At 36.5% G+C, this 144,179-nt stretch overlaps 1 protein-coding gene and 1 pseudogene across 1 annotated transcript; both read left to right on the top strand.

Annotated features, from left to right (window-relative positions):
- The first annotated feature begins 64,398 nt into the window (after positions 1 to 64,398).
- Positions 64,399 to 102,787, top strand: LOC149152667 (subtilisin-like protease SBT2.5 pseudogene; annotated as a pseudogene).
- Positions 102,788 to 103,720: 933 nt separating this feature from the next.
- On the top strand, positions 103,721 to 107,300 carry LOC149152666 (protein ABIL1-like). Its single transcript, XM_089443563.1, is given in 7 exon segments — positions 103,721 to 103,738; positions 104,729 to 104,811; positions 106,077 to 106,227; positions 106,431 to 106,530; positions 106,632 to 106,724; positions 106,916 to 107,000; positions 107,261 to 107,300. Coding segments are annotated over 7 exon segments (570 nt in total).
- The last annotated feature ends 36,879 nt before the right edge of the window (positions 107,301 to 144,179 follow it).

Genomic DNA, 144,179 nt, shown 5'->3' with positions numbered 1-144,179 from the left:
AGTGGATGCTCAAAACATATGATAGGTGATACAGAAAAACTTGAGTCATATAGTGCCTTAGAAAAGGAAAGGAAGGTCTCATTTGGAAATGACACTCCTGCACTCATAAAAGGTAAAGGCTCTGTTCTTTTGAAAGAAAAGGTCAAAGCTAGAAATGTTATGTATGTTGATGGATTAAAGCATAATCTATTGAGTGTTAGTCAAATGTGTGATCAAGGAAATGAGGTAGTATTTTGATCAAATGGATGTATTGTTCTTGAGCTTTATATAGGAGAAACAGTTATCAAAGGCATAAGAACCCCAAATAATTTATACATACTCAAGGGAGGAAAACAAAAATGCTATCTAAGTAAAAATGATGAACACTGGCTATGGCATAGAAGATTGGGCCATCTAAGCTTCCCTCAGATAAGGAAAGCATGCAAATATCAGGTTGTTCGCAATCTTCCTGACATCAGAATTCCAGACAATACAATATGCAAACCATGTCAGTTTAGTAAGCAAACCAAAACACATTTTCCTGAGAAGGAAGGATCAACTAGTAAGCCACTTGAACTTGTCCATACTGATTTATGTGGTCCATCAAGGAAAAAGTCACCTCGTGGAGAAGAATACTTTATCTTGTTCATTGACGACTTTTCTAGGATGTGTTGGATAGGACTTCTAAAGCATAAAGACAAAGCTTTTGAAAATTTCAAAGCTTTCAAAGCCTTGGTTGAAAATGAATCAAATCGTAGAATAAAATGCCTCAGGTCTGATCGAGAAGGGGAATTTACCTCGGATGAATTTTTCGACTTTTGTGAAGAACATGGAATAATAAGGGAATTTTCCATCACGAGGACTCCTCAGCAAAATGGAGTGGTAGAAAGGATGAACAGAACTATTCAACAAATGGCTTGTGCCATGCTAGATGAGTGTGGAACTCCTGAAACCTTCTGGGGTGAAGCTGCATTTGTTGCCATTACTATTCTCAACCAAGCAAATGTCCAGGTAAACAACACTCAAACTCCTCATGAACTTTGGTATGGTAAGACTCCTATGGTCAAATACTTCAAAATTTTTGGAAGCAAATGTTACATCAAAAGGACTGACGAAAAGCTTGGCAAGTTTGAACCTAGAGCACATTTTCCTTGGTTACTCTTCCTGAAGTAAAGGATATAAGTGTTACAATAAAAGACTTGGAAAAATTGTTGAAAGTATTTATGTGGTGGTTGATGAAGTAGGCAACAATACAAAGCAGATAAAAATCAAAGATTTTGAAGATGAAGAGGATTATGCCTCAACTTCAAATCAGACTAATGATGAAGAATAAACCTATGAGGCACCAGAAGAACAAATAAGGGTAGAAGAAAATACTCCATCTAGGTACGTCTAGAAAAAGCATCCAGAGACTCAAATTTTGGGGCAGAAAGAGGCAAGTGTTCAAACAAGAAGAACTATTACAGAAGCTTCAAGTTATCTAGCATTGCTCTCCTCCGTCGAACCACGAAATGTAAGTGAAGCATGCAAAGATGAATGCTGGATCAAGGCCATGAATGAAGAACTTGAGCAGATTGAAAAGAATAACACTTTGGAATTGGTTCCTAGACCTAATGATAAGAATGTCATAGGGACCAAATGGATATTCAAAAACAAGATGAATGAAAATGGAAATGTTATTAGAAACAAGGCCAGAATTGTTTGTAAAGGGTATGCTCAACAAGAAGGTGTAGACTTTGAAGAAAATTTTGCACCAGTTACTAGACTTGAAGCCATAAGAATGTTCCTTGCTCTTTCTAGCTTTCAGAAGTTCAAATTATATCAAATGGATGTGAAATCTACCTTTCTAAACAGAGACTTAGAAGAATAAGTGTACATTGAGCAACCGGATGGATTCATCCTTGGGAATGATCGAAAACTTGTATGCAGACTCAAAAAGGCTCTCTATGGACTTAAACAGGCTCAAAGGGCTTGGTATTATCATTTGGCCAAATACCTCCATCAACAAGGTTTTTCAAAAGGATCAACAGATAGCAATCTATATATAAAAATGGACAATGATAGATTCCTAATACTTGTTGTGTATGTTGATGATATCATCTTTGGTAGCAATGAAGAAACCATGAGTCAAAACTTTGCTTTGGTGATGCAGAAAGAATTTGAAATGTCCCTGCTTGGTGAGCTCACATATTTTCTTGGTTTACAAGTCTAAAAAGACAAAGACGGTATCTTTCTATCACAAACCAAGTACCTCAAGCAGATCTTGAAGAAATATGGGATGGAGGATTTGAAACCAGTATGTACCCCTATGGTAACAAGATGCAGCCTCAGTGCAAATGATGAATCAGCAGCAATACATCAACCAACCTATAGATCCATGATTGGTAGTCTGGTCTATCTGACAGGTACTCGACCAGACATCATGCATGCAGTGGGAATAGTTGGAAGATTCTAGGCAAATCCAAAGGAAGCACACCTTCAGGCAGTTAAAAGGATCTTCAAATATCTTCAAGGAACACAAAACTATGGCTTATGGTATCCTAGAGACACAGATCTCACACTTCATGCATATACAGATGCAGATTGGGCAGGAAGCGTGGATGACAGAAAAAGCACTAGTGGTGGTGCATTCTTTATGGGATCCAGATTAGTATCTTGGTTCAACAAGAAACAAAGTTCAATTGCATTATCTAAAGTTGAAGCAGAATATGTTGTTGTTGCATCTTACTACAAACAACTCTTTTAGATGATGCAAACATTGCAAGAAATTCAAATCACTTGTACTCCACCTATCTACATTTTATGTGATAATACAAGTGCAATTAGTATTTCAAAGAATCTTGTCATGTATTCCAAGACCAAGCACATACCTATCAAATATCATTTTCTTCGGGAACAAGTGCTTGAACAAAAGGTCAAATTGGAATATGTTCCCTCCAAGGAACAAGTTGTTGATATATTCACCAAACCTGTGCCTAGAGAGACATTTGAATACCTCAGATAGAAGATGGGAGTAGTTGATGCATCATTTTGCTGTTGAAATTATCTGTTTCATAGAACAGTGGTTGTACGTGTTGAAAATAATACTGAGAGGGGGGGGGGGTGAATCAGTATTATCAAATTCTTTTTCAATTTATACAAAGATTTGCAGATCTGACTAATGAAACTTGCGTATACCTCCCATAATTATAATTTAATTTATTCTTCAGATGTTGATCATTAATCTATGTGTCAAAAACATATAACAGTAAGCAAGAATAGAAAAATAGAGCATATAGTCACACAAAAGAACACAAGATATAAGGTGGAAACCCAATGTGGGTGAAAACCACCTGCTGCAATATGTCTCTATCTTCTTTCAATTAGAAAATTCTTTTTACAATGATTATGTACTGGTGCAGTCTTATACCAGTACGTAGGCTTCAACCTGTAAAAGGCTACAACCTTCTCTCATTCTCCAGACTCTTCTGGAAGGGAGCTACAACCCCCTTAGCTCTTGTACTAGCTGAGGTACTAGTACATAGGTGCTGACCTACAGAAGACTTCTCTTTTCTTCCAGGGACCACGTTTCATAAATTTTCAGACTGGATCCATGAATATCAATCAAACATCAAATAGATCTGCAATCAACCAACTTCCTTGTACAAATACTGAATCAATAACTTCTCAAAACACAGTACCAGTAACCAGACACCAATTCAGAACCCTGAACATTGCAGTAATAGAAAAAAGCAACTAAAACATATTTCAAGAAAAGTCCGCAACTTCACCACTAGAAACCTGTGTACATACGCAGTATTCACTTCCTTAACCTGCAGGTATCCACGCCTGTGCTGTGTCGAGCCTGCGGGTATCCGCGCCTACGCTGTGTCGAGCCTGCGGGTATCCACGCCTGTGCTGTGTCAAACCTACGGGTATCCGCGCCTGCGCTGTGTCAAACCTGTGGGTATAGATAATTTATCAGACTTCAATTATACCCCAGATTATCAGATTTACAGATTTGATCATGCGCCAAAGAGATCTCGACCCATCAGTAGATCCGTCTTGTAATGCTTAGGTTTCTCCTTGATTCAGGTCCAGCTATAACTCACCAACCAATCACCAGTATTTCAGATCTTGCTCTTCTCAAGATATTCAACACATCAGTCACCCAGCCAAATGATCTCCTTTCCTTTTTATAGTCTAGGCCTTACTCAAACCATGGTCCAAAACCATAAAGATCTAATACTAAGGACCCAAAACATGGGTTCAATACTTTAGATGCAAAACCACAGACCAAAACCATAGGATAAAAAATGTTGGACTAAATACTATGGACCAACCATAAGATTTCCCGCGTGCGCACGTTTTTCTCTGCATGAAAGTGTGTGTACTTTACGTACGCACTTTTTGTTTGGTGCACCTGCGTATATGTCAGCACCTTTTGTTTGGTGCACCTGCGTATGTCCGCGGCTTTATGAACAGGAACCTACGGGTATCTCATTTTCTACTATTTTTGAGAGTAAGAACTTGTGATCTGCTATTTGAGTGAGTTGCCATCAAGGACAACACTTATGTCATCGAGCCAAACCTGTGCCAAACCTGTGTCATAATGCCAACAATCTCCCCCTTTGGACTTGATGGCAACCCAAAGTCACTCAAAGTATTTTCTCCCCCTTTGACATCAAGGGCAAAGGCTTATGCTCCCCCTGAGTACATGCTGAAATATCTACTCTGCTGTGCTGTCCAAGCTCCCCTTGACATATAGGCAAGATCTGCAAGAAGATGTTCTACAAAAGAAATATGAATTTATACATCATAACTGACCTTCCTATCACCAAAGACTCATACATACGACTCCCAACCAATTGGGGATGCATGATATAATAAGCATATTACATTATCCATCCCAGGCATAGTGTGGCAACCAAGATAGGTCGTTATATGAACTTGACAAAAGAAATATAGAGACAAAATATCAGCAGCAACTATCAATCATTATTCAGATCAGTATCTATGTTCTCCTCTACACTTGCTCTTCCTGAAATCAAAACAACTAAAGAATTGAACCAAGATCTTCTATGATAATGCCAAAAATGCATTATTAGAAGAATATATGCTCCCCCTGAACCTATGCCAGATGGTCTCCATCAGACCCATATCAGACTCTTCTCATCCTTCCTTTTCTTCAAGTCGACTGTACCCACATAAACCAGCGTATGTACGTGTATACCCCATATGAAACTCGTGTATAGCCAACAATCTTTGAAATAGACAAGATTCAACAACAGGATGATGCATCAACTACCCCCAGCTTTTGTCTGAGGTATTCAAAGGTCTCCCTGGGCAGTGGTTTGGTGAGAATATCAACAACTTGTTCCTTAGAGGGAACATACTCTAATTTGACCTTTTGTTCAAGCACTTGTTCTCAGAGAAAATGATACTTGATCGGTATGTGCTTGGTCTTTGAATGCATGACAGGATTCTTTGAAATACTGATTGCACTTGTATTATCACAGAAAATGGAGATAGGTGGAGTACAAGTGATTTGAAGATCTTGCAATGTTTGCATCATCCAAAGGAGTTGTGTGCAGCAAGATGCAGCAGCTACATATTCTGCTTTAGCTGTAGATAATGCAATAGAGCTTTGTTTCTTGCTGAACCAAGATACTAATCTAGGACCCATGAAGAATGCACCACCACTAGTGCTTTTCCTGTCATCCATGCTTCCTGCCCAATCCGCATCAGTGTATGCATGAAGTGTGAGATCTGTACCTCTAGGATACCATAAGCCATAGTTTTGAGTTCCTTGAAGATACTTGAAGATTCTCTTAACTTCCTGAAGATGAGTTTCCTTTGGATTTGCCTGAAACCTTCCAACTATTCCCACTGCATGCATAATGTCTGGTCGGGTACCTGTTAGATAGAGCAAACTACCAATCATGGATCTATAGGTTGGTTGATGTATAGTTGCCGATTCATCATTTGCGCTGAGGCTGCATCCTGTCACCATAGGGGTACATATTGGTTTCGAATCCTCCATCCCATATTTCTTCAAGATCTGCTTGAGATATTTGGTTTGTGATAGAAAAATGTCATCTTTGTTTTGTTGGACTTGTAAACCAAGAAAATGTGTGAGCTCACCAAACATGGACATTTCAAACTTTTTCTGCATCACCAAGGCAAAATTTTGACTCATGTCTTCTTCATTGCTACCAAAGATGATATCATCAACATACACAACAAGTATCAGCAACTTATCATTGTCAATTTTTATATATAGATTGCTATCAGTTGATCCTTTTATAAAACCTTGTTGATGGAGGTACTTATCCAACCGATAATACCACGCCCTTGGAGCCTGTTTAAGGCCATAGAGAGCCTTTTTGAGTCTGCATACAAGTTTTGGATCATTTCCAAGAATAAACCCATCTAGTTGTTCAATATATACTTCTTCATTTAAGTCTCCATTCAGAAAGGCAGATTTTACGTCCATCTAAAATACTTTGAACTTCTAAAAGCTAGAGAGAGCAAGGAACATTCTTATGGCCTCAAGTCTGGCAACTGGAGCAAAAGTTTCTTCAAAGTCTATTCCTTCTTGTTGCGCATATCCTTTACAAACAAGTCTTGCCTTGTTTCTAACCACATCCCCATTTTCATTCAGCTTATTTTTGAAAATCCATTTTGTCCCTATGACATTCTTATCTTTTGGTCTAGGAACCAACTCCCAAGTGTTATTCTTTTCAATCTACTTGAGTTCTTCTTCCATGGCCTTGACCTAGCATTCATCTTTGCAAGCCTCTCTTACATTTTGCGGTTCAGTGGAGGATAGCAATGCTAGATAGCTTGAAGCTTCTGAAATGGTTCTTCTTGTTTGTACACCTACCTCTTTCTGCCCCAAAATTTGAGATTTTGGATGATTCTTCTGAACGTATCTGGATGGAGTCTTTTCTTCTATCCTTATCTGTTCTTTTGGTGCCTCATGGGTTTCTTCTTCGTCATGAATCTGATTTGATGTTGACAGATAGTCTTCGCCATCTTCGAAATCTTTAGATTTTACCTGCCTAGGAGTGTTTCCTTCTTCATCAACCACTACATCAATACTTTCAACAATTTTACCAAGTCTTTTATTGTAACATTTGTAAGCTTTGCTGTGGGGAGAGTAGCCAAGTAAAATGCCTTCATCTGCTCTAGGTTCAAACTTGCCAAGATTTTCATCAGTCCTTTTAATGTAGCATTTGCTTCCAAAAATTTTGAAGTATTTTACCGTGGGAGTCTTACCATACGAAACTTCATGAGGAGTCTGAGTGCTATTTACCCAGATGTTTGTCTTGTTGAGAATAGTAATAGTGGCAAATGCGGCTTCACCCCAGAAAGTTGCGGGAGTTCCAGACTCATCAAGCATAGCACGAGCCATTTGTTGAACCATTCTGTTCATCCTTTCCACTACTCCATTTTGCTGAGGAGTCCTTGCAGCAGAAAATTCCCTTCTTATTCCATGTTCTTCACAAAAATTGAAAAATTCATCTGAGGTAAATTCCGCTCCTCGATCAGATCTGAGGCATTTGATTTTGCGATCTGATTTGTTTTCAACCAAAGCTTTAAATGAATTGAACTTTTTGAAAGCTTCATCTTTATACTTCATGAGTCCTATCCAACACATCCTTGAAAAGTCGTCAATGAACAATATGAAATACTCTTCTCCTCGAGGTGACCTCTACCTAGTTGGACCACATATATTGGTGTGGACAAGTTCAAGTGGCCTGCTAGTTGATCCTTCCTTCTCAAGGAAATTAGTTCTGGTTTGCTTACCAAATTGACATGATTTGCATATTGTATTGTCTGGAATTCTCATGTCAGGAAGATCACGAACTGCCTAATATTTGCATGCCTTCCTTATTTGAGAGAAGATAAGATGCCCCAGTCTTCTGTGCCATAGCCAGTGTTCATCATTCTTGCTTAAATAGCATTGTTGTTGCTCTCCCTTGAGTACACATAAGTTATTTGGAGTTCTTATGCCTCTAATCACTGTCTTTCCTGTATCAAGCTCACAAACAATACATCCATTTGATCGAAATATTACCTCAGTTCCTTGATCACACATCTGACTGGCACTCAATAGATTATGCTTTAAGCCATCAACATACATAACATTACCAGCCTTGACCTTTTCTTTCAAACGAATAGAACCTTTACCTTTTATGAATGCAGGGGTGTCATTTCCAAATGAGACCTTCTTTTCCTTTTCTAAGGCACTATATGACTGAAGTTTTTCTTTATTACCTGTCATATGTTTCGAGCATCCACTGTCGATGTACCATTGATTTTCCTGTCCTTCCGCATATAAGGCTATCCCACATCTTTCCGATTGCGTTTCTTTCTTTTTCCATGTTTTGGAACTCAATGAAGCTTGCTCCTTCTGAGTTCTTTGCTGAAACCTGCTTTTGCATTCAAAATCTTCATGACTGAAGTTGTTACAGATAGAACATTTGATGGTCTTGTAGGCAACACATTGAGCAGCTTTATGACCAAAGTTATGACAAGAGAAACATTGGCCATTGAAGAAATTCTTGCGATTATCAAATCTACCAACCATATGGTTGTAGTTTCCATCCATTCTTGAGACAAATTGAGAATGATTTACCTGTGGTCAGTTGAGGCTTCTGTTCATCCTTGACGTAGATTGCCCCCAATTTACTTGATAATCTTTGATCATTCTTGAAGCAAATTGTACCTAATTTACCTTGTGATCTGCATTATTCTTTTGTTGTCGATTGTCAACTTGTTCACTTCTCCTTGCTGCATCAAGATAACTTTTGGAGGTGGATGGCTTCTGCGCTTTCTTCTGAGCTTGAGATGCTTCTTCGGAATATCTGAGACCAGTCTTGATTAGAGGAGAATGCTGCACTTTGATAATCTCATCTAGAGTTTCAGATCCTTTAGCAAATCTGAGATTAAGGGCTTTTGTTTTCTCAATTTCTTTTCTAAGTCCCACAATTTCACATTCTAACTCTTCATTGTGTTTATCTTTTTCAGCAAGTTGGAATGTTAGAGTATCTATAATCATATTCTTTTCCTCTAAACAAACTTTAAGTTTAGAAATTTCTTCATAAAGACCTTCTTCATTTATAGCATCCAAGAAATCATCATCTTCAAAAGCCATCAAAAGTCTATCATCATTACCTTGTTCATCTCCATCACTATTTGACAATCCATCACTGTCTTCATGCGTGTAATAGCTCTTCTTATTTACATTCTGTTTTCTGTTCCATCTAACAGGTTCCTTACCTTTGTCTAGTTTATCTTTATGAGGACATTTTGCAACATAATGACTGACCCTACCACAAGCAAAGCATTTGAAAAGGTTCTTGACAAAATTTGATTCTTCCTCTTCTTCTGACATATGTCCTGACTCATAGTAATCTCCTTTTCCTGAAGCCTTGAATGCAGCTTCTCTCCCGTCTAATGGTCCTCCTTTTCTCATTTCGTAAGCAGTTATAATTCCGTGCAGTTGTGACATGGTAAGGCTCTGTAGATTCTACTTTTCTTCTATGGAAAAAACTTTTGAATCAAACTTAGGAGACAAAGATCTTAGAACCTTTTCAACCAAAACAACTTCTTTTATTTCTTCACCCAAGTTTTTCATACAATTTACATCTCATCTATACGTAGGAAATAGCTAGCCACACTTTCATCATTATGCATCCTGAGAGTTTCATATTGAATTCTAAGAAATTGCAATTTTGCTCGTTTTACCTGTTGATCTCCTTCATAGCTCAGAATGATCTTGTCCCATATTTCTTTTGCGCTTTTGAGCTGCATAACCTTGACGAATTCTGATTGAGATAGACTTCCCAATAGAGTATTGACAGCTTTTGCATTTGTTTCATACTGCTTCTTACCAGCTGCATCTATAGGAGTTGCTGATGGAAATGTGTATCCTGTTTCCACAATATCCCAAACTTCTGTACCAAGAGATTGAAGATAGGCAGTGATTCTTACCTTCCAATAGACAAAGTTGCTCCCATCAAAAATCGGTGGCCTGATAGATGCTTCCTTTTCGTAGTTGCTCATGATGATAGATCTTCCTTCAAGAGATCAAGCTTTTCCTAAAGGATCTGCTCTCATACCAATTGTTGAAAATAATACTGGGGGGGGGGGGGGGGGTGAATCAGTATTATCAAATTCTTTTTCAATTTATACAAAGATTTGCAGATCTGACTAATGAAACTTGCGTATAACTTCCTGACTTATAATTTAATTTATTCTTCAGATGTTGATCATTAATCTATGTGTTAGAATCATATAACAGTAAGCAGGAACAGAAAAGTAGAGCAGACAGTCACACAAAAGAACACAAGATATAAGGTGGAAACCCAATGTGGGTGAAAACCACCTACTGCAATATGTCTCTATCTTCTTTCAATTAGAAACTTCTTTTTACAATGATTCTGTACTGGTGCAGTCTTATACCAGTACGCAGGCTTCAACCTGCAGAAGGCTACAACCTTCTCTCGTTCTCTAGACTCTTCTGGAAGGGAGCTACAACCCCCTTAGCTCTTGTACTAGCTGAGGTACTAGTACGTAGGTGCTGACCTACAGAAGACTTCTCTTTTCTTCCAGGGACCATGTTTCATAAATTTTCAGACTGGATCCATGAATATCAATCAAACATCAAATAGATCTGCAATCAACCAACTTCCTTATACAAATACTGAATCAATAACTTCTCAGAACACAGTACCAGTAACCAAACACCAATTCAGAACCATAAACACTGCAGTAATAGACAAAAGTAGCTAAAACATATTTCAAGAAAAGTCCGCAACTTCACCACTAGAAACCTGCGTACATATGCAGTATTCACTTCCTTAACCTACGAGTATCCGCACCTGTGCTGTGTTGAGCCTGCGTTGTGTTGAGCCTGTGGGTATTCGCGCCTGCACTGTGTCAAACTTGCGGGTATCTGTGCCTACGTTGTGTCGAGCCTACGGGTATCCGTGCCTACGCTATGTCAAACTTGCAGGTATAGATAATTTATCAGACTTCAATTATACCCCAGATTATCAGATTTATAGATCTGATCATGCGCCAAAGAGATCTCGACCCATCAGTAGATCCGTCTTGTAATGCTCAGGTTTCTCCTTGATTCAGGTCCAGCTATAACTCACCAACCAATCACCAGTATTTCAGATCTTGCTCTTCTCAAGATATTCAACACATTAGTCACCCAGCCAAATGATCTCCTTTCCTTTTTATAGTCTAGGCCTTACTCAAACCATGGTCCAAAACCATAAAGATCCAATACTAGGGACCCAAAACCTGGGTTCAATACTTTAGATGCAAAACCACGGACCAAAACCATAGGATCAAAAATGTCGGACTAAATACCATGGACCAACCATAAGATTTCCCACGTGCGCGCGTTTTTCTCTGCATGAAAGTGTGTGTACTTTACGTATGCACTTTTTGTTCGGTGCACCTGCGCATATGTTTTCACCTTTTGTTCGATGCACTTGCATATGTCCGTGACTTTGTGAACAGGAACCTGCGGGTATCTCATTTTCTACTATTTTTGAGAGCTTGAACTTGTGATTTGCTATTTGAGTGAGTTGCCATCAAGGACAACACTTATGTCATCGAGCCAAACCTGTGCCAAACCTGTGTCACAATGCCAACAGTACACGAATTTCATGAAGAGGATCCGCATACATACTTAGTTTTCTCTGGATATATCCGCGTAAATGCTGGTTTAAAGAATATCAGTGGGCCAAACTCAGGATGAAAAGAGTCTGATATGGGTCTATCAGTGATCATATGGCACAGGTTCAGGGAGAGCATATAATGAATTATCATTGTTGGCATTACCTTAGAATATTTTGGTACAATTTCACAATTGTTGCTGGTCTGGATGGTGATTGATAGATGCTGCTGATGATACTTGCTGATGACTCTCATAGTCTTGTTTTAGATATTTAGTCTCTATGTCATGCATTTCCTTTATTATCAAGGTCACGTAATGACCTATCTTGTTTCCCCACTATGCCCGGCATGGATGATGTAATGTTCTTGTTTTATCATGCATATGCTCTTAGTGTATCCCCACTTGGTTGGGTGGATGAGTCAATATTGGTATATCCCCACTTGGTTGGGAGTTGGATATATGTATGAGCCTTTGGTGATAGGAAGGTCTTGTAGAACATCTTTTTGCAGACCCTGCTTATAGTCAGGGGGAGCATGAACAGAACACTTCAGCAAAGTAGATATTTCAGAATATACTCAGAGGTAGCATGGACGGATTGGTACATCTTGGCATATACAAACGGGGAGCTCAATCAGAGATTTTAGCAGGTACTCAGGGGGAGTATGGACAACAGAATGTATATCAAGGAAGAGAATATATTGGTCCGCCTTTTGCCCTTGATGTCAAAGGGGGAGAGTGACTTGGTGTGGTTGTTTCCATCAAGTCCAAAGGGGGAGATTGTTGGCATTATGATACAGGTGTTGTCCTTGATGGCAACTCACTCGGCAAATCACTTAGATGACAGTTCAGGCTCATAAGCTCTCAAAATAAAGGAAAAGGAGGTATACACAGGTTCCCGTTGATGAAGCCACGTATACAAGCGTGTTCACAGATCAAAAGGCGCATATGTGTATACACGCACTTTCATGCACAACAAAGCGTGTACAGTTTGGAAAACTTGGTTTTGGTCCGTGGTATTTGGTCCATGGTATTTTGGTATTGGTCCATGGTATTTTGGTCCGAAGTATTGAACCCAGGTATTGGGTCCAAGGTATTGATTCTATATGGTTTTGGACCATGGTATTGAGTAAGGCCTAAGACTATAAAAGGCGAAGGAGATCACTAGGAAAAGACACTCAAGTATTGGATATCCTTTGGTTATGGTGCACAATTGGATCTGAATTAAGGAGGAACTTGAGCGCTAGGAGAAGGATAATTTCTATTGATGGGTCAAGATCTTAAGGCTTGAAGAGAAGTATCTTTGTGTGATTTTGATCTGTTATATTTGGTGCATGAATTGATCTATAAATCTGATGATCAGGGTATAACTGATGTCAGAATATTTGAAAAGGGTAAATTATCTTTTATAGATCTGTACGCATGTTCCGCATAGAAAAGGCGCGTATACACACTTGTTAAATAATTGAAAATGACGTATATGCAGGTTTGTCTCAATATAACAGTGTATGCATGAAGGTTCTACATATTGAAGTAGCGTACGTCTCATAAAATATGTTTTATCTACTTCTGTTTATTACTGCAATGGTCTGGGTTCAGGATTGGTTTCTAGTTACTGTTATTGTATTCTGATTACAGCATTCAGAGAAGTGATTGTTTGATTGAGTTTTTGGTGGGTGCAAAGGAGATTGTTTGATGCAGATATATTTGATGTTTGATTGATGTTATTGATGGATCCAGTCTAAAAAATTATGAAACGTGGTCCTTGAAAGAAAAGAAAAGGGTGTAGCCTTGTATAGGTTAGCACCTATGTACTAGTACATCAGCTAGTATAAGAGCTAAGGGGGTTGTAGCTCCCTTCCAGGAGAACGGTCACCCCCAATTTCAATTTGGTATCAGAGCCCTATAACGACCCTGTATAATTCTATAGACAGAACCTGAGAAGAGCCAGGAGCATTTGAAAAGCATCTCTGTTATACATTGTGCTGAGTAAATAAAAGCTTTATCAGTCAATTTCTGGAATAGAATTATACTTTTCCAAGATGGCCAAATTCTTAAGATCTTTCTCTACCATTGATAAAAGATCAATATCTGAAGTAGAAAATAGATCTGTTGAGTCTGAGATAAATGAACATGAACAAGTAGAAGACCCAGAAAGCTGGAACCCCCCTGCATTAGATACTAAAGAAGTCTATCCGGTTCCAATAATGTTTAAGATTTCAAAGAAATATTACTTCAAAGAAGTTGAAGTTAAGATCAGAATTAAAGGTCCACATGTTCAGATAATAGGATTAAATATATTCTCAGAAGATGAAATAAAAAAGTTTAGAAAATATGCCAAGGAAGGAAGATTTCATTATTTACATTTTGGAGCTATAAGGATTGGTTTGGCTCCTCTTTTTAGACATGGACTAAATACTCCCTGCATAGCAGAATTGTTTGATTCAAGGCATAATGAATATGATCATGCCAGAATAGGAACAATACTGGGAAATTTAATGTCTGGTTGTCAGTATGGAACAATTTATCCTGATTATGCTATCAGTCTGACAGACATGCATCTTAAAGAATGCTGGAAAGCCTTGATAGGAGTGCAAGGACTGTCTATGGCAGATGAGAGTGAATTCTTGTCTGTAATTGTTCAAACTTCCTTTCAGTTAACAAATACAGTACATCCTAAATTAAAACAACCAGTGTTGAAAGACTGTGTGACTGTAGGGATCGGAAATGCACAGATTGAAGGTGTGCATTATGACAAAGAAACATTACCCGATCACTGGTACATACAATATAAGTCTTTGGCTTCAGATAATGCAAGCAACAAAATTAAAAGATTGGCTCTTGAAGATGGAAGGGTAGAAATCATTCCAAATCAATCTATTTACCCTAGAATTCCCAGGCCAATAGTCTTGCCAGAGAAACATGTATTACCAGTAGAAAGTCCAGTCCAAAGTGGAAGAAGGTCCTTTTACAGACAGTTATCTATACCAGAAGAACAGCCGTCTACTTCCACAAGTACACCCCGGTCTGAAAAACAATTGTATATACCTGAAGAGAAACCTTTTCTAGCTGTAAATAAAATGTTTAGAACTCATGTACAGAATTATCCACCTATGGAAGAATATAGATATGCAAATAAAAGATTTGTCAGAGGAGGAAAATGGCCACCAAAAACAAAATTTTGTGTCTCTTCATCAATGTCCAAACAGCCCGCTACAAGAGCAGACTGTGCACCTTTGCTAGAACATGAATCACAAGAGCCCAATGATTTAGAACAAGTATATCAAGTAGGAAATTATTTGACTACTTGGTGTTCTCATGCTGAAAATGTTCTAGACAATTTAGGACAACAAGCAGATTTGATAAATGAAAATTTAAAACTGTTGTACGAAGAGCAGCAGGAAGAAAAGAGAGAAAGAGAGGAGAGAAGAAAAAGAAAGATGAAGAAAAAGGGTAAGAAAATCCCAAAATTTCATGTAGATATGACAGCCCCAAATTACTGGGATTTAGAAGAAGAAGTACCAGAAACAAGTGATGGAGAAGGGACTTCCAGAGACACTGGAAAATTAACCAGTGGATCTTCTAGAACGTTTAAAGCAGAAAAACCTTTTGAATCTAAGAAGGAAGTCATGTCTTTAGAACAAGCTGCAATAAAGTTTCCATCCTTTATCATGCCATCAATAAAGAATCAAAATAAAGCTCACATCCTGAGAGAAGCTAAGTACCCTAGAGTTGAAGAAGATCTGTTTGCTACAAATTCTAGTGGTTACATTCTAGATCTAGATAACTCATCCAATCCCGGTGAGTCCATTAGAATCTGGATAGGAGCCTTATATCAAATGCAGGTCACAACAAGATTAGACAACATGTCTATTATGATTTTAGCAGAAAAAAGGATGGCAGGAATAGTATTTGATTGGTGGATGGGAGGAACAGAAGCAGAGAGAATAGCAGTCATGGAAGCAGGTTTAGCTACATTTGAAATGCTGTTAAAAACCCAGTTTATGCCAGAACCAAAAGATGAAAAGAAACAGCTATTGACTGACCTTAGCCGCATGGAACTTAAAGATCTAAAATATTTAGATCAATTCGGAAAAGAATTTATGGCTAAAGTCTTTAAAGCTAATCTGTTTAATGATATTGCTCAAAAAGTTTCTTTTTTGTCAAAGTTGCCAGGAAACTTAGGAGATCTGATTATGAAAGATCTTGAGGTTCAAATGAAAAGTTTAGAACAAGTTTATTGGGTTGATCTTCTGTTTAGAGTGTCAGAAAAAGTCAAATATTTGTGTTGGCAGAAGAAGGCGCATGACATCACCCCGAGTTCAGATGTCTGCAAAACTGTATTACCATGGACACCTTTTAAATCAAAGAAGAAGAAATACAAAAGGTATGGTAGATACAAACCCAAAAGAGTATCGAACCCGAAGAGACCTTTCAAAAAATTCAGATATTTGAAAAAGAGAACAGCTCCAAGAAACAACAATTGTTGTTTCATTTGTAAAAAGGAAGGACATTTTGCCAGAAAGTGTCCTCAGAAATCATCTAGTAAACTTAAAGCTTGTATAGATATTGAAGAATTTCAAGATGATTGGTCTGTTGTAGAATCAGATGAAGAAATTTCTGATGTATATATTCTAACAGAAGTTTCAGATAATGAAGATGAAGAACCTGTACAGAAAATGAATATTTGTATGAATTGTTCTGATGATGATTTTTATAGTGAACAACACTATAGTGATATTGAAAGTTCTTCAACTATTGTGTCATCAAGTGAGACAGAAGATGATTCAGCCACAGAATCCAGTGAAGAAGAAGGATCAGAAGAAACAGAAGTATCAGAGAGGACAAATAGAGGTAAACAAATTGCATCATCTTTACCTCAATTCAATTCTTTATGTCCATTCGAAAAGAAAATTGCACCATCAACTAGTATACCTCTGCCAGAGATTAAAAGAAATGAACAAAATACTTTGTTGAAAAAGATTGTGAAAACAGAAAGCTTGATTTACATTCCAGTAGAAGTTCAAGTCAGAAATGAATGGATCTCAGTAGATGCATTTGTAGACACTGGAGGATCAAATAATCTAGCTAGACCATCTTTGTTCAAAACTCTCTGGAAACCTTTAAAGAATATACTAGTTTCAGAAACAATTGGAGGATCTGTTCAGCTCACACATTATGTGGACAATATTTCTTTAAAAGTTGGAGGGAGTATTGTAAAAATCTCAGCAATTCAGCACTATGACCCTTCAGCAAGTTTGATGTTAGGCATGCCATTTATAAACTCTGTGCTTCCAGTAACTATCAGCCAAGATAAGCTGATAATAAATCTGAAGAAAAAAGCTATATCTGTGCCTAGGTTAAGTATTGCAAACTCTGAAGCTAGGCGCGAGAATAGTCAAAAGAAAGTAGGAACTAGAAGGCCGACTAAAGATTCAAATGATTGGCAAGAGGTCCTACAAATTTATGAAGCCAGAGCAGAAAAGATAAATAAACAATCAGCATGCATTGAAGAAAATTGGTCTACAGAACAAAAAGATATCTACCAGAGACTTCTGAAAAGCTGTTCGGACAACCCGCAACAGTTTTGGGAAACTGAAAGTCCAATGCAGGAGATAGTCACCTTACATGACAATGGAGTAAAAGGAAAAGTGATTCCTTGCACACCATCTGATGAACAAGAAATGAGGAATCAAATTCAAGAACTACTAAAGATGCAGCTTATAGAAATCAGTGAATCTCATTATGCATGTTCTGCATTTTTAGTTAGAAACCATTCTGAGATAGTAAGAGGTAAACCACGGATGGTTATCAATTACAAACCTCTTAATGCAATCACTTAGGATTTTAATTACCCATTGCCAAGACCAGAAGTAATCATGCAGAAGATTCAACATAGTAAGGTGTTCAATAAATTTGATATGAAGTCAGGGTACTATCAGATACAGATTCAACCAGAAGACAGACATAAAACAACTTTCATATGTCCAGCAGGATTTTATCAGTGGAAAGTTGTTCCATTTGGATTGAAGAATGCTCCAGCCTTCTTCCAAAGAAGGATGGATTATATTTTTGCTAAATATGATTTTATAGTTACATATATAGATGATATTTTGATCCATAGCCCAGATGTACATACTCATTTGAAACATCTAGAGATTTTTCTTGAAGAAGTCAAAAAGCATGGCATAGTTTTATCAAACACTAAGATGTCCTTATTTCAGGATAGCATTGATTTTTTGGGGATAAATGTTGCAAATGGTTCTATTCAAATGCAGCCCCATGTGTTAACAAAATTAACACAGTTTCCTGATGAACTGAAGGACAAAAAGGCAATCCAAAGGTTTATTGGAGTTCTGAATTACTTGCACAAATACATTCCAAATCTCTCAGAAAAGACAGCTCCTATAAGAAGACACAGCGACGGAGGATGGTCAGAAGAAGCTACTGAAGCAGTGAAGAAACTCAAAGAAGAATGTCAGCATTTACCAAAGCTTCAACCACCAGGTGATGGTTTATTAATTTTACAAACTGATGCATCTCTTAATTTTTGGTCAGCTGTATTATTAGAACAAAGAAGAAATAATAAAGGAGAGATTGAAGAAAATCTTTGTGGATATGCTTCCGGGGAGTTTACAGCAAGTCAGAAAAACTACTTCATAGCTGAAAAGGAAACATTAGCTATCTTCAACGGAATTCAGCGGTTTGAGGTATATCTAACCCCGGTCAAATTTTTAATCAGAACAGACTCCAAAAATTTTAAATATTTTCTGACAGCAAAGATTTCAAGACAACTTGCAAAGGGCAGAATTTTGGCCTGGCAAATCTGGTTTCAGCAATTTGAATTTGAAGTCGAGTGGATACCAGGCAACTCGAATTTCTTGACAGACGTTCTGACCAGAGATATGAGCAAAATGTTTATAACTTGTAAATATTCAGTCTTTGAGATTCCAGGTAAAAGCCCTACAGATGATAATTTTGCCACCTTTGTAGATAGATTTAGAATTTTGGAAAATTATGCAAGTTTTGTAACAGATGAAATCAAGAAATTGGTTGGTTTGAGACTAAGAAGGAATTGGTGGATCAGAAAATGCCAAGCATGGCAGTCAAAGAATTTGGGCATATCTTTAGGCCTTGATGAAAACTTGGTAAAAGTATTTTCTTTACCAAATATGAAGGTTAAGCTTTTCTTCAGAAGCTTATCTGATTTATGGTCTAGCATCTACACAGACGAAATGATCTGGACACTCAGAATATTGAATTACTATCAGATCATAGGCAGTGTTGACTTTGACCTTAGTATTTTCACAGGTGCCAAGATTTTGGATCTAGAAGAGATTCCCATAAAAGAAGAAGTGGTAAAATATCTGCTTTCCTTAAGAATTCCAGATATTTTTGAGGAACTAGAATCCTCTTTCCTTCAAAGGATTGATGAAAATTATGCAAACATTGACACTTTTCCTCAGTATGAAATTTTTGAGACATTTGCAGACTGGAAGATTCAACAAGGAAAATGCAGAAAAATTCAAGTTACCAGAGTGTCTCAATGCATACAAAGATCTCTCCAGTATTTAAAGACATATGCTTATCAATGGGATTTTCACAGTCTGAGAATGAGAGACAGCATAGAACCAAATCCTTTTTCTCAAATTTTTAGTCATGAAAGGATTGGTACTTCTGAAACTGGTAACAATCAAGAGTTAATCAAACAGCACGCTGAATGGTTCCATGAGTTTGGAAATTTGAGGTTGGTAGAAAAAATTCAAATTCTTAATAAAATGGATAGCCTGCAAGGACAGCCAAAAGCCTTAAAATTTGCAATCAATCAAAAGGCACTAATCACCATCTCAATTATCTCTCCAAATTGGAACAATAATGTCATCCACATCATCAGCTTGATGATATCTAAAAGAATATGCACGTCAATAATTTTTGAGTTAGGATGGCAGCATAAAGATTGTTTGAGTGAGAACTGCAGATTATGGGTACAACACTCTATTGAAAGCTCCACTAATATGTTTCAGATATTTAAATGGGAATCATTAGATGGGATAGAATTGGCAGTACAAAAATCACCAGCAGCACGAAATGCTTTTAAAGATTCTTTTCTGGATATTGAAATAAGTGCTCTTCCTTTTCTAAACAAGTGGGAAAAACAGGAGTTGATGCATACACCACTGTTATAAGACTACACCAATACAGAAATATTGTAAAAAAAAAGTTTCTTATTAAAAGAAGATAGAGACAAATTGTAGCAGGTGGTTTTCACCCACATTGGGTTTCCACCATATATCTTGTGTTCATGTGTGTGATTTCCTATTTTGTTTACTGCACTTGATTACTGTTTTATGGTTCTGATTCTCTAAACACAGTTGCATATATACACAAGTTTAATTATCAGAAGTAGTGTATAACAATTTGTTTATGGAAATGAAAGATTGTTAAATTGATAATACCGATTCACCCCCCCCCCCCTCTCAGTATTATTTCCAACAAAATTTGATAATGATCATGATTTGGCTTAAAAACTCTGATGAGTTGACTTTGTTGATTGATGGTACAACATTTATTTATGTAAGGATGATTATGCTAGCTTAGCAGGGTATTGTGCCTATAGAGAGCTTTGCATGAAGCAAGCTCCCTGATCCAGATATGTCTATATTTGATAGTTATCTGATGAAGTTAGGATGATGAGTTCCAAGGTATGGCTTTGGTATTGATTATGGCTTTGGTTTTATATCTGGATGATCTACTTGTGGAAAGTCATGAGTCTGTGATGATCTAAATCAGAGGGAGATGGCTTCTAAAGCCTGAAATGATGTATCATGGCATGCTGAATCGATTTCTAAAATTTGGGAAAGAAATTCCATATTGCAAAGCTATTGGATTTTTTTTTTTAATAATGAAAATTGCAAATCCTTGGATACTCTGATTTGAAGTTCAAGATGTTGTTGAACTTGACATGACATCCGATGGTTGAAACATTGATGTTCTGTTTTGAACATCCATCTGTATATGTATGTTGTACATAGAACTTGAATAAACTCATGAGTGAGTTGCTTCACTTACATAGAGTTGCCACCGAGCATGTTTTGAAAGATCTTCATGAGGTATTCTATTTTGAGAATGAGATATTTCTCCTAAGATATGTATCTGCATAGATGTATTGTTGATATTTGAGATTATTTTTTATAAAAACATTTGAATGTTTGCTTTAGTATGCGATCTTCCATGATATCTTGAATGAGAGGTCCATAGCATGACCGAGTTTGATCATGATGTTGCTAACATGGCCAGTTGTGAGGCAGGACACAGAAGCTCATTAGGGAGTTGTTTGAGCATGATCTGGATATGACATGGATACATTATGATGATCTGATTTGCAGTAAGTCCCATATTTAAACTTGGGACCGAGATACTCTCATATATTCAGATAGTGCAACTGTTCAAAACAAGCTCAGGCTTGTGGTTGGAACCTCCTTAAGAGTGAGGATGATTATGCTATGCTTTTGTGATTTATATGATTATATGATGTGACGTGATATTTTAGTAGATGTTCTATATGAACATGAAACAACTTCTATTGTGACAAGATGATACTAGATTCAAGTATGATGAGAGCAGTGCTAATCAAAGACACTCAGTCAACTCTTTCCCCCTGTTTGAGCTCCTAGGGTGAGGAATTGAGGGACAATGGCTCCTTGGGTTGAGGGAACTCTAGACAATAGGGTGTTACCCCTATCTATTACCTACAGGGTTGAGGTTTTACTCCCTCATCTGGTCTTTGCAGAGTATACCCTGGTTGATATCATACCCACAAGTAGGGCTTGTTGGGAATATTACTCCTCATTTGGCCAACGAGTTGAGAGTGTTCTTGTGGCGTACAACCCAAGGCAATTATGATGCATGTGTTCTATCACATGACTATGGAGAGTCATTGTTGGGAACATCAGTAGGCAATAGGATTCTGAGTTGAGGGTAAAGCTCCACATTGAAATTCCAGGGCTGAGGGTGTACTCCCCTGTGTGATCCAGGGTCGAGGGTTTACTCCCATGTGTGATGAGTTATCCTATTGCTGATTTTGGGTGGAAGTTGTTGCTCTTGATGTGATTCCATGTTGAGATGTGTTTTGTGAAGATATGCTCTCCGATGATGATTGATGATGATTCAGGTTGCTTGCACAGAGTTATCTCGAGAGCGACGAAGACATCTATGTTTCTCGAACAACAACAGTAAGGGTGTGACTCTGGGTTTAAGTGTATTTTGCCACAGTTGCACACATAAATACTTCTTGAGATTGATCGTGTAGTCATAGTCGCTCACATACAATGACCGAGAGAGTGACGAGGAAGTTTGGGTTGCACACATATAGTTTTGAAGAGAGTGACATGAGTTCATATCTAGGGTTTGACATCTTGGCTTCAGTTGAATTCACTCATCTGGTAGATCTAGGTTTCTCTCTGCTGTTTTATATATTTGTAGATCTGTAGGTCTGTTTTGTTAGTTTCTACTGCAAACATATGTATTGTGCTCAATGACAGTGACAACAGTGCTCAGAACAATTCAACATAGTAACAATAGTATACAGTAGTTGACATCAATTTGTGATAGCACATTACAGTCATCAATATGAGGGTTTTGATTCCTAGCATGATTAGATTTGTTTCATGGATATCATTATTGTTTTGCTGCATAGATAAAGTTATGGATCATTGTACTCTCTTTTGTCGCATATTTTGATGATGATCTAAGAAGAAGAGGATTTGCAAGGCTTTTCCCATAGTGGGTTTTTCTCTGGTCTTCGACAAATCTTGGTGTCTCTATGTGTGTGCATGTTTTCTTCTACTATTTCTTTTATATTTCGCTTTATTGATTATGATGGTGATGTTTTTTCTTTCTATATGATTTCATATGATGATGTATAATGGTGTAGATCTCAATAATGTAATAATTATATGGGGTGAACTTAATGTGTTAATGATAAAATGCAATTATCAAAGCAAAGAACAATGTTACCCTAAGAAAATTTAATAAATGGTATTCGTTACTTAATTAAAATTTAATTATTTTTTATTCATGTTGTAGTTTTGATTCATTGCTTAGATAATTTATTATAATTTTTGTTTGCACTTTGTTTTAATAATTTTTTATGATATTCTAATTTAAATATTCTTTTATGTTTTTTATATAGTTAAAAGAAATTTGATTTATGGTTTGTAGTTGAAGAAATTACCTTTTTGTTATTACAAAATTCAACATTTACAATCAAATGATTAAAATTTATAATGTTGTGTTAAACAAAGAAATTATGTGGAAAACAAATACAATTAACTCCTATAACATTTTATCCAATTGTATTAAAAATGATCATTCAATGATTAACCATTAGAGATAATTAAATGTTGCACAAATAGTGCAAATGCTTCACAAGATTACAATTTCACAAGATTACAATTCCAACGCATAATTAATTTAAAGAATTTTAATAACAATTAACTTACCTAACAAGGAATAATATAAGAACACTAAAGAATAAGAGGAAAAACATGTATGAGAATGTATGATAATTTAAAGACTATAATGCCCATTATCTTCATAATCACTTTAAGTCTTTGTTGCATTTTGCATTAAAATATCTTCTATATAAAGAAACAGGCATTAAAATATCTTCTATATAAAGAAAAAGGCAAAAAACTTCGTTGGATTGGATTTATTTCGAACAGCGTCTTTTTGATGTAAAGTCTAGTGATGAATATTTATGTGATTGGATTTATTTCGAACATCGTCTTTTTGATGTAAAGTCTAGTCATGAATATTTATGTAACAACACTAAAGAATAAGAGGAAAAACATGTATGAGAATGTAAAGACTATAATGCCCATTATCTTCAAAATCACTTTAAGTCTTTGTTGCATTTTGCGTTAAAATATCTTCTACATAAAGAAAAAGGTGTTAAAATATCTTCTATATAAAGAAAAAGGCAAAAATCTTAGTTGGATTGGATTTATTTCGAACAGGGTCTTTTTGATGTAAAGTCTAGTGATGAATATTTATGTAGTGTGTTTAATGTTTTTACTTTGCGAATGATGTGTTTATTTTTCCTGATTTAACAATAAAAATAAGAAATATTTTTGCACCAATGTATTATGGTATTAGTTTAGATATGTTATATTTAATTTAATATAATGCATCTAATATTTAACATCTAATTTAATATAGTGTGTCTAATATGTGTATCAATGTACAATTTATTTAAAAAAAATAAATTAGCATTTGCACCTAATGATGCAAAGGAAACGCCGTAAGGCATAGTGTGTGGAAGAATATTGAAATGTGAATAGGCCTATGCGGGCTTTTTTGAAAGCAAGGGTCGATGATCTCGAGTTTTAATTTGAGGATGCCATGCCGAAAACCACTGAAATGGAATGCAAGTAGTCATAAATATGCATTGAACCTGTTTAGAGACCTTTGTTTGTAGTTGGTAAAAATTGTGGAGTTAAAGGTGAAGATAAATGAATGAATCAATGTGAACAACAACTGGGCAACCATATTGATTTGGAAAGGGCTACTTAAGAAATTATTATTCAAATGGGAAATTAAATTACTATGAAGATATATTGAAAACATGTATTATATTAATTAAAGTCAATTGATTTTGTCAATAGAATATGTTAAAACCCCAATGAACTGGTTGTGAGGACATAAACTATCAAAATAGTATTGATCTTGAAACATCCCTTTTTAAGTTTGAAATGGAAAACACAAATAGGTGGGAGGACATAAAATATCAAAATGGTATTTGATGTTGAAACATCCTTTTTTAAGTGTGAAATGGAAAATACAAATAGTGTATTGTAACATCCTTTTTTAAGTTTGAAATGAAAAACACAAATAGTTGTGAGGACACAAACCATGAAAACGGTATTTGATCTCGAAACATCCTTTTTTAAGTTTGAAATGGAAAATACAAACAGTGAATTGTAACAAAAGAGGTTCGAGAAGGAATATAATAACGTAAAGAACATTGTGCTTGTCATTCCATATTTGAAGTTGTATGAAAACATGGTGGAGGTAGCGAAGACGTGAAGAAGCAGAAATGGACCTGCAAAATGTATGTTTTGTTAGAATTAGGAATATGTAAACCAGCTGCAGAAATTTATTAGTAATACTTTGCAGGTGAGTTGTGTTAAAATGAATCTGGAACTAATGGAAATGAAGTTACCTTTGCTGTGGGGATTTATATATTGTTAATGGAAGATGCATGGTGAATAACGGCAGATTGAACACCATTGGAGGTTAATGCGTAGCTGGAGATGCATTTTTTTTGCTTGCCAGGCTACTTGTCGCTGTGCAGGTAGGTTATTTCTGAGTCCATGTGGCCTGTTGCAAAAGAAAGAAAAGGTTAGAATGAGATGTATAGATAATATAAAGACATTCTAATATTTGCTTATTTACTAATATTGATTAAATTTGGTTGTTGCTGAAAGATATGAAAAGTATGCTATGAAATAGAATGAGGTAAATAAATGGAGGAAACCTTGTGTTGATGTCAAAGTATGGGTTGGAGCAGATTATCTGGAGGCGGCATTGAACGGAGAATGTCTTCTGCATGTTTTCTGCGAGCAATGATTTTGTTGTCCCTCATTTTACTGTAACGATCGAAACTGAATGCGGGGTTAATCCGGAGATCTTGTAGAGAAGGCACTCTTGAAAGAGCTGTGAATGTGAGACCTTGACGTTCTATTTTTCCAATGTCAATTGTTGCTTTTGGAAGTGTCATACCTTGAGATTTATGTATGGTTAAAGCCCAAGCCATCTTCAATGGAATTTGTGCACATCCATTTCTTTTTACTGCTGGAATAGGCAAGTGAGTGGGGTTTCTTTCATCCCAAGGAGGCCCAATGTATTTGGGAAAATCTACGACAACAAATGCTGGAATTTGTGGTGGTGCAGTTGATTCTTTGTAAAAGATGGTTACAATTTTTCCGAGGGAACCATTAACAAGTTCGGCTGAAACCCAAAGGTTGGAAGTCAACATAACTTTTTTGCCATTGCATAGTAATACAATTCGCTCAAGTTGCTCGTCTTCAGAGGAAATACTGGAATATGTGTTGTCATCTTTAGCAATGGATCTTGCGATTGGAGTGTTTAGAGATTTCATCATTTGCTTATTATGGACCATTGTTTGAGCATTTGTTGGAAACAAATGCATGGAATCCTGGAATGAACATATTTCTTCTTCTAATAAAAAGGAATCTGTGCGCGACATGAGTATGTTGTAGTCGTCGATTGTTGGATTTGCATCTCTAATGTTCTGGAGAATGTTCCTGAAAGTAACATGTGCGATGTTGTTGCCTTGTTGACGAAATATTGTGTCTAATGTGATGACTGTGTTGAAGGTGTTCCACAGTGCGCTTCCGTGGCTCGTCCCTGCATATAGAGGTATGTCTTTGACAGGTGGTAGCTGACCGAGATCACCAACCAATATTATGGAACAACCACCGAAAGGAGTGTTTCTTTGGTGGGAAAATGCTTCCCGAAGACGTTCATCAATATGGCTAAGAAGCTTTGGCCCAATGAAGCTCATTTCATCGATTAGTATGTATCTTATATGCCTGAGTTCTTCTTGGAATTTTGCAAGAGCATTACCTTCTAAGGGCATAAGATCCTTTAGAGGAAGGTGCAAAGCAGAATGGATTGTCGATGCTTATATGTTGAAGGCAGCAACCCCTGTAGGGGCGAGGAGCATGATCGGTGAAGGTTCTGGGCTTGCTAGGCATATGAGCATATCTTTGATGCAATTAATAAGGAGGGATTTTACCGTACCAGCAGTGCCTTGTATTATCATTCTGAGAGCGGGTAAATAATCCTTCCTAGCAAAATGATTAGAAATAATATTTAGAGATTTTCTTTGCATTGGAGATAACGTAGTAAGGGTCGCCAGGATATGTTGATGTGTTTGAAGAATGCGGTGGATGGAGCGGCTATTCTCAATGAATTGTATTGCATTATTTTGTAGATCCAATGGGATAGTGGTATGATTCCAGTGATGCGTGTCATCAAAGCCACGAAGACCAAGCATGTTAAGGTCATTTATGAGAAGCTCATTTGTTGGGTGTAATTGGGAAAGTAATTCCCATTCATTTATTTCCATGGTGTCTGTTGGATTGGTTTCATTTATAGCTGACGTATCATTTGTGACAGATTCAATACCAGATAGTGTGCGGTGTTGATGCCAAGGATTGTAGAATGGACGAAATGTTTCCCAATTTGCGGTGAATTCTGCAGCAGAATCTCCTATATCTTGTACGATATGGCGAAAAGGTTTGTATAGCATAAGTTCAACCCTGCAAAAGTTAGCGTAGCAAGGTTCCGTTGTGGATGGTATGGAGGAGTAACGTGGTATGACCCGAACAATTGCTTTTGTAGGCCTTTGTTTCCATTTGTTTGTTTTGCGACGAGGATCATATGACCAGGACCTTGCCAATTCTATTAGTGATGTGGCCTCTAGGGTAGAAGGGTGCTGGATATATGTATCTATGATGTGTGGGGATGTAGTGGAGGTGGTGTTTGTTTGTGGAAGGCGCATAAGAATTTTCTGGCTTACATTTAAAGAAACGAATGGTTGACTACATAATGTTAATGGCAATTTTTGCAGCATATGACAGGTTTCTTGTGCTCCAATGTCACGATCAACAAGGGTTTCTGCAAGAAATTTTCGAAATGCGGATGTTGCTGGGCCAGCAATGGGTGAAGCCAGGACAATTCTACGTAGCATGTGGTGGAAGCTTTCAATTTTATTTTTTTTTGCTTTGGATGCATATTTGGCGATATATTTTTGTACAGCGTGTATGGAGAGTACTCGTTGGCAGTCAACATTTGCATGCCAAATAGATAGTATGGTAGGGTTATGGCTATTGAGTCGATCGTCGTTGCGAGCAGGGGTGTATGTTTTTTGGCCATTGGAATCAACGAATAAGGCCGATTTTGGATGTAATTCCCACGGTGCTTGGCATTGTAAGCATGATTGCAAAAATGCCAAAGCTGCAAAATGAGGCTCAGAGCAAAGAACAAATCCCAATGACTTCATCTAGTTCTCTAGTTAGTGATGCCAATTCACCAAAAGAACATCCTTTCATTATTTGTTACATACTAGAACCCATTATTTTTGTTCCATACTTGAACCCATTATTGAAATGCAAAAAAATGGACTAATAAATCTACGAACATTCCATTCAAAGATTTGTGCCCTGCTTGATATCAATCACAAAGTTGCAGTAAACAATAGATTTAACATAAGAAGTGAAGAAATATAAGAAGTTGATCTTCTTGGTCTCATAAGAAAAGAATATATATGAGTGTGAGTGTGAGTGTGATTAATAAAATATATATTCAAAAGCAATCTTAAAGAATATTTACGTTACAATTTAATTTTATCATAAATATTTAAATTTAAGAGCATTATCACTTTATATTATATAAATTCAAACATTTTCCTTTGCACATTATATTATTTTAATTAGAAATATATATCATACATCATTGTACTATTAATAAATATAGTGCAGAACTTAAATAACATATTAAATATTTAATTTGAAAATAATTTGAAAAATTAAATCTAACTAAACAACATCAATAAAGAAATCATTCAAAAACAAATTAAATTAAATACCATTAATAAGAATTCAAATATAACAAAATTTAGTTAAAATAAATTAAATGTATGAATATACAATTTAAAATACATTGAATTTAACCACAACACTAATGTAAAAAGAAGATGTAACATCAGTTATAAGATATAAATAAAAACCATATTCCTATATGAAAAACACATTTCTAAAATATAAAAATATAATTGAAATTCATTTAGAGAAATCCAATAATCTAAAGATTTAAATGTACCATAGCTTATAAGACAAATAAAAAATATATTTCTAAATGAAAAATATATTTGTAAAATTAAAAGATATAGTTGGAGGGCCCGTCCAAAACTGATTCTCAGAGGCATAGGTTAAGTCAACTATATTTTTAATCAAGAAAGAAAATTCACAGACATATAAATGTGAAAGTAAGAAACCAATTTAAGTAAAACCACAAATTTTCACAGAGATAAACTAAATCAATGAATAAATGTAATAATCTGAAAGGAGTGAAAATACAAATTGGAACAATAAAATTACAATAATAAATTAAGCCCAACTAAAAAAAAATTAGTAAAAACCACTCTCATAAAACTAAATCATCAGTGTTAAATATATTAACATAACCAAAACTGAAATGAAATTAACATTAATACATTAACAAATATAAACTAATAAATATATATCAATCATATAAACAACTTCCTTAAGATTTTTTTTTCAAATTTGAGAATATCAAAATCTAACCTTGCATAAAAACAAAATTTAAAAACAAAAGCATGTTAATTTCTATGACACTACTCTTAAATAAATACTCTGGAGAAGATCTAATGTTTGTAAAAGAACTAATCACTTACAACATAACGAACCTTAAAAACTTCAAGTAAAATTTTCTCTGAATTGCATTGAAGGTATATAATTTTATGGAAAGCTTCAAACAGAGAATCAATAAACAAAAAACACCATTAACCCCCAAAAAGTCTGCAAGTAATTAAGGTTATTAAAATAAAAACGAGAGAATTAGATATGTCAATTGCTGTTGATATCAAGAAATCAAATCAAATTAAAAAAAAAAGACCCGATTCTCCCTCACCTCATCCAATCAACTAGAAGATGAATGATTGTCTTGGCCGGTTTGGCTCAGCGAACGAAGGTCCCGGAAATAACTCGTTGGCTCTAGTACTCTTGCAGTCCAAAGACTATCCCTTCCCTCAAGGATTTGATTGTGAGCTTTCTCAGATGGTGTGACCCAAGATCGCAGAATTTTGAAAGTATTTATCAGGATTTGTTGTCAGCCTCATGACGGTTCACTGTGGATTGAACTAATATAAATAAGCACCTCATCTCCCTATTTGGCACTGAATTTGGTGAAGAAAAAGAACTGGTCAATGAGATCTGAGGAAACAACTCAGTGATAACAAATGCAGACCTGAGCCCTAAAACGAAAGGAGGCCGCATTAAATAGACCTATTCTGAAGCAGAGACCAAAGTTTTTGTTCTGTGATATTGCTAGGTATATCTTGTTCCTTCTAAAGCTCTTTCTAATCAAGTCTGAGGCTGTTCAAGTTCTTGAAGAAGGCTCGAGTTTTCTGAATTATCCTCTGAGACAACGTTTTGATGTTCACCTGGTTTCTAAAAGAAAAGTTTGTATGTATTTCGCTAGATTTAAGGTCTCTCTAAGACACATCATCTGAAGTTCTATTCAGCCTATTTGAATAAAAATTTCAGACCTCCTTCAAGTTGGCTTGATGACAATGATATTAGATCCATTCCCTACACCTGGAATTTCCTTGTTGGTCACAATGACATTGATGACAAGGAACTTCCCAAAGCTATACATTATACAATGGGAGGTCCTTGGTTCGAGGCCTGGAAAGATTGTCAATTCGCAGACCTGTGGCTTCAGGAAGTGGACGAGTATAAGAGGTCCCAGATGATACAGAAGGTGATTCAAGATGAGCTCATAAGGTTGTTGGATACAAAAATGAATGAAAGAGCAGGAGAGCTTGAAACCAGAGTAGGTGAGTTGGAAGGCAAGGATAGAGAGATCTCTGCTCTGCAGAAATTGTTGTTGTTTTATCTGCAAGAGAGGTTTCTAACAGAGGGAGGGAATGGTGTGAAAGAACCTCCTTTTGATGCCCAAAGAAAACGCAGTAAGGCATAAGGTTTCCTTTGCGTTTCCTTTGATGATACATTGACAAAGATTTTTTACCTCAAAGATGTCATCTTACAGGCATGGATATCATCTTATTCTTTTTGCTTGAAAAACAGAATGCATGTTGTAAGAATCATCCCACCCACAACAGTGCCTGCAGTGGTACTGCCTCTTAAGAAAGTGTAAGTATGAGCAAGGCAAACTCAAGTCTTGGAAAATCAGAAACCTTGGATGCTTGAGCTAATCCATAACTATACTCTGGGGTATCACATGATAGAATGTATGACATTATTGGATGGGTTTGTGGGGTATGTAAATTGGAGCAAAATTCTCTTACTCCTGCCCATACAAATTCATGGTATGCAGAATAGTCCTCGGGATATCTTTAATCTGATATGTTCAAAGCCATGTATGATGTAACTGTCTAGTTTCCTAGGACTGAAACAAAAAAAATTGTTGGTTTCTTAATTGAAATAGATTGTACAATTTAAATAATCAGTTGTCTCTGTTAATGAAATGATATTTTTCTTTATTTACAAGTGAAGCCAGAAGAAACAAGCTTTAACAAAATGGTTAAGGCAATATATGTTTGGCTATGTACATTGCATTAGCCTGGAAATAAAATATATTGATCTATGAGTGAATGGCCATATATAGCTTGCATTCATTCTGTCAGTGCTGCCTTAGAAGCAACTTATTTTGTTTTAAGCACCCTACAGTTTTCATAGAAACAAGCCTTTTTTTGTGTTGTGCAGGTTTGGAGCAAAGACAAATATGAAAGTATAGAACATACGGTGGTGGTGAATGACAAGAAGGAAAGGTTCCCTATCCCATTCTTTTTAAATCCTTCGTATTATGTTATGGTGGGACTTGTACCTGATTTGGTCAATGAGAAAAATCCACCCAGATACAGAGAATACAGTTGGGGGGAGTCGTCCAAAGCTTGAGTCACAGCAATTTCAAGAATTTAAGAAAGAAAGATGTTAACAAAGCAACTTATTTTGTTTTAAGCACCCTACAGTTTTCATAGAAACAAGCCTTTTTTTGTGTTGTGCAGGTTTGGAGCAAAGACAAATATGAAAGTATAGAACATACGGTGGTGGTGAATGACAAGAAGGAAAGGTTCCCTGTCCCATTCTTTTTAAATCCTTCGTATTATGTTATGGTGGGACCTGTACCTGATTTGGTCAATGAGAAAAATCCACCCAGATACAGAGAATACAGTTGGGGGGAGTCGTCCAAAGCTTGAGTCACAGCAATTTCAAGAATTTAACAAAGAAAGATGTTAACAAAGAAAAGATTGTTCTTTTTAAACATTCCTTTGCCTCATGCTACCTTAGTTATCCGTGAGAACTTAATTGTTTAGACATTGAGATATATGCAATACTATAGAGTTCCATTGTTTTTCCTAAGATACCCCTTCGGAGAGTCGAGGGCTCAATTGCAGCTTTACAATTATTGGAAACACCATTTGTGAATTTGATCAATTATGCATCATTGGTTTCTACATATGTTGTAAGGCATAGGTGTGTTGCTTCGGAATTCTAAGCTTTTTTTCTGGACTCCACCATGTTCAAGGCCCTGTTGGAGTGATCAATGCATCAAAATATTGTTACCTAGAAGGATTTGATGCAATCAACAATGTTGATGTTGGGAAATGATTTGGAATACCTCTTTGAGGGACACACTGTCACGCTTTTGTCAGGTTATTTATGGGACCTGATGAAATCACAGACACATCATCTGAAGTTCTATTCAACCTATTTGAATAAAAATTTCAGACCTCCTTCAAGTTGTCAGCGAAGGTACATATAACAGTTTAATTGAACAGTTTAAGAAGTCAATTGCAAAGGGTAATATGCAAGGCTTAGATCTCTGTTGATTAGGAAAACTGGCCATGCTCAGTTGATGCAAGTCCAAAGTAAGTGTCGGTATGTACAATGGAATAAATGATGAATAGTGGAGCACTGTATATATTGAATGATGAATAATGGAGACTATATTGATATTTGAGGATTGGAGTCATCATTCAAGGTGGTCTTGCTTTCCACTCTCCTCAAGGGCTACGGGAGCACAGATTTCAGTGGGATGAGTTTCTTGGCACTGCAGGTCCGTCGTCCTTCTGGTCACCCACAGGGCATTCTCAACCTTGGCACCATGATTCTTGATGGAGTAGATCTTCACAGAATGAACAGATTCATCCCTACAACTGGGGGGGTTGTGGGTTTCAGAGATTTGATGGGGAATCCTGTCGAACCCAGGCCTTCATTTGTGGGAAAATTATTGTCCATTAAACCTAATAATGTTGTTGATGCCCAAGAACAGCAATCCCGCTGTCAAGAAAATGTGGGAAAGAAGGCTATATTACAAGCCCATTAGATGAAGTTGGGGTAGATTTTATGGTTTGAAACTAACTAAAACAAGCTCTATGAGCACAACCCAAATGGGATCGTACTGGCATAACAATCACAAAGCAATATCAAAAGCATGGATTTACTATCAATTGCAGGAGTAAGCTCAAACTAAACTAAAGTTGACCTCCTCCTATAGTCATGACGGTTCACTGTGGATTGAATTAATATAAATAAGCACCTCATCTCCCTATTTTGCACTGAATTTGGTGAAGAAAAATAACTGGTCAATGAGATTTGAGGAACAACTCAGTGATAACAAATGCAGACCTGAGCCCTAAAACGAAAGGAGGCCGCATTAAATAGACCTATTCTGAAGCAGAGACCAAAGTTTTTGTTCTGTGATATTGCTAGGTATATCTTGTTCCTTCTAAAGCTCTTTCTAATCAAGTCTGAGGCTGTTCAAGTTCTTGAATAAGGCTCGATTTTTCTGAATTATCTTCTGAGACAACGTTTTGATGTTCACCTGGTTTCTAAAAGAAAAGTTTGTATGTATTTCGCTAGATTTAAGGTCTCTCTGAGACACATCATTTGAAGTTCTATTCAGCCTATTTGAATAAAAATTTCAGACCTCCTTCAAGTTGTCAGCGAAGGTACATATAACAATTTAATTGAACTGTTTAAGAAGTCGATTGCAAAGGGTAATATGCAAGGCTTAGATCTCTATTGATTAGGAAAACTGGCCATGCTCAGTTGATGCAAGTCCGAAATAAGTGTCAGTATGTACAATGGAATAAATGATGAATAGTGGAGCACTGTGAGGAAATTTCAGACCTCCTTCAAGTTGTCAGCGAAGGTACATATAACAGTTTAATTGAACAGTTTAAGAAGTCGATTGCAAAGGGTAATATGCAAGGCTTAGATCTCTGTTGATTAGGAAAACTGGCCATGCTCAGTTGATGCAAGTCCGAAATAAGTGTCGGTATGTACAATGGAATAAATGATGAATAGTGGAGCACTGTGAGGAATCAATGCGATTGTGCAAATAGGTTCTATGTTTTGAGCTCCAAATCAGAACATTGACTGAGTTTAGTTTCATAAACAAAACGTTAACAGAAAACAAAGAATTACCTGTCCTTCTGTGGCACTGGTTACCCTTGTGTGGAGCTGTTGAAGCCCCGAAAATCAGGTCGACAACAAGGGGGATACCCACCCGGTCCAGACCTTGGTTGGCAGCTCCTTATCCGTTTGGTATAGCGGGTCCGACTGGGGATAATGGGACCAGTTTCCCAATCTAAGGGGTGTGTGTGTGTGTAGAGTTGGATGATGCTGATCTAGAAGTATTTAAAGCTAATTTAATTCAAACTTCTAAACTAATTCTATGCTATTGTAATCTAATGAGAAATAACACATCTATTCTACGCTAACTCGGGTTGTATTTCTTCTATTATGCGATCTAAAGAGATTTCGAACAATAACTGGTAATAAAGATCATTCAGCTATCATAAGAATAGAAATCAATTAAGATAAACCACTCTGCGTAAAAAGTTAAGCAAAATAGTTGTGAACATCATATCGCATAATAAGTTATTCATATATTAAACACAAATAAATGACTCCACCGCACAGAAGTGCCAAATGGTAACCCACACATTCATGCATTAACATATAAACAACTGAAAACTGTATATCACTTTAAGAATATAAGCAGAAATGGTCAAGAGATAAAAGTACCATTTATGACTGGTTCCACTCATAAGCTTCAAGCAACAACGATTTATCTCTACTTGTTCTAACATCTACTAAGAGTACAAAAGTGCAACATCAGTAGCAGATATCAAATGCAAACATTGATAAATCTCGATCCAACCATTCATCAAAAACCCCCTCCGAGGGTGCAAAAGTGCATGTTTAGAGGACAAGTTTTTTGACAAATTTCTGGACCCTTCTCCAAATGCCTGAGAAGGGTTTAAATACTGCTAACTAATTAATCTTAATTACATAAATTTAGGACACGGTTTTAAATAACCGCTCTTCTACTAAAGCAAAATTATTTCTAAAAATTGAATCTAATTCCTAACCGTTTCTGTATTTGCTCCTTAGTGCTGTAAGCATGCAACATTCACCTGGGAAGAGTCGGCTGGTCGTCTTCTCCTTTCGTTTGACCTACGAAAAATAGAAATAACAAGCACTGGCACCACTTTCTGGTAAACTAGAAGATATTTTCGAAAATCTTCCTCTAGCTTGGTGTATTCACTGTGTGTATACTTGGTAATAACCCAAATTTCTCTCAAACTGATTCTACTTTTGCTATTTCGGTTTCCGGCCTTGCGAATGACTGAATAAGTTAGGGACTTTGCTCTCTGAACAATTTTTTGTATTGGAAACTGCCTTCGTTCTTTGTTCCGGGCTTTTCTGGTGCGTTTTCCCTCTTTTGCGCCTTTTTCTTTTTGCTTTACCGGGCGTAAGCTTCAGGATCTTTTGCAAACATGCTGCGTTTGTGCGCCTTTGATTCTGAGTTTTGGATGGCCTATTGTCATCAGTATCTGTTGAGTGATACTCTGGAATCTGTGGTCCTGTTGCATGCGGCATCCGTTTGTGAAGGCATCTCTTCTCTGTTCTCCGAGCATTGATGCTTTCCCCTTTTCCTTAGATGTTTCCTGCACATTGCTTTATGTTATTTGCTATCTTACAGTTTACGCAAAGGAAAAGAGTAATGATGAAAAGATTGACATGAAAGCTCTAAGCTCTAATGAATGCGTAATCATGACACCAATAATGAACTGACTCTTCGAAAAACACAACACAATCCTTCTTGGATACTTTGGCGTACAATCATTAATTTCCTTTTAAGGCGCGCGCCCAATTTTGGTCTACAGACAGCTTTCCTTGAATACTGTGCCGAGGAAATTTTGCGATGGGTGATTTCTGTGACTCACATCGCAGTATCAAGGATCGCGTCGTCAAGATGCGTCATCGCAGGAATTGATGATCGCATTCATCGCAGATCGTAACATCGCAGATCGCAATTAGTCATCCAATCATTTTGTGCTGCTTATGCGATGTTGCGATATGCGACGTCGCATATCGGCCGTCGGAGATTCCTTAATTTTTTCATTTAAGAGCGCTTCATAATATATGCGATGCGATGAATTTCGCGTCGCTTCTTCGCAGCTTATTATGTGCATAGGAAAATGTTCCACTCTGTTCTCGCGATGCGATACAACTTTAGGGAGTTAAAATACAAAAATTTTGATAAAATGTTTTTTGGATTTTTTTATTAAGGGTCCCCATTTGCTTGGTGTTATCGCTAATACCAAACAAGGAGGGGGGTTGTTGGTGGCCACAACAATGGCGATTCACTGTGAAGAACCAGTTATCTCTGCTTTTCTATTGAATTTTCACTTCCAAAGCAGAAAAATTTTCACACGTCTAAATTTTGTTATGGACAGATAGAGTACATTATGCCTTATCCTATCAATGATATTTTGTCTCAACCTTTTCATATTCCAATTGTTTGTTTCCTCAGGCTTAGTCCTTGTATTCACATCAGACATTACTTAGTCTTTTAAAGAAAAAATAAGGTCTTCTCTGCGTGCTGGCTTTTAAATATGCCCATTTGTCGTAGGTAGAGCCTCTGCTGCCCGCAAGCGTCCATAGCCTCGACAGGGTTACCTGTTACCCAGCAATGATCCTTTATCCTGCTTAAGGCTATTTACAACTTTTCAGAGAAAAACCCCTTTTGACACTTCTTCCTTTTTTATTCTCTAAAGAACAATGTCTTGGTTTGGTGGCCAAATTATGACACAGTCATTCACTTGATTTACACTTTTGCTGAACAAGTTGGCTCGTGATGAGACGCCTTGTCTTTTTATTGCAACAATCTTGAGTCGTTGCCCTGTTTTGGTGGACAGTATTGGCAAAGTCAGCAAGTTATAATATCTGTGATCATGATAAGCCGGCTCGTGATGAGACCTCTTATTCTTTGAGATACAATATTTTCTCGGAATGTTCCTCTGAATGCTGCGATTTCCTTTAGCAGGGAGGAAGTCATTGTTTTTCCTTAAGAAAGCTCTGGACGACAATAATAGAGTTTGAAAACAACAATTTTACAGAGAATATTTATTTTATTATTGATACCTTTCATTGTGCTAATATAAAACAATTCTTTACCAAAGGTTGCTTTCATCAAATTTTTTGAAGTTGAAACTAGTATCATATCTAGGCTAAAGTTAACTCTACCTGTCAATAATAAAGATCAGATTTTTCAAAAAAATTTGATACTTGTACAAGCGAAAAAGCTCAAAATCTGATAGAGAATTGGTGTCTTTTTCATGAACCCCTTTAGTAACCATCTACAACTGGTTTTATTTATAAGAAAGAAAAAAAAACAAATAAAAACTAAAACTATCCTACAAAATAGAAGAGTGATCTTCTATGGAAAATATATTTTAAGGATCTGTCCGTTAACAGGCAAAGAATCCCTTCTACCTGCTAAATCCTGCAACACAAACGTTGATGGGCCTATGACTTCTACAATCTGAAAAGGACCAAGCCACATCTTCTGAAATTTTGTATGTTTGCCCTTTTCTTCATGAGCCTTATCCTATTTCAAAACTAAATCTCCCATCTGAAAATTCTTGCTGGTCATTATGCTTGAGTCAAAAGAGGATTTTATCAGCGCTTGGTGATGAGCATGGGTTTTCTTAGCTTGTTCTCATCGTTCTTCTAATTTAATTATTTCCATTGTCTTAGTTGTATGGAGGAAGTAGATACCTCATCGATGTGTTGTACTAAAGACAAAGAGGGGATGACTAAGTGAGTTGGAAGAACCACTTCTTTCCCATAAACTAAATTAAAGGGAGAAGTGTCGATTGAAGCTTTCTTCGTTATTCTATTTGCCCATAAAGCATTTACCAACGCTTTGTGCCAATTCTTTTGGTTCTGGTCAACTGTTCTTTTAATAATCCTGATCAGGTTTTTATTTGTCGATTCAGCCAATCCATTACCTTGCGGATAGTAGTTGGCCGAATATTTCAGTTTGAACCTCTTTTAAGTGCAAACTCAGTCATTGTATTTCCAGAAAAGTATGAGGCATTATCAAACATTAAGGCCGTTGGCAATCCAAACCTAGTGATTATAAATTGATCTATGAATTCAATAATGTTTTCAGAATTAGCTGTCTTGAGAGGAACTGCTTCTACCCATTTAGTAAAATAATCTGTTGCTGTGAGGATGTACCTATGCTGCTTAGAAGAGTGAGGAACGATCTCACCTATTATGTCCAAGCCCCACTGACTGAATGCTTGCTCGATGTTTACCGACTGTAGTGGCATGGACGGTTTCTTTTGTCTCCCTGTAGCAGTCTGGCAGACTTGGCATTTCCTCACGTAACTGTGTGAGTCTTTGAAAAGCGTGGGCAAATAATATCCTGCACGTAAGATTTTATGTGCAGTAGCATCTCCAGCATAGTGTCCGCCTGATGGTCCATCGTGGAGTTCCTGCAAAACCTTTTCGGCTTCAGTTTTCTCAAGACACCTAAGAAGCACAGAATCGTAATTCCTTTTAAACAGAACATCATTTATGAGCTGGTATTGTTTAGCTTTTAGTCTCAGAGCTCTTTTCTTGGTGTGATCCAGGTGTGATGGAGCATACCCGTTCTTAAGATAATAAATGGTGTCAGCATATAATGATTCTGCATCGTTTAGGCTTACCTCATACGTCTGTACCTCTTCAGATGAATTCTCAGGAATTTGCGATGCTCCAGCCAACATTTTGCAGAAGCCTTGACCTCTTACAATGCTTGCTGGTTTGATCTCAAGATCGTATTCTTGTAAAGCGGTGATCCAATTTGCTCTTTTTTCACCCACATCCTTCTGTATTAGAAGATTTCTTACCGCTGGAAACGGTACTATGACCTTAGTATGGGCTTTAAGTAAGAAAGGTCTGAAATATTTGATCGCTTTGAAAACAGCATATGCCTGTTTCTCCACGTCTGAATAGTTGAGTTCAACACCTTGTAAATTCGAGCTAAAAAATGCGATTGGAGCTTCCGCTTTCTCTTGATTTGCTTGAGTTAGAATTGCGGCATATGATTTCTCTGAGGCAAATGTATATAAGATAAAAGATTCTGAAAAATTCGGGGTTACTAAAGATGGAGCGTTAATGATAGCTTGTTTGATCAGGTTGAATGCTTCATGCTCATCTTGACCCCATTTAAAATTTGAATTCTTTTTAATCATGTTTTGCAAAGGAGAAACAATCTGTGAAAAATCTGGGACAAATCTCTTTACAAAATTGATTTGACCAAGGAAAGATTGCATGGCTTTTTTGTTATGAGGTATGCATATTTCAGAAATTTCTTTGATTCTGTCAGGCTCAATGTGAATACTAGATTTTGACACTATGAATCCTAGAAGTTTTCCTTCACTTAATGCGAAAAAAAGATTTCTTTGGGTTAAGTGAAATCCCATACCTTAAACATCGTTGAAAGATTTGTTTCAAGTCTTTGAGATGGTCGCTTCGCTTCTTGGAGTACATTGTTATATCATCCAAGTAAATCACTATAGATTTATTGACTAAACCCTTGAATGCGATGTCCATGGCTCTCTGAAATGTAGCGCCGGCATTGATCAAACCAAATGGCATCTTCCGATATGCGTATGTGCCCCATTTAGTTCGAAATGTGGTTTTTAACTGATCATCGGGATGTACCAGCACTTGATTGTACCCTGAAAATCCATCCAAAAAAGACATTAATTCTGAGCCTGCTACTGCCTGTAATATCTGCTCCATAGGTGGGAGGGGAAAATTGTCTTTTTGACAGGCTTTGTTGAGATTCCGAAAATCGATACAGATTCTAATATCTCCGTTTTTCTTTCTAACGGGTACCATATTGGAGACCCATTTGGAATGTCTGACGGGGAAAATTATTCTGGCTCTTAATAACTTATTTAGCTCAGTTTTTATCTGATTTTCTAAATTGGGGTGGATTTTTCTGAGTTTCTGTTGGACAGGTTTTTCATTGTCAATCATAGGGATAGTATGTTGAATGATAGAAGTGTTGTATGTCTTTAGCTCATCGTAATTCCAGGCAAAAACATTTTTCTATTGTCTCAAAAGACGGATATACGCTAATTTTTCTTCAGGGGCTAGGCCGTGGCCTAGATTAACGTTTTGTGGTTTATCATCGGTTCCTAGGTTTACTAATTCATAGTTCAGAGTTGAACTGTAGAGCTTAGAATTGGTAGACCTTTTAAACCGACTTTTCAAATCATATAAGTCTTCTAACTTAACCACCGATTTAGGTATAGCATTATCAGTGCTATTTTGTTGTATTTGTCGATCATGATGGTCTTCGTCAATTATTTGATTGGAGTAGGATCCTTCAGAAGTGAGGAAATTTACAATGTCAGGATCGTCATTGAATACTCTCCAGTTTGTAATGTTGTCAGGGATGGACGGTCTAAAGATTAATTCTATTGAGAATCTATCTGGACTAAAATCTTCGGAGGGAATAAGTCTGGAGGCTACGTTAGCTAACAGGTCTGCGCTCGCAATTTGGAGTCTTGGGATTGATGAAATATTGAATGCTATGAAATGTGCAGTCAAATCTTGTACTAAAGATTGATAGTGTTTCAAATGACCTGATAGGCAATGTATGGTGTTACGTACCTGTTTGATGACAATCTCAGAGTCTCCGAAGACTTGAAGGTACTTAACGTTCAACCCGATTGCTTTGTATAGGCCTTGCACCAAGGCCTCGTATTCTGCTGTATTGTTTGTGCATTCGAATTCAAGTCTGCACGTAAGCATGGTCTTATTTCCTTCTGGGCTAATCAGAATGCATCTTGCTCCTGCTCCTTCGTTAGATTTAGAGCCATCAAAATATAATTTCTAAAACAAAGATGTATTTACAGGTTTATCTAAAAAATTAACACACTTTGAATTATCAGTTTGGGAAAAAATTTCGACTTGGGACAAAACTGAATTTTCTAAGTAAGGTGAGGTATGAGCATTGAAATTGCCGAGGAAAGAATCTACCGAGTAATTGCCTATGATACTGTTGTTGTATGCTATTGCTTCATTTTCTCCCTCCAATTCCGTTACTATGTATTTCTGGTGTAACTCTCGTTCAACCGTTATTTGATTCGGTTTACCATTGTAGGGTAACCACATGTGCGACCAGTCGGTTGAGAAGTATCCATGGAATTTTTCGGACCAATCCCTGCTAAGAATCAAGCCATAGAATTTTGGGATATCAGCGACTAGAATGTCAATAATCTGACATACCTTCGGGTTAGACGACAATATAATGGACACTTGATTAAGTTCACCAATCACTTCGACTTGAGATCGATCAAGCTGAACTATGCGCACTGCGGATTTTTGTGGTTGAACTTTCAACTTGGCACATATTGATCTGGGTAAAATATTCGTTGAAGCACCAGAATCTACCAAACAATTGTGCACATTCTTATTGAAAATTTCATAGGTGAGAAGAAAAGGGGGAGTGCGAGACCTTGATCTTCCTCCAATCAAGGCGATGTCATTTGGATCAACCTTATTGATCGTGTTGGTTGGAGGTCTTCCCATGTTGTGGGAAGCTACAGCTGTAGGCAAAGATGTAGTAGGCACGGCATGTAATTCTTTCATCATTATCTTCTGTTGATGTTTCAATTTGCTCAATTCATAAAGAGTGATATTAGCCCTAGTCTTTTTCATGTCATCAATAATATTGTACTCCATTTCATCCGACACAATCAGTGTTATTGATGGAGGTGTTTGATCTGATTGGACTGGGCTAGATTGAGTCGCTTTAGCGGTTGTTTTCTTTGTTGCGACTTTATCTTTTGCTGCAGGGCTTGTGCCCTTCTGCTTAGGGGTAGTTTGGGGAGGATCAAGTTGATTTTTGCTTCGTGTGCTCACCGGAAATTCTTCTTGATCTTCTTCTTGCGTGAGGATGAAATCCCACATTCCTTGTAGTTCCACAACTTCTTCGTCATCGGTCTGCCCTTCAGTGGTACTCTCTTCTTCCTCCTCTTCTTCGGATTCGATGTTTAAGATGGCATTGGGTGGTTTCACATCCATTGAAGGACTTCTTTTAAAAGCTCTGTAGGGCTTTTTTGAAGAAGTTTCTGCCACTTGTTTTTTTATGTCAATCATCTTATTGGACATGGTTTTTAACACTTTTTGTAATCCTTCCAAATCGAAAGGGTCTTTCGTTTGTTTCTTCTTGGGGTCTTCCTTGAAGGAGACTTTCTTAGATTTGCGTTCCTCTATCGCAGATCTTTTTTCCAGGGCTACTATGCGTTTCTCTATTGCTATCGCCTCTGTCAAGTTTTCAACTAAGGTTGTCTTATTTTCCCTATCCACGAAGATTGCCAAGTTTGATGGTAAGGCCGTAATATACCATTCACATCTTACTTCTTCGCTGGGTTGGGAAGCAGCGGGAATTTTGTTGAGGATTTTATTGAACCGTAAATTGAAATCTTTGATGGGTTCTCTAGCCTCGGCTTTAAGATTGGATAGGTCATTGATTAACATCGCCGTTGATCTGTCATCACCAAACTTGGTAAGGAATTGACTTTGAAAAATGTCCCAACTTGTGATAGACCCGGAAGGTAATGAAAAGTACCATGACCCGACTGTTCCTTGCATTGTATAGGGAAAAAGCCAGACAACAGCATCCTTGTTGGTAACTCCGTTGGGATTGACAGAAAGCATGAAATTATTAATATGCTCTGCAGCTAGCATGCCTGCTTATGGATTGAATTTGGGTAGCCATTTCTCAGGATGGGCCGGTATTTGGCTCAAGGGTGGAGGCATTAAAACTACCCCAGGATTGTTCCATGGAGACTGGGCCATCGTGGAGCTGCTAGTAAATGAAAGTGCAGAGGATGATCCCTGAGGTTGGGAAGATGAAGATACTATGATCTTTGATGATTGAAGAGGAGGTGTTGTGAAAGATGGATGAGTGGTTTGGAATGAAGATGTGGGTGGCTGACTTCGCGGTGAGGGAGTTGAAATGGACGACGTAGATGAAAGAGTCTCACTGTCAGACTCTGGTGGTGTTTTCCTTGCTCTTTTCCTGGTGGGGAGAGGGAATTCAGTTGGCTGGATGCCAAATTTTTCACTCTTTAATCTGGTCAGGGGATGAGCAGGATTGTACTGCGAAGTCACGCTGCTTTGAGATTTATCAGACCTCTGTGTAAAAATAGAAAATCCCTGGAGTTTGCGAATTAGAGTTTGAACTTCAGGGGGTTCAATGGTAAATTGGTCTGAAATATTAGGGTATGTAGCAGCGGTTGATACCCGAGCGACTTCTGATTCTGGATTTAAACGTACTGGGGAAGTCGGGGGAGTTGATGAGGGTGATTTACTCTCAGAATGGTATTTAGATTTTGATTTAGGTGCCATTCATAGTTCGGGCCCTCCTTCTAGCGCCAAATATGTTGAAGCCCTGAAAATCGGGTCGACAACAAGGGGGATACCCACCTGGTCCGGACCTTGGTTGGCAGCTCCTTATCCGTTTGGTATAGCGGGTCTGACTGGGGATAATGGGACCAGTTTCCCAATCTAAGGGGTGTGTGTGTGTGTAGAGTTGGATGATGCTCATCTAGAAGTATTTAAAGCTAATTTAATTCAAACTTCTAAACTAATTCTATGCTATTGTAATCTAATGAGAAACAACACATCTATTCTACGCTAACCCGGGTTGTATTTCTTCTATTATGCGATCTAAAGAGATTTCGAACAATAACTGGTAATAAATATCATTCAGCTATCATAAGAATAGAAATCAATTAAGATAAACCACTCTGCATAAAAAGTTAAGCAAAACAGTTGTGAACAACATATCGCATAATAAGTTATTCATATATTAAACACAAATAAATGACTCCACCGTACAGAAGTGCCAAATGGTAACCCACACATTCATGCATTAACATATAAACAACTGAAAACTGTATATCACTTTAAGAATATAAGCAGAAATGGTTAAGAGATAAAAGTACCATTTATGACTGGTTCCACTCATAAGCTTCAAGCAACAACGATTTATCTCTACTTGTTCTAACATCTACTAAGAGTACAAAAGTGCAACATCAGTAGCATATATCAAATGTAAACATTGATAAATCTCGATCCAACCATTCATCAAAAACCCCCTCCGAGGGTGCAAAAGTGCATGTTCTGAGGACAAGTTTTTTGACAAATTTCTGGACCCTTCTCCAAATGCCTGAGAAGGGTTTAAATACTGCTAACTAATTAATCTTAATTACATAAATTTAGGACACGGTTTTAAATGACCGCCCTTCTGCTAAAGCAAAATTATTTCTAAAAATTGAATCTAATTCCTAACCGTTTCTGTATTTGCTCCTTAGTGTTGTAAGCATGCAACATTCGCCTGGGAAGAGTCGGCTGGTCGTATTCTCCTTTCGTTTGACCTACGAAAAATAGAAATAACAAGCGCTAGCACCACTTTCTGGTAAACTAGAAGATATTTTCGAAAATCTTCCTCTGGCTTGGTGTATTCACTGTGTGTATACTTGGTAATAACCCAAATTTCTCTCAAACTGATTCTACTTTTGCTATTTCGGTTTCTGGCATTGCGGATGACTGAATAAGTTAGGGGCTTTGCTCTCTGAACAATTTTCTGTATTGGAAACTGCCTCCGTTCTTTGTTTCAGGCTTTTCTGGTGCGTTTTCCCTCTTTTGCACCTTTTTCTTTTTGATTTACTTGGCGTAAGCTTCAGGATCTTTTGCAAACATGCTGCTTTTGTGCGCCTTTGATTATGAGTTTTGGATGGCCTATTGTCATCAGTATCTGTTGAGTGATACTCTGGAATCTGTGGTCCTATTGCATGCGACATCCGTTTGTGAAGGAATCTCTTCTCTGTTCTCCGAGCATTGACGCTTTCCCCTTTTCCTTAGATGTTTCCCGCACATTGCTTTATGTTATTTGTTGTCTTACAGTTTACGCAAAGGAAAAGAGTAATGATGAAAAGATTGACATGAAAGCTTTAAGCTCTAATGAATGCATAATCATGACACCAATAATGAACTGACTCTTCGAAAAACACAACACAATCCTTCTTGGATACTTTGGCGTACAATCATTAATTTCCTTTTAAGGCGCGCGCCCAATTTTGGTCTACAGACAGCTTTCCTTGAATACTGTGCCGAGGAAATTTTGCGATGGGTGATTTCTGCGACTCGCATCGCAGTATCAAGGATCGCGTCGTCAAGATGCGTCATCGCAGGAATTGATGATCGCATTCATCGCAGATCGCAACATCGTAGATCGCAATTAGTCATCCAATCATTTTGTGCTACTTATGCAATGTTGCGATATGCGACGTCGTATATCGGCCGTCGGAGATTCCTTAATTTTTTTCATTTAAGAGCGCTTCATAATATATGCGATGCGATGAATGTCGCGTCGCTTCTTCGCAACTTATTATGTGCATAGGAAAACGTTCCACTCTCTTCTCGCGATGCGATATCGCTTTAGGGAGTTAAAATACAAAACTTTTGATAAAATGTTTTTTGGATTTTTTTATTAAGGGTCCCCATTTGCTTGGTGTTATCGCTAATACCAAACAAAGAGGGGGGTTGTTGGTGGCCACAACAGGAGCTGGTTACCTCCGGATGAAAATCTGTGCCTAAACAAAGACAATCTGTGCTTATATAAAGTTCTGGTGGGAAGCAGAACGCTACGTGAGATGGCCGCTCTGGTAGGAAGCAAAATGCTACATGAGCTACGTGGCTGTCATGCAGGGAAGAAACAAAGACACGTTTCGTGTGGCCCGGTGGAAAAAAAAAGACATTTTAAACTAAAAAGAACATATTAAATCAACGACGGAAAACACCCCAATCGTCTAACATAGAATCAATGACTCAGGATCGCACACGTCACATTTTAGGGATATCTTTCTCAGAGGGAACGCCTTACGGCGTAAAAATTAACGTAGATTTACATATCCACTTTTTATTATAGATTTGTTTATTTTTATTGCAAAATATATCATAATAATTATTTTGACTTTATACCATTGCTATCTAAAAAGGGAAATCTTTCAAAATAAATTTACACTTTCCAATACTATGCATATGACATTGCAATTTTTGCCTTTTATATTATCTATTACAAAATGGATTATTTTGAAATTGGTTTTTTTTTTCTTTAACTTAAAAAGTATTAACGATTATGATAATTCTTTATCTTATATTTTATTTTTTTATTCATTATTATTTAATTTAAATTTCTCATCACTCTTTAGAATATATATGAATCCAAATTATATTCTAAAGATGTTATTTACAAGATTTTTTTATTAGATATAAATTAAAGCTAAATCAAAATTTCCCACATGTATATAGTTAGACTCTATAATAAATCATTGTTTATCACTTTTAGTTAAATTTGGGGCATTATGAAGACGCCTTTCATTTTCTTTTCTATGATAATTTTCTTAGTAACACTAATCTCAAATTTCAAGATCTATTTTAAGAAACTGTTAAATAAAATTTTGAATCTCAATCTATTTAAAGTTTCTAAAGTTTCTAAATTTTGAATCTCAATCATATTTGTTTAGAGGATTCTAAGGTCCTTGCTAGGGTTCCTATTTCCATCATCTTAAATTAAGGGAAGTCATCCAAACTGAGAAGAGAAATTGCACTCTTAATAGGGATGATGGATGGAATATTAGCAGTTCTTAGGTCCGTTCCTTTGTTCCCAATGCCCCCTTTTTTTCTCTTGTCTTCATTATTATTTTTCTAATAATTTATTTAATTTTTTATTTAAATAAATAAATAAGTTATTTTTTCGAGTAATTTAGTATCTAATTTGATTAAAAATAAATAAATTAATTAATTAATTAATTTTATTCTATTTTTTATTTGATTTTACCATTTGATTATAGTTTTTTTTCATATCTTTTCATATCTTATCTGTTTTTATTTATTAGTTAATTTGGATTATTGTTGAATTTTCTTCTTTTATAAAAAAATAATTAGATTATGGATATGCATTATTATACACTAATAATAATTACTATTAGATAATTAAAAATATAAATAATTTAATATTATGAATAATTAGAAATTAGATTATTAATTTATTAAATTAAAAATTGGTTATTTTAATTTATTCTAGAATCCTACAAAGTTCAAATTTTTAATATTAAAATATTTGATTTAGTGATTGTTTAATAATTTTACAGTTGCATCTGCTATAGATATTTGATGGGTTGGATCTTGCTTTCTATTTTTGTCTTCATAATGAACCTCAAGAGAGATTTGTTGATCCTAAATTGTCAATGTGATTTTTGGAGATTTTTTTTTTCTTAAACCATAAATCATAAAAACATCCCATCTGAATTTCTTATAATTATTTACTTTTACAACATTCATATTTTCAATTAAGCCTAATTTTCCATATTAATTTTTCTCTCGTCTTTCAAATTTTTATTAATTGAAAAATTAGATTTAAACAAATTTTAACTTAACCTTGCATAAATAATTGTACACTCGGTGAGGAAAAATAAAAACCCCCATGCTTTATTAAAGCAAAAAAACAAGACTTACGACCTTTAACAATTAAAACATGTCTAATTCTAAACACAATGAGAACGAAAGGTACAATGGTTGTCCTCAACTTTTCAGTAAAATGTAGATTACTATTTCAAGAAGTGCAACATATATAAGCTAGCAGTTGCACTGGCTGAAGAGGTGGTTGCTTCCATTGATTACCCCGCCCACAGTGAGATCGTGGAGCCCGGGACACACTCACTTGGGGTGCCATATTCAGTGACAACACAGTTGACTCTAACCTGCGATATGAAAACCATGGGCTCACACCCTTGAGCTTATTTCGATTACCTATTCCCTGAATATTGGTCAATCAGACTGAGATGGAGTTGGTCAATTCAAAAAATCGGTAATCGAGATAAGGACACTTTGGCATCCTCTCCCTATCGTTCCACACGATGTCCGTGAGATGGGAGAGATACACAAGAGAGATCTACCTCGAACTTGTGAGAACGCTTGTGCTATGAATGCCTCAGCGAGACCTGGAACCATGTCTCATATCGAACGCTTGTCCTATGAATGCCTCATGGAGACCTGGAACCATGTGTCATAAACAAAAATAACAAAACCCCCACTTACCATCTCTGATTGCTTCAAAAAAAGAGGCCGTGTGTCAGATTTTAAATCTCAGGTAGGAAAACCACAGATGAATGTTTCAACTGAATTGCCAAATGGTGGGAAATTAAACGAAATGATAAACGTGTTGAAACTGCCAAGCCACAAGCGAAGGCGGAGTAGAGTCGGGGTTGAAGATGGTGTCGAAAGTGAAGCAGGGGCGGGCGTTGGTGCTACTCCAAAAATCTCAATGGGCAACAGAAGCTCCAACAACACGAAGGATTTCGATCTCCCTGGTGTCAATAAAACATAATGTATTCCGTCCGAAAACGGTTGATTCTATTCGGACTGCCGAGAATATTGCAGAGTGAAAATTGCGCTCTCCAACATAAAGTTTTGAAGAAGTGCGAGGTAATTTTAGTTGATTTGTCCTTGTTTTGAGATTGCTTTAAGAACATATATTTAAAATACTCGAAATAATGGGATTTCAGGGCTTACAGGTTGAGATGAGAACGACTGATCCATAAGTATAAAAGTATGTAGGACGCACAGGAAAGTGAGTGTCAGTGCTTCCGGAGTCGATTAATTTTGGTATGTAGAGTAGGGAGAATCTCGTGTGTAAAACACTGAGGACTTTAAATGTTTAAAGAATGAATTTGAAAATATAGAAAATCGCCGAAGCTTAAGGGCTTCTGCTGGAATTGAACTCTAATGCAAAGTTTCGAAAGTATTCTATACACAAGTCGCGAGAAACATGCACGCAGAGAAATTTTATAATCAATGGATCGAGTTAGCGGATTTTAATTGGTATCGTTGAAGTTTGACCGAGGGGCACGAACATCACTAAAAACTAAGAACGCCACATGGAAAACCTCAGCGAAATCTCTAGAGTGTCTGCTTAAGCCGAATCTGTATAGTGTTACTTCATAGAACCTCACCTTACCTATGTTTTACATGTGATACAAGAAAAGTGACCTACGTTTTAGTTTTCTTCCATGTTATACAAAAAAAAAATAAAGAAGCCCTTGGCTTTTTGTCTATTATGAAAATTTCACGACAATCACAACAATCACAATCAGTAGAGTAGTAAAATTTCACGACAATCACAATCAGTAGAGTAGAATTTTACTAGTAATGCAATTAATATTAATTACAAATATAATTTTAATGTTTTAGGTCTCAAACATGTGAGAAAGAAAAGTAACCTATGTTTTAGTTTTCAATTTAATATTTTAGATCTCTTACATGTCAGAAAGAAAAGTGAAAAGTGCGCTATGTTTAAGCGACCTATGTAAAAGTAAAGAAACCCTATCAATTTTTATTGACTTTTTCTCTACTATGAAAATTTCTACTACAATCATAAATAAACCATAAATAAACCCCATAATTTATTGACTTTTTTGTCTACTATAAAAATTTCTATACTATGAAAATTTCTACTACAATCATAAATAAACCCCATAATTTATTGACTTTTTTGTCTGCTATAAAAATTTCTATATTATAAAAGTTACTATGAAAATTTCAACCATAAATAAACCCCATAATTTATTGACTTTTTTTGTCTACTATAAAAATTTCTATACTATGAAAATTTATACTAAAATCACAAATAAACCCCATAATTTATTGACTTTTTTGTCTGCTATAAAAATTTCTAACCATGCACGCGATCCATATTAATATTTCTAGAGTACATACTTCTGTAACATTTACATGAGTCTCGGTTTATCGAGTCAGCACAGTTCAAGTGTTGTTTTATACATAATTAAGGTTACACACATACTTGCACACTTTACATAATGGTTACGATGTTTATACATATACCTCCTTTCAATGCTATCACCCATTTCCAGGATTGTTAATAGTTGAACATTGATAAAGTTGATGTATTGACATAATACAACTCAGCGGTTGCAGTGCGGAACCTATACAATGTATGGTGTGGTTGTCAAACTTAAATACGGAATTTATGGCATTTACTTTCGAACTACAGTTTATAATTCCAAGACATCTGCAATGTGCGTTAAATTCGCTAGTAGCATCACCATCGTCCATTTGGATGGATGGATGGTCAGCTGGCAACCCGCCATGTGACTACGCGTGCCCGGGGCTCCAAGCGCCATACGGCCGGATGCTCTGGACTTGCCATTTCGCGCCACATCCTTCCCGAACTCTAACGAGCCATCGAACGGAGGTAAGAGGCTGCTCCGGATCAAGGGTTAAGATTGCGCCACGATGCGGAAGGAGGATGAGATATCTGTAGAGGTATATTTCCTTTTTCGACTCATTCCATTTTCATTTTAGTGTGACTGTGCTGCTCGCAGCACTGTGGCGATTACCTAGTTTTGAAACCCTTCTTACTCAAGCAACTTCGCGCCTCGGCTACAGGTATAATGTAAATTAATCTGGTTCACATTTTCTTAAGCTTGATGATTCGGTTAATGGTTTATGCCACACCAGTTATTGGTTACCGTCTGCACAAATTTCTCTGTTCCCGTTCAGTCTTTAATTGTTTTCTAACCAGGTTCTCCGTTAATGAAATGGTTAATGTGTTCAGGTGGATGGCTGGTCGTTTAGCCCTTGATGTCAAGGGGCTTCTTCACGCTACTTGCTAACCCAATACCAGGTAAGGCTTGTTTACTGTGGAAGCTTGCTATACTTGACTTTTCAAGGCCACGGCTGAACATTTGTTCACTTGGGCAGGAATGTCGGGTGTTACTCTCTCGGATTTGGGTCCCTGTACAAGCTCAGGGTTCTCCCGGTTAATGGTCTTCCTGGTTCTATTTTTTTCTTGCCGGGTTCCTTGCCCCTGCTTAGGCGGAACTCCTCTGTTAAGAGGCACTGCATGTTGAGCATGCCTGTTTAGTTGTGACTTAATTAGCATGCATAACTGTCGTTTAGCTAAGTAACTTATTTTCCTTTGAACGCAGACAGTGTTTATTTATTAAACTAAGGTACTGAACTATGAGGGTTTAACTCCTGGTTAAAACTTGTTGAGATAATGTATATGAGACACGGGTAACTCCGTAAGCTTCAGCTTTATTCATAATGTTGTATTTTCGGTTATCCGCCTTCTCTAAACTGGGCTATGTTACAGACTTATTGTTTTATAATATCTCATTTTTAGAATAAGGCTATTGTTTTCCTTCCTTTCTAATGATGAATCCATATTTTACATGATTTCGCCTTTGTGTCCACTGCTGGTTAAGCATAAGCTTCGACTCGGCTAGAGTGGTTCATCCAGAGCGGGGGTTTGCAACTAAGTTTGGCCGAGGATGCATGTGACCACAGTTACTATGCCAGTTCCTCGACGTCCATACTTAATTGTTTTCGTATTATTTTAACCATGAATGCATATGTATATTTCTGTTCATGCAACACAGTTATGCGGTTATAAGGAATTGTTATTGTATGGATCCTGTTTTGTTATCAACCTCTGTTAAAACTTGCGGTCCACTTGACCGAGGTTTGAGGTATTTCATCACTTCTCTATGGTTTATAATGTAGCTTATTATATGGATTCGCTTGGTCTGCGTATCACACCAGCTTTACTTTCTGGTACATTTCGTGATTATAATGTATACTACAGTTTTCTTTCAGCAGAGAATGCTTGTAAATTTCCTTCTCGTTTTCTGTATACAAGGTTCCCAGTTTCTCATTTCGATTCTTGAATATGGAAAGAGGGTTTTACTATATGTATTTCCTGTTATTAAACTTTTACTACCACCAAGGTTACAATGATCTGTTTATTATGTTTCTACTTCTATTTCAGATAAAGAATGCAAGTTTGGTTCTGTCTCTATCTGTCATACAGAATCTAATGTTCTTTCCTTAGTTTTTTTTTTAAAAGAAAAATAGACAGATTACTTACCACTATTTCTATTTTCTTAGCACAGAGCCATGCAAGAAACATCTCAGCAAATATACATAGTAAGTCATACCTGCTTAACTGCAAACCTACTTGTAATGCTTTGTTAGGATATTCCGACACATAGGATATAGTTAAGTTCAACTTGGTCTAGTATAGAGTTAGGTTAGAGTTAGGTAAAGTGTGTTTCTTTACCGTTGTACATTTTGTAACTTACAATCCGACGGTCACGATATGTAGTGATCCGACGGTTCACTCTCACCTCGGTATTACCGACACTTGATCTGTGACTTGACACCCGATTGGTCCATGAGTTCTATTTAAAGCGCATGGAGGGTCATTGTTCGGGTAATCCGTGCATGAGAGAAGCTTATGTAAATTTTCATTCTTTGATTAATAAATTGCCTATAGTACCCACGTTGGGACAGGCCGTGGACTGTTTCCCTCCTTGCACTTTGAGGGTTTTAACCACGTCAAAATACTGGTGTATTGATTTGAGATCTGGTTGTGAGCGGTGTCCTTTTGGTGTTCTTTCTGAGGAACTTACCCTGTAAATTCCTACATGGTATCAGAGCTATTTGAGGGCCGCGTCTGTTGGTGATCCAAATCTGAAGCCGGTAGAACTGCATGCGGCTGTCGTTTCCTAGATCTGCTGTTTCTGACTGCTTTCGGACCGAGAGGACTGCTCTGTTGCGTTCGGAGCATCTGTTCCAGTGAGGAACCCATTTCGTTTCATGCGAAAAGGTTTCCGGTAGCCCTAGCTGCGTCATTTTTCAGATCGGGAGGTATACAGTGTTTTTTGCAGTTTACTGTTATTTTCTCTCTGCTTATTTCGATCTCAGTTTATTTAGCCTTTTTTTTAACCGGATCTATACCTTTCATTTCTGCGTATGCTCTTTGCCCTGCGACTCTGTGCGATCTGGGCAAATCAGAAACAGAAAGGAAGGATTTTTCTCATGCGTATGCTCTTTTCCCTGCACCTTAGTGTGATCTCAGAAAATCAGAAACATTGAGAAAAATATTTAGTTTTTCGGCTAAAGCTAACTTTGAGATTTTTTTTTAAATTTCTAGTTTTTTGGCTAAAGCTAACTTCGAGCCGCAAGGTTCGTTTTTCTTTGCATATTCGTGTTGGGTTTTGTGTTTTGTAGGGAAAAAGAGCTTTCTCAAGGCAAGCACGCAAACCAAGGCCCCCCCCCCCCTCCTCTCTCTCTCTCTCTCTCTCTCTCAAATTTTTTGTATAGATCAATTGGTTCAAAGCTATTTTAAGAGAGTAGAGGTCTTGGGTTCAAGTCTCCATTTTGTGGGGGCGGATTTTTTTCATTCCCGCACATTCGCGCACTTTGCCGGCAACATCAACAATTGTTTTTCAAAAAGCCATAACTTTTTCATCCGGAAGCCTTTTTCAGAGCCGTTTTTTTTAAAACCGCCTATTTTTTCGAGATCTATCCATTGGAACACTTACTTTCAGCATCTTCAGCTTCAGTTTTTTTTTTAAAATGGAAAGTCCATGCCAAGTCATTCTTGACAGCACTAACTACTTCCAATGGGTAGCCTACATGGAAGATTTACTTAGAAGTAAAGGTCTCTTCAGAACCACAGACCAAGAGAAGAAACCAAAAGATGAAGACAAGGCTGCAAAATGGGAAAATAGACAAGATCAAGCACGTGGTTTGATAGGGATGTCTATTTCTCCTGATCTTAGATTCCACATTGCAGAACTTGAGACTCCTCATGAAGCATTAGAAAAACTCGCTAAAGTTTTTGGGATTAAAAATGAAATTAGAGCCCATCAACTTGAAAATGAGCTGCTTACTTTGGATCCTAATAATTTTTCTTGCATTGAAGATTTCTTGTCCAAATTCAAGACCCTTAGATATCTCTTGGAAGGTGTTAAAGTTAAGAAAGAAGATGGTAACCTTATTTATTCCATCCTTACTAAGTTGGGACCAGCCTACTCTGTATTTGTTTCCACTTTCCATTCTACAAGGGAAGCTTTCATTTGTCAAGGAAAAGACTACAAGGCCCCTTCCTTTGACTCCTTTTGTGATTCCTTAATAAGAAAACAAGAAAAACTCTTACACCTTGGTCTTCTTAATCTTGGAAACTCTTCCACGAAAGCGTTAGCCGCCCAGCAGCAACCAAATTCAAAGAATCCTAAGAAGTCATATCCTCAAAAGAATGGTCCTAAACCATCTCAGCCTCAAAATGAAAGATCATTTCAGCAAAATGATAAGACCAATAAAAACAAATGGAAGAAGACTGATAGACATTGTAACTTTTGTAATCGAGATGGCCACTTAGAATCTAAATGCTTTAAGAAGATGGAAGCCTTGGAAGCCGCAATGAAGAAACATAACATCCATGTGGAGCCTACTTCAACTTCAACTTCCGGAATGGCACTTTCTGCATGTCATTGTCAATCATCTCAGTCTGGTTATGCATTAAATGTATCTTCTTCTTCTTCTTCTCATTCTCATGAGTGGCTCATTGATTCTGGAGCCTCTTGTCACATGGCCAAAAACCAAGCCATGTTTTCTTCTTTAAATGATTGTAACACCAAAAATATATATGTTGGTGATGATAGATCTCTTAATGTTGTAGGGACTGGAACTGTTCATCTAGACAATGGTCAGTTTAATGATGTATTATGTGTTCCAACCTTATCCTGCAACCTTCTATCTGTCTATCAGATAACTCATTCAGGTGAAGGTAAAATTGTTGAATTTTCACCTCATGATGTTGTAATCAAGGATCTAAAAGATCCTAAACAGATTCTAGCTACTGGTCTTGCTGATGATTCCAAAAGGTTGTATAAGTTTCACAACTTTGGGTCATCAAATCTTCCCTCAGTATTTGTTGCTCATAATGATGAAGTGAGCAAACTTTGGCATGAGCGATTTGGTCACTTAAACTATCGCTCCCTTCAGCATCTATGTAAAGAAAATATGGTGACAGGTCTTCCTATGGTATCTTGCAAAGATGGTGTTTGTTCCGGATGTGTACTCGGAAAACATCATCGGGACAGTTTTGACAAACGTGCCTCTTGGCACGCCTCAGCCCCTTTACAGCTTGTGCACAGTGATTTATGTGGTCCTCTTCCTGTTGCTTCATTCTCTGGCTGCAAGTACTTCTTAACTTTCATTGATGATTTCTCCAGACGCACTTGGGTATACTTCTTAAAACTCAAGAGCGAAGTATTTAACACCTTTTTGGCCTTCAAAGCCTTTGTTGAAAAACAATCTGGACATCAAATTCTTAAGCTAAGAACTGATAATGGTGGAGAATATGTTAAAAACACATTCATCAAATTTTGCACCGAAAATGGAATTCAAATGCAACATACTGTTCCATACACTCCACAACAAAATGGTGTAGCTGAAAGGAAAAATCGCACCTTAAAGGAAATGGCTAATTGTATGCTGCAATCTAAAGGACTCAGTCTTAGTTTTTGGGCCGAAGCAATTAATTGTGCAAATTATATAATCAATCGCACTCCTACTAAGGTTCTAGAGAATATCACTCCAGAAGAAGCTTGGAGTTCCATTAAACCAGATGTAAGTCACTTTCGTGTGTTTGGAAGTGAAGCATGGGCCCATATTCCAGATGAAAAGCATAAAGCTTTAGAACCTAAGAGTGAGAAATGTACTTTTGTTGGATATTCTGAAGATGTAAAAGGTTATAGACTTATTCCATTTAAGTCCAAAAATGTTATCATTAGAAGAGATGTAAAGTTTGATGAAAATAAATCGGCCTGCGAGCCTAGTCCGGCGGATGTGCCACCTCTTCCTATCTCTTCTATTTTTGAAAACATTTCTTCTTTAGATGATGAAAGCGAGGATGATAATCCTCCCCCACCTTCTCAGATCCTCAACTTCCAAGATGGGTCCGTGCTACTCGGGATGCAGCAGGTGATCTTGCCGGTGATCCTACAGATCAGCGACGTACACGTTCTCAGTTTGAAAGAGCCTCTTCTTTACTGGCTCAAGCTCCAGTAAATCATGATCCTGACACTTTTGCAGAAGCTTCAGGCCATCCACATTGGGAAGCAGCTATGAATGAAGAATATCATTCATTGATGACAAATGATACATGGGATCTTGTTCCTCTACCAAAGGGACGCAAACTTGTTAGATGTAAATGGGTTTACAGAACCAAGTATGGACCAGATGGGAAAGTTGATAAACATAAAGCTCGTCTCGTTGCTAAGGGCTTTTCACAGGTTGAAGGCATTGACTACACTGAAACCTTCTCCCCTGTTGCCAAAATGAACTCTATCCGCCTTGTTCTTTCCCTTGCTGCCTCTTTAAAATGGGAAGTCCATCAGATGGATGTTAAATCTGCCTTCTTGCATGGGGACTTGCAGGAAGAAATCTATATGGAACAACCCATTGGCTTCATACAAACAGACTCCAGCCTTGTTTGTCGACTTAAGAAATCCCTTTATGGCCTCAAGCAAGCTCCTCGGGCTTGGTATGCCAAAATGGATAGCTTTCTTTTAGAATCTGGCTTTTCTAGGTGTCATTCTGACAATACTGTCTACACCAAGAAAGTGGGCAACTCTCTTATCATCCTTGTTCTTTATGTTGATGATCTTATTCTTACTGGTAGTGATCCCAACCTTATAAACCATGTGAAGTCCAGCCTTAAAAAGAAATTTGAAATGACAGACTTAGGACACTTACACTATTTTCTCGGTCTTCAAGTCTTGCAATCCCAGGAGGGTATTTTCCTTTCCCAGTCCAAGTATGCTTGTGATATTCTTCGTCATTTTCACATGGAAGACTGTAAGCCAGCCCCTTCTCCCTTTCAGTCTGGAGTCAAACTTTCAGTCTCTTGTACTTCTCCTGAAGTTGATGCTACCTTATACCGTCAACTTGTCGGAAAACTCTTGTATTTAACCCATACTCATCCTGATCTTTCCTTTGTTGTTGGCCTTGTTGCTCGTTTTATGCAAAACCCCCATGAAAGTCATTGGAAAGCAGCTAAAAGAATACTTTGTTATGTTCGAGGTACAGTACAGTTTGGGATTCATTACAGTGCCAAAGCAGCTCCTCTGTTAGTTGGTTTCACTGATTCTGATTGGGCTGGTGACCCTGATGATCGGAAGTCTACTGCCGGTTATGTCTTCACTCTTGGTTCAGGACCTATTACATGGGCTTGTAAGAAACAGGCTGCCATTTCTCTTTCGTCAGCAGAAGCAGAGTATCGTGGTGCCGTGGAAGCTAGTAAGGAAGCCTTGTGGCTTCGTCAGATCCTATCAGAGTTTGGCTTTGAGCAGCAGCATCCAACCACACTTTGGTGTGATAATCAAAGTGCCATTCAGCTATGCAAAGATCCAGTCCAGCATCAGCGCAGCAAACACATTGAACTACACATGCACTTCATCAGAAAGCTCATTCATGACCATGTTCTTGAAGTGCAATATTATCCAACAGATGATCAGGTTGCAGACATCTTCACAAAGGCTCTCACAGAGGCGAAGTTCACTAAACTTCGATATATGCTTGGAGTTCAGGAAGTTGTCACTAAGGGGGGATAGGCTCTAGTGCCTCCTTCCTTCTCCTATTGTGTCATATTTTTAAATCCTTCAATCCTATCCCAAGTTGTTCTTAAGGGGGGATGTTAGGATATTCCGACACATAGGATATAGTTAAGTTCAACTTGGTCTAGTATAGAGTTAGGTTAGAGTTAGGTAAAGTGTGTTTCTTTACCGTTGTACATTTTGTAACTTACAATCCGACGGTCACGATATGTAGTGATCCGACGGTTCACTCTCACCTCGGTATTACCGACACTTGATCCGTGGCTTGACACCCGATTGGTCCATGAGTTCTATTTAAAGCGCATGGAGGGTCATTGTTCGGGTAATCCGTGCATGAGAGAAGCTTATGTAAATTTTCATTCTTTGATTAATGAAGTGCCTGTAGTACCCACGTTAGGACAGGCCGTGGACTGTTTCCCTCCTTGCACTTTGAGGGTTTTAACCACGTCAAAAATACTGGTGTATTGATTTGAGATCTGGTTGTGAGCGGTGTCCTTTTGGTGTTCTTTCTGAGGAACTTACCCTGTAAATTCCTACATGCTTGTCAATCCACCCGTCCGTAGGAAGATTCTTCTTGATCTTCCACCCCCAAGCACTATGCAGACCCTCTTGACTGCAGTTTCACTGGCTCTGCCAGATCTCGCTATCTGGTCCTAACCAGACATAGCGCATACAGGAAAATCTCTTTCCTTTTTTTTTCTATGCCATCTGATCACTACCAGACATAGCATACCTTCCTTACTCTGCCATCTGATCCCTACCAGACTTGGCAATCTTTCCCCTTTTTCCTCTGGGGACTCAACTACCTCCTGAAGGTAGTTAGGGTTTTTTTATATATTTTAACTGCCTCCGCAGTTATCAACCATGATTAATCATATGCTCAAATCAAATAGTACTAACACAGTTTTTTTTTAATTATCATAATACTAGCAACAGAGTTTTATACTTTTCAAATAAAGTTTTTGTTCATGGTTAACTTTACTATTTACCAACATTAACTTTTCACGAGGAATATTACATCTCCCCCTCCTGAAAGCCTACATCGTCCCGATGTTGCTGCTCATTCAAAAACAGTCTGGGATAAGTGTCCCTCATAATCTGTTCATTTTCCCAGGTGGCCTCATCAGGCCCAAAGTGCTGCCACTGCACTTTAACCTGGTTGATGACCTTTTTCCGCAGCTCGACTCTTCTCCGATCTAGTATGTTCACTGGTTCGACCAGGAACTCTCCTTCCGGTTCCACCTGAAAAACATAATAATCAGATCAGCTGCTTACTAACATTCTATTTCAGTTTATATTAATTAACAGTCTTCCCTTACCTGAATGTTCTGCCAACTTATTATATGCCTAGGGTCATAAACATATCTCTTTAAAACTGATACATGGAAGACATTATGGACCCGAACATGGCTGGGCAGGGCGAGCTGATAAGCTACCGGCCCCACTCGTGCCAGAATTTGGAATGGTCCACAGAAACGCGGTGCCAATTTGGCACAAGCATTCCATTGGAGAGTACTTTTCCTAGCTCGTATTCTGATGTACACATGCTCACCCACCTGGTACTCTTTAAATGTTCTTTTCCGATCTGCAAAATTTTTCTGCCTGTCCTGGGCCATCTTTAAATTAGCTCGAACTTTTTTCACCATGACTTCCATCTCCTCCAACATCTCAGGGCCCAGCAGGAATTTGTCCTCCGGTCCACCCCAACTGGAGGGTGTGCGGCATTTCCGGCCGTAAAGCACTTCGAATGGGCTCATCCTCAAGGATGCATGATAACCATTGTTATAAGCGAATTCTACGAGGTGTAAATACTCCTCCCATCGCGTAGGTTGCTGCATCACATAAGATCTCAGCATGTCTTCCACCACTTGATTCACTCGCTCAGTCTGCCCGTCAGTCTGCGGGTGATATGCGGTGCTGAAGTTCAATTGAGTTCCTAGACCTTCAAATAAGGTCCTCCAAAACACTGAGGTGAATTTAACATCACGGTCAGATATTATTATCTTTGGCAGCCCATGAAGTTTAAATATATTTTGCATAAAAATGTTTGCGATTTGAGCTGCACGGTAAGTGGATTGAACCGGTATGAAGTGGGCTGATTTGCTGAGTTTATCTACTACCACCATTATAGAATCATTGTTCTTTTTGGATTTTGGCAAACCCGTAATAAAGTCCATGGTTATGGTCTCCCACTTCCATTCGGGTATGGGTAATGGCTGTAGTAAACCCGCAGGGTGCTGATGTTCAGCCTTCACCTGTTGACACTCTAAGCAGCGCGCCAGGTATTCTATCACATCCCTCTTCATGCCTGGCCAGTAATACTCCTTCCTCAGCGAGGTGATTAATTTCTGGTAACCCGGATGTCCTGCATAAGGACTTTTATGATATTCATCCAGAATCTTTTCTTTAATGCCGCTCTGATTGGGTACATAAATCTTCTGCTGGTAGCACAAGATTCCGGCTGCATTCAAGGTGTACCCTTGTTGTATTAAGCGGGTGTTTGAATTCTGTACTAGTTGCTTCTTTTGTAAGTAAATCTGATCTTGTGCAGCAGCCTCATCAATCTCTTTGTCAAGGGTGGACCATCCTTGACTAATACCAATTTCATAAATGCAATGCACTTTTCGGCTCAGTGCATCAGCTACTCTGTTCTCTTTTCCTTTCAAGTGTTTAATTTCAAAATCGAAATTTCCCAAAAAGTCCACCCATCTTGCTTGTCTTGCGTTTAAAGTCGGTTGACTAAAGTAGCTAGTCAAGCTATGGTGATCAGTCATCAGCAAAAATTTTCTCCCCACTAAATAATGGCGCCACATCTTTAATGCATGAATCACCGCGGTTAATTCCAGATCATAGGCAGAATATTTCTGCTCATGTTCTTTTAACTTCCTGGATTCATATGCAATCACCTTACCTTCCTGCATTAATACTCCACCTACGCCCTCCTTACTTGCATCCGTGCAAACTACATATTCCTTTTCGGGATCTGCCACACACAACACAGGTGCAGTGGTAAGTAAATGTTTGAGCTGTTCAAAACTCCGTTGACAATCTGCTGTCCATTTAAATATTTTTCCCTTCTTCTGCAAAGAGGTGATAGGGTAGGCAACTCTGGAAAAACCTTCTACAAACCGCCGATAATATCCAGCCAGCCCCATGAAGGATCGAATATCTGCTACGTCTTTGGGTATTGGCCATTCCATTATAGTTTTGATCTTTTCGGGGTCCACAGCTATACCCTCTTTCGTAATAATGTGGCCCAAATACTGGATCTGTTCTTTATAAAAATCACATTTGCTGAATTTACCATATAACTGATGCTCCCGTAATGTCTGTAACACTATTCTCAGATGCTCCTCATGCTCCTTGATATTCCGGGAGTATATAAGTATATCATCAATAAAGATCAACACAAATTTGTCTAGGTATTGATGAAATACACTGTTCATCAAACACATAAATGTCGCAGGTGCATTAGTTAACCCAAAAGGCAGTACCACAAACTCGTAGTGTCCATAACGAGTACGAAAAGCTGTTTTGGCTATGTCCTCATCTTTAATTCTGATTTGATGGTAACCAGATCTTAAATCGATCTTTGAGAAGATTGTCGCCCCCTTTACCTGATCAAACAGCTCATCAATGCGGGGTAAGGGATATTTGTTTTTAACTGTCAGTTTGTTCAGTTGTCTATAATCTATGCACATACGCAGAGTTCCATCCTTTTTCCTCACAAATAACACAGGAGCTCCCCAAGGGGATACACTGGGACGGATATACTTCTTGTCCAACAACTCTTGCAGCTGCATTTTTAACTCAGTTAATTCCGGCACACTCATCCGATAGGGTGCTCGGGACACTGGGGCTGCTCCGGGTACCAACTCGATGGTGAAGTCTAAATCTCTTTTGGGCGGCAGCCCTGGGATCTCTTCAGGAAATACATCTGCAAAATCTTGCACTACCGGTATATTTTCAACAGTTGCAACTTTATCCACAGAACCTGCGTACCCTACTTGTACTGCATAAATCTGGCATTTCTTCCGGACACTTTTAACCAGCTGTGAGGCCGTGATTGGCCGGATCTGCACTGGTTTCTGGATGCCTTGAATCTCTTTTTCCACTCCCAGTTCATCTCGGTAAGAAATTGTTTTCGTTTTACAATTAATTACAGACCATCGCTGTTCCAACCAGTCCATTCCTATCAGCACATCATAGGATCCAAGAGGGAGTACGTTTAACTCTGCTGTTATTGTTTGTCCAACTATCCTTAATGGACAGTTGCTGACCTTAGTCAGTACTCGTCTTTTGGCCCCAGTGGCCAGCTGTACTAACCAAGGGCTTTTAAATTTAATAGTTTGCAAACTACAGCTTTCCACAACTTTGGGACTTACATAGCTTAAAGTAGCTCCTGGGTCTACTAAAATAGAAACAGTTCGATCAAAGATCTTACCTTCAAACTCTATCATTGTTGGCTGGTAATCAGCTTGTCGATCCTCCAGTGCTGCATTTATTCTGGGCATAGATCGGGCCACATCTCCTACTGTAGAAGCTTCATAGAGCTGGGACAACTGATCGCTTTCCTTCCGATGAGGGCAATTTTTAATATAATGGGGTCCACCACAACCCCAGCACTGAACGGGTGGCCTAGCTGAGCCTTCATTGTCCAATCTAACCTGTTGTTCACTATATTTAGATTCAGCAGGAGGCTTGAATCTGTTCTGATTTTTGGTTGGATTCCTAGTACTAGCCCCTTTCGAGAATCCTTTTTGAAAGCTGCTGCGATTTCCCTTAGTTCCCACAGGCATTCTGCTGCTCCTCTTATCTGTCCAACGCTTCCCAGAATTTTCTCCTTTTTGTTTGTTTTGCTGATAACATAGTCTCGCCTTCCGAATCGCTTCATCCATCGTCTTCGGATTATCAAACTCTATCCTTTCTCGCATTGCCAGAGGTAGGCTACTAACAAACCTTTGTACCTTAGCCTTCTCCTCACGAATATACGGCACATAACGAAGCAGGGATGTGAATTTAGTTACGAACTCGTCAATGGTCTGCTGTCCAAGCCGCAGATCATGAAATTCTCGCGCTTTTTCATCGTAAAAGCGTTCTGTCAGATACTTCTCCTTGAAATATCTTTGAAAAATTTCCCAGGTCACATCCTGCTCACTCACTCCCCACACCATCTTGACCTCCTCCCACCATAGTGTGGCTTTGGCCTGCAGCTGAAATATAGCCAGCCTTGCTTTAAGATGATGATCATACTCGTATACTTGAAAATACTTATTCATATTAATTAGCCATGCCTCTGCAGCTTCTTCTGACTCCCCATCGAAATGAGGTGGTTTAATCTTCCGAAACTCCCCTTGTAGTTCCATCCGTGGTCTTTTTGGAGTTTGATATTCAGAAGCATTAACAGACTTCTCTCCTCGCGTCTCCGCTCTGTCCTCTGCTTCCTCCTGTTCAGTGTGATAGCTCTGTTCATCTGTTACTCGTGTCTGTTCAGGCCTCGGATGTGACTGCTGTTGATGTTGCTTATCAGATAAACTTTTCAGAATCCTCTCCTGTTCCACATTTAATCTTGCGTTATCTGCACGCAACCGGGCCATTTCGTCCTTCAGTTCCTGAACTGTTCTCATTAGCGTCGAATCAGTATTGCGGCCTTCTGCTCCCAGTTGCACCCAAAGCTCAGGATTTCCCCGAGGTTGCCCCACATTATCGGGTTGATCCAAATTTCCATGAGGAGCGCTATTTTCTCTCCTCATTCTGCTGCTACCTGCTTAAGAATAACTCATTAAACAGATATAATTTGTTTTTAGCATACTCTCAACTTTTGTCATGACACTATGTATATTTATATTGCTGTATAACTTGAAATTTTCCCAAAGGTCACAGAGTTGTAAACCTGGGCTCTGATACCAATTTGTCACACTCCCTTGCTAAACAAGTAAAGTAAATTTTTTTTTTATGATTAACTACCATGCATCAACCATGCACGCGATCCATATTAATATTTCTAGAGTACATACTTCTGTAATATTTACATGAGTCTCGGTTTATCGAGTCAGCACAGTTCAAGTGTTGTTTTATACATAATTAAGGTTACACACATACTTGCACACTTTACATAATGGTTACGATGTTTATACATATACCTCCTTTCAATGCTATCACCCATTTCCAGGATTGTTAATAGTTGAACGTTGATAAAGTTGATGTATTGACATAATACAACTCAGCGGTTGCAGTGCGGAACCTATACAATGTATGGTGTGGTTGTCAAACTTAAATACAGAATTTATGGCATTTACTGTCGAACTACAGTTTATAATTCCAAGACATCTGCACTGTGCGTTAAATTCGCTGGCAGCATCACCATCGTCCATTTGGATGGATGGACGGTCAGCTGGCAACCCGCCATGTGACTACGCGTGCCCGGGGCTCCAAGCGCCATACGGCCGGATGCTCTGGACTTGCCATTTCGCGCCACATCCTTCCCGAACTCCAACGAGCCATCGAACGGAGGTAAGAGGCTGCTCCGGATCAAGGGTTAAGATTGCGCCACGATGCGGAAGGAGGATGAGATATCTGTAGAGGTATATTTCCTTTTTCGACTCATTCCATTTTCATTTTAGTGTGACTGTGCTGCTCGCAGCACTGTGGCGATTACCTGGTTCTGAAACCCTTCTTACTCAAGCAACTTCGCGCCTCGGCTACAGGTATAATGTAAATTAATCTGGTTCACATTTTCTTAAGCTTGATGATTCGGTTAATGGTTTATGCCACACCAGTTATTGGTTACCGTCTGCACAAATTTCTCTGTTCCCGTTCAGTCTTTAATTGTTTTCTAACCAGGTTCTCCGTTAATGAAATGGTTAATGTGTTCAGGTGGATGGCTGGTCGTTTAGCCCTCGATGTCAAGGAGCTTCTTCACGCTACTTGCTAACCCAATACCAGGTAAGGCTTGTTTACTGTGGAAGCTTGCTATACTTGACTTTTCAAGGCCACGGCTGAACATTTGTTCACTTGGGCAGGAATGCCGGGTGTTACTCTCTCGGATTTGGGTCCCTGTACAAGCTCAGGGTTCTCCCGGTTAATGGTCTTCCTGGTTCTATTTTTTTCTTGCCGGGTTCCTTGCCCCTGCTTAGGCGGAACTCCTCTGTTAAGAGGCACTGCATATTGAGCATGCCTGTTTAGTTGTGACTTAATTAGCATGCATAACTGTCGTTTAGCTAAGTAACTTATTTTCCTTTGAACGCAGACAGTGTTTATTTATTAAACTAAGGTACTGAACTATGAGGGTTTAACTCCTGGTTAAAACTTGTTGAGATAATGTATATGAGACACGGGTAACTCCGTAAGCTTCAGCTTTATTCATAATGTTGTATTTTCGGTTATCCGCCTTCTCTGAACTGGGCTATGTTACAGACTTATTGTTTTATAATATCTCATTTTCAGAATAAGGCTATTGTTTTCCTTCCTTTCTAATGATGAATCCATATTTTACATGATTCCGCCTTTGTGCCCACTGCTGGTTAAGCATATGCTTCGACTCGGCTAGAGTGGTTCATCCAGAGCGGGGGTTTGCAACTAAGTTTGGCCGAGGATGCATGTGACCACAGTTACTATGCCAGTTCCTCGGCGTCCATACTTAATTGTTTTCGTATTATTTTAGCCATGAATGCATATGTATATTTCTGTTCATGCAACACAGTTATGCGGTTATAAGGAATTGTTATTGTATGGAGCCTGTTTTGTTATCAACCTCTGTTAAAACTTGCGGTCCACTTGACCGAGGTTTGAGGTATTTCATCACTTCTCTATGGTTTATAATGTAGCTTATTATATGGATTCGCTTGGTCTGCGTATCACACCAGCTTTACTTTCTGGTACATTTCGTGATTATAATGTATACTACAGTTTTCTTTCAGCAGAGAATGCTTGTAAATTTCCTTCTCGTTTTCTGTATACAAGGTTCCCAGTTTCTCATTTCGATTCTTGAATATGGAAAGAGGGTTTTACTATATGTATTTCCTGTTATTAAACTTTTACTACCACCAAGGTTACAATGATTTGTTTATTATGTTTCTACTTCTATTTCAGATAAAGAATGCAAGTTCGGTTCTGTCTCTATCTGTCATACAGAATCTAATGTTCTTTCCTTAGTTTTTTTTTTAAAAGAAAAATAGACAGATTACTTTCCACTATTTCTATTTTCTTAGCACAGAGCCATGCAAGAAACATCTCAGCAAATATACATAGTAAGTCATACCTGCTTAACTGCAAACCTACTTGTAATGCTTGTCAATCCACCCGTCCGTAGGAAGATTCTTCTTGATCTTCCACCCCCAAGCACTATGCAGACCCTCTTGACTGCAGTTTCACTGGCTCTGCCAGATCTCGCTATCTGGTCCTAACCAGACATAGCGCATACAGGAAAATCTCTTTCCTTTTTTTTTCTATGCCATCTGATCACTACCAGACATAGCATACCTTCCTTACTCTGCCATCTGATCCCTACCAGACTTGGCAATCTTTCCCTACCTTCCTTACTCTGCCATCTGATCCCTACCAGACTTGGCAATCTTTCCCCTTTTTCCTCTGGGGACTCAACTACCTCCTGAAGGTAGTTAGGGTTTTTTTATATATTTTAACTGCCTCCGCAGTTATCAACCATGATTAATCATATGCTCAAATCAAATAGTACTAACACAGTTTTCTTTTAATTATCATAATACTAGCAACAGAGTTTTATACTTTTCAAATAAAGTTTTTGTTCATGGTTAACTTTACTATTTACCAACATTAACTTTTCACGAGGAATATTACAACGATCATAAATAAAGAAGCCCCATAATTTTTTATTGACTTTTTGTCTATTATAAAAATTTCTATATTATAAAAGTTAGTTTCTATAATCAGGAATAGAATTTTACTAGAGTAATGCATAATAATTTCTATATTATAAAAGTTTCTATAATCAGGAATAGAATTTTACTAGAGTAATGCATAATAATTTCTATAATCAGTAATAGAATTTTACGAGAGTAATGCATAATAGAATTTTAGTTTTAAAATTTTACCAGAATAATGCATTAATTTCTGGGTATTTTAATTATAAATATAATTTTAATGTTTTAGTTCTCTTTTATAAATGAGACAAAGAAAAGTGACCTATGTTTTAGTTTTCTTGCATGTCATAGAAAAATAAAAAAACCCCATAAATTTGTATTGACTTTTTGTAAATTATGAAAATTTCTAAGACAATTACCATTAGTATTTTAGAAATTTACGAGTAATGGATTAGTTACACCGTATTTTAATTGTAAATATAATTTTAATATTTTAGTTGTTTTATAAAGTGACTTATGTTTTAGTTTTCTTCTAGGGTATTTTCATTCTAAATATGATTTTAATATTTCACATTGTCTTACATGTGAGACAAAGAAAAGTGATCTATGTTTTAGTTTTCTTTTATGTGAGACAAAAAAAATAAAGAGCCCCGTAAAATTTTATTGACATTTTGTCTACTATGAAAATTTCTACCACAATCACAATCAGTAATAAAGTTTTAGACTTTTACAAGTAATACATTAGTTACGGGTATTTTAATTATAAATATAATTTTAATGTTTTACAAGTAATACAATAGTTACAAGGTATTTTAATTATAAATATAATTTTAATGTTTTAGTTAGTTACAGAGTATTTTAATTATAAATATAATTTTAATGTTTTAGTTGTCTTACATGTGAGACAAAGGGCAAAGAAAAGTGACAAATGTTTTAGTTTTTTTCCATGTCACAAAGAAAAATAAAGAAACACCATAAATTTTTATTGACTTTTTATTTACTATGAAAATAGCACCATAATTATATTTTTTTTTCTATGTCACATAAAAAATAAAAATAAAGAAACCCCATAATTTTTATTGACTTTTGGTTTACTATGAAAATAGCCCCATAAATTTTTATTGACTTTTGGTTTACTATGAAAATAGTCCCATAAATTTTTATTGACTTTTTAATTTATAGGACAGTCACAATCTCTAGAATTTTAAAAGTAACGCATTAGTTACCGGGTATTTTAATAATAAATATAATTTTAATGTTTTAGTTGCCTTACAATCTTTAGAATTTTAAAGGTAATGCATTAGTTACCTAGAATTTTAAAAGTAACGCATTAGTTACCGTGTATTTTAATAATAAATATAATTTTAATGTTTTAGTTGCCTTACAATCTTTAGAATTTTAAATTTTAAAAGTAATGCATTAGTTACCGGGTATTTTAATAATAAATATAATTTTAAAGAATTTTAAAAGTAATGCATTAGTTACTGGGTATTTTAATAATAAATATAATTTTAATGTTTTAGTTGTCTTACATGTGAGACAAATAAAAGTGACTTATGCTTTAATTTTTTTCATGTCAGACAAAAAAAATAAAGCCCCATAAATTTTTATTGATTTTTTGTTTGTAATAGAATTTTAGAATTTTAAAAGTAAATTTAGTTGTGTTACATAGGAGGCAAAGAAAAGTGACCTATGTTTTTTTCTTTCATGTTAGACAGAAAAATAAAGAAGCCCGTAAATTTTTATTGACTTTTTTTTTGTCTACTATGAAAATCACAATCAGTAATAGAATTCTAGAATTTTAAAAATAATGCATTAGTCACAGGATATATATATATATATATATATATATATATATATATATATATATCATTTTTCACAAAGAAAAGTGATCTATGTTTTAATTTAATTTTCTTCCATGTTAGAAAGAAAAATAAAGAAGCTCCATAAAAAGGCCCATCAATTTTTATTAACTTTTTGTCTACTATGAAAATTTCCTCACAATTACAATGAGTAATAGAATTTTAGAAGAATTTTAGAATTTTACTAGTAATGCATTAGTTATAGGGTATTTTAATTATAATTGTAATTTTAATGTTTTAAGGTGACCATGTTTTAGTTTTCTTCAATGTGAGAAAAAAAATAAAGAAGCCCCATAAATTTTTATTGACTTTTTGTCTACTATGAAAATTTCTAGGAAAAGCACAATGAGTAATAGAGTAATAGAATCTTAGAATTTTAAGAGTAATGCATTAATTACAGGGTATTTTAATTATAAATGTAATTTCAATATTTTCCTTGTCTTACATGTGAGACAAAAAAAGATCTATGGTTTAGTTGGAAAGGTGACTTATGTTTTAGTTTTCTTCCATGTCTGACAGAAAAATAAAGAAGTTCCATAAATTTTTATTGAAATTTTGTCTACTATGAAAATTTCTACCACAATCACTAATAGAATTTTAGAATTTTACCAGTAATGTATTGAGATTTTGTCTACTATGAAAATTTCTACCACAATCACTAATAGAATTTTAGAATTTTACCAGTAATGTATTAGTTACAGGGAATTTTAATTATAAAGATAATTTTAATATTTTAGTTGTGTTACATGTGAGACAAAGCAAAGTGACCTATGTTTTAGTTTTCTTCCATGTCGGACAGAAAAATGAAAAAGTCCCCTAATTTTTTATTGATTTTCTTTTTTTTTTTACTACTATCAAAATTTCTACAAAAGTCACAATCAATAATAGAATTTTATTTTACGAGTAATGCATTAGTTACAAGGTATTTAAATATAAATATAATTTTAATGTTTTAGTTGTCTTATATGTAAGACAAAGAAAAATGACCTATGTTTTAGTTATGTTCCATGTGAGACCAAAAAAAATAAAAAAACCCCATAATTTTTTATTGACTTTTTGTCAATATGAAAATTTCTATGACAATCCTCATGAGTAATAGAATTTTAGAATTTTACAAGTAATGCATTAGTTACTTTCTTATGATCTAGTTTTCTTCCCTGTCAGACACAAAAATAAAGAAGACGCATACATTTTTATTGACTTTTTTTATCTACTATGAAAATTTCTAAACAATCATAATTAATAATAGAATTTTAGAATTTTAAGAGTAATGCATTATTTAAGGGGTATTTTAATTATAAATATAATTTTAATTTAATAGGGTTAATTAATAAGCATTTTCAAAATTACCAATATTATTTTTATTATATTAGTAAAATTATAATTAAATGATATTAAAAAAATTGCAGTAAATGTGTAGGATAAATAGGAGTGTCTATTTGAGAATCTCAAAGTAAAAATGGAGTGCATATCCTAAACTCTAAACTTTTTAAAATTTAATATTACTACTATGTCATTACAAAAATATATTATTTTTACAAATTGTCTGCACAAAATTATACAAAAATAGAGCATAATCCATAATCCATCAAAATGCACTCCACTAAAACCAAGGGACTTTAGAGTTTCTTGAGAGGTTGAATTTATTTCTTTGAGGTATTTCTTGCCTCATGTCAATGGAATTTTTATTTAACACTTATGAAAATGATAGAGAGGATGGTGCATTTTGGCCTTCTTTCTCTTTCTCCTTTTTTTGAAGTTGAATCTTCTTTTTCTAGTACCAAGACTTTATCTTGAGGAGTTTGTAAACAACCCTAAATGTGAGTTATATCCACTTTTGAAGAAATTTTATTATCTAATTGCATGGTATTAGTGATGTCTTGGGATCATGGACCTCTTTTACGTCCTCTTGAGAATGCAAAGCTCCAAATTTGTTATGAGATATAGATTTAGTCTTTTGAGGGAGTTTGAGGTTTAAAATAAAGTTTAAATCTCTTTGGAGCATGATTCTTTATCTTTTTTGAAACTAGCCTAAAGCATTGCTCATCATTATTATGAGGAGTTGGATTCAGCTTAGAAAATGTTTGGAGAATATTTTCGACATATTTTGCAAATTGTCCATACTCATGGCAAGTGTTAAATTTAAAAGGAAGATCTTCATAATCAAGAGAATGAATATGGCTCCATCCCTCAAATTCAAGGTGTATCCTCTTAGGAAATCCCTCATGAAAATCATTTTCCATGCATATTATAACACACTTGAAAATACTACCTTGAGCTATGCATGGTTATTTAATGACCTAACATGTTTTCAATTGCTTTGAAGGTACCCTACCATAGAATAAAATGGGGAAATTCTGAAGTCTAGCCTAGAGAGGGCTAGAAGAGATTTCCATGTTTGGAATGAAATAACGGATCCAATGGGATAGGAAAATTCCCTTGTAGTCCATGAAGTAAGGAATAGATTTAAAGACCACATCCCTAGCTTCTTTATTTTGAAAAATCAAAATAAAGAAAGCATTACTACAATAAAACATTGCAAGAAGGTCATGGTCACTCCAATTCTTAGGTGTCCATTAGAAGATAATGTTAGCATTAGGCCAAAGCCCTATATATTTAAGTATTAATCCTCTCTCTTTCAAGATATTGATATTAATTATGAGGTGTCATAGAAGAACCTAAGTCTAGCTTGGGAATGGCATCTTATAGTTTGGCACATCTATTATTTTTACTGATGGAATTTCTCAAAGAAGGAACCCGGAAATAAGAAAATTCATTAAAATGGAAAAAAATTACTAGTGAAGGAATCACTATAATTGATTTCTTTTTGTTATTTTGAAATTCTAGATCCACTATTTAATTCCAAATTTAATAAAATATGTGCCCATCACCCTCAAATATGCATTGAGGAACTCTGGTCTACTATAATAAACCCTATAATATAAAGTGAGGGACTATTATTTGTTGTCATTTCCCAAGGAGAAGTGGCTAATATTGTCTTTGAAACTAAAACAAAACTCAACAATATACAACAACACTTTTATAACCTATATTGGAGATGTCGATCAAGATCTAAGGCTTGGAAAATCTACAGGTATATGAGGATTCAAAGGCAGCGGTGGAATGGACCAATGGAAAATATAACCTGGACATTGCTACTCTTGGACATTGCAAACAAAGGGTTAAACAATTATTCAACTCCTTCAACCACATAAAGATTGGATATATCTTTGGGGAATTGAATGGATAGATGGATTCTCTCTCAAAGAAAAGACTGACTACATAGTGGAGGGTCTATCTATGTGGTAGAATATGATGTTAGTAGCCCACTGTTTTATGGACAATTTACTCTTTGCTAATATTTTTATTTTTTGTTTAGTGCTATATAGTCATGTATATGACTATTTTTATTAGCAATAATTCTTAGATCATTTAGATATATTAAACCATACATATATATATATATATATATATTTTAATATATTATAAAGAATGAAAACACTTTATTTAATATCAATTTTGTTATATTTTATTCTTTAAAAAAACAATGAAATTGATTAAAAGGAGGTGCCTATGACTAGAAATGCTAATTACAATCAGAGCATAGCCTCCACTCCTTTTTTTCTTTTTCAAATAGTATAATTTAAATTTAAACTTATTAAAAACTGGTAAAAGACTTTTAATTGATTTGAATTGCGAAAGTCAGAAACTTTGTGTGGAGGAGAGTTTTTCAAGTAAATACAAACTTGTGAGTGGAATCTGCTTTGTTTTCCAAACATAACTGTGGTATCTGCTTTGTTTTTCAAACATGATTGTGGACTTAGATTTGTGTTGACAAAAAGGCAGTGCCTTACTTTACAAAAGAAGATGGACTCCACCGCCAACGTATTCCACTCGTTTTCACCAAATATAAATGCAAATCAAAAACTGAAACTACTTGTCAAGTTTCCATAGAATCATAAATGCAAATGAAAATTGAAGCTAGTGGTCAAGTTTCCATAAAATCAAACATTCAGAGGGTTTTTTCATATGAAGGGCAGATTATACATCAGCCTCTATCATCCTTTTCATATGAACAATTTTATTTATTTTGTTACATTTCGTTTTCCATGTTTATGTGTGTTGTAATCATAACAATTTGTTTGTTTAAGTGCACTGATATATAGAGTGTGTTTTGGTATCCTCTTAATGTTAGGGGTTTGTTATTGCAGTGAGTTAACTCATTTAATTTAATTTGACATGAGCTTTTGTTTTTGTTATTATATATATTTTATAATTTGTAATCTTTGAGATGAGAATTTAATTTTTTTAGAGTTAATTTATTATTAACGGTTTATAAATTACAGGTTAGGTAATTTATGGTTTTGTTCATATTATGTAGTTAGATATAGTGAATATATTTTAAAATACTTTTGTGTCATTATAAAAAAAATATGATAAGATTTAATATAAAACCTATTAAAATGTTGAAAAGGTATTCTTGACCTAATTAAAAAACTAATCATTTCTTAATACACAATCTATATTAAGGAAATTATTTAATTTTCTCATTTACCATTTAAATCATTTAAATTTTATGAATAAATTCTTTAAATTTATATTATTTAATTCTTTTGAATCATATTATTTAGATACTTATTATATTTTAACCTTTCACCCATTTTTATTACAAATAAAAAATATTATTTTTAAAATTTAATTTTATGAAATATTTAAAATCTTATTAAACATTTTATCCTAACAAACCATAATCCTATCATAAAAATGATCAATCTAAATTTCAGCTTGCTTGCACTTCCATTTTCTTGTATTAGGCTACCTAAGCATCTCAAAAACTGTTTAATGATACATTTTGCCCATAAAACATTAAAAGAAATTACTACTTTGAATATTGATCCAATATACATATACATTATTGCATAATAAAACACCGCATCTTTCAATTAAGTGGCAATAGCTCATAAAATTTATATTAATTTATTTTATTCAATACGCATTTATATAAATATATAAGTATTTCCAACATCAAAGTTGGAATTGACTCAAATTTAGTTTAGGAAACACAATAAACAATTAGAATCTCTATTTCAATAGATCATTAGTACTGGTTCTAAGTGTCATTATTATAATGGAAACTTTAGGATATTTGAAATTTATGTTATTTCTATTTTGATAATGTTATTTAAACATTAAGTGTATGTTGTATATTTTTTTTGGGTCTCTTTTACATTATATCGAATTTGAATTACACATGTTATTTTGTTTTTCTAATGTGAAAATTTAACAATTTTATAAAACAAAAAACTAACTATTTTGATTAATTTTTATTTTATTACATTATTAAATTTCAATATTTTATCATAAATAGTAAGTATAAATTTTTTATACATATAATTAGGAAACATTGCTACCCTCACGAATTTAATGATATAAGACATAAATCTATTTAAATAATTAAGAAATATAGTCTAAAAGATCTCTCGAATAATATATCATTGATAAGAGTTAAATGTAGCTTAATTTTTATATGAATTCTCGGATTTTTATATGGGTGGCATATGTAAAGTGACAATTCGAAGTTGTTTCTAATAAGATTTAGGTAGAGTGTCAAATAACTATATTGAAGCATTGATGACTTTTTGTGTGTTCGATGCATATTAGAAACCTAATTGTTATTGGAGATTTAACATTAGTTATCAAATGTATGCGCACATCTTCTTCTGCAAGCTATGACTCAACTCACAAGAATTATTTGGTGATTATAAAAATAAACTAGAAAGGTTGGAAACTAATATTGGCATATTTTAAATGAGCTTAATAACCAGGTGGATCTTCTAGCCAACATGGCCTCTCAATAATATTCTTGAATCCTAAGATCTAAATGAGAGCTAAATGGCATATCAAATGACAGAGTCATTTAGGTCTTGGAACTTAGCATTCGAGGAGCATCGCCCCACAATACCTTCCCATAATTAGTGTTTAATGTTGAAGTAGGATAATCAATTGAAAATGGAATTTGGTTCTTCTATGGGTGGGATAATGGATTGTTGAGAAATGGAAACAAGAAATTCGAGTTTAATTTTTCCTTGAATTAAAGTGTGAATTAATTTCGAATTCTATTCTCATAGCAACTTAAAATAGTTAAATTAATTTTATTTTATTATATTCTCATAGCAACTTTGTAGGAGTCCATTGTGAGTTAATTGTGAGTTCTAAAATAGAAGACTCGGTTTAATGGGTCACTTCATTTAAATTAGTTTTTAAACTTATTGAGAGAACTAATAGTGAGTTAACAACCAGTGGTGACACTAATGAACTCTACGAGTTCTACTCTAGTTAACTAAATATATAGTCATCAAAAACTCATGCACGTCGATTCTGAAATGTCCAATTGAGACTAGAGTGTAGGGACAATGTACTATTTGTTTTATATTTTTTTGAGTTGCACTCATAGTGCATGCATTCATTAACTGATCCTTAAGGGATTCCACAATTTTTAGAGGCTTTATTTCCATTTAAATACAAGTTATCCTTCATATGAATTAGACATTGGAATAGATACTTTGAGAGCTTGTGAAGAGGTTAAGCTTTGGCCTTGATCTTTCTTATGAGTTGGAGATTGAATTTGCTAAGTGATGAGATTGTTCTAGAGATAACAAACATTGTAATTTCCATCTTCAGTTTCCAAATTAATACAAAACAGATAGTGGGGTTTTGAGCTGTGGCTTTCCCTTGATATTTATTGTGTTATGTGCCTTTGATTCTCTTCTTCTATTGATTATTGTTTTCTCGATGTTTATGGGCTTCCGTTGTAAAGTGTAGAATTCGATTATTGTGTGTTGCTTTAGCAAATTGCACTAGCTTGTGAATCTATAGGATTTTCTACATTGTATCAGAGCAAGATTATTTTTTGGCCCAAGAGTTTTTAGACCAGATCTGAGAATTTCTATGCCAAATTTTTAGAAACAATTGCAGATTTGGATTCCTTGGGAAACTATACCCAAATTAAAAATAAAAATTGGTCGAATCGGAGTTCGGATGAGGGAGATATCATTGATTTAAAATCAACTCTCTAGAGGAGATTCCGAAGTTTTGAGTTTCTGGGTTACAGGTGAAATTCGAATTTGCATACATAATTTAGGATTGGCAAATGGAATTTCATGGGTTGAGGCTTGAGTATGCCTTGGAAGGCAGCTCAAATTTCATAGCATGGAGGGACATGACAGAGGTTGTGCTAGAAGACAATGGCATGAAGGAATTTGTTGAAAAAGCAATTCCTAAGCCAACACCTATTGATGCACAGAACTTGGCCGAGTGGAAGAAGTGCGTGGTGAAGGCAAGGCAGATAATCCTTGATGGAGTTCGAGATCATATTGTCTCGAGTCTCCATGGAAAGGAAACCCCGTGTTCTATATGAAAAACATTAACGAACTTCTATCACAATAGTAGTGATTAAAGGAAGTTGACACTAAAGGATAAAATTCGTAAAATCAAGATGGAGAAAGGAGAGATGAGTCCAAAGTACTTGACCAAGTTCACTTAATGTCGGGATGAACTTGTAAGTGTTGGAATCACAGTTGTCAAGAAGGATATGGTGAGCCTTGTTCTTCTTGGTCTCCTAAAGAGTTGGCATAGTTATGAGGAATCTGTCAATGGTCAAGAGAAGCTATGAGATTGGGAAAGACTATGGTTGGATTTGATGCAGGATGAGATCACGAGGAGCACTAATGCTGGGTCTTCATCAAAGATTGATGATGAAGAGAATTGTGCCTTAGCGATTAAGGCAAGGAATGGGAAAGGCACAAAATTTCTCGTTCCATATCATATTTTTATCATGGAGGTAAGAAGAAGGACATGAAAAAAGTTAAATGTTTTCATTGTCACAAGATGGGTCACTTTGCTACAAATTTTCCATTGAAGAAGTCTAAGGAGAAGTCCTCAGGAGGAGCGGTGGGTGAGGCTTTGGCCTCCCAATTTGAATTTAATCATAATGGGAGAATAATAAATCAAAATTTAGATATCAAAACCTAAACATAGTTAGGTTTACAATCAACAAGGGTTATGTCTTTCACATCCTAAATTTTTCACATCCATCTATGCTACGATTTTTTTCACAAACCCTGGACTCCATGTCAGCAACTATATCGTGTTAGCATTTCAATCACAATAAAAAGAATTTTTTATCTAAGGTTTTACCATCATGCCCTATAATTTCATATCAAACTCTACTAAGGTTTTTTCGTAATCCCTAGATACAAACATCAAAATTTTAATGTTAGATATACAACAATTTGACCAAGCTAGAGTTTTAATTAAATGGAAGCACATACACCTAGGATTTCATTCCTAGGATATTTCACTAATTGTTTGAAGGGTTTTCTCACAAACCCTAATTTAACAAACCCTAAAAATATATGGTTTCTTCATATAGCCTAGATAATAATGAAAAGCCATAAAAATTTAAGGTTTCCTTATTACCAAAATCCTAAACATCAAGAGAGTAGGATATTATATGTTTTATGAACAAACCCTAAGTAGACTAGGGTTTCATCATTATTGTCAACATACCCTAAGCACAAAAATTGTAGGGTTTTATATTAACCCTAATGGAAAAATATAGCATGATAAGGGCAGATTCAATTTAGAGATTAGTCACACTAACAAGAATATTTATGATTCAAGGAAAACCTATACATGAGAGAGTTAGTAATACAAAACAATTTTTCAAAATGATCGTACCTTTATAGTGCAATGGAAGGAGGTTACTAGGTCCTCCTTCAAAGGGATAAAGCCCTCCTTTAAAGGGATAGCTCCTCTCATCAAGGGATTAGCTCCTTCTCTTTTGGGATGCATGAACCACCTCAGAGCGAACAATCCATGTCAAAATTCCTTCTAGAATCCTCTATAATTAACCCAAAGTGAGTTTTTTAAGATAAAACTTGTGCCTTTTGACTTTCACAGGGGTCCGCACCCACACCTTTAGGGACAGAGCAGGCAGGTCCGCAGTTTTTGTAAACAGAAGGTGTGGGACTATAGGTGACAGTGAGAGAAAGTGAGAAACCAAAGTTTCATTGATTTTTTATGTCTTTCTCCCATTTTGAAAGCTTGACTTGAAGAGCTGAGGTTTGAGACTTGCTTAGGGGGATACAAGTGATGATAGACCCATACTGACTGTAAATAATCATGGTGACGATATTTTTGTGTAACAGATTGCCCCCTAAAGTGCAAAGTCTGTAGTAGATGAGGATTTCATTTATCATTCAGGAAGAGTGAAGTACTTATCATTTCGAGGATCATCTTGTGGAGAGCCTGGTTAGAACCTGTAAAAACATTCAATGCAAGATATATATATAAGATCATATCATCGATGAGGTAGGCATTCCCATACTCAGATCAAAACTGACTAGAAAACTAACTATTGCTCTGATACAGAAATGATCTTGTAAAACATCACAAGTATAGACTCATGTGGACACAGTATGGACGCAGCCATCTGTTTATGAATAGTCCATTATATAATGAATACAAAATTCCTCGCAGCTTGGATTGTGGAAACTAGATCCAGGGTCTTCATTTCTACTTCCCAAAACAGTACGATTCTATCCATGCGAATGAATGTGTTGATGTCGAACATGGTAGAAACCACTTGATTACCAGTCAATGATGTAAACTGTTAACAAGTGTGAGAGAAACCACCAGTGATGTTAATGGCTCTCAAAGTACCCAGTACAATCCATGAGATGCGAATAAATGTGTTGATGTCGAACATGTCACGAAATCCTTTGATCGAAGGTCAATGATGCAACCTGTCATCAAAAGTGAGAAGCCTGCCATTGAGGCATGCAGATCTCAAGGTACTGACGATTTCTAGATCATCTTTCTAGATAATGAGCTGATGTCGATAGAAAGCGATCCGTCGTAGGCAAGCCCACAACACGAAATCATAGATCAAGTCGAAGAAATTTAGTTGCAAGGACTGACTCAGGGATGGTCAAGATGGATGATAGATATTTTGCAGATGAATGGCTTATTGGCAGTGACCTCTTGAACACATAACGACACGACAGATGGTTTGGTGACAATTGACCCAAAGTTAATACCCAGAAACCGACTGAAGACTTTCAATGTGGTTTGATCAACTGTTAGGCAAAGGATTTCCCAACCCAGGTGAATAAAAGTGTCTTGCTCAAGAGTGGTTACAAAGTATGACAAACAGGCTCATTTTTCTCTCTTTCCCCCACCATTTCTGGCAAGTACCTCTTTATTTTTGACAAGCTTCAGGAGGATAACATTTGCTTGATTATAAGCTCATCCTTCAGATGAGTCCAACGTAGTTTAAATTCGAACCCTAAGAAGGAGTGGTTCATTCCTGTTTGTAATTGAACAGGTCCTTTACTGTGAAATTTTAACGAGTCCAGTATAGGAGAAATTCGGCGTTTTTCAATTTTAGAGAGTCTGAAAAACTTAAGAAAACTCCAGGGTAGACCTTTTTCGTAAATTTGTATCTCCCAAGCCCGAAAAAGTATAAAATAATACTTGAGAGAACCGCTTGATCTTTTATGACCAAGGAGTACTTTTCGTCATTAGTGCCCTTGATCCGAAAAAGTAAAAAAGTGATCAACGACACATCGTTTTATAACCAATATCGAATTTGAAACGACAAAAATCCGACAATCTTTTCATGTTTTTTACGGTCGGAAAAGAGTTGTAAGTGGACCGTCTTTTAATTCTGTTTTAACGAGTTTAAAAGAAAAACTTGGTGATCTTTTCATGTTTTAGGAGTCAGAAAAGAGCTTAAAGGTGACACTAAATATTTTTTCGTCGAAAACGATAGATTTTGCCTGAATAATCCGTTATCCTGCACAAAAACACAAACATTACTCATACTTATTTGAAATGGATAAAAATGTCGCAAAAATACCTTTCCAAAGTGAAATATAAACAAATCTACAATTTATTTACTCAAAAAACTTATAAAAAGGGCCTTCATCAAATCATTTTTACCGTTTGAGTTTTGGGTGAGAAAATAGTGCTTTTGCTCAGAAAACTTCCCGTGAAGATTGCAGAATATCCAACCGTCGGAATCGAACGCCGTCTTCTCCAGGTAATCCACATCATCCTACTCTTCATTTTTAACCGTTTCAATTTTTGTTTTATTCATTTATTTCATTTTTTGGGAGGGTTTTTAGGCTTAAAACCCGCGCGTGGGGGCCCGCAGGTTTACCACTGCTGGCCTGCGGATCTCGACTTTTTCTCCATTGGGAAAAAGCCAGGGGTCTGCACCTTCCATGTAGAAAAAGTGCGGTCCCACGCACTATGTCTAACCCGGAGGGTGCGGTCCCCGTTGCAAGGGTTTTTAACCCAAAAATTCTCAAAAATGGACCAAACAAAATAATTTCTAGCAATTTAATTTATATTTATACTTGATGCAGAGAGTACATCATGCTAGATTGGTGTGAACGAGAGCATGAGGATGTGGATGCTGCCACATGGAATCATCAGCCTTCACTTGATGCTTTGAGGGCGTGCAACTTGTACAAATTCTGGGCCATTCCTGGCATGAGGGCTCAGGTGGATTTCTTACAGTGGTTGGTTGACAAATGGAGTATACAGGACTAGTTCTTCTTCATTGATGGCCACCAGCTCGAAATCGAGCTGGCGGACATATATTTCTTGACTGGTTTGCCTAAGAGAGGCAAAGACTTGACTCTGTTTCGGGCTAGGCCAGGTGGCCAGTCTCTCGATAGCCTCCGGCTAGAGTACTACAATAGCCAGGCTAGAGACAAAGGGATAGACATAAAGACCATATCCCGTCCTGAACTCATGGTGATTGCGTTTACTGTCACCAGACTTTGCGAGGCTGTCGCATTACATATTGGCACCAGATCCTAGATGCGTATGGCAGTTGATCGCTTTCGAGGCACCATCTTCAACTGGTGCGATGCCGTGTTGGCCAATCTGAAAGGCTAACTGACCAGGGCCAAAAACGGACAACTAAAGACCTTTGGTTATGGGGCTTTGGTTGTGAGTTTTGGTCTAGAGAGGGTTCCCATGTTGATCCCGCAGCACCTTACTGTTGGAGCTGGGCTTCCTCGAGAGCCCAAACTGATGCGATGGGTCGCAGTTATGGCCCGTCACCCGGACGGGAGGACAGAGGTTGCTCGATTCAAACCTGAGTATTTCCAATGGCTGGAAAACCAGGTTTTTTCTATTCAGGACTTCCCTTACGCTGGGATAGATTTTCGTGGTGACCCAGACATGGTCCTTCCACCAGGAGAGCAGTGGGATGACTCAGGTAAAATCATTTTCAACATTTTTCCTATTTTAATTTTTTTATTATTTTTCCATCGTCTCAAAACTGATAACAAAAGTTTGAAACGCAGATGTGGGCCCACAGTGACCAGCTGCTCTCCAGCCTTACGAGAGGAAACAACCAGTTGCAGCCACGCCAACCCCACAGGACGAATCAGCAAAGGTTTTGGCCGAGTTGGAGGGTCATCTCGAGCGCTTGACAGGATATATTCTGGAGACCACTATAGATGACATTCCTCGTCGGCTTCAACACTATGTGATTGGGGTCCCGGGACCTTTTAGGAGGTTCCTTTGCAAGGTGGCCCGTGCAGTGGTTTCTTATAGAGATCATCACCAGTGATAGGATGATCGCCTATTGTGGGCACATATGACATTTTTTTTTTTGTACTTATCATTTTTTCCGATCATAAGGTGTTTTTCAACCTATGATCGAGGACCATGTATTTTTTGACACACTCCTATATATATCACTATTACCGGCTTATCTTGTAAATCATGTTATGGAATGGCTTTAAATTTACATGTATGATTATTGCAAATGTCTATTTAACATTTGAGAAGCAATTGCATCTGCTAATGTATTTAAAGATCTTGGAATATGCTGATATTCAATATAATCAAATTCACATTCCAAGAGACGCACTCTCAAAAATAATCTTAATAACACTGGATTTCTAATGGCATACACTCTATTAAGCTGTAATACAACGAGTTCAGAATCTAACCTCACTATCAAACTCTGAATCCCAAATGAAATAGATTCAGATAATAACTCAATCACTGCACTATACTTTGCAATGTTGTTCGTTGTTTGACCGAGGCTTACCCCATGCATAGATACTAACTTGTCAGAGGGCGAATAGATAACCCAAGCTGCGGAAGAAATGTTCCGTGTATTACGACAAGCACCATCAGTGAAACCAATGTATTTTTGGAGAGGTATCGACATCTGCAATATCAAGAGTAAAACCAAGATAAGCAGGAATAATGACGAAAAAACACTCTCTAAGCTAAGAACACTGTTTAAACTAAAACACACCAGCTAGAAAGAAAAAACTATCCTAACTAAAAATCTCCATACCCATTCTTTAAGCATAATACCTCTTCAAGTAAAGACCATTTCTGGGTTTACCCAAAGAGTCCCCGTCAAAGTCTACCAATTCATAGGCCCCTTTTGCTAGCTTTTGCTTGACAACATAGGGACCATGCCACAGAGGAACGAATTTTCCAGCGCCTAATTTATCATTAGCTTGATCATAAACTAAGACTAGATCTCCTTCTGAAAAATTTCGAGGGGTCACATTTCGATCATACTGAGCTTTCATTCGTTTTGCGTGAATCTTGATTGCTAATGCAGCATCACGTCGATTCTCATCTAATTGAGCCAAGTATAACAAACGTTTTTCCTCTTCGGAAGTGGCTGGAAGTAACTCGATGGCCATTTGCAGTGACGGGATTTCGCATTCAATGGGTAACACAGCTTCCAAACCATAGACTAGTTGGAAAGGAGTGAACCCTGTTGATGTTTTTGCTGAAGTTTGGTATGCCCAAAGCACTGAAAATAGCATGTTATGCCAATTCGACCGATGAATCCCAAAGATTCATCGGATCATGATGACTAAAACTTTGTTGATGGATTCAACCAGACCATTCACTTGTAGATAATAAGGGGTTGAACTATCGTGATGTAAACCAAGCTGGCCTGTAAGTTCAGTCATCATAACGTTTCGAAAATGATGCCCATGATCAGTGATTATCGCTTGTGGGACACCAAACCTAGCAATTATATGATTGAACACGAAAATTGCAGTTGTCTTGCCGTCTGCCTCAAATGTAGGCATCGCCTCGGCCCACTTGGTAAAATAATCTACCGTAAGGATGATATACGCATGCCCCCCGGCCGAGTGAGGGTTACATGTAATAAAATCGATACCCCATTTGGAAAAAGGACCAACGGAAATTATAGGGTGGAGAGGAGCAGGTGGAGCGCGCATCTTTCAATCAAAATTTTGGCAGTTGTGGCATTTTCGGACCGCGTAATTCAATCTTTAAATAAAGACGGCCAGAAGTAGCCATCGCACAATATCTTTTGGGCTGTGGCATATCCAGACATATGACCGCCACACGCTCCAGAGTGACAGTCATTTAGAACCGTTTCAGCTTCGTCATGAGCTAAGCAACGTCGAAAAATAGAGTCCACCCCACGGCGATAAAGAGTATCTCCATTAATCTTGAATTGTTGGGTCTAGAATCGTATTTTCCGACGTTCTGACCTTGAAATTTCTGGCCGAAAGGATTGGGTCTGGAGATAAACGATGATATCCCCATACCACGGATCTAAAGTGCTGATTAGAAACAAGGATTCGTCCGCAATGGGCTCCTCCGCCACAGTTTCCGTGTCAGCACGCGGGAAGTCACACATTAATTCCGCAAAGACTAAAGATTTCTTAGACTTGGATTTCTCAAATTCCAAGTCAAACTCCTGCAAGATAATAATCCATTTAGAGTACTTTCCCCCTAGCAATTGCTTGGTCAAAATGTATATCATAGGGTTGTAATCCGAAATTACTGTAGTTTTACGTAGTAAAATGTAGTGACGAAAACGTTGGACAGCTTGAACAGCTGCCAATGCCAATTTCTCCACATGTGATTATTTTAGCTCACTTGGATTTAAAGTGTGACTAAGGTAATATATCACATGTTCAGTTCCGAATTCATCTTCCTGAACTAAGACCATTCCAATAGTGGAATGAGAGGCGGCGAGATACAAGAAGTAATCCTGGTTCTAGTTGGGAGGATGCAATAACGGTGCATGGGTCAACGCGTGTTTAAGTGCATCAAAAGATTTCTGAGCTATCTCATCCCAATAGAATGGAGTATTCTGTTTCAACAACCGGGTAAAACCCTTTGTAACCTCGGCGTAGTTAGGAATGAATCGTCATAAAAAATTTTCTTTCCCTTGCAAACTTTGGAGTTGGCGAAGACTCGAAGGAGGAGGCAAGTTGACGATAGCTTCGACCTTCGAGGGATCGACGCGAATGTCGGCTTTCGAAACTACAAACCCTAGTAATCGACCCATTTCTATACAGAAAACGCATTTATGTGGGTTCAACCAAATCCGATAACGCCTACACCTCATAAAGATTGCTCGTAAATGGACGAGGTGATCAGCTCGATGTAATGAATGAGCAGGCAATTCATCGAGATACGGTTGCACAATGTGCTTGATGTCATGAAACGCATAAGACATGGCCCTTTGAAAATTTGCTCCGGAATTCTTGAGCCCAAAAGGTAACTTGCAATAAGCAAATGTCCCCCATGGACAAATGAAAGCCGTTTTTGGTTGATCAGCAGGTAGAATATTGATTTGATTGTATTTGGAAAAACCATCCATGAAGGAGAATATTTCGCTGCCGGCACAATCATCAATAATTTGATCGATATAGGGAGTTGGGTAATTGTCCTTTCGACAGGCTCGATTAATGTCCCCATAATCGATGCATATTCTTATTGTTCCCTGCTTTTTGTTAACCAGAACAATATTCGATACCCAATCCGTTAACGGGATCGGATAAATGAAAACTGCTTTGAGTAATTTTTCAACTTCTGCTTTAATTGCAGCAGCTTTTCTTGGGCGAATCTGACACAAACATTGCCGAACGGGTTTAGCATCCAGGTAAGTCTTGATGTCATGAACAACAATCGCGGGATCAATTCCTGGCATTTCCTCATAGGACCAGGCAAACATGTCGCAGAATTATTGAAATAGGGCCTTATATAGTTGAATTTCATCATCTGTACACGAGGCACCTATATGAATGTTCTCAATAATTCTAGGCTTAACCGAAATGTCAATACGAATAGTTCGAGAGATGTTTCCCAAATTTAACTCTGAATCAGGATGTTTCATTGGATTCTAAGGTTCCTTGACATATTCAGTCGTAAAAATTGATGAGAAATCATTTTCAAAACGATCATTCTCAGGTAAAAACAAAGATCTGTGATGGAGATCTTCCCATGGTAAATCATCTACACATAGGATTTTGCAAATTTGCTCGTCAAAGTGAACAAGTTCAAAAAACGTGATTAAATCCAAGGTTGATGTGAAAAGTGATTCCTCACGAACCACATTCATGAAGTCATTTTTGGTTGAAAATGGGTCGGTAAACGATTGCACGGCTTCATATGCAATTTCATATGGACTCAAAGGCATGACATCAACAAATGAGTCTATCTCAGATTCAGAAGGAATGATCCAAGGATCATCATAAATAATGGTGACTGATGTGATCATATGAATGGTTGCAAATGAAGACGATGCGTTGATCGGAGGAAAAGGAAAAGTTCCCAGTAAACTGGCATCTTTAACTAGTCCTACTCCAACATCCTTATATGGGATAGTCGTTTTACTGACATGTTGAATACTCTCAGAAGAGGCTGGGTCGGATGAAAAGTAAGCCAGTTGGTCTATTATTACGATCTTTCCATTATGTGGAAACTTTATTACTCGAAAGACCGATGAAACGACCGCTGTCATAGCGTAAGACCAACTTCGACCCAAGAGAAGGTTGTAATCTAGAGGGGCATCAACCACCTCCACATCTAGACTAACAGTTTTTCCTTCAACCCTTATAGGCAAATCCTGTAGAATGCCAAAAGGATGAAACCCACTGCCATCAAAGGCCTTTAGAATCGTCGGGGATTGATTTAGCGTAGGAGAACCAAGCAATCTCCAACACTGTATCGACATAATACACGTTGAGGATCCCTCATCAATTACAGTCCAATGAATAGGGTTGTTTTTGACTATCACTGGAATCTGGAAAGCCATTTGATGAGGCAAACGCAGTGTACTATTTTCTAGATCAAAAATTATTAAGTTCGAGTCCTGAACGTCAACAGCTCCTATAGCCCACAAAAGTAATTTACGTTGTGCTGGACATGATTACAGCACTTCCAAAGCCGACATTGCTGAGGGTGAAACAGCTAAATCCTCAACAATGTTATAATTTTGAGCCGCTCTCGCATGTGGATTGAAAGCTGACTTTCGAAGTATACCCTTGGCGGGCGGTTTGATTACCAAGTCTGGATTAGGTTTCTCGATTTATAGTGGATCGGAACCGGGAGCTGAGGTTGATGGATTAGGATGAGAAGATTCTGCTTCTTTACCATCAACAGGACTTTTACTACCATAATCTTGCGATCGAGTCGCAATCCTAACATGGGACATCATCAGTATGGGTTCCTCATTGGCACTCGAGGACGAACCTATCATCTTACTGTCTTGAGTTGGAAAAGGATCCTTCAAAACAGCAGGAGTTTGGGAACCTTTGACAATCTTCGCAACCTCTGCGCGATGAGGGCAGTCTCTCGTAAAATGTTCATCGTCACAAATGAGACAAGGATAACGAGGTTTGCGCTTTTCATCATTGGATTCCGATTTTTCAGGTTTCTCCTTTGAATTTTTGTCTGTTTTATTCTTCTTCTTTCCTTTCTTCTTCCCACCGGATTTTTATTTGGTTGTAGATGACTCTACAATGTGAATATCGGCAGAAATCTCTGCAGAAGAATCTCTTGTTGGGGAATCAGGCAAGGTTATGATAGGAGAAGAATTCTTGGAAGATTTCTTCTTACTTTTAGTGTTGACCGTACCAATCATACCTTCGGTGGCATGAGATCCCGAAGGAGCTGCAGCGATTTGATTTTGCTTGGGAAGCTCGGGGATTTTCTCAGGTAACGTACCTGATTGAGTATAGACCAAGTCAAGGTACTGTACTTGAGCAATTACTTGCTCCTCAGTAACAACTTCGGCTTTAGCTACATCTTCAGTGATCTTTGGCAACAAAGATTTTACAAACCACTCAGCCAAGATCTGATCCGGAATAAACACCTTCACTAAACGCCGTCGACGTCTCCACTCATGAATATAATCTGAAATGCAAGTGGATGTCGATTGCTTTAACGAAGTTAACAATTCCGTGCCATTGTCATATCGGACTGGCAACTGAAAATGAGTTAAAAACGAGGTAGCTAACTGACTAAAATTATAAAAAGTGCCTCACGGTAACTCAATGTACCACTTGGCCGCGAGACCAATTAGAGTGCACTGGAAAAGTCTAAGACGGATTGAATCATTTGAAATGGAGTTAGACACACACCAGAGGTGGTAAGTCATCACATGGTTCGACGGGTCCTCTCCTGATTTACCTTCGAACTTAGGAATGTCACTGGGCAACTTATTCGGCATTGGCGGCCAAAACGGAAGATAATTAATGGGATCGTTCGTTAGGTGCAACAAGTCAGGCAAGTCCAAAGTTGCGATAAACGGTAACTGACGATTAGGATCCCAAAAACTCTGGGTCATGAGACCAGCCCGAGGAGGAGGATATCCAGGATAACTAGGAATAGGAATTGCATTTGGGATATTGTATCCTCCCGGAAAACCAGGATTAACTGGACCGTACTGGGGTTGTTTAGGTTGTTGATAAGTGTACCCAGGGTATGGTTGATATTGATAGACTGGCTGCTGCACAACAAGACCGAATTGGTACTGTCCCTGGTACGATTGATAAGTAAATTGTGGTTGACTTGTGACAACTGTAGTTGAACCAGGTTGTCCTACAGGCATCTAAACCGAAGTTTGAATCATGGATCCAGACGATGGTAAAGATGTCTGAGGAGTAGATACAGGAACAGTAGAAATCGGAGTTGTCGATACTCCAGAAGTAGGTGGGGTAGATTGAACAGATGTTGCGGCAGTTGTAGCAGTCGTTTGAGGCAGAGTACGAGGCGTACTAGGCCCAGACTGAGAAACTACCGAAGGTACAGAAGTTTGAATGTTAGACTGGACTGGTTGCTAGGGTGTACCAGAAACTGAGGGTTGTCCAGTTTGAGATGACAACTATACATTTGGCTACAACACCTGTTGAGTTTGCGACGGACCCCACACTATATTCATTCCGGGGTACTAACCCATAATAGGTTGAGAATATTGAGGACCATAACCGGGTTGAGGGTAGGATTGATAATTTAAAGGTACATTTCCTGTTCCTTGCACATACGTTTGACCGAAGGGTGGTTGGAAACGTTGGTTCGAGTACTGACCTTGGGGTTGATACCCTTGAGGCACGTACTGATACTAGGGTTGACCTTGAGGTATAAATTGATACTGGGGTTGACCTTGGGGTACATATTGAGTCTAGGGTTGACCTTGAGGAACGTACTGTCCCGTAGGTATGTACTATCCTTGAGGTTGCCCCCCATATGCAAATTGAGTACCTTGAGGTTGCCCCCCAGGTGATAATTGAGGCTGCCCCCTAAGCGGTAACTGGCCACCTTGAGGTTGAGGATTGGGAATAGAACCTAACATCATGAGAATGTCTTCTACGCTCAATGGCTTAGTACCATTGCTTCCAGTTAATAACCCTTGATCAATGGGTTGAGGAGATGCTCCCAAAAAAGTACCAGAAAGTGACTGATACCCAGAGGGAACAGAAGGACCGCCGTACAAAAAGGAATCAGGTGATTGAGTAAACATGGATGACTATCCTGACATATTTAACGAAGGATAATAACCTCTAGGTGTTGGGTGATAAGGAGCGCGAGGTGGTGAAAAACTTAACCCTGGGTTTTCTAAGAAATTAGACAAAGAAAGATACCAAGTAATACTCCTAGGTGGACTATAAAAAATTGATTCACGCTCCCTTAGCTCAATAACAGGTTGATTTTCAGGGATAGGGATGCCTACTTCTTCTTCCTAAGTAGTAAGTTCGTCAATAGCGATAAGTCCAAAAGGAAGATCTTGGGTGATTACTCTTTCTACCCTAGGTGAACCAGGACCACTAGAAGCTGGAGAAACAAACCGCGATGTCGGAGTAGCAGCAAATTCACTTTCAGGCTCGGATATTTCGGGTTCCTCACCTATATCACTAGTAGATGAAAAGCTACCAGTAACTTCGGAAACAGACACTTACTGTGGATTATAATCTACCACTAACGTTTGAAAATTAGGATGTACTATCAAAGAAGATTCTCCTTCTTCAGGTGACCCAACTCTACTGTCTCTAGGAGTTACGAGGACTTTCAAGCCTTCAAGTTGGCTCGGTACTTCCTCAGGAGGTTGGCCCTGAAGTCTACGGGACTTCCTCAGTAATTCAGCCATGTTTAAAAACTCAGGAGGTTGGCCCCGAAGTGTATGGGACTGCCTTGGTAATTCAACCACAGTTAAAAACTTTTAACTACTTCACACGCAAACAAAGTAAAATCTCAATGAAAACCACCTAAAGTCTCTAAAGAACCAAACAAATTTGAATCACACGCCTAAAGAATCTAGGAGATCAAACACACACAAACAGTAACTTTCCGTATTAAAAACACTAGTTGGTGATGAAATCCAACGTCGTAGAGTTCAATACAGAAATGGTGGTTGGAACAGTTACCCCAGCAACCTGCTTAATGAATAGACTGGCACAAGTTCCTCCACTTAACCATCTTGAGTGAAGAGAACCCCCCAGAAAATCCAAGTGAGTCTAGCCGACGTCTGCTCTAGGTATAGTGGGATCTTCCCACCACTGTCACCTTAGGAAGAATCCTAAAGAATATGGCCACTAAGGTTACCAACTGAAACAAATATACCTGGGGGAACAGTCTACGATCCGATACGCACACAAGGGTAGAGTAACAAGCTCAATTCCCTTGAAGGCTCCTTGACATAATCCAAGGTTTACCAACAAGTGACCCCAAGCTCCTCGACAATGGTTAATCCAAGGTTTACCGTTTTTAATACGTGAATATCTGGCGTCATTCCCAATGAGGAAGGATTGATTCCCACACTGGTTCGGACACGATCTCGTGCTTCTCCTTTAAGAGGAGCTTTCCCAGAGCATAAATGCAACAATTAGATTTCTTCCCTACCACAAGATACAACTACTTGTTTGTTTTTACTTGTCTTGGAGAGTTAATTACTCTCCTACTCCAAGACACTAGTCTAAGCTAAGTTGGTGTATCAGAGCCCTAGAAATAAAAATGTTACTAGATGAATTTTACTTTGAGCGTTATTTTTTATTGGTTTTTGTTTAAGTCAAAAGGTGCGGAGATGAAACTCATGGTATGAAGACTCGAATCAAAATCACTAAAAATGCACCTAAGATGATTTAAACAATCTTTTTCTCTTCGATGAACTTCTAAACTAAGAAAGAGTTTGAGAATGCAAATACTTTGTAAACACAAATCCTTCTTAAGAAACAAATTAAAAGAAGAGCTTTTGTCCTTTCCAATGCACTCAAAACGAGACAACTAGTTATTTCACAAAAATTTCCCTTTTTCGTTTCAAAGCACTCAACCACTACAAAGCAAACTTTTTTCAAAAGAGATTTTTTATACTTTTAATAAAACACTCAAAACTATGGAAATGACCAACTTTGATATCTATAAATTATAAAAACCTACTTGAATTCAAAGCCTACTAGATGTCTTTTTTAAGGATGTTTTACTTAGCTAAATGTGAGCTAAGGAACAATTTATGCAGAATCAAAAATTAGTCAAGAACAACCAATTTTGTTTTCTTTTTGAAAATGAAAATCCAAACTTTTAAACACAAGCTTTTCGAAGTTTTATAAAGAGAAAACTCAAAGAAGATTCCTCAACAAGGGGAGATTTCATAAATGGTCAGACTCATAAGAAGGCTGGTAGACACTAAGGTGATCTGAAGTCCCTACAGCTTCTAAGCTCAGAGCCACTACACAACCAAAATGAAAAACAGGCCCAACAAGCAAAAACTCCTAGGAATTTCACCTAAAACCCTAACACTAATGAAATCAACCTAAGGAAAGCTTCTGACAGGTTATATGCAGGTCTGGGCAGTGGATAACAATTTCTAAACAAAAACTAAGCTGACTAACAAAGGAAATCTTAGGTTTTTAAAAATTTTTACAGGGTCCGCAGGCCCACAGTTGACATAGGTGCGGTCCCGCTCTGTGCTAAAAGAAAAGGTGCAGATAGGTACGCACTGTGTCAAACGGTTGGGGTGCGGTCCTCTCCCAAAGATATGAAAAACAAAAAATAACCCTAAATCTACAAACTATACCCAATTTTACACACAACAAGCCAAAAAACAGAAACAAAAACACAGTTTCTCAGGTCAAAGTAAAAACAAGGAAAACAATCAAGTCCCCAGTATGGTCGCCATTTTGTCACACGGAATAAGTCGATCTTGCAGACAAGATAGACCTTCCTAGAATCTAAAGAAGACCTAATGACAAGAAAACCAACCAGACACTATCTTTCTCTAAATATGCTTTAATAAACAAAGGCAAACAAGTGTTTTTAGGGCCTACCTTAGGTCCAACGCAAGTTTGTGGATGCCCTTGCTCCTTCAATCCAAATGAGCTCCTTTGTCCCGAATCTGCAAACATAAACAAGGCAAACAAATTAAATAGCACCTGAAAAGCCAATATCATAAAACACATTTAACATGAAAGTCAAGGAGTCCATGAAACAAATAACATGAGATACTTGTTGAGAAAAATGAGTTTGATTGTATTAATTTAAAAGAAGAAGAACTTTACAACCTGTGCCTTGATGCTATACAAGCTCCTCCCAAGGTCTAGCAAGAAGTCTCCTCTACTTTGACAAGTTTCACTCACTCCCCAATGAAGCCAAAAAGGTATGTGATCTCTCCTCTTAAGCTCAACTAGGAATTTTTGATTTCACAACCATTTACCCTAAAAAATGTTCAGCTTCTAACCTCTCCAGCAACCAGCCCAATGCCTGAATTTATAGTGCAATGGAGGGAGGTTACTAGGTCCTCCTTCAAAGGGATAAAACCCTCCTTCAAAGGGATAGCTCCTCTCATCAAGGGATTAGCTCCTTCTCTTTTGGGATGCATGAACCACCTCAGAGTGAACAATCCACATCAAAATTCCTTCTAGAATCCTCTAGATTTAACCCAAAGTGAGTTTTTTTAAGATAAAACTTGTGCCTTTTGACTTTCACAGGGGTCCGCACCCACACCTTTAGGGACAGAGCGGGCAGGTCTGCAGTTTTTGTAAACAGAAGGTGCGGGACCGCAGGTGACAGTGAGAGAAAGTGCGGAACCAGAGTTTCATTGATTTTTAATGTCTTTCTCCCATTTTCAAAGCTTGACTTGAAGAACTGAGGTCTGTGACTTGCTTAGGGGGACAGTACAAGTGATGATAGAACCATACTGACTGCAAATAATCATGGTGACTATATTTTTGTGTAACAATACTTACTTGAGTTTTATGAGGACCGCAAGTTTCTTTCTATTAACTGTAGCATAGGTTTCTAAGAATGAGCTCAATCTCTTTTAACATTCCATGAATTGATGGAGTTTAAAAGACTGTTATTTTTTCTTTCTCAACACGAGTCTTACTATACCAAACATTGTGATCCTTCTAAGTGAGTAATAGAGCTTATATATTATTTATATATGTACTCGGGTACTTATGAATACAAACCACAAAAAACTGAAAACTTCCTTAGCCAGCAAACAAAACTTGGATATAGGTTTCTGAGATTTGGTTTTGATTTCAAAGTAGTCTCTTTTCTTGCTTCAAGGACTATCCCTAGTCCTTCTTAACTCAGAATGTGCCCACTTTTTTATGCATAAAACTTACAAAATTCACTAATTTTGGGGATGCCATTTTTGGATCTCTCTAATCATACATATATTCACTTTTCTCCATAGTGATCTCAACTACTATATCTATGTTCAAAATTCAAACTTTATATAGGTGACTGTAAAAAATATTCCAAATTTTGGTCTTGTTATTTTTATGTATGCACGGGTCTTTGTGACTGCAGTTTCAAGTTGATCCTTTTAAGTATGCTTACATTGCCTCCAATCATCTCGACACTTGGTCCTTTTCTTGCTAGTTGTCTAGCCCTAAAATGTGTCTCTATTTCTTGATGTGATTATCCACAAAAATGCATATTCTTATGAAGATTTAGGATCCCTGAGGTCACAGATTATTCTGATTATAAATTTGATTTCATACCTTAAAATATATTATGAGCACTTTTCTCCTTCTACCAAATTATTCAACCTTGAATGGGCTATTAATCTAGTATTTCGGTCTTCAAGAATAATGATCCTAATACTCTCCAAATTACTTAACTCGTATTGTTCAAGCATGCGGCCTAATCACAGGGGACATGGCCATAATGTCAACTTCTTTTCTCAAACCTTTCCTTCTAGAAAATCAGTCCTAGGGAATTAGTCGTCTACTATTATTGTGACCTTCTAAATTCCCTTATGCCAATGAACCTTGCTCTGATACCATGTTGATAAATCTAGGACAACTTAATTAGTGGTTATATAATTTGATTTCTTTAGTCTTTGACACTATCTTTTGATGTTTCTTATCAATTAGTCTTTGTAACTATTATCAATACAAATGCAAATCAATGAAGATCAAAAACACAACAAATAGGCACGTAGCCAGGAAAAACCCCCATGGAGGGGAAAACCCAGTCAAACTCTTCCACTAGTAGATTCAAATGAGATTGAGATAACCAAGACTTTACACGCTCTCCTTCAACCATCAAGTCAACTTCCCAAGTCAAACTTTTAGTCAAATCTTCTTTAATTAAAATATTCCTTTAGTCGACATCATCGTTTCAAAAAAATATTGACCTTCTCCCCAACCTTGAAGCTTATTCCTCCAATTATCTTAGTCTCATAGCATGTATGAGAGAATGTGACAAAAACTTTAGAATTTCTCTTCCTTCACTAGACTTATTGTCTTCTTTGTTGGTCCTTTTGATGATTGGACAGAGGCTTCCCTTAGTATTTCACAATTTCTTCTTTTATCTAAAATTTTAGATCAAATCATCTATATCTTTCTCTCAAACAAGGTCTAGTTCCTACCTATATATAGTGGTTTGAGGCTCCATTATTAGGCTGAGTTGAATTGTGGGTAGGATGACTTGATGGTGGAGGAAATTGGGACAAAATAATTCCATTTCTTGACATGCTCATAAAATAAAATAATTTTTCTTTTTATAATTATTTTCCTTTTGTTGCCAAATATATTACATCATGACTTAAATACAATTATGAAGACAAAAAATAGTTACATTCTTTAACAAACCAGAACTATTAGGCCATAACATAGATGCAATTTGAAGTTTACAGTCATCATGCCTTTATTAAGTATTAATTATTAGTGTTTTGTAAATTATGTTTAACTTTAGATATTTTTTACAGAAGCTTTAGAATCCTCTACAAAGGGTTGCCATTTTTTTTAGATGACAAGGTCCTAGTTTTTGACCAGTTTATAAATATCATGTTTTCAAATCTATATTTTTTTATTCTTATGCTACCTAGTGTAGATGAAACAACTTTCTAATGCAAAATGTACCCATTATTGTCATTGAAAAAATCCAAGGAACATGTACAATTTTCTGTTTGTTTTTCAAGTTGTATGTGTCCTCCAAAGATGACTATAGCCTTAACCTTTGTCTTGAGAAACTATGACCGAGGGGCATCAAAATCACTTGAGGATTGCACTTGGCCTAGGCTACATTATCCATGAACATTACTAGATTTTTCATGCAGAGTTTTGAACCGATGACTTTCACATCACATAGTGACTTAACAATACACCCCATCATCATCTATTCTACACCCCATGGGAAAGAAACATGTACAAATTTGAGTTACAATGACAAAATATATTGTAGTTTGAAATAAGAGAGTCTTCCCAATGCATAATGGAGCTAGATTTTAAAATTTTGATACTACATTTTCATCCTTTGCAAGCATCTCTTCAGTTGAATTTGAATGATTCAAGGAGAATTAGTCTTAAATCTAATAAAAAATTGTAGGAAATTCTATTATTGTGGTATCAAATAAAACCTTTCAAAGTTACAATGTAAAAGAAGAGATACTACATGTAAAATATGGTGGTAAATAAGGAAAGTATGGCTCATTTAGGCTTATGTTCCAATTGCATTAAAATGGCCTACACAATTGCATTAGAATGATTTAAACCAATCGTACAGATATGAATTATCTATATACAATGTAAAATTCCAACTAAATGTAACTTTGTCATTCTTACAAAGAGAAATCATCATGATCATAAAAAATGTTAAGTCAAATTTGAGTTACTAGTTAAGTAAAAGAATCTAATGGATGTTTTTATTATGAAATACACTTTAACCAAGTTTGTCTATCTATTTTAAATTATGTGCTCACCTCTAAGGACATCATAAAAAAACTAGAAACATAAGTGCATTTGTTCATACCACTCACTACCTTAATTAGTTAGTGGGGTTAAGCTCCATGTGTGTCTCTACCTTTATGTTTCTATCACTCTTGAGTTAGTGGACTTACATACTAATAGATCACTTATTATTCCTCTAATTTTAGTTGGGGAGCATAGGAAGACATGCTTTTGATGCATGCGTCTAGATACATAATATATTCATATTTACTTATTCTTTGACAATTGTTGCATACTAAGAGTACTAGATGTTGTTTGAAGTTACAAAGTAAAGCCAACTAGTGTTCCCATGGTAATTATAGTGATTGAAGTTGGATTATATACTAAATACCAAAGGAACGATATATTAATTTACTATCATAATAATGGTGATTGTAGAGAGACTCCTAGGTCACACCACATAAATAGGTATAAAGAAGAATGCCAAGGGTAGGGAAAGTAGGTCCATAAGTTAGCCACATATGATTACTAAGAAGAATAAGCCCAACATCCAAATTTTGTCATTAAATAATTGAAAGGGTGCCAAAATCCAAGGATATATAAAAACATACATATTACTCAAAAGATTTTTGCATTTTGCCTTAGTGAATCTTCATTAACTCTGTTGTTAGTGGGTCCTCTTGAAACTATTATGTCTAAATTTAGCTATTCCATTTCGGCCATATGTCATTTGAGTAAGTCCCTAATTATATTATTGAGTGCAACAAACTTAGGATCCTAAGTATGACTCATCAAACATCAAATTTGAATACTTTTCAACAATTAGGCAAAAATGTTATGGAAGAGTTCAAAATTTCAAAATAAAGAAAAGAAGTGCAATTTTATTATACTAGCATAACAGTCATAATTTACTTATACCATGTATAGCCTAAACTCTATACAAATGTGTTCACATTTCAAACCTTATGTGAAGCAATGAGGATATTAAAACATGTACTTGATGTGTGAAAGAGTGTATATTATAAGTAGAAAATAATGCCCAAAACACCTATGACCATTAGAGTGTGCAAGTCTTGCATTAGATAGTTAAAGTGATTTATATGCATTACTCTTCTAAATTCTATAAAAAGGGAAGCCTATGAGAATTAATAGGGTGTAATATACCCATGGTGATCTCCATACCCATGGAAGTCTAGATGGCCAATACCTCTTGCCTACATCCATAAGGGTTTAATGTAGGTTCCACCTTATTATTGACACTAGCGTGATGACAAATTTGAGAGGATTGAAGAGAAAAAGGGTTGCTCACGGTTTAGGGGCTCAAGTGATCTTCGTAAATACAACTATAGTAAACATATGGAAAAAAATATTAAGATGGTTTGTTCCTTTTGATTTCTTGTTAGCCTACATGAATATATTCCTATAGACCTATTCCATCCAAAGCTAATTGAAATCTATGGATGGCTCAACATTCCATTGTAATAGTCCCATACATACATTATTCATTGTAATGAGAGGGGTGACATGAACAATGAACTAAATGGAGGTAAAAACAGTAAATATTAAGAAGGATTAAAATATGTGTGTACAATAGTCACTTTAATCTAAGATAAATGACACTTTGGTTTATATTATTTGGTATATAGGTTTTGATATTTCCACAATGTAGAATTAAAACATGCATTAGTTATGCATTAATTAGAACACGATATTGGTAACTTCACAGGATTTGATGTGAACTATTAGGTTATGCACTACCTTTAATGTTGAATACTTTAGAGGCATGTAAGGAATATATGCAACCACATGCAAGTCATTTAGACAACCCTAATCATCAATTTTTAAATAGATCTTTTTATTTCTAAAATAAACTATCATCATCTGCATCAATCATTGCATTGAGAATTCAATACTCTATAATTGAAGAAAAAGATGAAAGTGGTGGGAGGAAAAAACTTAAGATGAAACTGAAAAGTGATATGTCCCACATAATTCTTTAAGTAAGAATCCAAATAAATGAAAATTCATAAAAAAAAAAAGGAAGTCAATTCATCAAACCAAAAGAGAAAATGACATAAAATCCAATTAACATTAATGATGTAAATATAAACATAGGTATAATCTTGAATATTTCTTTACATAATTTAAGTAATAAAATTTAAAATTATAAACTAAATGTAAAACATTATTAATGTTACCACAATTAATTTATTTTATTAAAAATTTTAAAAAATATGACCCATTTAAACCTCACTTTCTATGTATATAAAATAATTAAAAAAATATCACCATTTAAGCCCCGCTTTCTATATATACATTTTTTTTTCCTAAAATAATTAGATTATTTCATAATATTGTAACTAAATACACATCTAACATAATTTTTTTCCAAAAATGAGACGTGATTTTATTTAACAGTATAAAAACAAGCACCGTTTTAAAAACTCATTGGCGTCAATCCCTACCATTTTGTTCATATAATCATTGGTTTTCATCATTAAAAAGTGAGCTCCACGTTCATGTCCATTTCACTTCATTCTAATTAATCAAAAGAGTAAGAAAACCATGAATAATTTGTTTTCCTTTTGACTTCACATATTTCAACCATCAAAATTTATGTACACTATTGTTACTTTTCTTTTTTAATATTTGTTTTCCAAAGTATCCCTAAAGTCCATAAATCTTATTTTAAAGTACATACTACTTCCATAAATATAAATGACAATGTGCACTTTACATGAACTCTCTCTTCATCTGTTGGTGTAGCTCTAGATGTGTCTGCGAGTTAAGGAGATTGAGGAGGCAAAGCAAATCAATCAACATAAAGGAGATTAAGGAGCATATTTTTGATGATGTGGAAAGAAAAATGTTAATGTTGGATGATGGAGAAATAACATATGATTTTATATATTACTATAATATTATAAATGTTTTTTGTAATTTAATATGGGGAAAGATGTAATTTTTTTAATGTTTAATATAGAGTTGATAAGAAAAATAGTTTTGAAGGTTAACTCAATTGGTAGCATTATTTTTCTATTGAGGAGTTACAAACTTGTTACATCTAAGTTTTTATTGGAGGCTTTTGTGAGTAGAACTGTTTAGATCTTTGCCTCCAAGATCACTCACATAAAAGAATTAGTTGTCCACTGGTTTCGAACCAACAAATAAAAAGGGAAGGAAGGAGTCTAAGAACTAAAAAACTAGGTTTTGACCTAATTTTTTAGTTCTTAGACTCCTTCCTCCCCTTTTTATACCCTGTTGGATCATATTCTCTTTATCTTTTCATCCTAATGATGAACGCCATTTATTTGTTTGAAACGTGTGGTCAATCAATTATTTTATGTGATGGGTCTAGAAGACAAATATCTAAATAATTCTACTCACAAAAGTCTTAATTCAAATAGGTTCAATTCTCTCAACACCCTTAGGGTGAGGCTTTGTGGTTGAGCCAACAAGAAGTGATCCCTTCAAGTGGATCTACCTAGTGTGGTTGATTCAACAGGAAGTGACCCCTTAGAGTAGATATACATAGTACAAATATTTAGTGGATGTAACGGTCACAAATCTCTCGTATACTTGAACCACATAGAAAAAATAGAAAAAATATTTCAATATTAGTTATAAATAAAATATTTCAATATCCACTTTAAATGAAATATTTATATATAAATTATATTTACACATACAAATAAATTATTAATTACTTTTAATAAAAACATTCCTTATTGAAATCACAAAAACAAATCAAATATTAAACAAATCTCTCTTAATTATAGAATATATAAAACCAATTCTATCTTACAAAATTATTTATATAATATTTATTTTGGAATATTGAAAACGTAAAATCTATTTTCTCTAACATGATGAAAAAAATTTGAAGCTAACAAGTTTCTCCACGAAGACTTGGAACACCCCACCTTCTCATTTCATAAATATTGGTTTTATTTTATTATACTTAATTTACTTCTCATTTTCATGAATTTTGGTAAAAAATGACCTTCTAACATTTATTTTGTTTTTCATTGTTTATGGAAATTTGCAACATCTTGTATTATATATCGAGAGTGTATTATATATCTAGAGTTTAAATGATGACTTTAAGGAAATAAGTTAACTTAGAAATCTTTTGCTTGGCGAGTTACTAAAATATTGAATATTTAATCTCTTAGATTTATCCATCTTTTCATTAAAGAATAATATATGTTGGTTTTTCTAAAATTTATTAGAGACATTATTTTTTATTGTATTAGAATTTTGTTTTTGTAATATATAGGTCTTATAGATTATGGGATAGTCGATACGTTATTTGTTTAAAAAATATTAATAAAAATATTTGAATAACTACGATAAATAAAATACTTTAATTTTTACATTAAGTGAAATGTTTTAGGAACACATTTATAAATGATAATGATAGTTAACATTTAATGAAAGGTAAGATATTATTTAGATGTATTTAATAAAAATTATGCAAAATAATTATTAAAATAAGAATTCCATGTTCATCATATTTTTGTTGAGTTAGAAAGTTAGGAAGATTGATATGACAAATATATTAAAAATATGATCTAATTTGTGTATATCATGGCTTCTTAAGAGACGTTGTTTTTAGCTTCAATCCTCTTAACTTCACAAAGATGATATTCGTTTCAACCCATGGTGTTTTGAGTATTGTGTAATGTCTGGTTTCACTATGTTACTCATGAAAGTTTGTTCCTATTTTACCAATATTGATTGTCTTCTTTATGCTAGTTGGAATGGATACTTTTGATCTTCTAAATTAGGGTTGATCGCTTGGTTTTAGTCTCTTGAATTTCTTTTATCCTCTAATTATTTATCACACCATAAATTCTCTTTAAATTTAGATATAATAATATTTTTAATATCAGTATTCTTCAAAATGACTTCTTATTCCCCAAAGATTTAGGTAAGATTTTGGCATCTTTGTGCCATCCCCATTTGAGCCATAGGTGGTTTTGGCTTGTGTTCAAATTAACTTTAGGGAACATCTTGTCTTCCATGTTGTTTATCTTATTCTTGTATATTAAGTAGATAATCATATTCATGGCATCAATGGGGAATGATTCACCTCTATAAGGAGGATAGGATTGAATGTATTTCCTTTAATTTTGACATTATAGGTTATAAAATTCTTTTCAATGTATTTCTTGTATATTATGTATCTAATCATATCCATGGTCTCAATGAGGAATGACTCGCCTCTATGAGGAGCATAGAATTGAGTGCATTTCCTTTAATTTTGATATTACAGGTTATAAAATTATTTTGAATCTATTGTATTTTTCTCCAATATTTTCCATCAGTAGTACATCCCCAAACTTTACAAGTGAAAAAAAGTTGATGAGAGTCTCAAACATGATAATTTCCTTATTTGATAGGCTAAGGTCCACTAATTACAATAATTTTCAAGCTCATAATAAGCTTTCTTCTTTATCTCAACACTATTATTCCAATTGAATTTGTGATGAATATTAATCCTAAAATATTTATATGAAGACATGTTGTCCAAATTATTATGGCAGTATATGAAAATATTGCAAATGATATTGTTAGTGATCTTGTGCAGATTAAAGTTCTATGTCCTCTATAGAAAAGCCATAGTAATATAACATGAGCTTTTGTTAGTGATCGTGTGGAGACTAAAGTTATATGTCCTCTCTAGAAAGGCCACAAAAATATCACATCAGCTCATGCTAAATAAAGTGGCCAATGAGTTTATGGCACGCCCTTGATCATACATAGTTTAAATAAAATGTGAAGTTTACCAACAAACATGAAATTCCACACCCATCAAGAGGCACATACCTCATTTTTATAATATTGATAATTGTCATCCAAGATTCTATTCTAATTACACCAAAAGTCATTTTCTCTATTGGTTTGGGATGGGTAAATAGTGTTCACCCTAGCCAATGGGATAGCTTTAATTTCCTTTACAACTAGTTAAACTATTCCATCTGTTTGTCTCTCCAACCAACAAAAATTTTCCATCTATACAACTTGCTTTCAAACCATTTTTCCCTACCCGCACGTTTTTTCATCTCTCGACTGACACAACATCCTCTTCCATAATTATTTGCAAACATTTCCCTCCCTTACACATCTTCTTCTCCTCATCTTACCTGCTTTAGACTTTATCTCCACTGATACAGAGGCTCCATATAAGGCTTTGAGGACTATTGTGTCCAGATAGAAACTTGATAGTAAAAGTGAAGTTGTTGAATTCTATTCTCTGCACCTAGAAAAGCAACATGACATGCTTATAGAGGAGCATAGAGGAGCATCTTGAGATTGGTAGCTTTAAGAAACTTTACATCTACCGTAATACTCTCAATGCATTTGTTGTGAAAATATCTCTGGAACAGGTAGAAAAAATGAGGAAAACTACAGGAGTAAAACATGTCCAAAAGGATTAGAAAGTTAAAAGGTTGAAAACTCACATGCCAGAGTTTTTGGGCCTTCCATCTGGAGTGTGGCCAAGTGGAGGAGGGGAAGAGAGAGAAGGGGAAGGGGTTGTTATTGGAATTATTGATACAAGGATCTACCCTCAGCATCCAATCTTTTCAATTCACAATTATCCATATTATGGACCTATTCCCAGCCATACAAGAAAATGCAAGGTTAACCATGATACTAATAAGAAATTATGTAATGGGAAGATTGTTGGTGCTCAACATTTTGTAGCTGCTACGATTGTAGTAGGATAATTTAACCTTTCTTATGATTTTGTTTCTCCTATCGATGGGGATGTGCATGGAAGTCATACAACTGCAATAGTAGCAGGGAATTATGGAGTGCCAATGAGGATGCATGGATACGAATTCAAGAAGGCAAGCGGCATGGATCCTCATGCTCGTATTGTTGTCTATAAGGCCTTGTATATGCAATTTGGAGGTTTTACTACAGACGTGGTGGCTACAATTGATTAGGCTGTTGAAGATGGTGTAGACAATTTGAGCCTTTCAGTTGGACCAAATACTCCAGATGGTCAAAGTGCTAGATTTTTTAATCCTTTTAATGTTTCCCTTCTTTTTCTTGTCAAAGAAGGAGTTTTTGCAGAGCAAGCCGGAGGAAATAATCATCCATATCACAAAACAATGGTATCCTTTAGTCCATGGATAACTTTAGTAACAACTAGTGTAGATGATTGTTGCTACAAAAATACACTTTTTCTATGAAATTGAAAATATTTTTGAGGGATTGGGATTTCACCCCCGACACACAAAGGTCTATATTATGCTCTCACTGTAGGAACTGATGCAATGCTCAATTCTTCTTATGTGATATCCAGTCCATGTGACTGCCAAAACCCTGAAGCTCTTAACAAGACTATGATTCAAGGGAACATTCTAGTTTATGGATATTCATACAACTTTGCATGTCGTGTTGCCTCTATAAGGTGCCTGTCAGAAATTGCAAAGAGTTGAGGTGCAACCGAGTTCATTCTGGATGTGTAGAATCCGTCTTCGGGTCCTAAATTTGATGCAATTCTAGTGGGAATTCTCGGAATTGTTATAAAAGAAGTAGATCAAACACATATTCTTGTAGATTACTATAACAGATCAACAATAAGGGATCCATAAGGTGAAATCACAATTTTTGGAGCTAAGGCTTCCATTGGAAATGGGTTAAAGCTTATATATCAAGGTACAACTCCTCAGGCAACATTCTATTCTTCTAGAGGGCCAGATATTAAGAATTCCATCTTTCAGGATACCAATGTTTTAAAGCCAAATATTTTGTTTCCTCGTTCTCTAATATGGGAAACATGGTCTCCTATTGGCATTCATGAAGTCAATTATCAAGGAGAAGGATTTTCCATGATGTTAGGGACAAGGATGGAGACACCACATATAGCTGGCATTGGAGCTTTGATGAAGCAGAAGCATCATGATTGGAGCCCTACTCCCATCAAGTCAACATTACAAATAACATCACTAGTTGTTGAGCACATGGGGAAGCCCCTACAAGCACAAAATCAATATAGAGAAGTTATTCCAATAACTCTTATTGCCACCACACCCTTTGATTGTGGGAGTGGTGTAGTGAACCTTAACGCTACACTTGATCCAGGCCTCATTGTTTATGCAGCATATGAATATTATGTAAGATTTCTCTATTCAATTTCAAGTATTGATAGAAATGTTGTTGTACACATTACTAGTTCAGCCTATGCCCTATGAAGGAAGCCCTGTACAATGTAGAAGAGAATTGATAGGAAGTATAGGAACATATTGAGGAAATGGGAAAGGGAACTTGAGTCTAGAAGAGTGTGCAATTCTCACAATCACAATAAAATTATTGATGTAGAGCTTGATGATGTCGTCAAGTGAGTGCTCCAGGTTGAGAAGAGGTCGTTGGACTAGTAGTGGGGGTTGTAACCTGTAAAGAACCCTTTATAATAGCTATTCTACCATTCAATATTGAAGAGCCCTTAGAACGGAAGAACCTCACGAAATGATATTGATTGCCTGGACTGGGCATGGAGAGGAGTTGTTATAGCTCTACAATGAACTATGAAACTGAAGAGATGAATTGATATTGAGGTTGCAAGCATGAGGGGCAACACTCAACTCATCTTATGCTATCTGTTATAGCATGAGATGTAGTCACTGTATAATTCCATTTCATTTGTTTGTTGTAACTTGTTTTAGATATTTGCATTTGTCTTCATTTCTCCATTTGCAATTTTTTATTAACTTAAAAAAATTGAAAACCCTTTTTCAGAAAATACATTTCATCTTATCTTTACATTTTTCATGATGCTGGAACGAATTTAAGGAAAACATCATCCTACAAATATTTGGAAGTGAAACTGTCTAATGTTGAAAGGGTTATCTCAATTTTTTGATGGTTTGATTTGTCAGTGTTCAGGGGCTCAAAATTATGCTCAAAAATCAAAGTGTCAGAATTTTGTTGAACTTAGCTTCAGATCGAAGAGCTCGTCATTTTGATTCCAATGGTGTGAATGACACTCAAATCTGAGCTCGTATGCAGAAGTTATAGCAACTCAAAGATCACATTTAACTTGCTCACATGGAAGGATTGAATGATGTGGCAAGGTTCTTCAGTCAATGAGGAAGCGCTAAGTGGCAGGCATCCATTATCCCCCTCGCATGTCGCAAATTGCAACTGTAGGTAGATCATGTTAAATAATCAATGTCAAGTAAGGCCGGGGTTTCAATGTGATAAATCACAATCGCACTTCGCAATAGGGAAAGCATTGCATAAATCGGCACTCGACAGGTGTCAGGTTGCGATGTGATTGTAATTGCACATCGGCGAAGGGAAGAATTGAAGATAATCGACCCCTAGCATACCCGAGTTGTGATGTGATATCATAATAAAAAATCACAACATGATGCAGAGTCTCGCTTTATGATTTCCACTGATTCTCTGCTAATGGTGAAATGCAATATGTTTCATATGTGAGAGGACTATTGGTTGCGATTAATTATTCCACTGGGTTCGCCAGATCAAAACCGCACAATCACACATTTCTGCCTTGGTCATAGACCATAAGCCTGCATAGCTCCACCGATTGTGATTTGCGATAAGACAGTGGGTGTCAAGGGATTAAGACTGACTGCGCGGAAAAATTCTGGCTCGGTTAGCAGATTTTTAGAGTGGAATGTGGCTTTCTATTGGATGTGGAGGAATTTGTGGAAAGAATAGTGGGAGAACTAAGAGAAGTCATAACTTCTTCAATTTTCGACCCAATTGGATGAAAAAAGAGGCTAGATAGACATTTTTTAGTAGTCTGGACTAATTGGAGGAGGTTTCAGAAGCATTTGAGCATTGTAAACACAAATTTTTACAATTTTGAGCATAATAGAGAAGTCCAAGCCATTGGAAAATGGACCAAGGAGACATAACCCAGGAGGGGTGAACTCCTTTATCATGTGCTTATTGTAATATATTTTTGATGATGTTCTATACATGTTTATGTTGTTGTTCAATTTCTTGTTTATGTGAAATTGCTCATAAAATTAACATAAAAATCTTCATTTCAATTGCAAAAATTGATGAATCCTTAACCACAATGAAAGAATTTTGTTTATAATATCAGGAATATGTTAGCACTACAAACTAATATTCTAAATCAGATCAGTCACTAATTGTAGGAACTCAAGAATTTAAGGCCACAACTTTATTCTGCAGCAAAGTATTGTGAAATGTCATATCTTCATAATGAATAGAAATAGACGTATGCCTTCTTACACTTTCTTTGTTATTGTAGCCTTTTGTGCATGGTTGGATAATGATTATGTCTTCCAGTTGAGCCTGAGTTGATAGGATTGCATCCATGGTCTTGGAAAATAACTGATTAAGAATAGAATAATACAATGTCTTTAGATTTAGCATAGTCATGAGCATTTTATAGATGGCTTTAATCAAACAATGCTTTTCCTATGCTTCCACACAAAGAATTCTTGTAGCGACTTGTGTTCATCTTGCTAGCTTTTTCCATCTATAAAATTGATGAAACAAAATCACTAGAGGCCAATATCTGAGTCAAAAAATTTGATGTGAACTCTTATTTAACTAGTAAGTTATAATTCAATATTTTTTCTCTGAGAAAAGTCAAACATATAGTAAATAATGTGAAGAACTATCACCCCAAGAATTTCTTCATCTTGGGTATGTTCAATAGAATTCTCTAAAAAGTTAAATTGGTTGGAATTTTGTTTGAAAGCATGACATGATATCAACTATAATATGAATTTACACAGTAAAGAATCATCGATAAGGAGATCAAATGATCCAATATGTTTGAATTTTTGGATATTGTAGATCATTCTTGATTAACAAGCCACTTGATCGTAGATTCTTGTTGCAAGTCTCTTGTGAAATAGAATGTAAATTTGTTGGTTGCCCCCTGGGATGCCAGGAAACTAGGTAGATTGTGGCACAGTTTCTTTGATATTAGGTGTACCATGACACAATTCCAGCCACCATTAGCACTTAGGAATGCACAACAGTAATGTTCCAACCAGTAGTGCATTTTCAAAATTTACTTCACTTTCAATTTGAACACCTGAGAGACGGGAGAAAAAGAGAAATTTTTTAACAATCAAAATTGTTTATTCAAAATTTTGGAGAATTTAGAGGAGATTGAGAAAGTATGTCCACTATTATAGGGATTCTATGCTTGAACTTGACATGAGTTGCATTTCTCTGAGTGTACCTCAATAGTCACTTTAAAGTTGAAATACTCATAGCTTTAACATGAATTATTTTGTTAAGCTCTAGTTATGATAAACTTATCATTTTCATATGAAATTCAAAACCATCCTTATAAGCAACCCTAACTTTCAAGGATATGCACTGAACAACTTATATAGATGACATCTTTACTTGCATTTATGGTTGCCAGGAGACCAACATGTAGATATGAGTTAGATAAATAATATTCCTCATTTTCTTTTATGACCACATGTTTTAATAGAGGTTCATCTTTCCTTTATGTAGTGTTTTGGAAAATTTGAAAGATTATGCAGTAAAGGCTCTGGTTAATGATGTTGATCATCTAGGCACTATTGCTTACAAGCTTAACGACCTCCTCAGTCAGCAAAATACAGAACTATCAACTACAGAACTTAAGATAGCTTGCCTTGATCAGGTATTTCTGTGTACAATATAAATTTATTTGGTCGCTACACTCAACCAAGCACTTTGAGTGGGTTGGTTGGTTAGATCAGATTTTAGCACATTTGACCATGATGTTGTAAACTTGCTTTTGCTCTCTTTTGTGCTTGAATCACATATAAGTTATCTAAACATGTTGAGATATTCACCCATGTGACATTTTTTTTGTAATTTTAGAGGCTTCACACTTATCAAGAGTATAATGATAAGGAGGGTATGAAGCAACAGTCACTCGTAAATAGTATCCCAAGATACTATAAACACTATATTTTACCATGTAAGTCTGAAGGTTCATCTGCACTTGACATGTCTATTATGGAAGTGTAAGTCAAAACAAATCTGATTTGATCGTTGTTTGTTGATATGTTCTTAAGACAGACCCGCCAAATGGACACTTTTATGGTTCTGCAGAGAAAGTGTATGGAATAGGACAAGAAAATGCATGGGAAAAACCCCAACCAATACCACCTGGTACACCCATTGTCCAAATAGATAAAAAAAAATTTCCCTAGTTTCATTTTGGAAGAGTTTGTTGTAATATCTTTGAATGTCTTGTTATAATAGACGAAGAAGTCATGCTTCTGCATAAGGATATTTTCCTAGTTACATATACAAATGTAATTTTGTGATGGTTGCTGCCACATATGACCTCGTGTTTCCAGGTACAAATGTGAATAGAAGTCTTTCATGGAATTTGGCAGAAAAATCTCGGACTACGTTGTATGGAAATTCTAATATTCCAAATAGGTATTACCATTTAATATTTTGATCTATGGTACATCCTAGCATTATCATGTAAGTGGATTCATCATTAAATAGATGACTATCAGTGATTGCTTTAAGGGCACAACAATATTAATAGTTGAGAAAACAATATTATTATGTTTTACAATTACCAATGGTTTCACTTATATGTCAATTATTAACATCATGAATGACCGATGACTTTTCTCTTTGATTTATTTTTCATCGTATCTCATGCAAAATCTTATACATATTTTTGGTAGCAATGAGTTCTACTCAACATCTTCTATTGCAACATCATAAACATTTTTCTTCCCAGGTTTGTGCTCTAGGAGCATTTATATTTATTTATATGTCAAAAAATTAGATTATTACAACCAAGAGCAGTGGCTTTGTTTGCAGGGTAGAGGCTTGAATTTGGTTTGCGATTGAATGTAATTATTTGCATATAAAATCATGTTTTAGCCTTCAACCTTCCTCTTAAGATCATTTATGCTTTATAGTTTAATTTTTCACTGAATGAACACTTTTATTGGGTGGCTACAGAAGCTGAAGTTTCCATTCCATCATTTTTTGGTCCACAATCTCATGTCCAGTCAGTGCTTGGGACTCCTGGTTCTACTACTCCCAATTCGTTTGGTGTTGGATGATGGGTAAGCTCAAGATCTCTAAAAAAATAGTGTAGTTTGTACTAGAATTTTCTGATTGCAGCAATGATCATTCAAACAAACCAAAGGAAATGAATTTGTGTTTTCCTTTTTAGTGCTTGTATATATGTATACCAACTATGCTGACAATAGTGATAGTTAAAGCATAGCTTTTAGGCACTTCCCTTTTTATATACACGAATATTATTATACTAGTATGTGTGATGAAATTTATATGCCTTTAGCAATGTTGGTTGCATATTTATGCCTGTTGACCATGACCATCTCCTTGACATAAGAAATGTGATAACTTAGTTTCAGTCCTGCTGGGAATTCTTCAAATCTGGATTCTGAGTGTTTCTTTTATAACACTTCATTGAATTATGATTATGTCATCATTGGTTTGATGTATCTTAAAATCTGTAGTCATGAGACTTTTTTTAGATTACTTGAATGGTTAGGCCAAAGCATGTAAAGAGATATGCTTTCAGCTTTTGAAAACTTAGACCATGATACCAGATTTCTGCCACTTTGCCTTCTATCATGTACTGTTGATCAACATAACTCAATATGAATGCTCAAAGCACATTTCAAGATCAAGAATTATGTCTATTTTCAACTGAATAAGATCAACATTCATTCTGTTGGGTGTGCCAATTTACAGTGGTAGAATTTCCTGGGTTTCCAACAATGCCCTACAATGCAGCTATTTGTAAATATTCAATGAAGGTCACAAAATTGCATTGTTGGCTTCTATATTTAAAGACATTAATGACCTTCCAAATGAAATGGATACTTTGATGAAAGCTATTCCAGTGTTCACTATTTAGCTTGGAAACATGCGAATCCTTCAAATAACGTTATATTCTTAGCAAAATATTGGGGTGGTATACAATTATAAATATGTATACCCATTTCTAATAGAGGATTATGACTTGTTTTATAGACTAATGTTCACCTATTCCACCAAAATCCATCTTTTTTCCTGAAGGTTGCATATTTTGTCAGTCCTAATGGTTGTTGAATAACATATTGTCTGCACTGTGACCAGGGTGCTTATGTATAGCCATGGGACTGCCTAATTAATTATTATTGTAAACATATGGCTTTAGCTTGACTTCTGACGTCACTTCAACAAAGCTTTTTACTGATTTTGGTATCTTGTCAGATTCCTAATATTTAAAATAATTTCTCCGAAGAGCGTACAATATTGAAGTTGTAGTGTATTTTATAGTATATATGACCTTAATACAGTGCCAAAAACATTGGTTAACTAGTGATATTAAGGTGTTTTACTTGGCAGATGCATCCCATATGCGGTAGCCCTTAAGTACAAACACTCTGCTTGTGCAGCCTTACTAAGTCCCAGTTCTGTAGAACCATTTCTTTGGCCTACACTATGGAAATCCATAAGTCAACTCAATTCAGAGGCTAAGCTCTTGTTGGAAAAAGCCCTTATGGAGGCTAATCGAGCAAGGGAGAAAAGAATTATCTTTGGACATGCCTCTTCAGTGTTTTCTTCCACTGATCAAGAAGACAACATTGAAGTTAATATTTCTGATGTGCGTTCTTGCTTCTAATCTCAAATGTCTATTGATTGGTTGGAACTTGGTAGAATTAAGACACATATCAGACTAAGAAGTTGTATCAGTTATCTGTTTTCTTCAAATGTCAAGTGACTATCATTGCAACTAATTGGTTGTCTTTGTTTGTGCCAATATGTAGGCTAGTGAATATGAGGTTTGCTGTATTTTCTTTATTCAATTGTGTACCATTGAATTTCAAGCCTGTGGGCATCAAATGTCTATCCTCTACACTTTAACATTAAGTTTTAAAAATAAACCTAATCCTACCACAACATATTTTCCTCCTCCAACTTTCCCTTTCTATCGTAGTAACATAGCACAACTAGTGGTTGTCCCTCCCAAAGAAAGTTGTGCTGACACTGATTCTTCAAAGACCAACAAGCCAACACAATCTAAGAGTTTTAGTGAGGGGAGAAAAAATTTCAAAGGAATCTCAACCAAGGGATATTTTCGGAAGATAAGTGGAAAATGATCTAGAAAAACTATAGACAATAGTGATTGGATGGAGCAAAAACCTTTATTTGTGATACCAAATATAGTAACTGAAATTTCAACGTATGCTATGGCATTACTAGCCAGTCCTTGCACTCCCATCCTTATAGATATTGCTGCTAGGATGAAACCTAAATCTTTCCAAAATGGATTTGGAAGCCTATAATGATACGTTTATTCATTCAAGAATCAAATCCTGTTTGATTAGAGTTTCTCGCATGGGCCAAGTAAGTTTATGTTCTATGGCTTGAGGGTTTCTTGATGTATGAAAGGGTTGTTTAGTAGCTGTTACGAAGGTATAAATATTTACTGAGTAGATGAATTGAATCTAAGGGAAGTTGTTTAGGATCCAGAGTTCAAACAAGAAATATGCAGGCAATATTTCAATGATGACCTTGATTTGTTTGGTATTAGTTTTTGTTGTTCAATACACCAAATCTATGGTAAAGACTCAGCATCTTTTGTTAATGTTGAAGAAGCTCTAAATACAAAAATGCAGTAGAGTAGTTGAACAATTCTTTCACAAGCATTTCACATAAGAAAAACCAAGACATTGTTTTTATGGAAGGAATATTATCTGTATCCTTTGAAATTGATACTTGAATGAAGGCAATGTGGTTACTTTTTAGCAATTGAACTTCTGTGAAAATCATGTGAGCCTTTTTACTATTTTAACCTCATCTTCAAGTGATAATTTAATTCAAACGTTACAATATAAAAACATATTTCATATATTTGATGAGAATCTCATTTAAGTGACCAGTTTACACAGTATTCCTTTATCTGAAGCTAACTCTTGACACTTAATTGCACCAAATCTAGTAAGAAATCATTACAACCCACTTTCAATAGCCACCAAAACTACCAAAAGAGGTAGAGTAGGTGAAACAGGCCTCACAAGTTTATCACAGAAGAAAAACTAATACATTGTTTCTATGGGGAGGAACATTACCTATATCCTTGTTTGAAATTGATATCTCAATAAGGCTTTGTGGTTTACTGTTTGGAAAATGAGCTTCTATGGACTTCGCGGGAGGTTGTTCACTGTTTAACCTCATCCTATAGTTGTAGCCTATAATTTACTTAAGATGTTTCAATCTAAAACTAGATTTAATAGATTTTATTAGAATCCCATTTAAGTGACCATCTTCCTCAGTATTTCTCTCTTTGAGTCTTATTCGTGACCACATAATTCACACTAAGTAGATTCCAAAAACTGGCAAAGGAAGGCACCCAAAGCTCTCTTCACTGGTGTAACACGATGATGCAGGACCCGATTCGAAATCACTTGAAATGATGTTCTAAAATGTCCAACAACGTTAATCCATCTCATGACCATAATTGAATAGCTAAAAACATTTGAACAACAAAGCTATTGAATAGCAAAAGGGTGCGATTGAACAACACTTCTCAACAGAACATCAAAATCTATAGAACAACAAAAAGGGCGTAATATATACATCACCTAAGACGGCTTGAGTAATTCATTATTCTTCCTTTAAAAATCCTTATTCCACCTTCAAATCCAAGTTCTACCCAACCTACAATTTCCTTAAGGAATTTATTTAAGGATTTGAATGTCCCGAGGTTTTCCACACGATTTCTCCTAAAACTACAGGCATATAAACATATAAAATGCTTGAGTGGAAGCGAATATAGGCTATTTAAATTAAATACACAGAAAACTCAAATTAAAACACACAACAATATTGTTTCGCATAAAATGAATAAAAAAATGTTGAAAACATAGGTTTCTTGCTTCCGACCCTTAATGGCTCGATAAAACATTTAATGGGCTCTCTCTGCTCTCGCTCTCTCTTGAAATATTTTCCAAAACCCTCAACAAAATGAATGCAAACACAATATATCCCACACTAACAATCTTCCTCCCAATAATGAAGGAATCTACTATTTTAAGAATCCAACTCCTATTTTAATTAAAAGATCTATCTACTTGGCTTGATCTCCACACAGGGAGAACCAATTTTCCATTTTATTCCTATTTAGTTTAGAAATCAAAACAAACTAACTTCTCACAATTAAAGCTTAATAAAATATTAATAATCAATTTTTTTCACCCCTTGTTAGCCACAACATGTGAACACACAATCACATTGCTGGCTAAATCTGGATACTCCTGCATTAGACTCCTAAGGAAGAAAAGTCTATTACATCATGTCTTCCGGATCCATTTGATATCTGTGTAATTATGTTGTTGTCATCCAACTAGCATCTTCATCTACCTGCCCCTTCCATTTGACTAAATATTGATAATATGTTTGGCCCCTTGTCTTCTTTGCTACTCTTTTATCCAGAATGGCTTCCACTTCCTTCTTTGTTGTCTTTGGCATCTGCTCCTCCCAGTTTGGAGTCTCAACCTTCTCTTCCATCAGTTCATCTTGTGTTTCTGTCTCTGCTTCCTTGTATGGGTACAAATCTGCAATGTTAAAAATAGGAGATATTCCAATTCCCTCTGGTAGCTCAATCTCATAAGCATTAGAGGAAAATTTCCTCAGAATTCTACATGGCCCTATCTTCTTCATTTTCAGCTTGTTATATGTCTTGATAGGAAATATTTCCTTCCTCAAGTAGACCATAACCAAATCACCTACTTGAAACTCCTTTTCTGTCCTCTTCTCATCAGCCCTTTGCTTATATTTCCTGTTGCTTTCCTGTAATCTCTGCTTAACATCTTCCTGTAATTTCTGCATTTGTTCTACAAATGATTCAGCCTTTGCACTCCTTGTCTCTTGCTGACCCAAATCTCTAAGCTCATATACTCCTCTTGGATGCATTCCAAAAACAATCTGAAATGGACTCATACCAGTACTCCAGTTAGGAGTATCGTTATAAGAAAATTCAACCTGAGCAAGTGCTAAATCCCACTGTCTTGGATTTTTATAAACCAAGCTTCTTAAGATGTTTCCCAAGCTCCTGTTCACCACTTCTATTTGCCCATCCATCTGAGGATGGTAGGCTGAGCTAAAATTGAGGTTTGTACCTAGCTTCTTCCATAAGGTCCTCCAGAAATGTCCCACGAACTTAGTGTCTCTGTCTGAAACAATGCTTACAGGAAAACCATGTAATCTTACAATTTATGAGAAAAACAAATTTGCAATATGAGTTGCATCACTAGTTTTCTTACAAGCAATGAAATAAGCCATTTTGGAAAATCTATCTACAACAACATAAATAGAATCATGCCCTCTTTGAGTTTTTGGCAAACCCAAAACAAAATCCATGCTGACCGCATCCCAAGGTCTATTGGGTATGGGTAATGGATGATATAATCTAGTATTCTGGCTCCTTCCCTTGGCATGTTGACAAATCCTGCATTTCTCAACAAACTTCTTGATATCAGTTTGCATTTTAGGCCAATAATAAAAAGCACTTACTTGAGAAAATGTCTTGTCCTACCCAAAGTGTCCAGACAATCCTCCACTGTGTTTTTCCTTAATCAGATTTTCCCTCATGGAACATTTAGGGATACACAGTTTGTTATTCTTGAACAACAATCCTCCTTGAATCAGGTAATCTAACCATTGGCTTCTATTATGAATAACCGGATTCTGAACAACTGCATATATATTCTTAAAATTTGTATCTTCTTTATACATATCAATCATTTCTTCAAATCCCAAAACACCAATCTTCAATTCATGTACAATCAGATTTAATCTACTAAAAGCATCAACAACTTTATTAGACTTACCACTTGTATGCTTGATTACAAAAGTGAAACTTTGCAAGAACTCCACCCACTTGGCATGCTTTTGGCTCAACTTTGACTGATTTTTTATAAACTGCAGTGCATGATTATTTGAATATAACACAAACTCCTTGGGTAACAAATAATGCCTCCATTTCTTCAAAGCCTGCACAATAGTGTAAAATTCCTTATCATATGATGAATACTTCTACTTGGCCTCATTTAAATTTTCACTGAAATACGCTATTGGTCTCTGCTCTTGACTTAAAACAGCTCCAATTGCTACCCCACTTGCATCGATTTCCACTTGGAAAGTTTTATCAAAATTCGGCAAGGCTAGTATAGGTTTCTCTGTAATATTTTTCTTCAATAGCTTGAATTTCTGATCCACTGCCTCTATCCATTTAAATGGTTGGTTTCTCTCCTTTATCATTTCAACTATCGGTGCACAAATTTGACTGAAGCTTCTTATAAATTTCCTGTAAAAACTTGCAAGACCATGAAAACTTCTTACCACAAATATACTTCTGGGAGTTGGCCAATTCATAATCACTTGGATCTTTTCTAGTTCCAACTTCAAACCTTCTGAGACTACAAATCCCAGGTAAAAAAGCTCCTTTTGCATAAAATTGTACTTCAAATTTATCAGTAGTTTCTCCTTCTGCAAAGTGTTTAAAATCAGCTTGAGATGTTCCAAATGTTCTTCCTTACTCTAACTGAAAATCAGAATGTCATCAAGATAAACTATTACAAATTTTCCAGCATACTCCTTCAAGACCTCATTCATCAATCTCATGAATGTACTCGGTGCATTAGTAAGCCCAAATGGCATTACTAACCATTCATATAGTCCATTGTTTGTCTTGAATGTAGTCTTCCATTCATCCCCTTCTCTAATCCTTATTTGATGATATCCACTCTTCAAATCTATCTTAGAAAAATACTTTGACCCACTTAGACAGTCCATTAAATCATCCATACGTGGTAAGGGAAATCTATACTTGATAGTGATCTTGTTTATTGCTCTGGAGTCTTTACACATGTAGCATTCACTAGTTTTCTTCGGACTAAGTACTCTTGGTAATGCGCATGGACTTAAGCTTTCTCTGATCAACCCTTTATCCAACAATTCCTCTAACTGTCTCCTGACTTCTTCATTCTCCCGTGGAGTCATTCTATATGCTACTTTGTTTGGAAAACTCGCACCAGGTATCAAATCGATATGGTGGCTGATACTTCTGATTGGTGGCAATGCACTTGGCAACTCATCAACAATAATATCAGCATAATTGTCTAACAGATCTTTAATTTCTACAGGTAAATTGTCCAAATTTGTAGAAGTCAGAATTACCTTGGGTTTTCCCACAACAACAAAACACATTTCTTTCTCCTTCTTAACTTCTTGCAGCAACTCCTTTCCACTAATCAGCAAAATGTTATTTCTAGCTATTCCTTTGTCTGCTTCGTCCTTCAAAGGAAACAATGTGTGCTTATTTCCATCCTTCTCCAAGGTATATGTATTCCTCCTACCATCATGTATGGCCTTTCTATCAAACTTCCATGGTCTTCCCAGTAATATATGGCACATGTCCATGGGCATCACATCACACAATATAACATCTTTATATGTCCCAATCTGTATCTCCACTCTGCACTATTCTGTCACTAAGAGTTGATGTCATTTTTGTAGCCATGAAACTTTGTAAGGAGTAGGATGCGCTGTCTTGGTTAATCCCAATTTCTCAACCATCTCTGTGGAAACAAGATTGTCAGTGCTCCCACTGTCAATCACAACCTTGCAGCATTTCCCTTTACACTTGCACACAGTCATGAATAAACTCTTCCTCTATGCTAGTTCATTTACTTCTTTCTCTACCTTAAGAAACACTTTCTTCAACAATAAAGATTCTCATGCCTCGGGTGGCTCTTCTTTCCTTATGACCTGTAGGTTTTATTCCTTTTTATCTGCTATATTCACATTCCTTTGGGTTGTTGTTTTGTTGTGAGGACAATCCCATGATCCATTTCCTAGTTCTCCACATAAATAACAACAAATTTCTCTTCCTTGTCCTCTACATCTCGGCACAAATATTCCTCTACTGAGGTCTCCTCTCTGTGGTGGTCTAGTACTTGAACCTCCTACTTCATTCTGTGAATGTTGAAACCTTGGTTTGGTATTTCATCTACCTCTTGCTGGACTTTTACCTCTATTCCTATGATTTTGCTTCCTCAACATCTTCTCCTCTGCCTTCAAAGCTGCTTGATAGGCATCCTCAATTGTCTTCCTACTCAACAAACTGATTTCATCCTGTATGTCATATCTCAAGCCATTTATGTATCTGGCTACCTTTTCCATATTATCTTCAGCATGTCTAGCTCTTATGCTCAGCTTGTAAAACTCCTTTGTGTACTCCTTGACAGTCATTCCTTTTTGCCTCAAGTTTTCAATTGTCTAAAAAGGTTTAGCTCGTACTCCTTTGGCATGAATTTAATTTTTAATTTACTCACCATTTTATCCCACTGCTTGATCTCTGATTTTCCATTTCTTTCTTTAGATAATTGTAACTCATCCCACCAGATGGCTGCATGTCCCTTCAATATGGTAGCTGCAAATTTCACTTTCTTCTTATCTTCGACCTCCTCATAGTCGAAGTATTTATCTAATGAACTGATCCAATCCATCAACTCTTCCACATTAAGATTTCCTTCATACAAAGGTACTTCTACCTTCGGTCTCCCACTTACTTTTTCCATTATCTTGAAAGCTTTAGCTACTTCACTTTCTTCCTCTTCTTCTTCCTCAGAAGATTCCTCGGCAGCGCTGACATCCCCTTCATCAGGTGCTCTCCTCTGAGAAGCTTCCATTGTCTCCATCCTTGTATGAAGATGTCGAATCTCATCTAGCAAAAGTGCATTGGTTACAGGCCTTCCCCGACCTATACTGGCTCCTCTCCTAGGTGGCATATTTGTTGTAATTCTTGAGGACAGAACTCAATTTTTGTGCTCTAATACCAAAATGATGTAGGACCCGATTCAAAATCACTTTAAATGTTGTTCTGAAATTCCCAACAACTTTAATGCATCTCATGACCATAATTGAATAGCTAAGAACACATTTGAACAACAAAATCTATTGATAGCAAAAGGGTGTGATTGAACAGCACTTCTCAACAGAAAAACAAAAGCTATTGAACAACAAAAAGGGCGTGGTCTGTACTTTGCCTAAGAAAACTTGAGTAATTCGTTATTCTTCCTTTAAAAATCCTTATTCTGCCTTCGAATCCAAGTTCTTCCCAACCTACAATTTTCTTAATGAATTTAATTAAGGATTCAAATGTCCCGAGGTTTTCCATATGATTTCTCCTAAAACTACAGGCATATAAACATATAAAATTCTTGAGTGGAAGTGAATATAAACTATTGAAATGAAATACACAGAAAACTCAAATTAAAACACACAACAATATTGTTCTGCATAAAATGAATAAAAAAATGTTGAAAACAAAGGTTTCTTGCTTCCGGCCCTTAATGGCTCAATAAAACATTTAATGGGCTCTCTCTCTTCTCACTCTCTCTCAAAATATTTTCCCAACCCCTCAGCAAAATGAATTAAAACACAATATATCCCGCACTAACAATCTTCCTCTCTATAATGAAGGAATCTACTATTTTAAGAATCCAACTCCTATTTTAATTAAAAGATCTATCTACTTGGATTGACCTCCACTCATGGAGAACCAATTTGCCATTTTATTCCTATTTAGTTTAGAAATCAAAACAAACTAACTTATTACAATTAAATCTTAATAAAATATTAATAATCAATTTTTTTCACCCCTTGTTAGCCACAACACGTGAACACACAATCACATTGCTGGCTAAATCTGGATGCCCCTACATCGCATGATACAATTTCCAAGATGTCTTAGTGCTATTGGCTTTACTGTTCTCTAGTACAAAATATTGGTCCATCAAAAACCCCTCTAGGGCTTTTACTTGTCAGACAATTGTGAGGTGAGTGGGAGTTGGCTTTCTTAGCCCATAGTCCTATGAGCCAATGCTTGTATGGTAAGGCCTGCCATGTCTTTAGGACACAAGTGGATTGATGGATGGCCTTTGAAAGGTGGTGAAACAGGGTGATTTGGAGGGTTCCCATTCCACTGCGATTGAAGTAGTTAGACTTTATGAATGCACTTATCTTTTGTTAGAACTTAGCCCATTCACATTAAAATAAGTGCCTTCTGCTATGAGCTAACACTTGAATGATAAGACTTGTCTTTGATATGTAAATTTTGTCATAAATATCTCATTAAAATAGTTTGTTATAACACATCTTATAAGATTTTGCAATTTATTATGATGGAGTGCTTTACTTAAGATTCATATTAAATGTTATTGACTTAATGTATAAAAATATTGAAACAATTTAAATTGAAATAAAAGAATCTTAGTAAATATCACACCATCCACACAATGAAACAAGATGTGCTATGAAGAAACTCAATACAGGAAAAACTCAGTGAGATACTAAGTTATATTTTTTGGTTTTTTCTTCTTACAGATAACATGCAAATTCAAAGAAAATAACACTGTATATTGTGGCCAATATGGCTACTACAAGATCATCTACTTCCTATTTTGCTTCAATATGTTTACAATAAGAATGGAACCCCATCATATCTAGTGGCCCAGTGTCTTAACATTGCTTAATCATTGCCTAGGGCTAGGTTTAGGGTTTTGGCATACCTTAAACCCCAATTAATGTGAGGGTTTTGACATTTCTAGAATGTTTCTTGAAATTCCACACATGACTAGCTCCATGTGTGGAATCCACTTGGTATCACGGTTGTCAACAAGGTAGGTCAACTTGTGGAATTCATAACCTCTGAATATGAACTCTAATTCAGTTGATTTTAGCATCACTAGTTGATTTTAGCATCACTAGAAAGCTCTTGAGGTATATAACAACATCAAGGTGCTAAAAGTTAAGCTTGCAAAATTTTGGCCCAAAAAATTGTCATATAATATTTCAAGTGGGCTCTAGAAAATTCTAGATCCCAAATCACCAAAGCGAAATCTCACTAAAATGAGTTTTGTAAGTCATAAATTCAATTGTTTTTCACTCAAAAAAATACCAAAATAGATGATCAATTATAATCCACCTAGATTATTGTTTATGATAGAGAGTTGAATTAATAAATACTTTTTACAATGTAAGGTTGAGGATGCCTAGTGCACCGAGATTGAAGTAGATAAACTTAATGAATCCATGCAACTGTTGCAAACCTCCCAAGTCAAAGTGAGAAAGCTTCTTACCAAAGTGGCATCATTTGTAAGTGTCAGTACTTCCAACCCGGTTAGAATATTTATTTTATTCTAATCCTTCTAACTACTGAGTAGTTTCGGGCCATGTTACAATATTAGTACCTGATGTTTTATTTTATCTTTTATTAATTCCCTTTCTTCCAGGCCCTGTTTGAATATTGGTCCCGAACGTTTTATTCTATTGGACTTCTTGCCATAACTTTTTGCAAAGAAATCGTCTGCAAGTGCTAATCAATCTCTCAAATCTAAAGAATATTGCAATACTTGCATAATATTAAGAATCCTATGAAATATAAAATTTGCTATAAAGTAGATAATGTGGTATGAATGTCATGGTAAATTTCTTGTCTTGCAGAGGCAAGGATGTTTAAACAAAATTAACTTCAATCAAAGAAGAAATCAAGGCTTATTTTAATATATGAGGTTATATTGTTCTCTTGAAAATTTAATTTGAAGAATCTGTATTAAACAATTTAAAAGATAGAAGCAGGGTGATTGTAGCCACGAGTACCAAGTTTCAACACACCAATGACATTTGAAATTATAAGAAGCCATATGTACTTACTCTTAAAACCCTTTCACAAAGTTGCATTAAGTTCCATCACATATCATATTGGGACCTCAATCACAGAACATATTAGGCCCTTTCAATAACCCTTGTCGAATCTAAGATATTAATGTGATTACCTGCACTGTTTAAAGCTAGCTTTTATGATGCAATTATTCGGAGGAAGTCTATCATGAACTTTGCTGGAAATAGAAGCATTCTTGATTGCAATCCACTACGTAACAACAATTGATGCTTAAAAGGGAAACCAAGTTTGAGGTTGTTCTAATAGCGTCGTTTTAAGGGAGTTTTATAATTGCTAATAAGAATGCTTTGTAATGTAAGTCGAAATATGTGAAATAAAATTTCGTGGATTTGATCAATTTGGTGGTTTTAAAGCTTTTTAAAAACTGTTAATCAAAATGCTTTTTCTTTCGTTATGAATGTCAGAATCTGGTGGAGGAAAATAGGAGAATTTTATTAGTTTTGTGGTCCTAAAGTTTTTAAAACTTGGAATTAATTCAGAGATGATCGAAAACTGGTGAAACAAAATTCCGTGTATTTGATGAATTCGCTGGTTTTAAGGTAGAAACATAATTGTGATGAAACCATGAACAAAAGAGTGAGATTAAAACTTACACTACCACTATATTAAGTGATTCAAGACTTCAACCAAAAAAGAGTCAGGATTAAAGTAGGGAATTATAATTAAATCAATAAATTTATGGTCCTTTTCAACAAATTATTGAGTAGTTTTGACCAAAGATCTCATTCTCAACCAGTATCAGAATCAAATTACACAAATTATTGAGTAGTTTTGACCAAAGATCTCATTCTCAACCAGTATCAGAATCAAATTACACAGATACGAAACAAATTTATCTGGTGAGAGTGAATATTGCCGAGTTCAGACCAGACAATGCTAGGTAAAATGTGGAAAAATAAGAAGACGGTAGATATATTTCCCAGTTTCTTGCCAAAGGGCTGCATTTGAAATAAAGCATATCAAATGCCCTAAAAAATTGCTCCAAAAAGTACCAAACCCAAAGTTATTTGGTTTGAGAACATCTTCTTACCATTAACTCAATAAGGATAATCCAAAGAAAGAAACAGATAGAAAAAGTCAGTCATTCATATGCTTCGGTGAGTTGATTGGCATAATTATAGAATCCAAAGAAACACATAGAACTAAGAATGCTAGTCAGGCATACGCTTCACTGACCTTATTGAGATAATTTTATCCTGAAGATTGATAAGAATGGAGTGGCAGGAAACATTTCAATTATAATTGATTTGATTTGTCATAGATTGGTTATTTGGGATTAGGGTACGATATATAGCCACGAATAATCCAACATTGATGAAAAGTCCAGCTCCAGGAAGACTTGAACCAAAATAAAGGCAGGTGCGAAAGAGAAAACCCAAATGCCAATGGACGCGAAGATGCCAAAAATAGACGCTTATTCGACCTGAAACCAATAAGTTGTTGAGAGAAAATCTTTCTTCATGGGAACAGGACACTGTTTACTTTGAAGGAGAAACGTCAAGTCAACTGAAGCGAGCAGACCGACCATCATGTTCCAATTAAAATATCTCTGGCGAACGTAACTCACACGCCTTAATGAATATTACCATCTTGTACCAAACTTGATCATGCATGAAGCGTGGAGTAAGTTGTGTGTAAATTAGGTTAAATTGTGTTATGATTTAAATTCTATGGAAAACAATGGAAATTGATATGATTTAAATTTTATTGAAAAAGGAGGGGGCAAGGAATGGAAGTGATTTTGGGAATTAAAATTAGTCTGTTCAATAAGATAGGTTGGGATCGCCATCGCTTGGGCTCAACATAGGTCCAGGAAAAAATATATATATTCAAAATTCAATCAGAAAAAGAAGAGAACCAAAACAAAAAGAAAGACATAGATTATAGTACCAAAACAAAAAGAAAGACCTAGATTATATTACCAAAACAAAAAAAACATAAATTATATTAAATATTCTTTTATAGGGAAATGTTATTTCCATTTAAATAAAAAATTAAAAAATAATTACTATTTTTGAATTATATTTTTCTTTTAAATTGAAATATTAAAAAAAAAAAAAAAAACCTTATTTTTAATGGTGCTCATATAAAATGAGAAAAATAATTGATCATTGTTTTTTGCTTAAAAAAAGATTCAATCCCTTTGTATTGGAATGTGACATTTTGTTTTGTGAATTTATTAAACAAGCAAAATTTATAATATTTGGTGGTCAATTAAATAAATTACGCACGCCAAATTACGCACGCCGAAGGTGTTCTCTCTGTAGGGTTGGGGTGAGGAGACATTATTCACCTCGGGCAATTCTTGTGCTGTAATTTCATCCTCCTCTTTCTAATAAAAATATGAAACGTGGTTGTCGCATTTGAACGGACCACTGCCACCCGCTCAGGCCATTCATCGCTGAGTCCTCCCTTCTACAATTACCATTCATTAACAATAACGCGCTGTAAGTAGGGCCCCTCGCTTTGTAGCTATGGCCCCTAAAAATCATAACTAGAATACTTAGAGCCAACTACTATACGATTACTGGCATAAAAAACATTCAGAAATCCTATGCCAAAATTTAAAGCATATGCCAAAAGCCTATGCTGAATAGAGAAATCTAGATTTGTCAGCACAGTGTGCATATTTTTTATTTTGAATGTGTTATATATTATATACAACGGGCTATATAGCACTAAAATAAATGATCTATATAGCACTACATCCAGATTTCATTGGCTCGGGTTCCATTCTCATTGCGTTCTACTCGAGAATCCCCAATTCTGCTTCTAGCTAAATCTGTATTAAGAAAGAAAAAATAAAGTTGTTTTCAAATTGAAGTTGAATGCTCTGAATAACTTGAAACATTTAAATATAAATTTATTTCTCTTTGAATTGTTTAAGGCACCTTCCATATGCGTCAGAAATCAGTCATCGATGAATTTTTAGTGTTGTGGAAGATGGCTCGCCAGATCACTATAAAGGCCTCGATAATAACCCCAGGATGCTCGCAAGAATTTAATAAGAGAAATCACTGCAAACACTTCTCTAGATCGATGGCCTCGAAAATATAATTTTCCATAATCATTTCAAGCATTGAATCCCTGAAATCATGGTAGGGATCTTCTGAGCTTTTCACCACGGCAATGTTTTCTCCGAACTTGCAGTCGATATTGGCCAGGACGAGGCTCTCCTTTTCTCGTATTTCCTCCTACATGAGTATTTCTTGCGGGAAGAATTTGGAGCGATTTTCTGGGTTTTCTTGGAGTTCTTACTTTACTCTTTTCGACACGGCCATCTCTGGTTCAGACAACCATAGAAAATGGTAGACAATCTTGATTATGACGAAAATATGACATTTTATAAATCATGGTCCTTATATCATCCCGCCGATAGCCACACCCTCATGCTTTCCATGTCTTTTCATTCACCTCAAAATTATCCTCTGCCACGTTGTCTAGCTGAGAGCTTAACATGCTCTCCTCCGCATTTGTATCTTTTAGCAAAGAGATTAACATGGTCTGCTCCGCATTTAGCTCATAATCCAAGATAAAATGTGATCAGAATTGAAATGAAAGAGATGTAGCTGTCAGGTGTGGCCTGCACTTCGAGACTACACTCATCAAACTTGAGAGATCACTCTCCACTCTATTCCTCAATCAATCAAAGATTACATCATTAAATACAATACTAGGAAATAGGAAGTTGCACCCAAACCCCATAATTATAGGAACTAATCCTAAACTAGGGAGAAAGTTACAACAACTTAACTATTTTCTCCATTAATAACAAAATAATATTAATTATTCTCAACTCCCCCCTTAATGGAGAAAGGGTTCTCCTGAACTCCTAGCATCTTTCTAAACAATTAAAATTTCACTCGTGCAAGAGGCTTTGTAAAAATATCAACCACATTGTCACAAGTTTTACAATATTCGAAAGCAATTTCTTTTTACTGTATTTTTTCTCTAACAAAGTGAAACTGGGTGTCTATGTGTTTGGTGTTTTTATGAAACACTGGATTGTATGCTAATTTGATAGTGCTCTCGTTGTCGCTTTTGATAGAAGTGGGTTGCTTCTGTTCTTTTCCCACATCGTTAAGAAGTCTCCTCAACCAGATTTCTTCACATGTTGCTGTACACAATGCTTGATATTCAGCTTCACATGACGACAAAGCTACAGTACTTTGTTTCTTGTTGCTCCATGCAATTACCCCGGAACCTATGTTAAATGCATAACCTGTGATGGACCTCCGATCATCCAGGTTACGTGCCCAGTCTGAGTCTGAAAAACCTGCTAGAGTAACATCAGATACATCAGTGTATAAAATACCAAAATGAACAGTACCACAAAGATACCTCAACACGCTTTTTGCTGCTGTCCAGTGACCTTCACGCGGTTTTGACATGAATTGGCTTAATACACTAACTGAATATGCCAAGTCGGGTCTGGTTGTTGTAAGATATATCAGGCTTCCAACCAGTTGTCTGTACATTGTGGCATCTATCTCCTTAGTGCCATCGTCACTACTCAATTTTAGATTTTGCTGCAAAGGTGTTGCTGTTGATCTACACCGATCCATCCCAAACTTTTCCAATAGATTTCTAGCATACTTCCCTTGGGTAAGAAAAGTTTGCCCAATATCTCTGAATACTTCTAATCCCAGACAATATTTAAGGCTTCCGAGATTTTTCATCTCAAAAACTTGTGCCATGAGCCTTTTGATTCCTCTGATTAAGTCATCTTCATTTCCTGTTAAAATCATATCATCCACATATAGAGAAATCAAAATAATCTGCCCCTGATTATTGTACTTGGTATACAAATTTGGGTCATTTAAGCTTCTATGGAAAACATACTCTATAAAGAAAGAATCAACCTTTTCGTACCAAGACCTGGGTGCTTGCTTTAAACCATATAAAGCCTTTTTCAATCTGCAAACAAGATGTTCCTGCCCCTGCTTTACATATCTTTCTGGTTGTACTAAGTAAATTTCTTCTTTTAAATCACCATTTAAAAATGCAGATTTAACATCAAGCTGGTGTAATTCCCAATTACATTTAGTAGCTAAAGCAATAAGCATTCTAATTGTATTTAGCTTTGCTACAGGTGCAAAAGTATCATCAAAATCTATACATTCCTGTTGTGAATATCCTTTTGCAACCAGCCTAGCTTTTAACTAATCTATACTTCCGTCTGCATTCATTTTTGGTTTAAACAGCCACTTGCTTCCTATACGTGTTTTATTTTTAGGCATCTCTACTAATTCCCAAGTATTATTTCTAAGAATTGATTCCATCTCCTCATTCATTGCAGCTCTCCATTCCTCAAATTGACTAGCTTCTTTATAATTAGAGGGCTCTATAATGTTTAAAAACTTTGACATCAACGCATAGTTTCTCAACTTCAATGGTAATTGAGTCTTCCTACCTGACCTTCTTGGTAGGGGACTTACCTCAAATTTGTTTTCTTCTGCAATAACTGGGCCTGCTCTTTCACCTTCTTGCTGTTCTTCTTCATTCTCTTCTTTCTGCTCCTGTTCCTGCTCCCTTTCATCCTAGCTGCTTTCCTCCAACAACAATGGAATGTGCCAATCATCTCCAACATCAACTTTCCTTTCCTGTACCTGTTCATGAAAGACTACATCTCTACTTGCAAATGTCTTATGAGACTCAAGATTGAACAGTTTGTATGCTTTAAATTCTGTGCCATAACCAACAAAGATGCATTTGACTGCCTTAGGGTCTAGTTTCTTTCTATCAGCTTTGGGTACATGTGCAAATGCCTTTGACCCAAAGACTCTTAAGTGATTTACTGCTGGTTTAAATCCATACAAGGCTTCAAAAGGAGTTTTGAAGCCAAGAAACCTAGTAGGACTTCTATTTTTCAAATATACAGCAGTATTTATCACTTCTACCCAAAAAATATTAGATAGACCCTTACCTTGCAGCATGCTCCTTGCGCACTCTACGAGGGTTTTGTTTTTACGCTCTGCAACACCGTTTTGCTGTGGTGTGTGCGGCACTGTATACCGCTGAACAATCCCGTGAGATTTGCAGTATTTCATGAATTCCTTTGATTTGTATTCTCCTCCTTGATCAGATCGGAGAATTTTAATACTTTTTCCAAACTGTCTTTCCACCAGGGTTTTGAAATCTATAAAACATTGGAAAGTCTGACTTTTCTTGTTTAAAAAATAAACCCATGAATACCTAGTGCAGTCATAAGTAAACAACAAAAAATAGTATGCTCCCCCTAGCGACCTTGTCTGCATGGGACCACATACATCAGTGTGCACTAGTTCTAAGATTTTTGTTTTCCTCCTCCTATCATGCACAGGGAACTGTTCTCTGTGCATCTTTCCTAAGGCACAACCTTCACAGTTTAACTGAATGTTACGAAAGATGGGGAGATCTTCGACCATACCTTTCTTCTGTAACAACATGAGATCTTGCAGATTCAGATGACCAAACCTCTGATGCCAGAGTTGTTCAGTTGTCGACTCTCCTACAACCATGGCTTGCTTTGATATACCTTTTGCATCCAATCTGTATAGGCTTCCAACTCGCATGCCTGTTGCAACAATTTCATTCCTGCAATCCTTTATCACACAGTGAGTCTTGAAGAATTCGACATTCATATCTTGGTGAACCATCATGGATACAGATATTAGATTTTTCTTTATTCCAGGTACATATAAAACATTTGAAAGGTGACTAATTTTTCCATTTGGTAACTTAACTGAAATCACCCCATGACCTTTAATCTGATATCCATTATCATCCCCTAGATATATTTTTGATCCATTTATAATTTCTTCAAGACTATCAAAAAATTCCTTATTACCTGTCATGTGAGAGGATGCTCCAGAATCGACATACCAGATGTCATCTTCATTCGATGCTGAAAGGGCACAGTCGACTGTGAACAGTCGAAATTCATGACTAAAGTCTTCTTCTTCAACAAAATATCCTCTGTGTTTTGGATTTACCTGTCTCCTCCTTGCCTTATCAGCCTGCCTCTTATGATAACAATCTCTCTGTATATGACCCTTCTTTCCACAATAAAAACATTTCTTTTCAGAATGATTTGCAAGCATACCTTTATGACAATGATGTTTATGTGTTGTTCCTCCTTTCTGGACTGATTGCTGCTGTGACTGCTTCCCTTTAGATAGTCGTCGTTTTGCCACCAGCGCAAGATCGTCACTTTGGGGGTTCAGATTCAGATTTTGTCGTCGCTCTTCCTCTTGCTGCAAGATCGCAGTGAGATCATCAAAATTGGGTGTTTTCTCCCTTGCCGAGACTCCAGTGATGAAGGTTTGGAAATCATCACGCATCCCATTCATTGTAATCGCAACAAGATCTTCATCAGCCACCGCCACTCCAATGGCCATCAATCCGTCTTTAAAATCCTTAATTCGCGCGACAAATGCAGTAGCAGACTCCCTTTCGTCCATCCTCATTGAAAATAGCTTTCTTTTTAGAGCCAAAACTCTGTTTGTATTCTGGGTCTCATACAGATTCTTGATTTTCGTCCAAATCTCTGCGGACATTTTACAGTCTCTGATGTGTGCAATGACATTGTCTTTCACAGACATCTTTAACAGGACCTTGGCCTTGTTTTCTCGTTTTTCCCAGTCTTCCTTCTGCGTGATCGCAGTCGGCTTCTGCTCATCGCCTGTCACTATAGTCCAAGCGTTCGCACCTTCGAGCAGGGTCTGGATCTTAAACTTCCAATTCGTGAAGTTAGACCCGTTGAGTTTACCAGACTCGTTAAGATAAGATTCCATCGTATTACTCATTGTGAATCTTCTTAACGGTAACAACAACAAAAAGAAACAATACCTGTCAGATCGATCTGTCACCTCTACCACCAATCTGCAGTGTTTGGCACTCCCGCTCCAATGAGCAAATTCGGCGTTTCCAACACAGCCGAAACAATGATCTGATCACTATTGATCCGATCCACCTCTCCCAGATTGATCTTCCACTTCGCCGATCCTGCTCTCCCTGCAGATCGCCAAACGAAGTCGAGGTTTCCCGCAGATCTCCTCTGGCGCTTTCCCGATCTGTCTCTCCCGGACGGATCTACAACTCCGCCGATCTGTACCGTTTGCAGACCGCCAAACGAAGTTCACGCTATTCACAGATCCCCTTGGCACTACCCCGAGCGAAAAATCCGCGCTAATTCAAAATCGCTTAGAGTATTTTAATTGGCGTGACTTTCCCGGTAAAATCCTGCGCTAATCGGTCTCTCTGGCGCTTTGGCACGATTTATCCCTCAAAATCCGCGCTAATTCCTCTTCTGGCGCGACTGTCAGCACAAAATCCGCGCCAATCCGTGAAAAATACGCGCCAAAATTTTCGAGTCCGAGCCAGGTGTTCTGCAGTCCACCTGCTCAATCGAGCACAAAGCTCTCGTGTACACACAGCCACAAAGGCACGTCAAGCCACACAGGCTATTCCAGCCACACAGGCAAGCTAGCTACTATAGGCACTTCAGCCTCACAGGTGACAAAAGATCAGGCTCACTCAATCTGAGCTCTGATACCAAGTTAAAATGTGATCAGAATTGAAAAGAAAGAGATGTAGCTCTCAGGTGTGGCCTGCACTTGGAGACTACACTCATCAAACTTGAGAGATCACTCTCGTCCACTCTATTCCTCAATCAATCAAAGATTACATCATTAAATACAATACTAGGAAATAGGAAGTTGCACCCAAACCCCATAATTATAGGAACTAATCCTAAACTAGGGAGAAAGTTACAACAATGTAACTATTTTCTCCATTAATAACAAAATAATATTAATTCTTCTCAACTATCCATCCCCTCAAACATATCAAGAGGCTAGGAAGGATTACAAATTATGTTGGGAAGGATTACAAACTAAGAGTACGTGTTGTATTCAAGTGTTGACAAGGGAGGGATTGAGTTGTAGGTGGAGAGGTGGCATAAAAAGAAATTGACTCTCGTGCATCATGCAGTAGAACACGATCGCCCAAAAAGAGAGATTAAGGTGGATGTGTTACATAGCCACACATTTATGCTAAAGTTCATACCTTTCACCATGGCCAGATGAGTCTTGGAGGACCATTTTTGGGGCTACTTTTGAAGCATTCCATTTCCATCGTGCCACGTAAATCAATAATATTGTAACTGTAACTAATCGTGATACAACAAAAATGACCCCACAAATTATCAATTTGAATTTGGCGAGATTCGGGTTGAGTATATCCACTCCAGTCCTCACGGTAATATGGAAAGCATTTTTTCGTAAGACTTGGAGTGTGTCATTGTCTGTTAATTCGAGTATATATTAGAAATATTCTCTTCCAATTTCTCATGTGTGCGACTAAACGTCTGCACATAAGCCATCAATCTATCTAAATGAGATTACTTACAAACCGGAAAAAATGGACTGAAGATCCTGAATAGTGAGCTTGGTGGATGTTTGAGTACTTTTAACTGAAATCAAATGACAGTGGTAAATATGGATCACTTACAAATCCCCAACTTTGTGTGGTGAATGTTTTCCTACAAAGGTGAGGATACCACAACTTTTTGTTACTAGGGGTTCATGCATGTACTCCATGATGGCCCGTACCTTACCACTAAACAAAGCATCAAAATAGTCACCTTCATTGTTTACAAGTTTTGTGCTTCAATAATTGGTGCCTTAACTAAAGTTCATAATCTAATGGTAGGTGCGTGCCCTCCACTTCCAACTTTATTGATGAATATGTGGATGAAATTTCTTTAGGTAAGATAATATTTAATAAATCATGTTAGATTTTAAGCTTCTGTGGAAGTTTTTTGTAGTTTCATGATCTGGATTATCCACAGTTTTCAGTTCATTGTACCAACGCTTCAAACCCCAAAGGGGGTCTATCATCATGACAAATCAGAAAGAATATGATTGAAAAATTATTGAGAGAAGAGAGCCTTGCGACCTGGATATAAATAAACCAAGAACCCTAATTTTTTATAAAGGCCAACACACGATTCCTAATTTTTATTAATAATTATTTTATTTTTATTTATTATTTTCCTTAATAATAATTAAATTTTTTTTTAAAAACTTTAATTAATTATTCCTTATTAGTATAATTAATTAATTCCTTTTTTAATTAAATAATTTACATTAAATTATTTTAACCTTCCTTTAATTAATCATTTATTGATTAATCAATTAATTAATTAATTAATTGACTAATTAATTAATTAATTCATCAAATTAATTAATTAATTAATTTTTTATTTTTTTATTTTTATTTTGTTTGATTAATAAATTGATTAATTAATAAACTTGTTTTTAATTAATAAACAAATTTAATTTTAATCCATTAATAAGACCCTATTAAATTTAATTAAAATCCAATTAAAATTGCTAAATAAATTAATTTATAAAACTAAAGCTTTAATTCTTATTACATTTAAAAAAAATTATTTGATTAAAAATATTATTTCATTTAAAAAAAATTTATTTCATTTAAATTTTATTTGATTAAAAATTTTTATTTGATCAAAAATTTTTATTTCAATTTCTTTCTCTAAAATTAATAGATTAAATCAAATTAATTTATTAATTTAAATTGTTTAATTGATTTTGATTTTTGAATTTATTTAAAATCAATAAATTCATGCTACATCCTAATGTTTTTAATTTAATATAATTCTAAATTATCTATTGATTAATATTTATTCAATTAAAATCTTAATTACATCTTATTTATTAATTAAATTTTTATAATCTAAGTTATTTTTAGTTATATTTTTCAGAAATTTATTAATCATTTGATTGTCATGATTAATTTCATATTTTATTTTAATTATTTTATTAAGAATTAAATTATTAATTTAATTTAATTTAATTAATATAATTAATTAAATTAAATTAAATTATTTAGATTAATTTGTTTTAGTTGTTGTAATTAATTAATTAAACTTCCGAAATCAAAAGACCCCTTATTTCCGACCTTAAGCTTCCAAGGGTCGGGGGGTTTATTTGCTTGATCAGAGGAAGCCAATTTCCACTGATTTCATTCCCATTGTCCCTGTTGAGGTTCTGAGGAAATTTCATAATTTCAATGGCCTCTCTGATTTTTCTTTTATGATAGTTGTCCTCTCTTGCAATTACCTTGGCGTCTTCTAAACACACATGATGTTTGGTCTTGGACGAGTGCTCTGCAAGGGCCGATGTGCGGGATCTCTCATTCTTTATGTCAGCGGCATGCTCCTTAAGTCTTATTTTCAGAGACTGACCTGTTTCCCCAATATAACTCTTGCCACATGAGCAATCGATCTTGTACACTCCCTTGAGTTGTTGTGGATCAATGTTATCCTTAACCGACCTCATCATTTGCCTTATCATTCCCCATGTTGTAAATTGAGTGTCTATGTTATTCTTCCTTAAAATTTTTGTAATCTTATCAGTTATCCCTTGGATGAATGGAAGGTAAACTTTCCCTTGATATTCCTTCTTGTCTAGAGGGGGATGCTCAGAGAGGGCCCTATCCTGAGCCCTTCTTATAGCTTTCTTGATACTCCACTCCTTGTATCCAATGTTTTTGAAGAGAGAGGTTAAGTGTTCAATCTCATCCTTTATGTGATCAGGGTCAGAAATCCTGAAAGCTCTCACAGCTAGGGTGTTTAAGACGCGGATTTTTGGGAGGGATGATGGTAAGAGTCAGCATGAAGATAGCTATCAGTATGAGTTTTCTTCCTATAGACCTGATGTCCCAAAGTACCATCCTCTTTTCTACTGATCAGAACGTCTAGAAAGGGGATCTTACCATTCTCCTCAAGCTCCATCGTAAATTTGATTTCGGAAGATATAGAGTTAAGGTGATTGAAGAACTTCTCAAGCTCTGACTTACCATGAGTCCAATTCAGGTTGGTGTCATCAACAAATCTTTTCCACCATGCTGGCTTCAAGTGGAAAGAACCAAGGGCTTTTCTTTCAAAGTACTCCATGTATAGGTTGGCGACAATAGGTGAAAGCGGGGAACCCATGGCGACTCCAGAAATTTGTTCATAATAGTGATCTTGGAAACTGAAAAAAGTGGACCGCAAACAGATTTCTGCAAGCTTCGTTGTTTCAGGATCGGTGGCCATCTTTATAACATGAACAGCTTCATCAAGAGGAATCTTTGTAAACAAAGATACGACATCAAAGCTTACAAGAATATCATCTTTATGCACCCTTTTATTCTTAATAAGCTTTACAAAATCACTTGAGTATTTTATAAACGAGTCAGTGTTACCAACCAGAGGTTTTAGGATCTTAGCTACATACTTGGCTAATTCATAGGTAGGGGAACCAATGGTGTTAACAATTGGTCTAAGGGGGACCCCTTCCTTATGGATCTTTGGTAATCCATAGATTCTAGGAATAACCTCACAGGAGGGAATCAGCTTCTTTTTTATTTTATCATCCAGGTTGGTTTCCATGATGGCTTTCTTGACCTGCTTTATCACCTTGGGAATAGGGTTGGAGTTGACTCTTCTATAACTTCCACAACTCAAATGCTCATTCATTTTGTGAATGTAATCTTCTTTATTTAACACAACGGTGGCGTCACCATTATCAGCTTTAAGAACAACAATCTTATCATTATTTCAGAGAGATCTAAGAGCCTCTCGCCCTTCTTTATTCAAGTTACGCTTTGGGCGTTTAGACTTCAACATAGCTAGGGAACATTCTTGTCTTAATATCTCCCTGTCGTTTGAGGAAAGACCTTGAGTCCCATTCTCAATGTTGCAAATGATGCTTTCAAAGGGAATGTTCTTAGGTGACACCGCAAATCCCAATCCCTTGCTCAGGATTTTGATCTCTTTAGAGCTGAGAATTATGGATGAGAGATTCACGACTCTCTTATCATACTTATTGGGAGCAATGGGGTTCCCCATAACAAACCTATCATTTTCAGAATTATCACTGGTAGCTCTATGGCTTGAATTGGTTTCAGCATCAAGATCTTTACCATCAGAGTTGCTTCCATTCTTATAAATATTATAATCATCCATGATTCTATTAGCATCACCTTTAATGTTCTCGATATACTTAATTCCAACATATTTAAATAAATTATAATCATTCATGATTCTTATAGCATCACTATTAATGTTGTTGGTATCATTAATTTCAACATCCTTACTAATTTCCACAACCTTACTAACAATTTCTGATGGACCTTCAACGCGGTTCTTTTTATTGCTGCTGGAATTACCATCAGGGACAACGTAAGGGATCCTGCTACATGCGTGTTCCTTCATAGTGCAGTTACTGTTGGAAGTGTGCTCCTCAACGTAGGAGACTATGCTACCTGCGTACTCCACATTGTCATCATTGCTGCTGGAAACGATTGCTGGTTGAACAACGTGCTCATCTATTACCTGAACAGCGTGCTCATTGCCAATTACTGCGTGCTCCACATTGCAAGTTTCAGGTTGAACAACGTGCTCCATGATATCCATTGGATCGTGCTCATTGCAAATTACTGTGTGCTCCACATTGCAAGTTACAGGTTGAACAACGTGCTCTGGTTGAACAGCGTGGTTGCATTCTGCTGGAACCTTTATTTCAGCGTATTCTCTTTCAGTATCAGCGTATTCTCTTTTAGTATCAGCACTGTCTAGATCTTCTATTGGTGAAGCGTTGTCATAGTAAGGGATCACCTGTTCTGCTGTTATCTTGTTGGGAACAGCGCAGGAAGCTTTAACCGAGCAGGAAAACATTGCCGTGGTGAAAAGGTTGCCTTGGTCATAGTAATGGATCACATGTTCCATTGTTATCTTGTTGGGAACGGCGCATGAAGTTTTAACCGAGCAGGAAAAGATTGCCGTGGTGAAAAGCTTGCCTTGGTCATAGTAAAGGATCACCTGTTCCGCTGTTATCTTGTTATCATAGTAAACATTGCCTTGGTCATCGTAAGGGATCACCTGTTCCGCTGTTATCTTGTTGGGAACAACGCAGGAAGTTTTAACCGAGCAGGAAAACATTGCCGTGGTGAAAAGCTTGCCTTGGTCATAGTAAGGGATCACCTGTTCCGCTGTTATCTTGTTGGGAACAGCGCAGGAAGTTTTAACCGAGCAGGAAAACATTGCCGTGGTGAAAAGCTTGCCTTGGTCATAGTAAAGGATCACCTGTTCCACTGTTATCTTGTTATAATAGTAAACATTGCCTTGGTCATAGTAAGGGATCACCTGTTCCGCTGTTATCGTGTTAGGAATAGCGCAGGAAGTTTTAACTGAGCATGAAAACATTGCCAATTAATAAATCATTCCAACAATTATATAGAAAAAAATTATAGAAATAAAGTTCAATTTAACTTTGCAGGGTTCGTTAATGTCTAAAAACGGCCAAATTTAATAACCCAATGTTGCTTAGAACATAGTTTTGAAGAAATAACCTCTAGAGATCAGATGGTTTAAAAGTCAACTTAAGACTTCATGACAAACTATAAGTATATTATTCCACCTTTGGATTGATAATATGAACTTATATGATAGCCTGCCGCCATCCACCTCGTGGGTTATACACCTAATTAAAAATAATTAAAATTTTATTTAGTTGCCAAATAAACTTCCAAAATCTTGTATTCCTTCGGGGTACTTTGCACCTTTAGGCTAAATGGCTAATTATAAAAACACCAATGGCTAATTATAAGAACATTAAAGGTGGTAAGAACTCGCGGTCCTTACGAAAGAACAGAGAGTGGAGTTTGCTTTTACAGAAAATGGGCTTTGTTTTTGAACGTTACTACTTGAGAGTGGAGACTTCTTTACACAATTGGGCCTTGTTTTTGTGTCAGACAGTTGACTTGATTGATTCCCATGCTCCAGCCAAGGCTCGTAAAGCTGCATTGCCATTCACAAAAGATAAAAAGGAAGGTACAGTTGCAGAGGAATTTCAAGCGGATTCACAAAATCTATTGTTTGGCGATCAACAATAACACAAATGAAACTTCAAGTTTTTTGTCAATTTTAGGGGCCTACCTTAATCTATGTCTATAAAATGGAAAACAGTCACCGGATAACATTATATCAAGGTTCTCATTTGCCAAATAATTGTAAATGAGCAGAGCTCTCTAATCCCTCTACGCAACAGCCTAGTAGGTTCACAAGATTTCGATGTCGAATTTAGCCCACAGGCTTAACTTCATTCAGAAATTCTTTCTTTCCTTGCATATAATGTAACGATATATTTTTTGACTGCTATTTCTCTTCCATCTGGAGTAGTAGCCTCACAGAGTCAAAATATAAAGTCCTAACAGAATATATGGTTTGCTGCAAATTAGTCGGGGAGAAGCAACATACGACCAATGCTACATTTTCTCTCGCGCTCCACAAGATTGTGGGAATTTCGTTGGTGGTAGCTGGTATGGGTTAGTTTTATGCTTCAATTATGTTATCTAGACTATAGCTTAATCACTCAACTGGATTACAAGATTGTGGGAATTTCGTTGGTGGTAGCTGGTATGGGTTAGTTTTATGCTTCAATTATGTTATCTAGACTATAGCTTAATCACTCAACTGGATTATAGAGTATGATATATAGAATATATCGAGAGTATTATTTCGCTTCAACGGTCTGTAATGAAACATTTTTATGCCCTTCCAGTTGTTTTAACTTATTTTTCAAAATATTTTTTTATCATTGTGGAAAATTAATATTCTGAACAGAATCATTACAAATATTCTTCAACGGATCACTTACCAAAAGCTTGTGAGGTTTCTGAGGTAGCCCCTGAATTATTTTTATTATACAGGTCACGGGGAAACCGAGGAAGAATCGCTTATTAGGTAGGGTCAACCAATAGTTTTTAACACGGAAAAACTCACAGTTTCAACAAAAAGTTTCCCAAAGGGAGGATTTGGCCCGTATACAATTTATTAGCGCTTACTTTATAATATCATTCATTCTGATAGTCTAGCAGGTAAAGTATTCATTGTACAAGCTTTGTATGTAGTATAAAGATAATGTTCAAGCTAATTACTTTTGACCTCTCAGGGTATTACTCCAAGGAGATGCTATGTTGCAGTACTGGAAGAGCTATCCTTACAACCTATGCAAGGAAAGAAATAATTTTTGAATGAATTTAAGCTTGTGGGAGAAATTGACATTGAAATCTTGTGAACATACTAGGCTGTTTCATAAAGAGATCAGAATGGTTACTGCTGTATGAGAATTTAGTTAAAAAGGACCTCGAACGAAATCCTAGTTTGTGTGATTTCCATTTTATTTTGTAAATACTCATTCTGATGTTCAAATATACCTAGTTTTAATAATAATAATTTTAGTAATGTTATCTTATATCATGTAATGTGGATGCATATGTAACTAAAAGCAAGTAAACATTTTGTAACATTTTGTTTTCCATTATAGGGGTAAATTCTAATTCTTACTTCTTTTTTTAATTTTGTAAATCTAAATAAGATTGTGATAATGTGTTTTTTAAAATAAATGGTTAATGTAAATGTAATTGATATAAATGGATAGACTGATATCATTTAAAAACACTTTTTTCTTTAGATACACATTAAAAAACTATTTCTTTTTTAGATATACAACTCACTTAACTCCTCCAACTGCTTCACATACTTTAGGCATCACCAAGCCTAGAAGACTTGTACCTGTGCATTAATTTCTCATTTAAAACATGATATACAAATGTTTAAGAAAAGAGAAAATTATACTACTAAATGTGTTTTCTTATCTAGGATGAAGTCATATATATATATATAAAATAAATTCTTCTAATTTCAAAATTATGAGTGCTTAACCAGTAAAATATAGATGAGCTATTTTAATATAAAGAACGTCTAAATCACTTTGAAACATATAATTTCCTCTCTCGAATTCTTCCTATAATATCATAAAGGCTAGAAACTTAAATTAATTATTAAACAAAATATGAATTAAGTAATAAAATTATTTATTTCCATAGGAATCTTGTGTCCCATCTGAAAGAAACTATGCTGGATATTAAATAAGTTCACAGGAAATAATACTTCAATTAAACATCTTAGTATATCTGCACCTGTTAATTATGCGTGCCTCTTTATGACTCTCCAACATCGTTATTCAAATGGAAGAGGAGGGATGAGAGATTCCTTAACGTAATCCATGGTTTCTTGGATATTGGGAGTGGAGAATGTATCTCCATGTTTGTACATGCCCAGAATTTGGTTGGGAACTTTTAAATTTAAAACCTCACGAATACACATTTGTTTTGATGGTAGATTTGAAAACATTTTGAGTTCTTACTCATTTAAAACTTTACGAATACAAACTTGTTTTGATGGTAAATTTGAAAATATTTTGAAGTTCTATTAACAAGAACTTAGCTTCTATTAATCTTTAATGAAATGAAATTCTACTACTTTCATAGCATAGCAATAACTATTTCTCTTTCCCATTTGTCAGTGGTTTACTGTGCTGGACCCACCAACATGTTAGGGATCTCCCCGGTAAGAAGTCTCAACTAGACTTCAGACCGTTTGGTGTAGGAGTCCTAGCAGTGGGTCGTACGATATCGCCTTGACCATGGCTGCGCATAGAGGCAAGAAGGATGTCCTTGTTGGTAGCAAGGGCGTGACGAGCGCAGCAAGCCAAGGAAGGTGCATGAAGGGTTCTAACACACTAAAAGTGGAATAAGTGCACCCCTTGGAAACCCGTAGAAACACACGCCTTAGACGAGAACACACGAGTAAAGATACATCACAAGCTGGAAGGAAGGTGAACCAACAATCTAAAGTGGTGGTTAAACCAACAACCCATCTCAATAAGATTCATATATACATATATAAAAGAGTTCACACATACATGCGTAAGCAAACATATACATATATCATTACCGTAACCAAGACATCTAAAATACAATAACAACGTATGCATGAAGCGCACTGGCATTGTTAGATTAAGAAAGTGAAAGTTCCAATCATACATACAACCATGTCCAACTACTAGTCCCGATAATGAAATGTTACAGTCACTGTCGCCTGCTCCTCGAAAGAGATATACTAGCTCTGCACTGTGGAGAAGCCAAGGCTTGTTACAATACACTCCAAGCTTTCTCTAAGATACACCTATAGGAAGCTTGGCTCCCAAAAGCTTGTACAATGAGTTATGATGTTATATAAATAGAAAAGGGTGGGGTGACCATTGACATTCCCTTTTGTGACTCTTCACCTACCCTCATGACTCTTCAACTACTACATGATTGTTATGTTTGACAATCGCAATTGGTCTTTCACTTTTACAAGATGTCTGTGGGAAGACCAACTCTTCGACATCTTCATGATGATCGACGGTGGCGAACTGATGCCAAGATTGGTAGTCTGTGATGGTCTCTGTGTACTCAATGGTCACATCCTACTGAAAGTGAACTCTCACCTCCATTTCATCTGGGTACATTGATTTGGCACCTCTGTCCAACTCGTTTGATAACATGTGCATCATAGTCTTGAGTGCAGTCAGACCAACAATATATTGATGCATATTGTTTGTGCTGATCTCCAAGTGTGCGCTGGTAGCTACACACATCAACTCATCAAAGTACATGTCCATCTTCGTTCGGACTTGGTTCTTTAATTTCGCCTCTGTGAGTGTGCCAATAGATGGGATCGCGTGTGTGCACACAATGACATCCATGCTTCTGAACACCCATGTGTGTAAAGCCTGCAAACGAGTGATAAGCTATGGGAGTTCCTCATATTTCCACATCTGACTGCAGATGCATGCCTTCAACTCTACCACCTTCGGCTTCATCATATTTTGCAAATGTAATGGGGCTCCTTTGTATCTCATATTCCATGTCTGCATGCGGTCAGATTTGACAAGATACGTGCTCTACTAGAACAACACTTCTGCCAACCATTGAGATGGACAATTGCCTTATGCACGGTGCCGAATCTAGAATACAACATCCGCATGACTGTTTCAAGGGATGATATTTCATCCAGTATCGCCATCTTCAACTCTACTCTGGCGAATCATGTAACTGGTTCTCCTCCCTGCTTGGTCGCTTGTAACCCGTTGGCCATGCGCTCAATCTCTGCTATTAAGAATTGAAGACTCAAGCTCGTGGCCTCGACATATGCTTTGGTAGAATCGTCCAATGCTGCTCGATGGTTTCACACATCAGATATGATCACTCATTCTTCAAACTGTGCAGGAGATGTGTGGACATCTGGAGTAGGCACTCTACGCCACTGCACAACTCTGTGTTGTGACTCATTGAAAGATATATTGTGCATCTCCGCTTCTAGATTGTCTTCAAGGATATATGTGTCCCCTTGATCGCTTTGGACTTGCTCTACTTATGGCTCTCGTCAAGTCGGTGGGGTGACCTCTTGATTATGAGGAATGAGGTCAATATCCTGTTCAGACTCTGGTTGCACCACATCCATATCCATCTGCTCTAGCATCTGTTCAATCTCTTGAGCTAAGTCTTGCTCCTACGACTGCTCACCCTGTATACTCTGTGCCAGCTACTCGAATGAGTCTCTAACATGTATGGGAAAAGTTTATTCAATATGTGCATGATGCACCTCATGTTGTGTCTGTCCCTGCTCCGCTTCCTTCTCTCTTCTGCGCAACTCCTATTATTCCCGGAGTTGTTGCTTCAACTCTTGCAACTCCTTTTCTGTTTCCTCCATCCTCTGTTTCTTTGTTTTCCTTTCTGCATTCCTCTTGTCACATTGTCACCTCTTAGCCTTAATCTCCAAAGCTTCTTTCATCACAAGTGGATCTGGTTTGAACTTGCAGCTTTGTTCTGCGTCTGCACTGTCGACAACCTTTCTCTTACCTTTGTCATGCGCAGGTCTGCTACCCTTTGCTGCTGCTCATAATGGTGCTCTATGAGATGCTGCTCTGCGCTGCTTTGCTAACCATTCCACAGCTATGCCGACCGGTTCATTGAGCCTGGAGAAGTTGTGACAATATCTCCATGGGTCTTCCTCAGGCCAATGACATGCCCTGTGGATCCAAGGAAATTTCACTCTCACATAGTGGTCCTTTACAAAGCAATGTAGGTCATACAGATTGAAACTTATGGTGCTGAAAGTAAATCTTTTGAACTCTTCCATCTCGGCATCAACATACTTAAGATTTCATATCTCGTACAACCCGATACGCAAAGGAAGAGCAGGCCAAGGTGTCTTCTTCTTCCTGGGCAGTCTAGCTGACAACCCTCTCGAGATGCGATACGACACTTCTTGCATGATGAGCTTGTCCATGACAAACTTCGATAAAACATGTGGAGGCTTGTCCGTGTTGTACATCCATGTGAAGGTTCCATGGGGTGAGGCATACCAATCTGTTATGTTGATCAATGCCTTCATCGCTACCTGCGATAGGCAAGGTGGATCCTACTCAAATATCATTTTGTACACCAGGGTGAAAAAGTGGTATGACAACTTTGTGATGACTCCGCGGATGCTGCATTTGGAGAACAATATGCAATAAGTGTGTACAGAGGATTCTGAAGGTTTCCATGCCCACTTCAAACATGGGAACTGCTGACGAGCATAGATTACATCTAAAATGTAAGTAGACATGTATATCTTTGCTTGTTGACCTTTGGGTGAATGCCAGGCTTCTGTCACATGTTTCTTCAACCTGAGAGCCAACATGTCGGACAAGTTGTATGGCCATTCTTCGCTAGCCAGTTGGTCCAACGCAATCACCCAGCTCTGTGGGAAGGTCTCTGTGCTCTCTTGGATGTATAAGTGGCATGCAAATATGACCAAGTAAGGATATGCCTTCCACAGTATCTTCGTCTTGTAAACCAGGCTAGGTGTTTTCCTCAACTTGGTTGGCTCTTTCACCCAGCTCTTCAAGATATCTCTAGAGTTTGTGCTGTAGGGTCTTTTGAAGGGTTTCTCCATTTTGATCACCGACTGTGGCAAGTGATACATTTCCTGATAGTACTTTGCCCTGGAGGTAGAAATCTCTGTCCCACTGACACTAATAAACATCATCTTCTGAGGATCAGTGTGTGAGACAATCCAATGTATCATGTCAATGCATGGAAACACGGGATAACTGCATGCAACCCGGTATAAGCCAGAATTGTGAATGTTGACATAGACCCTACGGTCTTCTAGACCTTCCTGAAATGTGCCTCAGAATGTATCGCTAATGTCTTTCCATTTCATCTTCATGTCTCCGTCTATGAAAATCTTGGTGTATTCGTAAACGGGAAAACTCATAGACACTTGTTCAACTACATCTCGAGTTGCGCTTCCAACAGTGTCGTTTGACCCTGCTCTCTTGGAGGGCATCATACCTATATTGCTAAGAGAAAAACGAACACTTATTATACCTGGAGACATAGAAAAACTCACACAAGCAATCTTTCAGTTGAAAACAAAAACAAATCTGACGACTGACACGCAACACACCTGGGTGACTGTTGCACTAAAAATTGTCACCTTGACATTCTGAAATCTGTGTGAGTCCATTACCACTCATACTTTCCTCATTTGCAAGTCTTAAACCTTAGTTCTTCATATCAAGCCTTGAAAATAAGAGAAAGACTTCAAAAGTCTATAAAACTTTGGTTCCGCACTTTCTCTTAGCATTACCTGCAGTCCCGCACCTAATGGTCATGTCCCTTGCGCACCTGACCGCTCTGTCTCTGTGTTATGGGTGCGGACCCTTGTAAAAGTAAAAAATGCGCAAGTATATTCTTAAAAGCTCACTTTGAGTCATTTCTAGAAGCTTCTGGAAGGAATCTTGAGGTGGCAGGTTCGCTCCTTTAAGGTTCATGCATCCCATACCTTAAGGAGCTAACCCCTTGATGTGATGAGCTTATCCCTTTGAAGGAGGACTCTATCCCTTCATAGGTGGACTTGTAACCTCCTTCCTCTGCACTATAAAATGAGGTATTGGGCTGGTTACTGAGGGGGTGGAAAGCTGAATATTTTTGAGGTGAAATGTTGCTGGAACTTAGTCTTCCTAATTGAGCTTTTGTGAGGAGAGATTACATAACTTTTTGATCTCATTGGGAAGAGTGTGAGGCTTGACAAAGTTAAGGAGATTCCTGTTCTGACCTTGGGAGGAGCTTGTACAACATCAAGGCACCAAGGGTTGTAAAGTTCTTCTATTTCAAAGTTAATACAAATAAGTTTATTTTTCTCAATAAGCTATGTTTTATGGTTTATTTTATGGACTCCTTGATCACCATAATGAACATGTTTCATGATATTAGCTATGCAGGTGTTATTTGATGTGTGCTTGTTTGTGTTTGTAGGTTCTCAAAAGGAAACTCTTTCGGACAGTTGAAGGTTGGCTGGTACAAACTAGCGTTCGACTTAAGGTAGGGTCTAACACCTCTATAGTTTTTATTAATGAATCAATATTTTTAGAGAAAAATCGATTTGCTTGTTCTGCTTGTTGCTAGATATCTTTAGATACTAGGGAGATTGGCCTTGTCCGCAAGATCGATTTATCTGGCCAACAAATTGGTGACTCCACTGGGGAATGAATTTGGTTTTTGGTTTTCCTTTATCTTTGACTTGAGAAACTTGTTCTCGTTTCTGGTTTTTGCTTGATGTGTGTGGGATTGGGTAGTTTTTAGGATCTGGATTATTCTTTGTTTTTCGAGGTTTTCAGGTGACCGCACTTTCTCTTTACAGACAGTGTGGGCATCTCCGCATTTTTCCTTTAGTGCATAGAGCGGTACCGCATCTGGTTCTACTGGAAGCCTGCAGACCCTGTCAAATTTTTTGAAAAACCTAAAATGTTTTCGTCCAGTTAAGTTTAGGTTTTATTTATGAATTTTAGTGTCTACCCAGATCTGCATGTGTTCTGTCAGAAATCTCTTGTGAGTAAGTTCCATTGGTATTTTTGTTTTAGGTGATTTTGTAGAAGTTTTGCATGCCTAGATTGGTCTTCACCTGGTCTCTGTAGTGACTCAAAGATTAGAAGCCTAAGAAACCTTAGATTACCCTGGTGTCTTTTTGTCTTCTTGATGAGTTTGACTGGTCTGTGAAATCTATCCTTTGTGAGAAATAGATTTCATTTTCTCTTTGCAAATCTTTGAACAAACTTGGTTATAAGTTTTGAAATTCATTTTTATAAAAGAAAACACATTTGGATGTTTTTTGATTGATTTGTTATTCTGAACGAATTAATCCTTAGTTTACTGAATAAATAAGTAAAATGTCTTCAAAAAGATTTGAAGCTTTTATACAATTAGGTTTTTAGAAATTTTTAGATCTCAAGATTAGTTTTTTAGTAGTTTTGAGTGTTTTCTAGAAATTGTAGAATCTCTTTTGAAAGAAACTATTTTTTGTAGTTTTGAGTGTTGAAAAAGAAAAGGGATTTTTTGTGAGCATAATTAGTAGTCTCATTTTGAGTTTATTGAAAAAGACAAAAAAGTTTTTCTTTTCATTTACATGTTGAAGGAAAGATTTGTTTTTCAAGCAATTGCATTTTCAAACTCTTTCTTTTAGCTAGAAATTCATTGAAGGAAAAACGAATTGTTTATCATTTTAGGTGCATTTTTAGTATTTTTGAAGTCGAGTCTTCACACCATCAAACTTTCATTTCCATACCTATTGAGTTAAGGAACAACCCATAAAAGTAACGCTTAATCAAAATTGATCTAGCAATCTTTTTTATTTCTAGGGCTCTTATCACCAATATAGCTTAGGCTAGTATCTTGGAGTAGGGAGTAATTAACTCTCCAAGATAGTTAAAACAAACAAGTAGCTATATCTTGCAGTAGGAAATAAATCCAATTGTAATTGATATAATCCGGGAAGCTCCTCTTAAAGGAGTCAATCACGAGATCATGTCCGAACCTTTGAGACAATCAAGTCTATGTCATTGGGAAAGATAGAAGATTTGCTCGTATTATAAATGGTAAACCTCGGATTAACCATTGTCAAGGAGCCTGGGGTCGCTTGTTGGTAAACATCGGATTGATCATGTCGAGGAGCCTTCAAGGGGATTGAGCTTTGTTACTCTGCCCTTGCGCGTAGATCGGATCGTAGACTGTTCCCCCAGTTGTATTTGTTACTATTGATAACCTTAGTGTCCATAAACTTAAGATTATTTCCTAAGGTGACGGTGAAGGATGGGTCTCACTGTACCTGGAGCAGACGTCGACTAGACTCACTTAGAATCTCCGGGGGGTTCTCTTCACTTGAGATGTTTTTGTGAAGAAACTTGTGTCAGTCTGTTTCATTAAGAAGGTTTTCGGGGTAACTGTTCCAACCGCCCTTTCTGTATTGAATTTTATGACGTTGGATTTCATCACCAATTAGTTCTTTTGGTACAGAAAGTTATTGTTTGTGTGTGGTTTGAACTCTTAGATTTTTTAGGCGTGTGATTCAATTTTTTGTTTCTTTAGAGACTTTAGGTGGTTTTATTGAGTTTTTCTTTGTTTTCATGTGAGTAATTAAATATTTCATTCGTGGCTGAATTACGAGACAATCCTATAGACTTCGAGGGCAACCTCCCAAGTATACACCAAGCCAGCTTGAAGGGCTACGAGCTCTTGTTTCACCTAGTGACAGTAGATTTGGGTCACCAGAAGCCAGAGAGTCATCTTTAATTGTTCATCCGGATTATCAAGTTCAAGCAATAGAGCATATTTCTGAACCAATTTCATTTTCTGAAGTTACTGGTAGTATTTCTTCTACTAGTGAATTAGCTGAAGAAGCTGAAATTTCTGAGCCTGAAATCGAACCTGCTGCTACTCCATCTTTAGGATTTTCTTGTCCAACTTCTAGTGGTCCTGGTTCACCCAGGGTAGGAAATATCATTACCAAAAATCTTCCTTCTGGACTCATTTCTATTGAAGAACTTGTTAGTCAGGACGAAGAT

This window comes from Pinus tabuliformis, chromosome 9 (genome assembly GCF_031772625.1).
Source record: "Pinus tabuliformis cultivar Carrire ecotype Pingquan chromosome 9, CPIR1, whole genome shotgun sequence".
Taxonomy (NCBI): Eukaryota; Viridiplantae; Streptophyta; class Pinopsida; order Pinales; family Pinaceae; genus Pinus; species Pinus tabuliformis.
The sequence above is the reverse complement of the archived record's forward strand: the minus strand, read 5'-3'. Positions and strand labels throughout refer to the sequence as shown.